We start from the raw sequence: 114,519 nt of genomic DNA on the forward strand, positions 1-114,519 counted from the left end.
AGCAGTGGAGAAGGTGGAACGTTTTAAGTTACTCGGCGTACACATCACGGACAAACTGAAATGGTCCACAGACACACACAGTGTGGTGATGAAGGCGCAACAGCACCTCTTCAACCTCAGGAAGCTGAAGAAATTTGGCTTGTCACCTAAAACCCTCACAAACATTTACAGATGCGCAATTGAGAGCATCCTGTTGGGCTGTATCACCGCCTGGAACGGCAACTGCACCGCCCACAACCGGAAGGGCTCTCCAGAGGGTGGTGCGGTCTGCACAACGCATCACCGGGGGCAAACTACCTGCCCTCCTGGACACCCACAGCACCCGATGTCACAGGAAGGCCAAAAATATAATCAAGGACAACAACCACCCGAGCCACTGCCTGTTCATCCCGCTACCATCCAGAAGGCGAGGTCAGTACAGGTGCATCAAAGCTGGGACCGAGAGACTGAAAAACAGATTTATCTCAAGGACATCAGACTGTTAAACAGCCATCACTAACACAGGCTAATGCCTACATACAGACTTGAAATCATTGGCCACTTTAATAAACGGATCACTTGTCACTTTAATAATGTTTACAAATCTTGCATTACTCATCTCATATGTATATACTGTATTTTATATCATCTATTGTATGTTTCCTATCCCGCTCTGTCATGGCTCATCCATATATTTATATATTCTTATTCCATTCCTTTAATAGATTTGTGTGTATTAGGTAGTTGTTGTGGAAATGTTAGATTACTTGTTAGATATTGCAGCACTGTCAGAACTAGAAGCACAAGCATTTCGCTACACTCGCAGTAACATCTGCTAACCATGTGAATGTGACCAATAAAATTTGATTTGATTTATATCCATTGTATCTGTCATGTCAATGGCTGCTACTCTACCACTCTGACACCGCCCACATGTTTGATGTTAAGTGCCTCTATTAATCACTTCTTTTCGGGGTTTTTTAGGTTTGATACTCAAGGATTTACAGATGGATTCTAGGGCACCAACCCAAATTCCACATTAACAAATGATAGAACAATGTAATTGAATATTGCGAGATGGGTTGATGAGCTCAATCTGCTGACCTGCGGGTGCAGGAGTGTGATAACTTACACATGTAATCGCATGTTGAACATGTCTTAACACCGCCCGCACACACCGCCTGAGTGTGTTCCCATGCGTTCCGTCTGGTGGTGGTGGGTGGTGGATGGCCTGTGTTGTCATCTGGGCTGACAGAGTGCAGACGCTCACAGCTCATCCGTCTGGTGGCTGAAGTGAAGGGCTGAATTCCTCCTGGCTCTTTATCTGGCTGGTGAGGAGCAGGGCCCAGGGCCTGCAGGAGACTGCTGTCTGTAAAACCTGGCCCAGCTGATAGTGACGTATGGCTTGTTTAGACACTCGCCCTCCTCCCCCGATTGAACTCCCCCGTACTTATGAGGACAGACCATCAGCAACAGCTTACACAGATGACATAAAGACACACTATCAGCATGTTTACCGAGTCACTCACTCCAGGCCCGGGCCCATGTGATTTATGCTCGTTTGAGCCGTGGTGGCTAACTCCGGGCCTGGAAACACTTTTCTGGGCTTTGATTGCTACCTTTGGCATTATGCATGGGGCCTAACCTGACAATGATAAGTATCTCTGGCATGACTTGTGTGACTGGTGTTGACTCTGCATAATGTGAACAGACTATTTGTCATGTTGCAGCTAATGGGAGAACCTGGGTGGAATTCATTGTAATTTGTCAGACATGTGAATATGGATCACCAAGCCCCATGCCATAATGAAATCTCCCTTAGACCATGTTTTACACTGGGAGAGTTTCCATTAAGTGGTGTTAATCAGATAAGTAGAAATTAATCAGGTCATTAAGATTACAGTTAGACCATGTGACCATGATCGTACAGTACAGTACAGTGCTATGACCAGTAAGGTCAGGTGAGGATGATGTGTTAGTGGGGTTTCCCACCCTCTTTCACTTCTGGCTGTGATGTTCCACACTTAAATTGATCCCATAATGTGCATGGTGTATGCTCTCTGACATACACAACTGTACAGTAAACTCAATAAAACTGGGGGGGGAATCCTGCGCTCTGACACGTTTGTTAAGTTAGTAAACGGTGGTTGTAATTGAACAAGGTCAAGAGAGAACTTTCATTTCTCAGACTTTTTCCCTACATTAGGTTTCCAATTAACAATTTTTTTAGAAGTTAGAAAAACCCCGGCTTGATCACTAATTGCTTTTGAAAGTGTGACCCTTGTCTGTTTAATATTTTCCCGAACAGGAAATTCCATGAAACGCAAACCATTACAGTCCAAAACCCCAGGGCCACTTTCACATGTAGCCTTTCAAAATAATAATTTTTGTGTGATCATTTGTTTAGCCTGAGTGAAGCTGCATTTCACAGGTCCTAGTTCCCATGGCAAAGTATGGTGATTGATGTATGAAATCTTAACTGTATTTGTTTTACAAATTTGTCAAAATCCCGTGAGAATCATTTGTTTAAATCACTCTAAAAGCTGGCAACTTTGTTTCTAGTGCTGTAACGTCAAACTGCGATAGTTGCTAAGCATGTGCAGAAAGGTGGTTAAATATGTTTTTTCTATTTGAGTTCAAGGTAGTGTTATAATTGTTATAACCTTCAAATGTATGTGGTGTGTGCACGGGAGAGCAAGTAAGATTATTACTGGAAAATGGAAACAGCTGGCAAAATATGGCCATTATATGACTAATCCAAACACACTGACAATACAGGTGATGTGAAGCTCTAAAGTGTCCCACCAGTGTGTGAAGATAAGATGTTTTGTTAAAGTTGACTGCAAGCACACTTAAAGGTCCAATGCAGATGTTTTTATCTCAATATTAAATCATTTCTGGGTAACAATTAAGAACCTTAAGGTAATAGTTTGAATTAAAATGTTTAAAAAGAAACAAAAATAGCTTCTTAGCAAAGATAAATATCTCAAGCAATACTTTTTCTAGGACTCTCTGGGAGTTGTCTGTGGGGGGAGGGGAAAACTAGCTGTTATTGGCAGAGCGGTTTGGAACTCTTATTGGTCTATTTACTAATTTACCACCTGGTGATGTCAAAACTCCATCCCACCACTTCAGGCAGTCTTTTTAAAAAGCTCTTATTATATACACTACCGTTCAAAAGTTTGGGGTCACTTAGAAATGTCCTTGTTTTTGAAAGAAAAGCTCATTTTTTATCCATTTAAATAACATCAATTTGATTAGAAGTACAGTGTAGACATTGTTAATGTTGTAAATGACTATTGTAGCTGGAAACGGCAGATTATTTTATGGAATATCTACATAGGCGTACAGAGGCCCATTATCAGCAACCATCACTCCTGTGTTCCAATGGCACGTTGTGTTAGCTAATCCATGTTTATCATTTTAAAAGGCTAATTGATCATTAGAAAACCATTTTGCAATTATGTTAGCACAGCTGAAACTGTTGTGTTGATTAAAGAAGCAATAAAACTGGCCTTTAGGCTAGTTGAGTATCAGGAGCATCAGCATTTGTAGGTTCGATTACAGGCTCAAAATGGCTAGAAACAAAGAACTTTCTTCTGAAACTTGTCAGTCTGTTCTTGTTCTGAGAAATTAAGGCTATTCCATGCAAGAAATTGCCAAGAATGTGAAGATCTCGTACATCGCTGAGTGTGTACTGCTCTCTTCACAGAACAGCACAAACTGTCTCTAACCAGAATAGAAAGAGGAGTGGGAGGCCCAGTTGCACAACTGAGTAAGAAGACAAGTACATTAGAGTGTCTAGTTTGAGAAACAGACCGCTCACAAGTCCTCAACTGGCAGCTTCATTAAATAGTACCCGCAAAACACCAGTCTCAACGTCAACAGTGAAGAGGCGACTCCGGGATGCTGGCCTTCTAGGCAGAGTTGCAAAGAAAAGGCAATATCTCAGACTGGCCAATAAAAAGAAAAGATTAAGATGGGCAAAAGAACACAGACAGTGGACAGAGGAACTCTGCCTAGAAGGCCAGTATCCCGGAGTCGCCTCTTCACTGTTGACGTTGAGACTGGTGTTTTGCGGGTACTATTTAATTAAGCTGCCAGTTGAGGACTTGTGAGGCGTCTTTCTCAAACTAGACACTCTAATGTACTTTTCCTCTTGCTAGGTTGTGCACCGGGGCCTCCCATTCCTCTTTCTATTCTGGTTAGAGCCATAATTGCAAAAGGGTTTTCTAATGATCAATTAGCCTTTTAAAATGATAAACTTGGATTAGCTAACACAACGTGCCATTGGAACACAGGAGTGATGGTTGCTGATAATGGGCCTCTGTTACGTCTATGTAGATATTCCATAAAAAAATCTGCTGTTTCCAGCTACAATAGTCACTTACAACATTAACAATGTCTACACTGTATTTCTGATCAATTTGATGTTATTTTAATGGACACATTTTTTTTGCTTTTCTTTCAAAAACAAGGACATTTCTAAGTGACCCCAAACTTTTGAACGGTAGTGTATATATATAAAACACAGGAAAATCCCGTTTTTGACTGCACTAACAAAGATAATGGCATTTTGATTCCACTTAGTTGAACACAAGATAATTCCCAATTTAGAACATTAATCCTCAACTCTAATGTGTTATTGGAATATGGGTCCAGACTGCTCAGGAACTCAAATCCCATCCTGTCCCAAATATAGCCACCAGACAGTGTTTACCAGCACTAAACCAAGTGAGGAGTTTATAATGCCTTAAAAGACCTGCATATAGATGTCAATTCCTAACTTTGTCTATCCTCACCAAATAAGATTGGGCAAGTTGAGCCAAAATAAGCATTGCAAATCATTTACATGTTCTGTTTGAGTGACATGGACAACATGGGAAATGAAAGCAGTTTTACCCTGACTCAGTCATATGAAAGGCTCTCTTTAACAGCAGCACAGGTCTCAGAGCAGCAACACCCACACATTGCTGAAGGGGGAAAGACTTGTGGATAGGTTTATTGAAAAAGCTGCTTTGAATTCTGTTTTTACTTGACGATTTCAGCCAGGGGTTGAGAAAAAAAAGGGCCATGCTTGAAAGGTGTATGGATGGCCTAATAAATCAGGGGCGGTGTGAGCAAGCGGAGTTCATGTTCTCCGGGTCAGATCCATAACCTCTCGACAGCTGCCCGCGCACTAGAACCAACGGCGCTGTGGGACGTGACCTTACAGACACACAACGCAGGGGCCACGGGCAGGGAGCACACCCCGCGGACACACTGATACATCACCGCCTGCTAAGATGAATCTGAGAACGCTTTACCGCTATGTCCAACACACACACAAACACACACAGACTCTCTTTGTAAAGAACAAACATCAAGTGACAGGAAAATCATGGTTGAAAAAACAGAACATTTCAGACTTTCTGGTTTGTGATGGCTAGAAGTGATGGATAGTGTTTTCAGAGATCTTTGCCATTTTTCAAAAACCATGTTAAAAAATCTAATTCAATGTTATTTGTTTTAGATAGAATAGTATAGCACATTGTCCTCCATAAAATATCACAGGCATTTTTTTAAAGTACTAAAATAATACTACTAATTCTTAGGGCAACTGTAGGGATATTGCATTGTTCGAGGTTCCATACCTTTACATCTATAAACTGATTATACCTGTGATAGGCGATAAGTGTAATGTTAACACATTACAAAATATAATGATTGTGATTTGACATACAAATGACAAACATTCACAAAAGTAAAACAGATTAAGAAGCAATTAATTAAACCATCAATAGAATTATTGATAATATTCAAAACTGGGTCACTGTTTTAATTTCTACAGAGGAATGGTTTGAGCCCTTTTTTATAAAACAAAAAAAAGGAAGGGATGAAATCATGCAAACAAGAGTCCAAATGTTGAAAAGTCAGAGTTTAACACACTTTGTAGAAGTCTTTCTCATATACCAGGGATCCCCAACTGGCTGGCTGTGGGCGATTTTATTTGACCCCCAAGTTCTGACATAAAAGACTAAAAACACCAACTCTGTGATTTTAATTTTAGGAATCTGTTCCAAAGTATTACCCACACATAATAGATAGATATGTGATCGTATACAAACGTAAGCAAGGTTTGAAATTATTGTTTTAGCTAAATATTATCTGTTTGGGCTTCTTGCGGTCAATTTGCAGTCTACAAATCATTTGTAATTATGTTCCTGCCCCCTGACCATCCGCTCAAGAAAAAAACAAATCAGCCCGTGGCTGAATCTAGTTGATGATCCCTGTCATATACAGATGATTATCATACACGTTTCTTCTTTTAATCTGATTGAAATTGCTTTGCTTATTTCAACTCAAATCATTAGGTCCATAATAATACAGCAATAAACCAGTTTGATTTGATAAGATTTGTATCAACATGTCTGATGACTTGGTCTCAAAGTGAATCCATTCCTAATGCTCTAATTTCAGGCTCAAACCTCTTTGGGCTTTGTCGTGCTTTTCCTCACCTGTAAGAAGTGTATCGTTATGAGACTATGTACATCCAAGATGAAATAGAACTTACATTGCGTAGTAATACCAACAAAACAATAACAATGTAAAAAAAAAATGCAGCACATTTCAAATCATAATGTAGTTTGCCCTTGAATCTTAAAATTAATGCCACCATTAAACAGGTATAGGAAAGCTTACAATTGTGCCTGTGACAAATAGATATAACTGATACATTGAGATTAAGGACAAACCAGATGTTATTTGACTGATTTCCAACCTGGATCTAAAACAAATGCTTGCCCTGAAATACAGTAGTTTCTTAATAGATGCCATGAAAACCCATCTTCCTTTTCTGGACAAAATGTCTATTTTAATCTGTGAACTATCAGTTTTACATTTAATAACAAGAATCTGAAGATGTATAGTATTTTTTTTTTACGCAAAATTAATATTCAAATAGTCTCCATTCTTATATTTAGGAGCATCAGATTGAACTGAAACAATTAAATAGTCATTATTAAAAGTGCCCGAAGCATGACATGAGAGCAATAGAAGATAAATATAATTTAGTTTTCACAATTCATACTGTGGATAGTTTCTTATTTTTGTGGTGGAAACACAGTCCCCTCCTAAATCATGCTTCGTGGTGCAATTTAAGAGAAATTGTGCATTCTCAGTAGAGGCATGTTCTACCCTCACAGTTCCCCCCAACATTCCTTTCCCTTTGGTATTAGGATACAAAGAATAAGACAACTGAGATATAAAGCTACATACAGTGGACATTTTTGGTATTTTTTGCTGTCCCAGTTTCAGGTCTTCTTTGAGAACCATAACTCCCCAGTCATAAATAAATAATTGTTTCTCCTCCCTTCAACATCCCCACTCCCCCAACATTCCCCTCCCCCATCTTCCCCCTCCTGGTCCCTTTTCTGTGCCAAGATCAATAACTCTTAACATCTTACTTATTTTATTACTGCTTTTGGTTTTCTGGGGCTGATTGAGAGTTTCTCAGAGGAAATCTTTGGTTTTGTTTAAGTGTCCGTGACATTTAATCATGATTTTCCTTGCAGTTTAATTCCGGCCAGTCAATCAGCTAATCCACCTCGATTGATTCGCTGCTCTCGCCGCTGATGGGCTTGCACTCGTTGGGCATCCGCTGGTGTCTGCTGAGCTGGGTGGCCTGCGTGAAGCTCCTGTCGCACCTCTCGCACCTGAACACACAACACAAAACGACTCAGAGAGGCCAGCCGTACATGCCACCTCATCACTCGACATCCTAATGGCAACTGACACTCCAAAGTGGCTGGGAATCTGACTGGGCCAGAGGGCTGTAATTGGAGCCTAGTCCTCTGGCCTTGATGCCGATGATGGGCGAAGGCCCCAATGCCTCCCAACATTGGGCCCTGTCAATAATCTCAGAGGAGGGGGCCCCCCTCGAGGGGCCTGTCTAGATAAGGCGCGCATCATTGTCACATCCAGTAGATAGAGAACAAAAAGAGATTTTCGGTAGGCCGGCTATCAAAGAGAGCCTCTCCTGAAGTATTGTGCTTAGCAGGCCAGAAAGAAGGGACCGTGTGCTGCTAATGCACTTGGCTAGGGGGCTTGGTGTCTAGAGTAGTAATTCTGTAAGGACAGCTTCTTATAGCATTCTGTTCTACTAACTGTGTCTAATCATTAGTTACATCATAGCAATTTGTGAGAATCACCCCTTTCAGTAAACTAGATCCTTCTATCAAGTTTTCCAGATTATGTGACAAGTATGCACCCGTTTCTGTCAATCTGCTAACAGTAAAAAGCGGTAGATATGTGGTAATGTCCTCTTAGTTTTACTGAATTTGCTGTTTGTGCCTAAGGTAAAAGTAGAGCCAGTGAAAGAGACAAAGTTGCAGACTGCACGGAATTCGTTTAGTGACGTTTTGCAGTAGAAAACACGTGAGCATTCCTGACTAACAGAAAATGCCAGCTTTAATCTATCAAGCATATCAGCTCAATGAAAATAACTCAGCCCCTATTGATTAGCTAAAGATTACTGTGGTGTATTCATTAATGTCTTTGTGTGCCTCTTCCTCTCTGGAGCATTTGAAGTGCTGATGACACATTTGTGTATCACTGATTGCTTATTAGAAGGCTGATTCGTTACTTGATTGGTCGGCCTCAAATCAGTCACCTTTTCACACCACCGTCCCTGGCTACATGGTGACAATCTGGTGGGATTTATTATCTACATTGATGAGAGGACAGTAGCCGCTGTAAATTCAATTTCATCCCAGTTTCGTCCCATTTTCAAGCTTGCGAAAAACTATGGATCCATGCACTGATATACAGATAACAGCCAGAAATAAAGTAAACACTTGAGTAAATGAGGGATAAAAAGTATATTGAAAGCAGGTGCTTCCACACAGGTGTGGTACCTGAGTTAATTAAGCAATTAACATCCCATCATGCTTCGGGTCATGCATAAAAATGCCAATTTTTTGGCTACCATTGCTAGAAGAGATCTCAGTGACATTGAACATAGGGGGTTTAAAGTGTGTGTGTGTGTGTGTGTGCGCGTGAGAGAGCGTGAGTGTGCGTGTCAGTCAGTCACCAGATCTCAACCCAATTGAACACTTATGGGAGATTCTGGAGCGCCGCCTGAGACGGTGTTTTCCACCAACATCAACAAAACACCAAATGATGGAATTTTTTGGTGGAAGAATGGTGTTGCATCCCTCCAATAGAGTTCCAGACACTTGTAGAATCTATGCAAAGGCGCATTGAAGCCGTTCTGGTGATTCGTGGTGGCCCAATGCCCTATTAAGACACTATGTTGGGGTTTCTGTTATTTTGTCAGTTACCTGTATCTATAAGATGAAAATTCAATATAGTTGGATATGCTCATACAATGTCAATATTGCTGTCCTGGCAATCATGTAAATGTTGATACTTATATCAAGCAGTCCTACTGTACTCACTGGTAGAAATGGTTCTTACTTTGTTATTGTGTAAGAGCAGAATACAGTATGAAATCATGACCTACTTATCTCACTTCATTTAATAGAGTTAATTGCACAGTAATAATGCATGTACAATGTCTTATTATAGGACCGGGTAATATAATGTGACTGTATTAAAGCTAATGTTGGCACAATCGGGTGTGCTTTACAGTGACCGTTCCAATAGCATTTGTTTATGATTTTGAGTCAACAAGGTCACATGCATATAACGTCCATTAGATTAACAGAAATCTATTAGCCTGTGTGAGCCTTTAACTTGCTCAATTATTTACATACATCTCCAACAGCATCAATCAGACAGGCAGAGATATGGGGAAGCATCTGGCATGCCAGAGCCCAGTTAACACAGAACATTTTTCATAAATGTCCCTGAAGGTTCTCCTTTGGTTATTTAAAAAAATAACCTTCTTACAACATCCAGGAAACGTCCCCCCCAAATAAAATTTTTTTTATAAAAAGTTCCCAGAACATTCTGGGAACCAAAATGGGTTAGCTGGGAAGGATTTCGCTATGTTGCCTATGGCAGAACAATACCTATGCTTTGTGATATACACTACCGGTCAAAAGTTTTAGAACACCTACTTATTCAAGGGTTTTTCTTTATTTTTATTATTTTCTACATTGTAGAATAATAGTGAAGATATCACAACTATGAAATTACACACATGGAATCATGTAGTAACCGCAAAAGTGTTAAACAAATCAAAATACGTTTTATATTCTTCAAAATAGCCACCCTTTCCCTTGATGACTGCTTTACACACTCTTGGCATTCTCTCAACCAGCTTGATGAATGCTTTTCTATCAGTCTTGAAGGAGTTCCCACATATGCTGAGCACTTGTTGGCTGCTTTCCTCCACTCTGCGGTCCGACTCATCCCAAACCATCTCAATTTGGTTGAGGTTGGGGGATTGTGGAGGCCAAGTCGACTGATGCAGCACTCCATCTCTCTCCTTCTTGGTTAAATAGCCCTTACACAGCCTGGAGATGTGTTGGGTCATTGTCCTGTTGAAAAACAAATGATAAACCCACTAAGCCCAAACCAGATGGGATGACGTATCGCTGCAGAATGCTATGGTAGCCATGCTGGCTAAGTGTGCCTTGAATTCTAAATAAATCACAGACTGTCACCAGCAAAGCACCCCGACACCATAACACCTCCTCCTCCATGTTTTACGGTGGGAAATACACATGTAGAGATCATCCGTTCACCCAAACCGCAACTCACAAAGACACAGAGGTTGGAACCAAAAACCTCCAATTTGGACTCCAGGCCAAAGGACAAATTTCCACCGGTCTAATGTCCATTGTTCATGTTTCTTGGGCCAAGCAAGTCTCTTCTTATTATTGGTGTCCTTTAGTAGTGGTTTCTTTGCAGCAATTCGACCATGGAGGCCTGATTCACACAGTCTCCTCTGAACAGTTGATGTTGAGATGGGTCTGTTACTTGAACTCTGTGAAGCATTTATTTGGGCTGCAATTTCTGAGGCTGTTAACTCTAATAAACGTATCCTCTGCAGCAGGGGTAACTCTGGGTCTTCCATTCCTGTGGCGGTCCTCATGTGAGCCAGTTTCATCACTGTGCTTTATGGTTTTTGCGACTGCACTTGAAGAAACTTTCAAAGTTCAAGGCTCCTACATTGTCACAACACAACTGATTGGCTCAAACACATTAAGAAGGAAAGAAATTCCACAAATTAACTTTTAAGAAGGTGTAACCGATGTGAAATGGCTAGTTAGTTAGCGGTGGTGCGCGCTATTAGCGGTTCAATCGGTGACGTCACTCGCTCTGAGACTTGAAGTAGTTGTTCCCCTTGCTCTGCAAGGGCCGCGGCTTTTGTGGCGCGATGGGTAACGATGCTTCGTGGGTGTCAGTTGTTGATGTGTGCAAGGGTCCCTGGTTCGAGCCCGGGTTGGGGCGAAGAGCGGGACGGAACCTACACTGTTACATTGGTGCCATGACCCGGATCATTGGTTGCTGCGGAAAAGGAGGAGGTCAAAGGGGGGGTGAGTGTAACCGATGTGAAATGGCTAGTTAGTTAGCGGTGGTGCGCGCTATTAGCGGTTCAATCGGTGACGTCACTCGCTCTGAGACCTGAAGTAGTTGTTCCCCTTGCGTTGCAAGGCTTTTGTGGCGCGATGGGTAACGATGCTTCGTGGGTGTCAGTTGTTGATGTGTGCAAGGGTCCCTGGTTCGAGCCCGGGTTGGGGCGAAGAGAGGGACGGAACCTACACTGTTACAAAGGCACACCTATTAATTGAAATGCATTCCAGGTGTGTTGGGTCATTGTCCTCATTGCACCTCATGAAGATGGTTGAGAGAATGCCAAGAGTGTGCAAAGCTGTCATCAAGGCAAAGGGTGGCTGTTTGAAGAATCTCAAATATAAAATATATTTTGATTTGTTTAACACTTTTTTGGTTACTGCAAGATTCCATATGTGTTATTTCATAGTTTTGATGTCTTCACTATTATTCTACAATGTAGTATATAGTCAAAATAAAGAAAAACCCTTGAATGAGTAGGTGTTCTAAAACCTTTGACCGGTAGTATATGTGCTGTAGCAGAGAAGAGGATTCCACTTTCAAATACAGCCTTGCCACTGAGATACACAAAAAAAAGGTGAGCAAATATTTCAATTTGCATTGTAGTTGAAGTGATTTTTTTGGACCATGTAGGCAATGTGAAACTTCTGGCCTCATCTAATACGTGTCTTCTGGCCCTGTGTGTGTGCTAACCTTAAGTGTTAGTGTATATCAGTATTCAACTATCACAGGCCTTTTCAGACACAGTGGGCAATGGTGGGGGCGACAATAGGAGTAGACAGTGTGCCATAAACATTCATTGTGCTTTCTGTAATGGTGTCATTGGAGGAAGCAATGGTACTCACTGTTACTTACTTGAATGGCTTCTCCCCAGTGTGTGTCCGGATGTGGTTGTTGAGAGTGGTGGCTCCTGCAAATGCCCGGCCACAGTAGCCACACTTGAAGGGCCGGTCGCTGGAGTGAGTGACGACATGGTTGCGCAGCTCCGACGGCTGGGAGAAGGACTGGGAGCAGTGTCCACACTGGTAAGGTCTGCAGACACACACACAGAGGAGGACACCAAGCTCCCGTTACCATGGCAGCATGACCCTAATCAACCATGTGGCCCCAGTCCATGACTCGGCCATCTATCAATATGTGCACAACATACTGGAAACATTAGGTATAGTTGGGTTTTTCTGTTTCCTTCTGTCTGTTGTTCCTATCTGCATGTAGAGCTCTAATGATCTTTGCTAATTCTCACAGTGATCCCAATGAATAAGTGGGGCATGATAACAAATCACACATTTATTGACAGAGGCCACAAAGAAATGCTCTTACAGGAGTAATTAGACTAATTGACTATTCAACTGTGCCATCAATCACATGATTCCTTCAGAGTGAAGACAAACCTTCCAGGGCAAAGTTATTACTCCCTTTACCAAATGACAATGATCGCATCAATTAGATGGTGTGATTTTAGACAGCTTAGAGTTTAACAGCACATGATAACAGCAGAAGATAGGAAGTTAGGAACAATGTTCTATATTTTGTCGTTAAATAAGCAATATAAACAATGCATATTCTGTGAATCTGAAGCCATAGCTAGCGGTATTATGTGGGGAAAAAGTGAAAGTAATTAGAGCAAAATAGTGTAATATAATGGAAAAATTCTCACTTGCAGTTTTCCACATAAAGCTGCAATTCCATGGGGGTTCTATTCATTTATCAGTCCCATTCTATAAAGTATGCCTCAGTGACTTAGACCACAATTTATTTTGAGGTTTTTCTATGAGAAGGTGCATTGATTGTGAATACTTTAATGTGATTAATGTGTGGATATAATTTATTAGGGCCGCGCCGTGTGATTAATGTCAGGTTATTGTTTATTACAGCAGTGAGCCTGGGAGAGCCCCACAGATAAACACCTCCATCACCAACACAACCCAGGGAGCCTCTGCAGGGCCACGCACGCATGCACATACGCACAATAACGAAAGAAAAAATACATGTACACAAATACTTATATGAAAGTAATTGTTCAGGTTTGTAATAGATTAACAGGTCACTGATTGCTTGATATTCAATTAATTGCTTATGTAAATAATGAAAAATCTGTTGATAATGTGTCTATAATCTAAAGTCTTTATAATGACAACGTGAGAGTATTTGGAATAATGTGGATCAAATTCTTTACTTCTTGGAATATGTTTTTGTGCTATCAATTTCTTGATAGAGACATATTTATTATTTCAAAATAATACAGGACTATGTAAAGCTCTTTGCCACTCAGCAACTAACAGTTCGTCTCCAGTGAGAAACCCCTTAGGTCTTGGTTTTGAACAATACATATATCAATGGTTTAGAAAATCACTCCGCAGAAAATATCTACACTACACTACACTACACTACACTACACCACACACACACACACACACACACACACACACACACACACACACACACACACACACACACACACACACACACACACACACACGGTCTTAGTTTCCATGTATTGATCAATCTATTACATTCTAGTGTTGAGATAATGGCCCTCGTCAACCAATCATGGTAATCAAATGAGCAGGGAACAAAACAAAGACCTCATAAAGGTTGTATTGTATTCTATTGTATGGTATTCCACCAGTTGAAAGCTTATTGGGTTTATGAGTGAAGGCTAGGATTTAGATGATAAACTAAATTGGTGGATGAGGACAGCACTTTTTCAGAGTCTAACCATTATGTTGTGACAACTGTTCCAAAACATGACCCATTGGAAAAAGTAGCATCATACTGTTTGCATTGAAAAGATTAGTGAGTTCAGCATAATTGCAATGATTCAAGTGACTCGTATATCCCTTGTTATCAACAAAACAGACAAACCGGAGCAAAGCAACATCTGTAGGGCTTTTCTGAGCTTAAAAGGTGTGGGGTGAAGTTGTCCCTAGATGCTGATCTTGGGTCAGTTTAGCATTTCCCCCACTAATGGTTAGGATAGGGAAGAGGAAGCTGATCCTAGATCGGTACCTAGGGGATACTTCACCCCGGAGCCCTTTGAAAGTAGTGGTGGTGGGGACTGTTTGACAAATAATATCTCTCAATGACAGCAAGGATCGCGGCCCACATCTCAGAGTAGATGTGCTGATCTAGGATCAGTTTTTCTGTTTAGATCATAGTTAATATCATTACACGGACAGGGCGGACCTGTTAACAGATCAGCACTTCTACTCTGAGACGCTTTGTGAATACGGCCCTGGTCATCATCTGGTGGGATGAAACTACGTTTCTGCACTATATAAATATATCAATTTTTGAGCTATCCCACACTCCAGGTCAGTAGGGGAGAACGGGTTGGTTGTCACACTTTTGGCTAGGGTGGCTACTTTGAAGAATCTCAAATATAAAATATATTTAGATTTGTTTAACACTTTTTGGTTACTACATGATTCCATGTGTGTTATTTCATAGTTTTGATGTCTTCACTACTATTCTACAATCTAGAAAATAGTAAAATAAACAAAAACCCTTGAATGAGTAGGTGTGTCCAAACTTTTGAATGTTACTGTATGAAAAACACAAATTCCCCTCACCTGAACGTCTTATCATACTAACATGAATAAACCAGGTGGATGAGTTTTTTCAAAGAATTCACACGCTATCCTTAAAATTATTACACAGCGCCATTTCGATTGGGAGTAGTAAGCACTGTGACAACCAACCCCGGTCTCCCTTTAGGGATGGAACGTCATTTACATAATGGATACCTGGAGGAAAATAGGGGAGGGTCATGCTTTTTCAATTTCAGTCAAGGGCCGGGTTTAGTATTTTTTTTAAAGTCTAGTCCAGGGATGGTCATGTAATTGATAAAATGTCTACATTTCTCTGCGTTTTAGAATTTGTTTCTTATTAGGCTATATATATCGATGTGTGCCCGATGCCACCCCTCATTTCTGATTCTCCTCTGGGCGGGCAATATCAAGCACACCCATAGGTTATTTACTGTGGTCTCAATCAAATGATCCATAGCATATAGGCTACGAAGTGCAGACAGGCCTATAGCCTATGTTCGGTTCAGTTTGAGAAGGAGAGCACGAAGATGAGGATTACTGGAGGTCAACTTTGATAGCTTGCTACTACTATAATACATTTTATTAAAAACAACATGTTTTTTGCCCATGATGTAGACCTATATCCATAGGTTTGTCGGTCAATTCCTCCACCCACCATGCACTCTTTAAATATCCTACATCCATGTCAGTGAAGGGCTGTTAAGTTAAAACCAAGACTCAAATTGAGGTGGTATGAGAGGGTATGCCATAGGCCTACTTTTTATTGAAGAAAATGGCAAAAGCTTACGATTGATGAAAATAAAATGGATCTGAGGAAAATAAAATACATCTGATTATATAAAGTTATCTATAACAGCACTTTGGTCCGCGATGCTTTATGCCCGTGAAAGACGTGACTCCGATGCATATGGGGATATCATTGTTTATAGCCTAGGAGACCATTTTTTTCTTCTAATTATGTCACTATCAGACAAGATGTTTAAACCCAGACAGCTTTTAGGGAAACTCTTGTGACCTTCTCTTGTTGGGTTAAGCCACAGAAGAGGAGTAGCCAGCAGTTAAAGCTTACATTTTTCTGCTTTGGTAGGCCTACTCTGTCTGGGGTGGAAAGGTAGGCCTAACCCTTGAAAGTACCATGCTCAGATTCCTAATGACATCTCAGATTAAATTATTTGTAAACAGGGACAGTTTCATTGCAAACAAGTCACACTGATTTTGCATCGGAGAAATATGATGAGATGACCACAGGCCTATCATATCTGTCCATTCTTAGCCTGTAATTTCGGTGATTTTTGTGGTATTATAAAAGGTTCTACTAATATGTCAAATAATTGCATGACCTGTTTATAAAATTATTTTTTTTCTCTGACCTGCAAATACAATGATCGATTCATGCAATGCTTAAAGGAGATATTTTCACCTCTACTCTTGTCCACGCTTGTCTGCGAACCCACAACCCTCTGGCCCATAGCCCTGTGCACTATCAAAATTCCTGCGTTGCCCTGTAATGCTTACAGGACAAAGAACAGCTTTAAAACTGCATATCTAAAGCTCTGGTCTGTCCAAGAAGTGAGGGTAAACAGTAAACATGTTCTCTGCTATCCACTTTGTTTTAATTATTATTTGGGGTATAGGGGAGGGTCACTTGTTTTTTTTCAAGCGTTCAGGGATAATTTAGGTAAAATATATTTTGCTGAATGGAGGGCCATCCATTTTCATTTCAGAGAGGCCCACTTTTCTTCATGTAACCCTTATTATAAATAACGTTACCTTACTGGTTAGGGTTGAATAAAGATGCTATTTAAAGTTATTTTGCTTTCAAGTAATTGTATGAGTATCCCTTGTGCATGTTTTACAATTCAGGAGATGTTACATTTATGCATAAATAAATATAATATTTTGTCTTACAATCTTGTTACTCCCAGCTAGTGGGGCTAAAGTTTGGTAGACGTCTCAGCATGATCTAAATCTACAACTAAGGGTGCTTCACAAATGGCACCCTATTCCCTATACTGTACAGTGCACTACTTTTGATCAGAGCCCAAAAGGGTCCCATTTGGGCCGTATCCACTATCTACATAGCCTACATACTGTATATCAATGCTTTTCCATAGCAATCCTTAGCCCTCAAACCAGTAGAGCATCTGTGGTTTTAGACTCAAGAGTTATCAACAAAAAAACGGAATTAATCTTCTGTATCAACAAAGTCAGGAGTGTACACATACGTAGTACTAATATAATATAAGCCATTTAGCGGACACTTTAATCCAAAGTGACTTACAATAGTGAATTAATTAATTTTTATATGGGTGGCCCGGCAGGAATCGAACCCACGATCCAGGCATTGCTAGCTCAATGCCCTACCAACTGAGCAACACAGAACCACACTAGAATATCAAGTGCTCATTGCTGATTAGAGTATTGAAACGTTATTTACTGAGGTAGAGGCCCTTCTGTGCTACACACCACCACTTCTTTCCCATTTGAAACTCTCAGTAGGGCGATCCCTGGCCTTTTCGCCCTAAGAACAGAAAAAACAAAGCCTGAGCAGTAACCACCCTATCGTTCATTGGAAATGCAGAAGAACAAACATAATATCCTTAAAAATGAATGCTCATAGTTACTGCACACCTTATTTGGGTAAGTGATAGACTATCCTCAAATGCTTAATTTCTTAAAGAAATACTGTACCGTATTGTATTGTTCTGTTAGATATTGAATATTAATAAATACTATTGATATATACTGAAGGCCGAATACTAAATTAAAGGATAAGTTGCAAAGTAAACAGAAATACAACAGGCTTTGTTCCTTGATCTACTATATTATCATAAAGATACTGTATTTCTTTAAAATTGAGGGATACATTCCAAGTGACTGAAAAAAATAGGAAAAACTTCTCGGGCACTCCTTTGTAGGATCTCAGCTAAACAGATAAGCAAAATGATTTTTCTAGTGCTGATATACTACAGCAATTCATCTTTCTCCCAAATGTACATATAAACTAAACATCAATAAATATGTATAAGCCAAAACCCATAAACCACAGCCGAGAACATTTTAAACAGATGCATTGGGTAATTTACTGGGTGCAAAGGCTGTGCATCCAAATATCAACAGATCCAGATTCCCTTGTTCAGCTAAATTTTATCTGCACCCCAGGGTCATAAAGTTGAGTATTGACAAACGCTCATATTGACTTCAACTCCTGGGTATCCAGGCAACATTTTTCTTCTGTATGAATATTAGTTTATTGAATAAGTGGCATCTGTTTTCCTCCGCATCACAGTTAGGGTAGGTATTTCTTTGTGACAGCTGCAACTGATTTATAGGTTTGTATGCTCTGAAGAAAAATTGTGCTAAGCAAAAATGTCCAATACATCCCCCCCACTGTATTTAATTAAGTTGGGAGATGTTACACACTGGATTTGAACCCTGAAACCACTGTGAGAGAGAAAGACCACATGTATAGGCATGCAAATTACTGATAGAAACATTGAATTGTATCTGATACAGTATAGGGGAGACTTAGAGGTTGGTTGTCACAGTGCTAATTACTCCCAATCTAAATGACGCTGTGTAATCATTTTAAGGTTCAAATGTGTGAATTATTTGAAATAACTCATGCACCTGGTCAATTCATGTCAGCATGACAAAACATTGAGGTGAGGGGAATTAGAGTTTTTCATAGGTGAAAGTAAAAAATATATATTGGTATTTCTTTGTAAATGTTTTAATTTTGGTAATATCTATGAACAATTGCCTGTTACCTAGGTCAAGCCATGTGGTAACTACCATTTGAATTAGCAATGGGGGGCCTCCCGAGTGGCGCAGCGGTCTAAGGCGTCACTACAGACCCAGGTTTGATCCCAGGCTGTGTCACAGCCGGCCGCGATCGGGAGACCCATGGGTGGCGCACAATTGGCCCAGCGCCGTCCGGGTTAGGGGAGGGTTTGGCAGGCCGGGATGTTCTTGTCCCATCGCACTCTAGCGACTCCTGTGGCGGGCCGGGTACATGCACACTGACATGGTCGCCAGTTGGACACGGCTGGCTTCCGGGTTAAGCAAGCAGTGTGTCAAGAAGCAGTGCAGCTTGGCAGGGCTGTGTTTTGGAGGACGCATAGCTCTCGACCTTCGTCTCTCCCGAATCCGTACGGGAGTTGTAGCGATGGGACAAGACTGAAACTACCAATTAGATATCACGAAATTGGGGAGAAAAAAAATTGAGAAAAAAAATTGAAAAAAAAAATTGCATTTTTAGGGGTCCGGACCGGACCGGATCTGTACTAATCATATATGTCTATGTTTCACAGGTTTGGTCATCACAGTAGAATTCAGGACAATACAGTGAATTATACTGTACTCTAGTGTTCTCTACTGTACTAAACTCTACTGCACTGATCTATACTGTTTTACAAGACCCCTTCTCCATCTGTTTGACCAGAAATCAAAGCCTGCTTATTCCACATTTTTGGGGGATGGAAAATTGTTGAAAAATATACAGTTGAAGTTTACATACACTTAGGTTGGAGTCATTAAAACTCGTTTTCAACCACTCCACAAATTTCTTGTTAACAAACTATAGTTTTGGGAAGTCGGTTAGGACATCTACTTTGTGCTTGACACAAGTCATTTTTCCAACAATTGTTTACAGACAGACTATTTCACTTATAATTCACTGCATCACAATTCCAGTGGGTCAGAAGTTTACATATACTAAGTTGACTGTGCCTTTAAACAGCTCGGAAAATTCCAGAAAATGTCATGGCTTTAGAAGCTTCTGATAGGCTAATTGACATAATTTGATGTATTTCAAGGCCTACCTTCAAACTCAGTGCCTCTTTGCTTGGGAAAATCAAAATAAATCTGCCAAGACCATAAACATTTTTGGGGAGACCTCCACAAGTCTGCTTCATCCTTGGGAGCAATTTCCAAATGCCTGAAGGTACCACGTCCATCTGTACAAACAATAGTATGCAAGTATAAACACCATGGGACCATGGATCGTACTTTTTGGAGAAATGTCCTCTGGTCTGATGAAACAACTGTTTGGCCATAATGACCATCGTTATGTTTGGAGGAAAAAGGGGAAGGCTTGCAAGCCGAAGAACACCATCCCAACCGTGAAGCACGGGGGTGGCAGCATCATGTTGTGGGGGTGCTTTGCTGCAGGAGGGACTGGTGCACTTCCAAAATAGATGGCATCATGAGGGAGGAAAATTATGTTGATATATTGAAGCAACATCTCAAGACATCAGTCAGGAAGTTAAAGCTTGGTCACAAATGGGTCTTCCAAATGGACAATGACCCCAGCATTCTTCCAACATTGCTGCGAAAATGGCTTAAGGATAACAAAGTCAAGGTACTGGAGTGGCCATCACAAAGCCCTGACCTCAATCCTATAGAAAAATTGTGGGCAGAACTGAAAAAGCGTGTGCGAGCAAGGAGGCCTACAAACCTGACTCAGTTCCTCCAGCTTTGTCAGGAGGAATGGGCCAAAATTCACCCAACTTATTGTGGGAAGCTTGTGGAAGGCTACCCGAAAGGTTTGACCCAAGTTAAACAATTTAAAGGCAATGCTACCAAATACTAATTGAGTGTATGTAAACTTCTGACCCACTGGGAATGTGATGAAAGAAATAAAAGCTGAAATAAATTATTCCCTCTACTATTATTCTGACATTTAACATTTTTAAAATAAATTGGTGATCCTAACTGACCTAAAAGGGAATTTCTACTAGGATTAAATGTCAGGAATTGTGATAAAGTGAGTGGCTAAGGTACATTTCTGACTTCAACTGTATATATATACCTTCATTTCTCAAAAATATAGTCCAGACTATTTATTAGCTTTCATTTGACATGAAATTTGATTTGCGCCTATGTTAGTGCTCATTGGGCCTTTTACATGGAAATGTCCTTGTCACAATCCAACCCAATGTCAAATCAAACCAAATGTTATTTGTCACATGCGCCGAATACAACCTTACAGTGAAATGCTTACTTACATGCCCTTAACCAACAATGCAGTTTAAAGAAAAAAAAGGAAAAAAAGTAAGAGATAAGAAAAACAAATAATTAAAGAACAGCAGTGAATAACAATAGTTGGGCTATATACAGGGGGTACCGGTTCAGAGTCAATGTGCGGGGGCACAGGTGTCGAGGTAGTTGAGGTAATTATGTACATGCAGGTAGGGTTATTAAAGTGGCTATGCATAGATGATAACAGAGAGTAGCAGCAGCGTGGGGGGTTGGGGGTGCAAATAGTCTGGGTAGCCATTTGATTAGCTGTTCAGGAGTCTCATGGCTTGGGGGTAGAAGCTGTTTAGAAGCCAATGTAACCATATTGTTCAGGGACATTGCCACGCCCAGTATACAGTAAAAATCCCAAGCTCTTTTGTGTTTGTGCTATAAAGAGCTGCCTTCGTTGCCTCCCTCTTCCACACATATTGTCTGTCACACACCCACACATACATGTGCAAACACATGCATGCACACAGAAATGTACTCACAATGACATGTTATTTACGAGGCATAAAATGCTGAATTGTGTTAGAAATAACATTTTATCAAAGAAAGGCTATTTCTAAGACTGTATGCTATATTGCTTCACTTCCTGTTACAACAGGAATAAGCTACTAGCAAACAATGTGAAAACCAACCCCATACTGTGTGACAACCAACCCCACGATGGGGCTGGTTGTCACAAGTGAACAGTGTGTTTGATGGCTTATAATGCCATGTTGGAATAAGATGTGAGGATACAAAGGGTCCCCATTTCAATCCAAGACCTTGATCTTTCTACTAATATTTGAAGAGAGTCTTGTAAGATATACTGGTGCTGAGAAATACACACGAGTAAAAAGTGTGACAACCAACCCCATTCATCACTACACTATATACAATAGCATGGCAAGTGTTTTTTTATTTCCCCAATGAACCCCATGGAAACACAACTTTCTAAAATTAAAAATAGACAAAGCAAGAAGAACACCTAAATGTCTGTAAGAGTCAGACTACTAGGATATATCAAGCATTATGATGATTCATATTATGAGATGGCTCAAAGGCTGTTACCTTACCTGTCTGGGTTCTGTGTGCACACATGCATCTGGAGCAGGATGCGTTGCGTGAACGTCTTAAAGCACTGGCCGCACTTCCAGAGGTGCCAGTCACTGAACTCGGTGCTCAGCTGGCTGGTGGAGGTGGGGCTGGCTAGGACTCGCTGGTTCTTAGAGCTCATCTGGTTGAAGCCGGAGTCTGTGTGGCCACCCTTGTCCATCAGGGAGAAGCTTCTGGAGCAGGGCGAGTGGGGGAAGACCATGGAGCGCAGCAGTGCCACCGAGAAACCTTTGCCCGTTTTACTAAGCGGCTGCAGGGTCTCTTGTCTGCTCATGGCCTCCATGACTGTGGTTGGTACATTCACTAAAGGAGAAAAACAGTAGAAAACATGGAACATACAGTCATGTAAACCACTATCAGCATGTGATGTGAGGATACAGCTAGTATGTTGTGCCTTAGCACCCTTATACAACTGGAATGGGGGTAACATTCATTCTAATTCACAAGGTCAGAGTTTTAATACTGAAAATAAAGACATTGGAAAAATATTATGCTTTGAAGCTTATGTATCCTATTTGTATAATCACAAAACTTTTAGATTCTGAATAGATTCTGTACATACATGTTTCCCTAGCTACAGTTAATAGAATACTCTCATCACACATCATTAACTAATTGAACCTTTCTTCAATTCACTTCGGCTAAACACAACAGGCTAAATTTATACTTATTTTATCTTGGTTCTGAGTTTGACTGTCATTGACTATCTTGTTGTTGTTTTTCTTACCATGTGGGTGAGTTCTAGTCATGACCAAAACATAACAACACAGATGAGACCTATTCTCTCTCAGCTACTGGATCACAGAAAAGAAAAGCTGCAGTCTTTGTGCATCCTAAGCATAAACAACTTGATGCAAAATGTTTCATTGTTGTTATAAGAAACATATGATGATTCTTCATCACTACACACTGATCTCTGACTGCATTCAAGAAGTCAGAGCCATAATAGCTCATCGGTGGACAAACCACATCCCACATTCTTTGTATTGCAACATGCTGTGTACATAAACACAGATTTACACTACTGTAACGTGATACATGTGGGAGTAGGGCTAGGCCTTTCTTATTTAATAAAACTTCAATTTTTCTGGGCATTGTTTTAATGTTAGATCTCGTAACGCTGTTCAGTATCAGGCTAAGGAAGTGTGATTGAAGCTAACTTATGAAAATTTTGATAAAAACAATTGTGAGGTGGTTCTGAAGTGCATGTTGTAGAGGAGGGCATTGACTAATTAAAGGGCAAACTCATAGTACTGAACCTCACCAATCCAGCAGCTTTCATTTGCTATCACACGCACACACTATTCCTTCATGTGGGTTGTATTAGGGGAAGAGGTCTATTTCTGTGTAACCAGGCTTCAGTGTCTGTAATGGGTAGATTCTCCTTTAAGAGAGCTATACTAAGATATATTGATTCATGCAGGGTATGCTGATTTGCAAGGAGTTCACAGCACTCTCCCTCCTCGACCTCTCCATTGTTTGCCACGTTTTAAGGCTACAATACTGCATCTATCAAATTATACTATACACTTTTAAAACAGTTTATATGAAAAGGCACTTGTCTAAACAGGACTCCAACTAGACTGAAGTAATAAAATGTCGAACATGTAAACAGTGAACTGTCAGGCCCTGTCGGTTGTCCAAGACCTCCAGTGGCCAGTGAGTTCCAAAGAAACCAGACAGAGCAGTATGGGGCAAAATGCTGGTTAAGACAGAAAATAGTCATTCATTTTCCCAAACGCTCCTACAAAGACTGTTAACAGACAATCCCTCAAAAATGTCTGGGGGAGATAAATACTATTGTTTCAATAAACCTAACCGATTGTCTCTTCAATGAGAGAACAGCTTAGAAAATTGTGATACGTAACTAACGGGTACTGTCCGTTGAAAATCAACATTGAGTCATTGGTTTAATTCGCCACAATATAACAAAATAATTTTTCATCCTGTTTGCACTGGCAAGGTTTGTTTGGTTCAGCCATATAAATCAGGCTTAAGTAAATTTAAGGGTCCACTATTTGCATCAGTTTTTGTGGCTTGGCGCAGCTATGCCCAGTCAAATGCTTTTTGTCTTTAATAAAATTACACACTGAAATCCAAAGTAAATTATAGCATTTTCATTAACCTACTACTTTTTGGACAGTAGTACTTTTGCAAATATGCTTTGTTGGGTTATGCTAGGCACCAGATTTGTTATGTCTGTCATTAAGTCCTATTCACGACAATGTTATGTACTATATCATTCTAGTATTCTTACATGGAAATACTAGATATCTTTATAGGAGTCATACTATATTTGAATATTTAAAAAATAAATTTAAATCAGTACATGCTGATGGCTGTATTTGGATCATATTCCTTTTGAATGTTCAGATGAAATAGGGACAACAACAACTGCACACCAACCCAATCGCCCAGAGCAGGGTAATGTACTGTATGTATGTTTTTGTCTTATTTCCTGTATATGTTAATTGGGACAGAAGAATGAAACAAATTAGTTGAATATAGAAAAACAGGAGAGAGAGATGACTAGAAGAGATGAAAAAGGAGAAAGAGATGCTTACAGTTTTCATCCTGTGCAATGCACTGTAGAGGGATGCCAAAGAAGGAGGTGTAGCTGTCATTGTACCAGACAAGGAGCTCTGTTCCTCTTGGAATGTCCATACATGCCCGGTAGAATATACATGATCTGTACAGTAGAGAAAACAGTGCTGTCAATTAATCTACCCACTGGGCACAAACTGGTTGTTTCAATGTAATTTGTCAATGTATTGTGACGTGGAATCGACATGGAAAATACATTGGATTTGAAAAAAGTTGTTTTGAGGGTGAAGTTTCAACCACAGAATTATGTCATCATGGTAACCAATTTTCAACATAGATAAAGCTTGTATAAAATATGTTGAATTTGTACCTTTGAAACAACATCAGATCTTCTACGTTATAGGCACTATCAGTAAAAAACAATAGGCTGGGCGGCACCTCCTACTGGAGAGCTGATCTATCTACAGCTATCCCATCCATGGTATTTTAACCAAGCCCAGGACTGCTTAGTTTTGATATTTGTCACTGACGACTACCAATGTGCTATCATGAGAATGAATAACAAAATAGATTCACTGTTGCTATCAAAGTAATTCCAAAGGAGGTTCAATAGAGCAAATTAAATGTAACCATACTTTAAAAGTCATTATCTAATAGGCCAATATAGCATTTGCGAAATCAACAGCTATTGTTTCAATTCACCGCAGGGTTCAACAACAAAAAATAGATTTCAAATGTAATCTTCAAATTAATAATATGTTGGATTTATGTCTCCATCTTAACCAGAAATGTAAGTTAAATTTTGGACATTCTTGAACTTGTTCCTGCATTCACAGGGACTTAATTCACGGTAAACACTGCATACGTCTGTTCAATCGAAAATTACCTTTACATTTCAAGTGAGCTATAGCGCTGAACTTCGGCTATACGGATATAATTGAGCCCTAAACAAAAAATCTGACATTGTTTCTCCATTAGAATTTGTACTTTTAGATGTTTGAAAGCATAGAGATAACACTTTGGGAATTCAACAAACGTCTGTATTTTTGAGTGGGTGAATAAAGGTTGAAATCTCATTGATCAACGTCTCAACCAAATATTACCCAAATTTCGACGTTGAAATGTGGTGTGCCTAGTGTGTATGTGTGAAATACTCACAACACAATTTCATGTACAAACGATGTACGACAGTAAATGCAAACAAAACCATTAGAGGCCCTCAGTATGCCTTTTGCTTTGTGTCTGACAGAATATATAATCACGTCCAAGCATCACAACCAATTTCCTCTTTGGCGAGTTGAAAAACTCCGCATGTGAGAGGCTGAGGTTTTACAAGAAGAAACATGGCAGCTGTGATGCAATGCTTATTTAATGAATCAGTTTCGAAATGAATAGGCATTATACTGTACATTTCCATGGCAGTGGGATATGCATTACTTTGTCACTATCTTAAATATGCCCCCATGCTGACATTCCAGGATTTTGCTTCACTAGCAAATAACATAGCCATATATTTCAAATAATTATGTAAAAAAAAAAAATATATATAAACATTTGACAGAAATGCTTCTTTGGCCTCGGCCGAGCTGCTGAAGCCTGTGAGTTTGTATTAATTCCTTCCACCACAACATAAATATGAAGCAAAGACAAGCCCATAAATCAAACACATCTTATAACCTGAGAAAAGCACAAGTATTCCATGTATTTTATACCCTTGTAATGTTCCGTCTCTCAGTTTGGCCTCACTTAACATAAACACTGGAGCACACAAATAAATGTACTGGGACTAAATGACTCAGTTGGCTGCTGACAGAGGGCTGTTTTCTAAGCGATAGGTGGTCTTGCACACTTTGAGGCGGGTGAAAGAGTGTAAATGTAAACCATTTCTTACAAGCCTGCTGTCACTTTCAAAACTTGTGCAAATCTCAGCTCAGTGGAGCACATCAAAGGCATTTTTTCAGTTTTGGATAATATTTCCCTTGCTGACATGTATTTAGTATTGTGGTTGGATGACTCATAAAGACAACGGCGGGACGTCCCAGTGCAGGCAAAGTGAAGCACATGCCAATGGACATTATTGTCAGAGCAAAAACAAAACAGCCATCCCAGGGTCAATCAATCACGAGCTGCTTTGAAGAGAATTCCATTTAGATATTGCAAATCATAACATAAGGAATTCAAACCAGCTGACTGCCTGTGGAGGACATCCCCACACGGCTCAGAGGAGGGAAACAGGAGTGTCTGCATTAGGAGTACATGTATATGATGATGTGGAACTAAGTCTCAAAGGTTTTCACTAATCATAGCTCTCTCATAGTTATGGACCAGGGCATGTATTCACAAAGCATCTCGGAGTAGGTTCCCTCTGTCCATGGAATCTTATTTATTATGATCTAATAGGCAAAACTGATCCTAGATCAGCAATCCTACTCTGAGAAGCTTTATGGATAGGGGCCTAGTTTGGTACAATCATGGGTCAAGACAGGAAAGGTATTGGATCTAGTCCACAGATCATCATTATTAAGTTATTCCTCTTCATAGTCTTGGACTACTTTGTATATATACACACTACCGTTCCAAAATTTGGGGTCACTTAGAAATGTTGTTTTTGAAAGAAAAACACATTTTTTTGTTTATTAAAATAACATAAAATTGATCAGAAATACAGTGTAGACATTGTTAATGTTGTAAATGACTATTGTAGCTGGAAACGGCAGATTTCTTTATGGAATATCTACATAGGCGTACAGAGGCCGATTTATCAGCAACCATCACTCCTGTGTTCCAATGGCACTTTGTGTTAGCAATCCAAGTGTATCATTTTAAAACGCTAATTGATCATTAGAAAACCCTTTGGCAATTATGTTAGCACAGCTGAAAACTGTTGTGCTGGGATCGGTGTCCCTCCCACGGGATGGTTGAGCTAACGTAAGCTAATGTGATTAGCATGAGGTTGTAAGTAACAAGAACATTTACCAGGACATAGACATATCTGATATTGGCAGAAAGATTAACAAGAATTTAAGCTAACTGCACTGTCCAATTACAGTAGCTTTTACAGTGAAAGAACACCATGCTATTGTTTGAGGAGAGTGCACAATTTTGAACATGAAAAGTTATTAATAAACAAATGAGGCACATTTGGGCAGTCTTGTTACAATTTTTTTAACAGATATGCAAATGGTTCATTGGATCAGTCTATAACTTTACACATTCACTGCTGCCATCTCGTGGCCAAAATCTAAATTGCACCTGGCCTGGAATAATACATTATGGCCTTTCTCTTGCATTTCAAAGATGATGGTACAAAAAATACAAAAGAATTGTTGGTTTTTATATTCTCCTACATTCTTTTCACATTTCCACAAACGTCAAAGTGTTTCCTTTCAAATGGTACCAAGAATATGCATATCCTTGCTTCAGGGCATGAGCTACAGGCTGTTAGATTTGGGTGTGTCATTTTAGGCGAAAACTGGGGGGAAAAGGTGCGGATCCTTAAGAGGCCAGAAACAAAGGACTTTCTTCTGAAACTCGTCAGTCTATTCTTGTTCTGAGAAATGAAGGCTATTCATTGCGAAAAATTACCAAGAAACTGAAGATCTGGTGCAACGCTGTGTACCGCTCCCTTCACAGAATAGCGCAAACTGTCTCTAACCAGAATAGAAAGAGGAGTGGGAGGTGCACAACTGAGCAAGAGGACAAGTACATTAGAGTGTCTAGTTTGAGAAACAGACGCCTCACAAGTCCTCAACTGGCAGCTTCATTAAATAGTACCCGCAAAACACCAGTCTCAACGTCAACAGTGAAGAGGCAACTCCGGGATGCTGGCCTTCTAGGCAGAGTTCCTCTGTCCAGTGTCTGTGTTCTTTTGCCCATCTTAATCTTTTATTTTTATTGGCCAGTCTGAGATATGGCTTTTTTCTTTGCAACTCTGCCTAGAAGGCCAGCATCCCAGAGTCGCCTCTTCACTGTTGACATTGAGACTGGCCAACACATTTTTTGTTAGGGCAAATCAAGTCTGACATTTTTAATTGGAAATTACAAACTTTAGGAGCCTTTTTAAACCTCAAATAGACTTCAAGCTTGAATTCCCTGCTGTGCAGGAAGATTCCTACAACAACAGGAGGATCAAATTAAGATATGCCATCTGTATGGTAAGCCTGCATAGACTACAGCTGACATTGTCAAATTTGCTGTGTGAATAATAATTTATGCCTGAATACATAGTGTTGATCACATGCTGTACTCACAGTTGGGCCGACATGGTATGGAGTGATATTAATGTTAATACAATTTCTAAATGATTAAATTACTGGTGGAAGTAACATGGTACTTCTCCACCCACATTCCATGCAGTCTTTACCTGTACTGGACCACCATCATGTTTTGCTCGCCACAGTGCCGTGCACAGCGAATGTATCTCATCCAGCTCGACTTGCTCGGCTCATTGCCGTCAATAAAGTGCTGTAACGTCCCTTCCTGGTCATAGATCTGGAAGGCAATGGGGGTTTATGTAGTTAGTCTTCCTGCAGATACACAACAAGCATGATTCATTAAAGCACCCTTTAATTGTTATCTACACCACTTTCAACAATGACGCACACAGGAATTAGGAATGTGATGGATTGCCAAGCTCCATATGTTGTTGTAAAATGTAAACAGTGTACATGTGAGAGCATTGTATAAGTATAAAAATTATTTGCCCTAGAGCAGGGCTCTCCAACCTTGTTCCTGGAGCGCTACTGTCTTGTAGATTCACTCCAACCCTAACCTAGCACACTGATTCAAATAGTTAGCTCGTTGATAATCTGAATCAGGTTAGTTACAACGGGGGTTGAAGCAAAACCTACAGGAGGGTAGCTCTCCAGGAACAGGGTTGGATAGCCCTGCCCTAGAGTATCGTTTAAGTATGAAAATGATTTGCTCTAGGTTAACAGCATCTAAAGTTGATGATGTGAGTTAAAGCTGGAATCCTTAATGGTGAAACTGCCATGGTTTGCGATATTACAACAACAAAGTTGCTGCAAACAACATTGCACATGCGATAGAACAACAGCATAAGTAATGAAGTTTGTTTTACCCCCACCTCTGCTTTGTAAAAAAATTACAATAACACTGGCCGTGAGGCAGACAGTGTCGCTTTTTCCACTTACTGCGGATTCCATCTTTAAAAGGATGGCATATAATTTTGGTTTCAAATATTTGAGTGGCTTCCTTTCCTTCCTCTCTCTAGCCCCATTTATACCAGGTTCTAACATGCGTCCTTTGTCCTGATTGTCTCCACATCCTGATTGTGCCCACATTTGTAGACAGGTGTAGACGATGATCTGATTGTGATCCGATCTTCCTGCCCACCTCCGGAGGTAGTCGGGCATGCATTGTTTCTGGATATTTCACAAGTGTAGACATAGGGCAGCAGGGAGTCAAACTCATTCCATAGAGGGCCTAGTGTCTGCTGGTTTTTGTTTTTTCCTTTCAATTAAAACCAAGACAACCAGATGAGGGGAGTTCCTTACTAATCAGTGAGCTTAATTCATCGATTAAGTCCAAGGGAGGAGCAAAACCCGCAGACACTCGGCCCTCTGTGGAATGAGTTTGACACGTGGTTTAGAGCATTCGAATACCTGAGCCGACAAAGTGAAAAATCTGTCGATGTGCCCTTGAGCAAGGCACTTAACCCTAATTTGCTCCACGGGTGCTGTACTACTATGGCTGACCCTGTAAAAATAAAAAAAATAAAACATTTCACTGCACTTACAGTATCCGGTGTGTGACAATAATAAAACATCTGGACAGTGAAACCATTTAAACCATCATCATGATCACTTCTAAAATCATTGACAGGTGGTACCATTGACTTATGACATCGATATGTGTAAATTCATAATATTTTTAAAGAATATCTGTCAAATAATTTGCATACAGTGAGGGACCAGGAAACCTGGTCACAATGTGGACACAGTGGATAGATAAGAGACACATTTTAATACCATGTGTAGATGCATATCTGAAAATATAGGCACAATCAGAATGTGGACAAGATCAGGACCAATGCATTTTAGCACCAGGTATAAACGAGGCTTCTAGTTCTCGCTCTCTCACTCTTACTTAAAGCCCTGTTAACATATGTGCCCCCAATATCAGTCACTATATATCAACCAACCAATCTGAAATAGCCACACAATGAGAAAACAATATATATTTATTTGGCCATTTCATCATGTTCATGGCAAAAAAAGCTGCTCATTTTGGAAAAGCTGGTTGACTAATAAGTACATTGAAGTGAAAACATAGAGACATAAATATAAGATGTAAGGACCGTATCTAAGCAATATAATAATTTCTGAATAAAACATTTTAATTGTTTATTCTAGAAGATATTTTTGTCGGGGATAATCATGGATAACAGTGATGTACAATGTCCTACTCTTCGAAATGTATAAAACAGCTTTATCCCTGTCGCAGTTCATTCAGTTTGCATCTAGGCAGTAAGGGGATTCGAGCCTTGTCACTGGCCACCAGCAAAATGGATGAGATTTCAAGACCCCACTGACCCCATTGAATCTCTGACATGTAGTTTGTCGGCTGTGATTCCCCTTCCTTATCCCATTCCATTCTTATCCTTGTGGCTTTTCTGGTGAACCATCTCTAGCTTTGACAGCATGATAGAATACTTGAAGGGATAGTTCACCCAAATTACAAAATTACATATTGGCTTCCTTACCCTGTAAGCAATCTAGTTTCCTTGGCACTGTTTCCACATGCTAACATTTTAGCATTTTATATTAGCTTTTTTTGCACAACATGTCAAAATCATCCAAAAGTATGTCAAATTGATTGTGAACCTCAACAAAGTCACTTATCGATCATTTGAACATGATGCGCAAAAAATGCTAATATCGGTCCAGTGACTTGAATGAGATTTGTGCCACAGATGCTAAAACGTTAGCATGTGGAAACAGTGCCCAGAAAAATAAACCAAAGCAAGGATTGCTCTCACACCTTGTCCATAGACTTTTACAGGGCAAGGAAACCAATTGTGATTTTCTAATTTGGGTGAACTTTCCCTTTAAGACATTACTTACACTGGAGATGTTTGTTACACAAGTACAAGACAGGTCCTCCAGCTGCTTTATCTAAATTATCATGTCCATTTTGAGACAAAGAGACAAGAGATGATTGTGCACTGTAGACAGACATTAAGAAATTAAGAAAATTAAGAAAATTATACTTTTATTTACTTATTTCCTTTTTTTCTATCCAACAGCTGACATTTTTAAACTAGTTTTCCTAAAATCTGGACTGAGTCACAATTTAAGTGGTGAGCACTTAATAATAGACAAGGGTGATGGGAAATACAAAGTGGAATCTTACATTTGGTAATTTTCCGTAATACAAAAAGAAATGGCAAAAAAAATAGCCAGATCAATGTCATATCACTGCCATACAGCAGTCATGGAATTGGGAATTTCTTTCATCGTATATTGCAATGGGAACAGAATGTAGTGACATTCAACATCAGGTTATTGTTATTTGGAAAGTAGCAGGGTGAAAAAGTGACATTTTAAAAATCGTATTTGGATGGAGAAGCCAGCCTGTCATCTTTACTATAGTGCTTATAGATCCCACAGGCCGATGAAGCAGTGAGGAGAGCAGCCTCTCATCAACAGAGCCTGTGCTGTGATCACAAGCAGCAGCCACTGAACCCTTCACTGCACCCCAACATATTTTTTTTTGGTCCACTTGAAAAAGTCCTGACAGTCCATTCATTTCCCTGGCCTGTGGAGCAGCACACTGTTTGACTCGTCTGATCCAGACACTTTGATGCTGGAGCTCTTCCAGGGTGTCCCGCTGAGTACAAGCTCCTCTTCCCAAATCCAGGGAAAAATAAGTCATTGTCCGTCTTTCTAAGTGAGAAATATTCTCACTGTTAAATGGGTATTTTTTCTCCTTTTCTTCTGTCCAGCTGGACAACAGCAAGTGATGTTTACAGATGTGATATTTATGTTGATATTTTTTTGTGTTTGCTTTGCAGTATCCAAAATATATTTTCGAGTGGAATCGTTTTTCACTCCTTTTGAGAAAGATTAATTTGTATTCCTTCCTTCTATCAGCGTTGCTGAGTCTCGGGTCATGTTGTTCCAACTTGTTATATTAGGCCGATAACAAACACATGGAGTACTGTCAGCACAAATAATTATCCATATTTTTCTGTGTGCCTGGACTAAAAAAATCATCTCATGTCGCATGAAGGTGTAATGATTGACAACATACGCATAGCGTTGTCCCAAAATGCTGCATGATATTTTTTTCTGGCCTTCGTGTGACATTGGATTTGACGTAACACAGTATTTATGTACGATACGTTGGAAATGCATAACAACATGCATTAAGCAGGCTTTATGGCGCTTTTTGAATGCTTTATGAACTTCTATCTAATGTACATTGGGACACATTTGCGAAGCCACTGATCCCTACAATACGTATTAGGCCCCAATCTCCTCCACATAGTGTAATATGGGTCGTTCCACGAAGTGAGTTCCTTTTGCATCCCTTTGATATTTTCTGTATAAATTGTGCACCAATATTGCATTTTAAAAGCCTGTTTTATTAAATTAGTGCCCTTTAATATAGACCAGATGGAAAATTCAATACATCTGATTTTGAATATGAAAAAATGTTTGCTAAAGGGCCAAAATGAATCATTAATCATGTCCCTCCGTCAACCATGTGTAACTTCAAGAAATATTTGAACCCACTTAATCCCCAAATTGCACCATCATTGTAAAGCCATAGTTATTTTGTTGCTTTGACAAAAGTAATTTCTGAAGATTATTTTTTATTTCATGTGATTAGTGATTAATTTACGTCTGTCCCTCATTTTAAGATCAACCCTGTTATGTACGTGAACTGCACTCTCATTTTAATATGATGAAACCCTTCCTTTTTTCCCCTAAAGAAACATTGAACATCATCTACATTGAACAAAAATATAAATTCAACATGTAAAGTGTTGGTCCCAGGTTTCATGAGCTGAAATAAAAGATCCCAGAAATGTTCCATATGCACAAAAAGCTTATATCGCTCAAATTTTGTGCACAAATTTGTTTACATCTCTGTTAGTGAGCATTTCTCCTTTGCTAAGATTATCCATTCACCTGACAGGTCTGGCATATCAAGAAGCTGATTAAACAGCATGATCATTACACAGGTGCACCTTGTGCTGGGAACAACAACACAATGCCAGAGATGTCTCAAGTTTTGAGGGAGCGTGCAATTGGCATGCTGACTGCAGGAATGTCCACCAGAGCTGTTGCCAGATAAATTGAATGTTAATTTCTCTACCATAAACTGCCTTCAACGTCGTTTGAGAGAATTTGGCAGTACGTCCATCCGGCCTCACAACCGCAGACCATGTGTATGGCATTGTGTGGGCAAGTGTTTTGCTGATGTTAACGTTGTGAACAGAGTGCCCCATGGTGGCATTTGGGTTATGATATGGGCAGGCATATCTACGAACAACGAACACAATTGCATTTTATCGATGGCAATTTGAATGCACAGAGATACCGTGATGAGATCCTGAGGCCTATTGTCATGCCATTCATCTGCCGTCATCAACTCATGTTTCAGCATGATAATGCACAGCCCCATGATGCAAGGAACTGTACGCAACTCCTGGAAGCTGAAAATGTCCCAGTTCTTCCATGGCTTGCTCACCAGACATGACACTCATTGCGCAGTTTGGGATGCTCTGGATCGATGTGTACGACAGCGTGTTCCAGTTCCCGCCAATATCCAGAAACTTTGCACAGCCATTGAAGAGGAGTGGGACAGCATTCCACAGGCCACAATCAATAGCATGATCAACTCTATGCGAAGGAGATGAGGCAAATGGTGGTCACACGAAGGCAATGAGGCAAATGGTGGTCACACCAGATACTGACTGGTTTTCTGATCCACGCCACTACTTTTTTTATTTAAGGTATCTTAAAATTGATTTAAATTGACTGATTTCCTGATATGAACTGTAATTCAGTAAAATTAGGTGAAATCAAGTGTTTGTTTTTGACCAAGTCACACTTCTCAAAAGGCACCGAATTGGTGGAATGACCCACATACGACAGGGCAGCCCAGAAAACACACACTGATTAATAGCCTTCATTGTACTCTAGTCTACACAGAGGGTTACAAATGCAAAGCAAAGGCAAAGTGTGTGTCTGCAAACTCAACATCAGTGAAAACAGCTTTTAGCTTCTCGAGCAGTGCTGTGTCTCTCCCGTGTTGTGTATTTTCTTCCCGACAGGATCTGACAGCACAACACAAACACATATGTACACCCTGTTGTATTTCTTCCCATCATGTCCAATAAACACCACAGCATATGACTTACCCTCTGTATGCTATCAATGTCAACAGTTCAGCCCCTCCATTATTATACATTTCCCTGCATACGTGACCTTCAGTTTTCTCTGCATGCTAAACAAGCCCTGGCGTAGTGACAACTCACTTTATTGAGGAGCGGCCTGTTTATTACGGAGGTGAACCCTGTCAATAGCATTGCTGAAATCTGTCTATAGCTCACTGGAGCAATCAATTTTGTAAATGATTGCGATAATCAAGGAAATTGCCAAATTTATAAATCTCTGTATACAGCATTTTAAAGGCCACTTTACAGTAACTGCTGATGTTCTGAAAGCAAAGGGAGTTGTTTGTATGTGTTGTTGTGGGATTGGGATTCTACTGATGTGTTGAGCAAATAAAGGAGAAATAAAGATAAATCACAAAATGGAGCAGAAGAGCTTTTTCTTCTTTTGATATTCACACCTAGGGTTGCAAAGGGTAGGAAACTTTCTAGAAATTTTCCATGGGAAGTTAAATCTGGGAATTTTGCTTAAATTCTTCAAAAAAGAGAGTTTATAACAGTGAACTTTATTGTTGGATACACATAAGGCAATTCTAGGTTTTGTGGCATATTTGGGTTAAACTATCCCCAATTCAATGGAATTTCAACCCTCTGCATGCACAGTGCATTCTTCCATCACATGTACAGCTGATTCTCAAGATCTAGCACACTAATGAGATGCTATTGAGCCCACACTACTACACTGTCTAAGCCAAGGACTACCTGCTTTCTGGTAAGTTTTGATTACAATACTGGGTGGGGTGAATATATTTTATATGACAGCATTTTTTGTTAAGAAGCTTTAGAGTGTTTTCTATCCAAATCTACTAATTATATGCATATTCTAGTTTCTGGGCAGGAGTAGTAACCAGATTAAATCGGGTACGTTTTTTATCCGGCCGTGAAAATACTGCCCCCTATCCCAAACAGGTTAAACTGTTTGAATTTACTAAATTACTCACGATAAACGTTGACAAAAAACATAACAATTATTTTAAGAATTATAGATACAGAACTCCTTTATGCAAACGCGGTGTCAGATTTTAAAATAGCTTTTCGGCAAAAGCACATTTTGCAATATTCTGAGTACATAGCCCGGCCATCATGGCTAGCTAATTTGACGCCCACCAAGTTTGGCCCTCACAAAACTCAGAATTACTATAAGAAAAATTGGATTACCTTTGCTGTTCTTCGTCAGAATGCACTCCCAGGACTTCTACTTCAACAACAAATGTTGTTTTGGTTCCAAATAATCCATAGTTATACTCAAATACCTTCGTTTTGTTCGTGCGTTCAGGTCACAATCCGAAGGGTGACGCGCAAGCACATTTCGTGACAAAAAATGTCAAAATATTCCATTACCGTACTTAGAAGCATGTCAAATGCTGTTTAAAATCAATTGTTATGCTATTTTTCTCGTAAAATAGTGATAATATTCCAACCGGGCGACGTTGTATTCATTCAAAGGCTGAAAGAAAAAAATGGAGTCGTCTCGTGGACGCGCATCTCCAGTGTCACTGTTCCCTCCCAGCCTGACCACTCACAAAAACTCCTGCTGTTCTTCGCCCAGAGACTGCAGACACCCCATTACACTTCCTGGCGCCTTCTGAGAGCCAATGGAAGCCTTAGAAAATGTCACGTTACAGCACAGATGCTGTATTTTCGATAGAGATGCTACAGAAGGACAAGAAATTGTCAGACAGGGCACTTCCTGTATGGAATCTTCTCAGGTTTTGGCCTGCCATATGAGTTCTGTTATACTCACAGACACCATTCAAACAGTTTTAGAAACTTTAGAGTGTTCTCTATCCAAATCCACTAATTATATGCATATTCTAGTTTCTGGGCAGGAGTAGTAACCAGATTAAATCGGGTGCGTTTTTTATCCGGCCGTGAAAATACTGCCCTCTATCCCAAACAGGTTAAATCATTTCTAACTTGTTAACAATTTCTGCTAGTTCGTTTTTGCTACCATGTGGGTTTTAGCTTGCTTGAGCCTGCTAACTGAGGAATGTTCATTCACCTGTTTCCATACATGTTTAATTTTAAAACATGTATCTTACAAAGGAGTTGTTCAATCTAACTTTTTAACTATTTCTCTTTACATGGAATATTATTATTATTTTTTTTACTCATTTCTTTCTAATCTTTACAGGAAAATGCCACGGGCACTATCGGATGTGTGGAGACATTTCATTGCAGCTAATGTAGAAGGAAAAGCTGTGTACATTTGCAAATACTGTGCCAAATCATATGTGAAGAATGCAACAAAGATGCAGAATCATCTGGCCAAGTGCATAAAGTTCCCTCAGCACTCACACCAAGCAACCTCTGACAGAAGTCCCTCTACTTCTATTTGAGGTGAAAATGATAAATCAGACACCTTATCGATAGCAACAGCTCATGGTCCTCATGGAATCAGATGTTTTTTGACTCAATGGAGGAATGTAGTCAGAAAAATGCTGAAGAATGTCTTGCTCAAGCTGTGTATGCAACTGGTTCACCTCTGATGCTCACAGGCAATGTGTATTGGAAGAGATTTCTGAATTTTCATTGCCCAGCATACACCGCTCCAACCAGACATACTTTATCTACTCATTTGCTCGATGCAGAGTTCAAGTGAAGGTCAAACAAACCATACAGAAAGCACTGTATTGCTATCATCTCTGATGGGTGGTCGAATGTTCGTGGGCAAGGAATAATTAACTACATCATCTACACCACTCAACCAGTATTCTACAAGAGCACAGACACAAGGGACAACAGACACACCGGTCTCTACATTGCAGATGAGCTGAAGGCATTCATCAATGACCTTGGACCACAGAAGGTATTTGCACTGGTGACAGACAATGCTGCGAACATGAAGGCTGCTTGGTCTAAAGTGGAGGAGTCCCACCCTCACATCACACCCATTGGCTGTGCTGCTCACGCATTGAATATGCTCCACAAGGACATCATAGCACTGAAAACAATGGATACACTACAAGAGAGCCAAGGAAATGGTTAGGTATGTGAAGGGTCGTCAAGGTATAGCAGCAATTTACCTCACTAAGCATAGGGAGGAGATTAAGAGCGCCACATTGAAGCTGCTCAGCAACACCCGTTGGGGTGGTGTTGTCATCATGTTTGACAGTCTCCTGGAGCGGAAGGAGTCTCTCCAAGAAATGGACATATCTCAGTCTGCCGATATGGACAGCCCCATCAAGAGGATCCTCCTGGATGATGTATTTTGGGAGAGAGTGGTAAGCAGCCTGAAACTCCTGAAACCTATAGCAGTAGCCATTGCACGGATTGAGGGAGAAAATGCCATTCTGTCTGATGTTCAGACTCTGCTTGCAGATGTAAGAGAAGAAATCCGTACTGCCCTGCCCACTTCACTGTTGCTCCAAGCAGAGGAAACTGCAGTTCTGAAATACATCAAAAAGCGTGATGACTTCTGCCTGAAGCCCATATACGCTGCAGCGTACATGTTGGACCCCAAGTATGCTGGCAAGAGCATCCTGTCTGGTGCAGAGATCAACAAGGCCTATGGTGTCATCACTACCATGTCTCACCATCTTGGCCTGGATGAGAGCAAGGTTCTTTGCAGTCTGGCAAAGTACACTTCCAAGCAAGGGCTTTGGGACAGAGATGCAATATGGCAGTCGTGCCAACATATCTCATGAGCCACCTGGTCGAAGGGACTTTGTGGATCTGAGGCTCTTTCCCCTGTTGCCTCCATCCTCCTCCAAATCCCAACAACATCAGCCACCTCAGAGCGCAACTGGTCCTTGTTTGGGAACACACACACCAAAGCACGCAAAAGGCTGACCAATACAAGGGTTGAAATATTGGTGGCCATCCGGGCAAATTTGAGGCTTTTTGAGCCTGACAATGAGCCATCCTCAACAAGGTTGGAAAGCGACAGTGAAGATGAGGCCTCAGAGTCTGATGTTCTCAGAGTCTGATGTTCTAGAGGTGGACATTGAGGAGGTCCAGGGAGAAGACATGGAAGCCTGAGAGGAAGACAACCAAAGCTTTAGTTTCTAGACTATCATTTTTCAGATGTTGAAAACGTTTTTGGGAGATGCGATGGATCATTGGGGATCATTCAATATTCCCTTTCTTTTGTTGTTCCGTGAAATCATCCCATGCGAGGAGTCAACTCATTTAATTAAAGTTCCATTTGTAACTAAATTGTTTAAAATATATATATATTGGAAGGATTTAATCATTTGCAATTATGTCTACTTATGATAAGGTAAAAGGTTTATGTTTCTGTCTCCATATGATATGGTAAATATATCCAATGCAAAAAACATCTACATTTAAATGTGATTAATACAATTTGCATATATTTCCATTAATTCCCATATATTCCCGTTAATTCCCATATATTCCTGTTAATTCCCATGGAAAGTTTCCACCTCTGAATATTCCCCAAAATGTGCAACCCTATTCACACCTATCTGTCAACTGTGTTTAGATAACAAACAAATCATTTCAAAGCCAAGTGGACGAAGTTTACCTACACCATGATGAAGAGACAGACAAAAACTGCCAGGCCTTGCCATGTCAATACCATAATATGTCCTGTGTTGGCATAACGATGTCAGAATTACAATAAAACTCAAATATAACTCAAAAATCTTCATGGTATCTAAAAAGGACTATAGAAAGTGCCTATTTAGTGCCAAATAAAGTAACAGGGTTGGTGATTTCTTCTTAAATCAGACATAAATCCCCTTGTGACAGGGGGATGGAAGGTTGTTTTGTGCAACAGGGAGTGGCAATTGAATACAAGCTTCACAAAAATATTTAATTGTTAAAACATTTCTAGCCTGTCTATCTATGGGTAACAGGATTGACGTGCTTTTATTATATGATTTGACTAGTAGAGAAAATGTTTCTTTTGAATTTTGGCACTTTAGCAAGCCTTTTTTCATATTCAAAATTTGATTTCTTAAATTCTCCATTTCTACTTAAAATATCAAAAGGCACTCATTTAGTGGAATGACCCCTGTCAGTAAATGTCGAATTCTCCTGGCGCCACACAGAACTGATTTTAACTGCAGAAAAGAAAACATAATAATGCTTTCTTTCTAACTAGAAGTACTATACTCTGGTAGTACTATATACGTCCCATACATGATAATGATGGAGCGTTGAGGAGGGGGAAAATGACATACAGTAAATGTTAAGAAGAGGAAGTCAGAAATCCAATAACGTGTCAGATATCAAAGAACTTATCCAAGAACATATAACACCCATTTATGGTCCTCATGTTTCCTTTTCCTGGGTCCGGTAAGAAGGTGCTGTGGCTTTCAGTTAGTTCTCAGTGGCCCCTCAGCCATTGATCTGTCTCCCAGTGTCCTGTCACTGCTTTAGTTACTGCTCAATCTCCCTGGGCCGACATTTACGGCGCGCTGATTGGGCCCTGTCACTGTCCGGGCTGTAAATCGTCCTGGAACAGCTGTGTGTTGATGCCTGGCTAGAGGAGCAACCCCAAAGGCTGCCTGATAGTCGTTTGACCTCCTGGCCTTATTACATCAAGTAAATCAGCCTCCGAAGCCATTAGACGGAGGCTGGGAGCTGGGGAGAGTCCCACCCGGCCCACTCAGGGATAGCACAGACCCCAAGCAGACAGGATTACCCACCACCACCATCTTATCTGCCGAAACACTTAACGGCCATGTCCCAAGCGATGCTGGCATGTAAATGGGTTACGTGGATCAGTTATGCTCCATATGATGGATTCTTCAAATGAGATACTCGAGCCGCACTGTATCGGTTCAATGGTGTGAACACACCTAAAGTGAACATGCTCATTTTCAGTTCATTGAATTGTGTGCAGTTCAAGGCCAAACCACTCATTCAATAATTAACATTTAGCAATAATTACCATTTAGCATTATTACCAAAGGATGATGATACATCTAAATAAACTTTTCTGGAGCCAGTGGTAGTAACAGAGACGATTAAAGAGATGTTCCAGAACTTTGGCGAATGTGTCAGTATTCTTTAAACCTCCCACTTTGGGCTGGATGTGTCAATGTGTTTGAAAGTGACTGTTTTCTGGAAGCTGTGTGGCACCATTGTCCCTATTCAGGGAATCTACACAGATTTTGGTGACATACTGCAACCTTGTCACACGTGGGCCAGCCCTCTAGCCAATGAGCTTCAGCCCCTCGTCATTTGAGTGACAGTTAGCAAGATGCACATTGACGAGAGGCAGACAGTAGTTAGCTAATAGAGATGTCGCATGGATTGTGTAAATATTTTCAACATGTCAGCTGAAGAGACAAGGTATACAAGCTAAAGACAGTGTTTTTATGAACACAGATTTACAAACTGATGTATTTTATGACAACATCGCAGGTTGTTAGTCGAGCTAGGCTAGTTTGTTAGTTATAGCTAGAGCCATATATTGAGCCATGTATTTTGAAACAGGAAATAAAAGGCTCTGGCTATAGTTAGCTATACTTCACAGTACTCCACATAGTGGATATGTAGCTAATGAAAATATTGTACTAATAAAGCTACAGGATTAGCAGTATCCATTCATAACTTCAGTAATTACTTTTTATTACTTACCATTAACATATGAAATCTAAAAATCACAAGTCTATTAGTAGCTTCCCATATTGACAATCAACGTATACAATGTGTTGCTCGTCATCAGACTAGCCGAGGGAGAGGACATGGTCCACAGATGAGAGGAGGACAAGGACAGGTTGTACAAGGTGCGTGTACCCCAGGGCCAGGCTCGAGCTGCCCAGGGTCCAAGTCGAGCAGCGAGGGTTGGAATAGATGCTCTAGGGCCAAGGACTGAGAGAATGAGGGAGCAAATTATGACACAGTACGAGGTGCATTTGCAATAGCGCTCAGCATGCAAAATGTCAATGGATATTTCATAGGACTAATTTATTATGAAAATGCATAACTTCTGAACATAACTCTCTTTCCCACTCTAATGCAGGGATATTTGATAGCATGTATAAACAATATTCAATATAATTCCAGTAACCTATTAAACATATTCTAGCACAATAGCCCATCATGTTACACCTGTATAACTGTGTATGGTACTTTCGAAAGGGTCTCTATGAATCAAAAGTATTCTTATATGAGTACTGCTGAAACATGTAACTAATATAAGTGGACTATATGTCTTATATGAAGTAGCCCACATTCATACACAAAATACAGAACTACACGTTGGCAGTATATATTGTCACATGTGAGAAACACAGGAATTGTATAAGAATAATATGTGTTGTCTGTTTTCTTATAGGAAGCAAGCCATAATCATATGATTGGCCTTTAAAAATGTGTATAAATCATTTACAAGGTTATTAGAGCTTACTGTAGCCATAGCTTTATAGGTAGGTCTAGGTGTCTTGTGAAAATCCATGTTGACATTTGTTTATGTGTGAATTTATTAGTTATTTGTAAAGTTCAGAAGTCCACTGGTTGTTTTTTGAAAATAAAGTTCCAGAAAAAGAACATTGTCTGTGTGAACAGTAATATGCTTCTTGCTTGATTATTGCAACTCCAGTGTGGTAAGGGGATTGCCAAGACCGCAGGAAGGTCAAGGTGTGGTGGATGTGGGACTGGAGGTTCATGACTGCTGATGTCCATCTCCTGCACATACAAAAAGTCTTTAGCATACAGAAATGGGTTACACGTCCAACAAAATAAATTCATTTGTGCAGAGCCTTTCAAAACTTTATGACAATAAGAGTGGGAATTTGCACACAGTGACGGCCATGAACATAAAGCTGTGCACCTGGTTTACCAACATGTAAACATATAGATATTCTGGTTTTGTTCACAAACCTGGTCCTTTGCTCATGTGAAACCTTAACTAGATTTGGCTATGAGTGTGTTAGTGGATTTGACGTTTATGTGATATGATCAGTCACTTTAAAACCATACAATTCTGAAAACATAGATGAGTCAAGTAAACGCTACACTGCTGTCACTTCTACAGAATCAATGATGAGTCATCACATAAACTCAATTAGAGACAGCTATTATTTAAAAGCGGCTTTGCATCAGCTGACAATAGGCTACACTGTATTGTAATATGTACAACTGCAAATTGTCGGTATGTAATAACATGCCGTCTAGGGAGATGGTTCCAGCCATTTACAAACATCATGTTTGGCCTAACAGGTACACTCCCTGATGGGTCAGACCTATTGTTTGTAAACTGCTGGAACCATCGTCCTAGCCACCATCCTACTTCTTATTCCACTGGGCAGAAACCAGAGAGACATATTCCTTACAGACCATAAGAGTGTTGATGCCAATTCATCACATGACCTACATGCATGCTTATGTGATGATTCTCACAGTATTCTAGTTTTACACAAACTGTAGCTACATTACAGGGAACAGAGCACAGTTATATTTACATGCTGTTGTGAATGTCATTGATCTCATCCTCATTCAAACTGCCATCATCTTCATTAGCAATACTCATATTGCCCATTCTTCAAATAGAAAACACAACAGGTTAAATGGCCAGAACATGATGAAGCTAGGCTTGTAAATCTTTCTTCAGAGTCCATATATGACACAAATAACATGGGAAACATTCCATCAACAAATGACAGCTAGTCAAAATCAAACCTTACCTGACGCCAAGAGCCTCTTGCATGTTTGATCATCTGGCATGTCTGAACCCAGCTCTGCTATTCCTTGTTCTTCTATCAGTAATTCTTGTCTGGAAAATGATCACATTACTTACAAAGGATACTAAAAAGTCAAAGTAACACACTGACACTGCATCAGGGGCTTGGCTTCAACTAGGCAGCAGATCAAAATATGAAATCGAGCTGCAGAAAGTGAAAAAGGTACTAGGTATTCCCCATAGAGAATGATAGAAGACTCATCTTTGTATCTGTACCATTATAGAGTCTCTGACAGGGCTGTGCCATTGAGGGAATCTCTATATTTTCTTCTTCACTATTGGCTGATCCCTTCTGATGACCTGGATGGACATGAGTCATCAGGAGGGATCAGCCAATGAAGTTGGAAGCCCCACCCAGTTGCTTATATTAAAATGGTGGAAGCCCTCAATGGCGCTGCCCATGCTAAAACAGCCTTTTGGCCACTAGAGACCTCTATCATTCTCTATCGTATAACCTAATAATAACAATATAGCTAGCACCGAAATCTACTGTTTCATATAGTTACAGACAACCAGTTGTAAACATAGCCTAGCCACTTAGCCTGCTAGCTAGACACTGGTAGCTACAAACAACAACAATTTCCACCCTTCTAGCCAGTCAACAAGAGATTCTATGCATCTACAAAAATACACAACATACATTAGTAGAGTGATTTCATGTTTTGAAATGTGTTCCCTAATATGCATTTACCATGTTAGCTAGCTAGCTTGCTACGTTACCTTTGAAAGCATACTATGACACAGACAGACTGTTGGCGAGCCTAGCTAACAGAGACACAGAACAATTCCTCTTTACATAAACACTCAAAATAGGCTTCTAACTGAATAAAATATCAACATTGTTTCTAATGCTAAAGTTTAGTATCTTACCTTTCGACCGAAGATTACTTTTATGGATGTCCAACACTGGATGAGGCAACACTTCCTTGAGGCCATCTCGGAAAAGCATCCAATATCTGTTATTTTGCCTTCTGCCTTTGTCTTTCATGAGCGGCCCTGCCATTCGACATCTAGATCTAGTTTTTGCTTCTTGGGCCTGACATCATAAGTATCAATAGCATCCAAGTTTTTTAGCACAATTATGGCTGGAGTAACCTTCCTCTATGGCTGGCTTGAGGGAGTGAGTGAGTGCATGAGAGAGCTACATGCATGACATTTGTTTTTTCTAGAGAAGGCACAATCATGTGATCAGGTCCAATGAGGTTGCACAGTGAAAGAAGAAGGCTGGCCCGGGCCTGCCCAGCATTATCCAATGAGGTTGCAGGGCAGGCCTAATGGCTCAGTGGAAACTCCATGCACATGTACACACAGCAGAGAGCGCAAGAGCGAGTAATCACGTGGTGCATATAGTACGCAATCTTCGGGGACCACTTTTGGCTCATGAGGGCTAATTTTAGAACTACTGGAAAAAAAGTATACAAAAGTTCCCGGAACATCTCTTTAAGCTTACTCAATGTAATTAATGGCAGAGGTATAAAGGCAGACACAACTGAAATCTGTCATCATACCCTCACCCAGAGAAAATGCCTGTTGAATTAGGGTTAAGGACTTTTCGGGGTGACTATCACACTAACATATGCCACAAATAGATTCCGCAGAGGTAGGTAGCTACAGTATAAGAGAGCATCAATACACATATTGTGGCAGCTTTAAAATGTCACAAAAAATATATATCAACGCCTTACCAAACCCCTGGTTGAGACTGTAAGTGCAGTGGAATATAAATGGCATTGGACATTACATGATAATTAGTTTTAATGTTTCATATAGGGCTATCAGTGATTAGGCTAGATATTTTTTCATGGTTCTTGCTCTCTCTTGGTGATGGCAAATACTATTTGAACCTAAGTTGTTACAGGGCTTTCACACTGGCTGCTAAGTAAAAGCAGTCTTCTCAGTGATACTGTATGATTATAATTTAAAATGTTAGGTTTACTGAAGGTGAGTGCAGTGGATCTGTTTACCTTTCCTCAAAACCTTCCATAATCTACCTAGCACAGGCCTTTTCCAAAAGAAGTGGAAAACTGGTGCTGAGATGCAATCAATGACTGTTGGTCCACTTTTACAGCAAATCAATGTAAGTTCAGTAATTTATCAGTTCTCTTAATCTCCACTACTTGTTATTCCAGCTCATTGCCCTGAATGTGATCAGAGGACACAGACACAGATTGCAACAATGCCATACATTGACTACCTATAGTATACCAAACTACTGATTGTATTCCTTCTAATTGATCAGTAATGTACGCCTTACCCAGCCACCAATAAGTGCCCTTCTTCACGAGACATTGGAAAGCCTTCCTGCTCTTTGTGGTTGAAATTCACTAGTCGACTGAGGGATCTTACAGATAATTGTTTGTGTGGGGTACAGAGATGAGGTAGTCATTCAAAAATCATGTTAAACATTATTATTTCACACAGACTCCATGGAACTTATTATGTGACTTGTTAAGCACATTTTTACTCCTGCATTTATTTAGGCTTGCAGAGGGACTGAATACTTACTGACAAGACATTTCACTTTTTCATTATTATTCATAAAAAATAAACACAGTACCAGACAAAAGTTTGGACACACCTACTCATTCCAGGGTTTTTCTATGTTTTTACTATTTCCTACATTGTAGAATAATAGTGAAGACATAAAACTGTGAAATAACACATATGGAATCATGTAGTAACCAAAAAAGTGTAAAAAGATTCTTCAAAGTAGCCACCCTTTGCATTGATGACAGCTTTGTACTCTCTTGGCATTCTCTCAATCAGTGTCATGAGGTAGTCACCTGGAATGCATTTCAATTAACAGGTGTGCCTTGTTAATTTGTGGAATTTATTTCTTTCTTAATGCGTTTGAGCCAAAAAGTTGTGTTGTGACAACGTAGAGGTGATATACAGAAAATAGCCCTATTTGGTAAAATAACAAGTCCATATTATGGCAAGAACAGCTCAAATAAGCAAAGACGCTCAAATAAGCAAAGACAAATGACAATCCATCATTACTATAAGACATGAAGGTCAGTCAATCCGGAAAGTTTCAAGAACTTTGAAAGTTTCTTCAAGTGCAGTCGCAAAAACCATCAAGCACTATGATGAAACTGGCTCTCATGAGGACTGCAACAAGAAAGGAAGACACAGAGTTACCTCTGCTGCAGAGGATAAGTTCATCAGAGTTACCAGCCTCAGAAATTGCAGCCCAAATAAATGCTTCACAGAGTTCAAGTAACAGACACATCTCAGCATCAACTGTTCAGAGGAGGCCTTCGTGGTCGAATTGCTGCAAAGAAACCACTACTAAAGGACACCAATAAGAAGAAGAGACTTGCTTGGCCCAAGAAACACGAGCAATGGACATTAGACCGGTGGAAATCGGTCCTTTGTTCTGACAGGTCCAAATTCCAGATTTCATGTTCCAACCGCAGTGTCTTTGTGAGACGCAGAGTAGGTGAACGGATGATCTCCACATGTGGTTCCCACCTTGAAGCATGGAGGAGGAGGTGTGATGGTGCGGGGGTGCTTTGCTGGTGACACTGTCAGTGATTTATTTATAATTCAAGGCACACTTAACCAGCATGGCTACCACAGCATTCTGCAGTGAAACGCCATCCCATCTGATTTGCTTTTAGTGGGACTATCATTGGTTTTTTGACCAAGAAGGAGAGGGATGGAGTGCTGCATCAGATGACCTGGCCTCCACAATCACCTGACCTCAATCCAATTGAAATGGTTTGGGATGAGTTGGACCGCACAGTGAAGGAAAAGCAGCCAACAAGTGCTCAGCATATGTGGGAACTCCTTCAAGGCTGTTGGAAAAGCATTCCAGGTGAAGCTGGTTGAGAAAATGCCAAGAGTGTGCAACGCTGTCATCAAGGCAAAGGGTGGCTACTTTGAAGAATCTAAAATCTAAAATCTATTTTGATTTGCTTAACACTTTTTTGGTTACTACGTGGTTGCATATGTGTTATTTCATAGTTTTGATGTCTTAACTATTATTCTACATTGTAGAAAATAATGAAAATAAATAAAAACCCTTGAATGAGTAAGTGTGTCCAAACTTTTGACTGGTACTTTACATAATTCCACTTTGATATTATGGGGCCAGTGACAAAAAAAATCTAAATTGAATGAATTTTATGTTTAGGCTATAAGACAACAAAATGTAGAAAAAGTCAAGGGGTGTGAATACTTTCTAAAGGAACTGTAGGTATTAGCAAATGAATGCATTTACTTTACTATCAAATAGACATGCTTGACGATGGTAAACCTGCTTTTTGTCATTAACTAAAAACACTAACAACCATAATATTTACAGTGCCTTTGGAAAGTACTCGGACCCATTGACTTTTTCCACATTTGATTACGTTACAGCCTTGATTCAATTGTTTTTTTATCTCATCAATCTACACACAATACCCCATAATGACAAAGCCAAAACTGTTTTTTAGAAATGTTTGCTAATTTATTACAAATAAAAAACAGAATTATTACATTTACATAAGTATTCAGACCACTTACTCAGCACTTTGTTGAAGCACCTTTGGCAGCGATTACAGCATTGAGTCTTCTTTTTTTTAATAAAATAAAAATTTAAATATTTATTGAATATTCGAAACATACAATATACTTGCAGTGAAGCCGCTCAACAACTACATCATACCAGTCATCCAACAGATTCCCATTCAGAGCGACACACAGAAGCATCCAGGGTCAATGCCCTGCTCAAGGGCAAGTTGACCGATCTACCACCAGGCCAAAAAACGTGAACCCGAACCCTCCAAGATCCCCCACAGTTCCCCAATAGCTGTCCCTCAACCATTCTAGACCCCTCCTACAGTCCCCCCCAAGATGAAAAATAAAAAATACAATTAATTCCATTCCCCACCCCCAAGAACCCCCAATACACCAACAACCAAGAGAATAAACTAAAGAGAAAAAAGGAAAAGACAGAAGAAAACAGCAAACAACAATGCAAAAAAAATATAAAACAAAATAATACATTTAAAACAAAGGACATCAAGGACAACTAAAATCATAACAGCAATGCCAACTGTATATGTTTGTGTGCATGTCTGGCACTATTACATGTATGTGTGTGTTCTTGTATGTGTTTATTTGAATGTGAGTGTGTGTAAATGCATGTGTACAAACACCTGCACGGCATCAGCCTCAGGCAAACCGGCATTAGTTGTAAAAACACTGCCCCTCAGTGTCATTCAAATGTACTTTTTTTACATTTATTTTTTACTTTTATCTTTGACCATCATTCTATCTCCCACACAGCAACTCCACTCCCACTTGTCTCCAATTCCACATCCCAACCCTCAGCTTCCCTCAGCCCATCCCATCTATCTCTGCTGGCCACCCACTTCGGGTTTCTACGCAACACATATCTTTCAACTATGCTGTGATGTTTAACGTACAATCTAATCGAATAGAATCCACAGATTGCGAGTTGAAGATAAATACTTTTACTAGGTCTATTAGTATATTAGTAATTGACTGACCCGGTCTCTCCAGATCTCCTAACAGTACTATTTCTAGGGTCAATTTTAGATGAATGCTATGCATTTTCAGCCATTCCTGAACCTGAGACCAAAAACAGGCTACCTGAGGGCAATACCAAAATAAATGGTCTATTGATTCTGTATCCTCACAACAAAATCTGCAGAGCTTTGATGACTTTATGCCCCAAATATTCAACATTTTGTAGGTGGCAAGAATTCTATATAATCATTTTAGCTGAAAAGCACAAAGTCTTGAATCTTGCGTTGTTTTATATATCAACTCATACACCCTGTACCATGGAATCGGTACATCAAAAATATCTTTCCCACTCATTTTGCAATCTGTATGGCACAGTTGTCAACATCCTGGTCCTCAAATGAAACTGGTATACTTTCCTACTTATGCTATTTTTATTCCTCCGCCAGTTTTGATCCTTTATATTGGGCAGACAGACCAGTTCCCTACCTCCTCCCGCTGCCACCTGCCTCCTCCATTTTTGGGGTAATGCTGTAATCAATTGGTTGTACTCTTGGATTGAGCAGACCTTCCCGTACAATTCTGATAACTCCATGAAGGACATAACTCTACCATTCCAATTTACTGTATAATTTAAGAACAAAATACCCTTTTCAAACATCTTTCTCATAAATACAGGTATTTTATCAACCAGCACATTTGAGTTCAGCCATAATATTTGTTGTAATATTTGTTCTATCTTTTCAGGGGGAGGAAATTGAAATTGTAGCCAGCTCTGCAATGCTGAGAGATACTTTGAAAAAGGTATCATTTTCAATTAATCAAAATGAGACATGGCAATCTGCACAAAGGCAAAAAGGCCATTTTTAAACAATGGATGAGCTTTTCTTATTAATCTATTTGAGAACCATTTAGGGTTCAAATAAAACTTTTGAATGAGTGAAGCTTTTAGAGAGAGATTTAGTGCTTTTATATTTAATAATCTCAACTCACCCAATTCATATTCATTATGTAGATAGGTACGTTTTATTTTGCCCGGCTTAGCGTCCCAGATAAAGCAAAATATTTTTTGCTCATATGATTTGAAAAACTAATCATCAGGAGTAGGCAGCGTCAAAAGTAAGTGAGTAAACTGAGATAGGATTAAGGAGTTAATCAGGGCAATTTTTCCATGAATAGACAGGTATTTACCTCTCCATGGTTGCAGGATCTTGTCTATTTTTACAAGTTTTCTATTGAAATTCATTGCGGAGAGCTTATTTATATATTTTGCGATATGAATACCGAATATGTCTACTTCACCATCAGACCATTTTATAGGTAATCTGCAGGGTAATGTAAAAGTTGTATTTTTTAAAGATCCAATACATAATATTGTACACTTATCATAATTAGGTTTTAGTCCAGAGAGTACAGAAAAGTTATCTAGATCTTCAATGAGACATTGCAGGGATCTAGCTTGCAGACTTAATATTAAACTTGAGTCATCGGCATACATGGACACCTTTGTTTTTAAGCCTTGGATTTCTAATCCTCTAATGTTGTTATTGGATCTGATTTTAACAGCTAGCATTTCGATGACCATAACGAATAGATGTGGTGACAGCGGACACCCTTGTTTAGCATTGAGTCTTCTTGGGTATGACGCTACAAGCTTGGCACAACTGTATTTGGGGAGTTTCTCCCATTTTTCTCTGCAGATCCTCTCAAGCTCTGTCAGGTTGGATGGGGAGCGTTGCTGCACAGCTACTTTCAGGTCTCTCCAGAGATGTTCGATCGGGTTCAAGTCCGGGCACTGGCTGTGCCAGTCAAGAACATTCAGAGACTTGTCCCGAAGCCACTCCTGCGTTGTCAAATCAATCAAATCAAATGCTATTCGTCACATGCGCAGAATACAACAGGTGTAGACCTTACAGTGAAATGCTTACTTACAAGCCCTTAACCAACAATGCTTTAAGAAGTTAAGAAAAAATAAGTGTTAAGTAAAAAGTCTTGGCTGTGTGCTTAGGGTTGTTGTCCTGTTGGAAGGTGAATCTTCGCCCCAGTCTGAGGTTCTGAGCACTCAGGAGCAGGCTTGCTCCATTCATCTTTGCCTTGATCCTGACTAGTCTCCCAGTCCCTGCCGCTGAAAAACATCCCCACAGCATGATTGTGCCACCTCCATGCTTCACAGTAGGGATTGTGCCAGCTTTCCTCCAGACTTGATGCTTGATATTCAGGCCAAAGACTTCAATCATGGTTTCATCACACCAGATCAACTTGTTTTTCATGGTCTGAGAGTCTTTAGGTGTCTTTTGGCAAACTCCAAGAGAGCTGTCATGTGCCTTTTACTGAGGAGTGGCTTCTGTCTGGCCACTCTACTATAAAGGCCTGACTGGTGGAGTGCAGAAAAGATGGTTGTCCTTCTGGATGGTTCTCTTATCTCCACAGAGGAACTCTCGAGCTCTGACAGAGTGACCATGGTCACCTCCCTGACCAAGACCCTTCTCCCCAGATTGCTCAGTTTGGCCGGATGGCCAGGTCAAAGGAAGAGTCTTGGTGGTTCCAAACTTCTTCCATTTAAGAATGATGGAGGCCACTGTGTTCTTGGGGACCTTCAATGCTGCAGAAATGTTTTGGTAGCCTTCCCCAGATCTGTGCCTCAACACAATCCTGTCTCGGAGCTCTACGGACAATTTCTTCCACCTCATGACTTGGTTTTTTCTCCTACATGCAAGTGCAGTCGCAAAAACCATCAAGCACTAAGATGAAACTGGCTCACATGAGGACCGCAACAGGAAAGGAAGACCTTATATAGACAGGTGTGTGTCTTTCCAAATCCAATCAATTGAATTTACCACAGGTGGACTCCAATCAAGTTGTAGAAACATCTCAAGGATGATCAATGGAAACAGGATGCACCTGAGCTCAATTTCGTGTCTCATAGCAAATTGTCTGAATACTTATGTAAATAAGGTATTTCTGTTTTTTATTTTTTAAGAAATGTGCAAAAAAAAATGGAAAACCTTTTTTTACTTTGTCATTATGGGGTATTGTGTGTCGATTTGTGCCCTTGAGCAGGGCATTGACCCTGAATGCTTCTCTGTGTCGCTTTGAATGGGAATCTGTTGGATGACTGGTATGATGTAGTTGTTGAGCGGCTTCACTGCAAGTATATTGTATGTTTTGAATATTCAATAAATAAAAAAATGAATACAATTTTAAAAAAGAAGACTCAATGCTGTAATCGCTGCCAATGGTGCTTCAACAAAGTACTGAGTAAAGGGTCTGAATACTTATGTAAATGTAATAATTTCGTTTTTTATTTGTAATAAATTAGCATACATTTCTAAAAAACAGTTTTTGCTTTGTTATTATGGGGTATTGTGTGTAGATTGATGAGGTAAAAAAAAAACAATTGAATCAAGGCTGTAACGTAACAAAATGTGGAAAAAGTCAAGGGGTCTGAATACTTTCCGAAGGCACTGTATAGCTCATATACATACCAGAGGAGGCTGGTGGGAGGAGCTATAGGAGGATGGGCTCATTGTAAAGGCTGGAATGGAATCGATGGAACAGTATCAAATACAGGTAGAACTCTGTTCCATTAATTCCATTCCAGCCATTACAATGATCCCGTCCTCCTACATCTCCCACCAGTCTCCACTGATACATACACTGTAAAAGTGAAGCAAAACAGAGACATCAAGTCAGCTACCTGCTATAGTATGGTATGATGTGACAAATAAGTATGCAAATGTTTGAATTTGACCAACTTTATGGTGAAACAGTTTTTAAATGTTGTATTAGGAAACCATACATTTCAGTTGGCTCTTGTGTGCAATTGACCAATAAAGTGATTTTAATCTTAATCTTAATAAATCATTAAAGTCCCAGTGCAGTCAAAAACATGACATTTCCTGTGTTTTATATATATTTCCACACTATGAGGTTGGAATAATACTATGAAATTGTGAAAATTATGACAATGTCCATTTAGTGTCAGAACTGTTTGAAAAGACTGCATGAAATTTCAGACTGTTTTGGTGGGATTGAGTTTTGGCCTGCCTGGTGACATCACCAAAATTAAATTAGTTAATAGACCAATAAGAAAGAGAGTTCCAAACCTCTCACCCAATAACAGCTAGTTTTCAGTTTTCCCCTCCCTACTCAGACCCCTCCTATACAGTACTAGCTAAATTCTTGCTTGAGAAACTGCTCTTTGCTTAGAAGCTATTCTTGTTTCTTTTTGACAATTTTAATTGACAACAATCACAGTAAGGTACTTAATTGTTACCTCGAAATGATATGATATTGAGAGAAAAACAGCTACACTGGACCTTTAAAAACCCAACCAAGAAAAATTGTCTGCTGTTTGACATACAGACTAAAAACATAAAAATGCTCACTTGAAACTGTTTCAGCACTCACATTTTACAACTATAAAATAAATCAGGGCATAATAATTATCCATTCAATCAGCCAATGTTTAGATAATAGACAGAGGGTTCTACATGAAACCCAAAAGGGTTCCACCTGTGGGTAATGCCAAAGAACCCTTTTGGAACACATTTTTTCTAAGAGTGTAGATATGCTTTCTCACACAACGGAGGCCAGGAATCAGAGGGGAAATGGACCATAAAATAACTTAAATTACAAATTATGTAGCTTTCTGAGTCAGTGAACCAACGTTAAACATGTCACCTCCACACTGGCTCATGCAAAATACAAATAATTATCCTGGCCTGTGGCCTAAGCAGCATATTATTCCCCAAGAACACCCACTGGTGCAGTTTCAAGGAATGATGTCATATAAGTCTACTAAATCTGAGTCTCATGGAGATAGGCAACTAACAGCTTCCTTGCTCACAAGTCCTTACTGGTACTTGATCTTGTGTCCTCTAGCCTAGCCAACACACAAGAACACCCTGCTTGACAATGTAGTAACTAGTTGCACCACTGAAAAGGCACCCATCTGGCAGCTCCATTGGCAACCTTTCAAGCAGTAGAGTGAGTTTAAGGCACAAACTTAACTCTGTTACACTCACCCCTCTAAACTCACACCACAGTGACCCCAGCCATTGAGGTGAGCGCAACTGTGGTCATGGCACCACTGTAACAAACACCACTGTGTTACTTAGCAGTATAGCTTCCTCACTCACAAGTCCTTACTGGTACTTGATCTCGTGTCCTCTACATTGCCAACACATGTGACCGTTTTGTTATAATATGTTTGCCACATTAAATCACGTCTACAGTGATTCATTTTAATCTCAATACACAACATTCTTCACATTCTTTTCTCCATTCGAGGAGATAGCTTGTGTATGGCTATACTGTAGTTGTTGTTGCATAAGTTATATCACTTCATTCTTATCCCGTTATAAGATGCCATTTCTTTATGTTCTATGGCAAGCACATGGGACCTTCTTGAACCCTGGACATTCCAGCGTCAGAGTGGGCAGTCTTAACACAAGACCATGCTACACGTCCAGTGGGAACACCGTGGGAAAGTCAAATGCCGGCAGTCTGTGTGGAACTTACAGTTCCGTAAAATTAGGTCACTCAATTCCTGAGTGTCTAATAGGAATGGTGCACAACCACAATCACTATGTGTCAACCACAAAATCTATGGCCAAGGTAGGCCTACATTTTCCACAGAACCAAACAAATGAACAGTGGCAACAACGTTGTTTTTATTATGCATACCTCTCAATCATATATAGCTATTTTTTTACATGACATCCATTAAAATATAAACAAAAACCGACTGCAAAGTTAAGCCTATGTTAAAACAGTATGGCCCTATTAATTGAACAGGCCAAATGCTGCATTTCAATCTGGGCTGAACATATTGAGAACCTATAGATGATACAACATAATAATTAGTTCATAAGTGACTTTAATCATGCCATATTCCAACTCATGATGACATCACCCTCCAGAATTTATAGGGCTGCTTTTCTATTCCCAGACCTAAAAACATGTTTATTGGAGATTCTCCATCGACAATGCTTTTGAGTTTATGAATAGGCTAAGTCTGGGTCTAGAAAAAAAGATGAATCCCATCTTCCCCAAAGTAATTGCGGCAGACTTCCAGAGAATAGTTCTAAAATCCATGCTATCCCATTTATTGCAGAGAAGAATATGCTTATTGGACATTGGCATCAAGTGGCTTAACTGGACACTTGAAAAGTGTAGAGTAGACAACACAGAGCAGGTATTGAGGAGAGTATATTGGTGCCTGTTTTTCTTTTTATCAATAATGATTGGAGAGTTTAACACTTACTGCGTTTTGTGAAGACAGAGGCCCTACAGCCGAGGGTGGATTGGAATATTGGATTCTCTTTCTGAGTTTTCCCTCCCTCCACCCACCTCAGATCTGTTTAATCTATTGGAATTTTTACAGTCCTCTCTGGCAGAGCCAGTGTTTAAAGCTCTGTCACACAATACATATATAAGCAGTAATAGTGTTCTATCCTGCCTCAGGGGCCTTTACAACAGCCAGTTTGTGGGTGAAGAGCCATGACGGCCAAATACCACAATGTTCTTTAATTATACACCCCCACATCATATGTGAACTCCGAAGACTGTTTCTTGAGATCATATTTCTGCACAGATATACACTATATACACGACCATTCAAAAGTTTGGGGTCACTTAGAAATGTCCTTGTTTTTGAAAGAAAAGCACATTTTGGTCCATTAAAATAACATCAAATTGATCAGAAATACAGTGAAGAATTTGTTAATGTTGTAAATGACTATCGTAGCTGGAAACGGCAGATTTTTAATGGAATATTTACATAGGCGTACAGATGCCCATTATCAGCAACCATCACTCCTGTGTTCCAATGGCATGTTGTGTTAAATAATCCAAGTTTATAACTTTAAAAGGCTAATTGATCATTATAAAACCATTTTGCAATTATGTTAGCACAGCTGAAAACTGTTGTTCTGATTAAAGAAGCAATAAAACTGGTCTTTTTTTTATTTAACTAGGCAAGTCATTTAAGAACAAATTCTTATTTTCAATGACGGCCTAGGAACAGTGGGTTAACTGCCTTGTTCAGGGGCAGAACGACAGATTTGTACCTTGTCAGCTCAGGGATTTGAACTTGCAACCTTTCGGTTACTAGCCCAATGCTCTTACCACCAGGCTACCCTGCCACCCCGTCTTCATTAGACTAGTTGAGTATCTGGAGCATCAGCATTTGTGGGTTCGATTACAGGCTCAAAATGGCCAGAAACAAAAACCTTTCTTCTGAAACTTGTCAATCTATTCTTGTTCTGAGAAATGAAGGCTATTCCATGCGAGAAATTGCCAAGAAACTGAAGAGCTCGTACAACGCTGTGTACTACTCCCTTCACAGAACAGCGCAAACTGGCTCTAACCAGAATAGAAAGAGGAGTGGGAGGCCACGGTGTAAAACTGAGCAAGTGGACAAGTACATTAGAGTGTCCAGTTTGAGAAACAGACGCCTCACAAGTCCTCAACTGGCAGCTTCATTAAATAGTACCCGCAAAACACCAGTCTCAATGTCAACAGTGAAGAGGCGACTCCGGGATGCTGGCCTTCTAGGCAGAGTTCCTCTGTCCAGTGTCTGTGTTATTTTGCCGACCTTAATCTTTTATTTTTATTGGCAAGTCTGAGATATTGCTTTTTCTTTGCAACTCTGCCTAGAAGGCCAGCATCCCGGAGTAGCCTCTTCACTGTTTACGTTGAGACTGGTGTTTTGCGGGTATTATTTAATGAAGCTGCCAGTTGAGGACTTGTGAGGGGTCTGTTTCTCAAACTGGACACTCTAATGTACTTGTCCTCTTGCTCAGTTGTGCACTGTGGCCTCCCACTCCTCTTTCTATTCTGGTTAGAGCCAGTTTGCGCTGTTCTGTGAAGGGAACAGTACACACTCAGCGTTGTACGAGATCTTCAGTTTCTTGGCAATTTCTCACATGGAATAGCTTTAATTTCTCAGAACAAGAATAGACTGACGGGTTTGAGAAGAAAGTTCTTTGTTTCTGGCCATTTTGAGCCTGTAATCGAACCCACAAATGCTGATGCTCCAGATACTCAACTAGTCCAAAGAAGGCCAGTTTTATTGCTTCTTTAATCAGAACAACAGTTTTCAGCTGTGCTAACATATTTGCAAAAGGGTTTTCTAATGATCAATGAGCCTTTTAAAATGTTTAACTTGGATTAGCTAACACAACGTGCCATTGGAACACAGGAGTGATGGATGCTGATAATGGGCCTCTGTATGCTTATGTAGATATTCCATCAGAAATCTGCCGTTTCCAGCTACAATAGTGATTTACAACATTAACAATGGCTACACTATATTTCTAATCAATTTGATGTTATTTTAATGGACAAGAAATGTGCTTTTCTTTAAAAAACAAGGACATTTCTAAGTGACTCCAAACTTTTGAACGGTAGTGTATATATATAGGCTCTGATCAGGCCCTACACCCAAACAAGGGCACTCCGTTCATCCACCTCTGGCCTGCTCGCCTCCCTACCTCTGAGGAAGCACAGTTCCCGCTCAGCCCAGTCAAAACTGTTCGCTGCTCTGGCACCCCAATGGTGGAACAAGCTCCCTCACGACGCCAGGACAGCGGAGTCAATCACCACCTTCCGGAGACACCTGAAACCCCACCTCTTCAAGGAATACCTGGGATAGGATAAAGTAATCCTTCTAACCCCCCCCTTAAAAGATTTAGATGCACTATTGTAAAGTGGTTGTTCCACTGGATATTATAAGGTGAATGCACCAATTTGTAAGTCGCTCTGGATAAGAGCGTCTGCTAAATGACTAAAATGTAAATGTAAAAAATGTAAATGTAAATATATATACCCTTTAATGCGGTAAAAATTGGCAGTGATAAATCAACTATTGATTTAAGCGACAAACTGATAGAACACCATTCGAACCAAATGCCATTCAAAAACATCACACTTCATTTCTTTGTAATTTTTGTATGTTGGATGTTAAGGGGAAAAAAACGAATTTGCGTCAGTTAGTTTAAAAGGCACCTCTTTTGGCAGGTACACTGTATCGTGGCCTGCTCCCGTACTCTGAATTCTCAGCTTCAAATATCCGTTGATGTGGTTAACGGGTGAGAATGATCATTGGTCAGCTGAGGAAACAGTGACCTTTATCACCACTACCTCATGGGAGTTATCTATCAATTTCACTTGCCACACAAAACCGATTCAAATCATTAGCATACCGCCAAATGCTAATGCAGGTATTCATACTTACAGTATACAGGACATTGAATTTTCCCTTGAACTGTATACACATTGAATCACTTTCAATCAGTGTATGCAGCACTTACATCATGACATTATTCCTATACTGAAACACTTCAGGGTCATTTCTAGTACCCATATCATGGGGCCACACTTTAAAGACAAAACCAAGTGGATGTGTCCAAAACTTCACAACCCAATCCTGCTCATCTGTACTGTTACAGTAACTGGAGTGATGTTACACAATTTTAATTTCATCATCATGAACCATGAACTTACCTCCCATAAGTGCCTTGTGTTCCGCACCCCTCCTGACTGCAACTTATCCAGGAGGAGGGGGACTCCCGCAAAGGGGCCGATCCAGGTGCCCTGTGGGATACGCTGGGCGGCACAGATGCCGTAGCCAAGGCCGGGCACAGTGCTGGTGCAGAGGCACACCTCACGGGGCAGGTCCCGCAGCCAGTCAGGGACATCTGGGGGCGGCACGGCCGGCGCTGCACTGCTTGTCCCCACCAAGCGCCGCAGCGAGTGCAGGGGCCCATGCATGGGGCACTCTCCGTTACGGTTATCTGCACACATGTCACACCCTGCAGGGCACAGCAGGTAGAGGGGGTTTACCAGCAACTCATCTCACATGGTACACATGGGTTACTATCACATGTACTAACACTTTGACCAGGGAAAAAATATATGTGTAATAAGTATAACTTATTTGCATTTTGATATATATATATATATATATATATATATATATATATATATATATATATATATATATATATATATATATATATATATATATATATATTCTATATCTATATCTATATATATAGGTAGAACAGTCATTGGTCAGGAGGAAGGGAGGAAGTACACACATTTTTAAGCAATCATTCAACATAAGAATTTTGTGGCATGTTTTGAAAACATTTTCATGCAAATCTTCTGCTTTGTTTGAAAATTATAATTTGATTATATTGCTCATTTAAGAGGCCACAATAATGTTTAAGCATAACCAAACATAATTATGTTCAATATATGCCTAATTGGGTTTACAGAGGGATTGAAAAACATTGCACCAACTGTCACTAAATGAATAAAAAAGCTATATCTAAATCAATTTAAGAATAGTGTGCGACTATGTTGTGGCCTTGCTCCTTGCTGTCATAGCGGCATGAGTCATGATACTGGGGGGATTCATTTTGGAACTGAAAGAGGTGTGCAACTCAAGTCAAGACCATACATATCCCACCGATGTTGTCATGTTGTTGATACGTTAATTTTGGCGATAAATTGGGGCTGTTTTACAAACATGAATGGAGTCAACTGGAATCGTAGGCTACTTCCAGATTGTTCCCCATGCAATGCGTAATGAATTTCATTTAAATAATAAAGTAAAAAAATGTAGGCTACTTGCCTATATGTTACAGTCATTCAAATACCTGAACACCACCAGCAACATGCTTCATTGGTCATGCAGTAAAAAAGTTTAATTTCAACACTGCCGAAATATTTGGAGAAATGGCCTAAGGACAAACCAACACCTTTTTGACTGATTAATATAATCGTCTTCAAGTGTCAAGTACCCCCAAAAGTCCTATGTTAGGGCTTCTGAGCTAGAAAAACAGTTTAGCCTATTAACAGGTTACACATAGCCTAAACTCAAGTAGGGCCTACACATTAAAACCTATCTGGCTGTCGGTGTAATTACACAAATTATGAAGTAAATAGAATTGTATGTTTCCTTGTGTAATACACACTTCAGCTATTTTATAAATGACCGACATTGCATTGGTTTGAAATATGGGGGAGAGAATACCGAATGTAGATAAAGCAGTCTCGCTGTCCCCGGGAGACTTCCATATACCATGTTCGGATGATGAATAGCGGCCGATGGAAAAGATCGATCTCTGATCCACACTCAGTCCACTCTCTTCTACAAAACTATACAGCAATTAATTGTGGCTTGTCCCCCCATCCCTCATCTCCTTGTGGCACATATCGATGGAGATTACTGCTGATGGGCCGTTTTATCACCTTAAATAAACACCACCATTTCAAACTTCGCTTTAATATAGAGAGGGTTGTCCTCGACGTCTATTTCCAGCCGATAATGTAAAAGCAAAAATTCTTCAAGCAAAAAATAAAGTAAAAGACTGATGAAGAACGCAGACTGAATTTCTGATGTCAAAATCAATTGAATAATAAATATAAATAATGTGATGTTGTTAATTTGAACAAAATGAAAAGAGAAAATGATTGTTTTATTGGGCACTAATAAGAAAACAAATTGATAAAAGCTTACATTGATTAAAAAGAAATTAGCCCAAAGGCCTAATATCAGCCTATCAATGACGAGCTCAGTGTTATTTCTTATTTATCATATTTATCAGAATATGATTATTTGTGTAATCCCTTTAACTATAGCTATTACATTTGTCGCCCTTGCAAGTTATGCTGCAGTTGAACACATGAAAAATACTATATTTGTTCATCAGTGGTATAGTCTATACATAAATTGGTGTGAATATAGAAGATCAGAGTTAGTGAACCATGCATACGCCTAATTGACCCATACTACCCATACACGCGCGGGGCACCTGCTGATGGTCAGTGCTGAGAAGCATGACTTTAATGGGGCAAAACAGAAGTTTGGTGTGCTCGAGGACCCTTGATTAAAAGGCAATAGAAAGCCTCGTCTAGGCCTAGCTTAGTTTATATTAGCCCATAAAGTCTGATTATGAGTAATGGGGAGGAGCGAGATTAAAATTATTGAAGTGTATTTGTTCAATTGTGAGCATAAAGTCAAATCACATTTTCTAATAGGCCTAAAATGCGGTAACCTTTTAACAGCTGTATAGCCTCGTTAAATAATGCCCCCTTTAAATAAAGGGAAAACAATATTTCCACTGGAATAGTATGCGTGTGGTATTCATACATACGATTGTTGTGGTCACCGGTGTGATTGTTCAATGGGATAATCTCCATTCTCTGCTGTCCGTAGAGGTAGTAGTCTAACTCATCGGAGGTCAGTTTAAATCTGGACCCTTTGTCATTCTTAAAGCTGGAGGATATACAAAGTTCTTTCGCTTGGAGGTTGGTGTTGTCTGACGAGACAATGTCAGAAGAGAGAGTTTGTCCAAAAAGTGCAATTTGTGGCACAGATAGTTGAGATAAACCTGCCAATGATGAAACGGATGGAGTCGATGAAGATGTGGAGGAAGGTGTTAAAGCCGACGATGATGATGTGGAGGAGATCAGGTTCGGCCGCTGACGGAGACTTTCCACCGGAACAGCTACCCTGTCCGGCGGCTGCAGCTGCGTAATGCCTCCATTCTTCAACTGGCTTTGAGGGAAGAGCTGCTGCCAGTGTTGCATGTACGTCGGGTCCACTTTCAAGAAAGCAGATCCGCTAGGGTCACCGGGTTTTAACATCTCAAACAGGAGCTAGAGGAGACAGTAAGCAGTAGGCCTAACTTAGTCTACTTGGAAGAGACAAGTTGAGCATTCAAATTATGTTGCTTTGAAATAAGTGAATTATTACACAATACAACATATGTAAAATAAACAAAGTATCTAACAATCGCACATTACGCACAGTTTACACATTGCATGAACATGTGTAATCAATTTTGAAAGTAAAATAAATGAACACAGCGAGTTGACCTGACCAAAAGCAATTTACCAGTACAAACACTGAAATGTAAATGGAAGTCAACCTCATTAGCTTTTCAGGTCTGTGAACCTCCCATCACATAGGCTACTCATCCTTGCGCTAAGGCAATGGTAGACAGTCTGCTACTTTTCAGAGTTTACGAGCAATGTTCATTTCAACGAAATGGCAAGTGGGAGCATCGACCTAACAAGACTTACTCTGTTGCGTGAAAAAGGGGATTGGTCCTCGAATGTGATTCCAATAGTATTTCCCAGACTCCTACACCATAATAGTATGACTTCGGATACGCGGCGTATGTTTCAAGCTCTAAGTCTGAAGTACAATATTATCTCCTCCCGCTCTTGCCCCCTCTCCTCTGAGCACTCGCAGGATCAGAGCAACTGCACGTGGGTTTTACGACAGCATAAAACACAGGGGACGAAAAAGTTCACACTGGCCCGAAATTGTATTGCCGCATCTCTTTGCCAAAACTATTCTTGGATTTTAGGCTTGAAAGAGTTGAAAGTGGGACCGTTTTTAGTTAAATTAGAAATTCAAATAGATAACGCCCATGACCAACAGTATTAGCATATATAGCCTATTAGGGTGCGTATTTAACTTATGATCTGAGGCATGCAGTCATGCAACTTTGATTTATTTTCAACCACATGAATAAGGAACAAACATATTATGCGAATGATGAATACGAACGTTTGTTAATCATGTTTTGAAAGTTTTAATTTCATTGGGGTTCAAGGTGTGCAAGGGCTACTTAGGCATATGTATTCATATACACCTTTCCCTTTTTCATGACATTTGCCGATTGATTCAATAAATAGGTGCACCTCAAGATAATGTAGACTGCCTCATGGTATTGTTCCTTTAACTTGTTATCCAGCCCGTGTTTCCCACCGTTTCACATGAGCTTGAGAAAGTTATTACTGTTTGCACAGTGTCTGTATAGCCTATCTAAATGTAGGGCATTTTACACAATTCCTTCCAGAGGGGTGGTAAAATGTTTTGACTGGCGTGATTTTGACAAGGCCATTTGTCATCTCGAGACCTCTGTAGATTGATAACGAAGAAAAACACCAACATAATCGTCTGAAAATGAACTCTTGTCTACAAAAGCGCAATTTCACTGTAAAAGAATGTGAAAAATAACACAGCCCTCCAAACGGACTGATTGAGGGATTTCTTGAGGGACGAATAGCCTAGCTCATGAAGGCTATACACACAAAAACTGATTCGAACCTCAACCCCTTATTTTTGCACACCAGTAGGCCTATTTACCTCAACTCCAATCATCAAACTCAACTTTACAACATGGGAATAAGTCAGTTATTTATGCATCAATCAGGTTTGGAGCTAATAAGCCCTCCCAAACTCACTGAAGCACTCAAACCTATCAATACATTTAACAGCCATTCAAAATATTATTAATGGGGTGTTGCATGATTAAATGGATATTATTAATATTATTAATAAAAATAATCATAATTACTATAATAATTATAAATAATAATAATGAACTCATGTTATACGCCTATTCAATGGTTATTATGTAGGCCTGTTGTTGTTGTTTGCTATAAGCATGACCAAATCATTGATATTGTCCTATGCTTGGATTTTTAATTAAGCTACAACGTCGTTTCTAGAGCAAAGCGTAGCCTACACAAGGAGAGCATTGGTGTTTTCATTCATTGATTAATGCTTCCTAAAGTAAAGCACATTGGAGTAGGGGCCCGGATCAATAAATTAACTGCCAAAATTAATCATGTTCTATGACAAAAGCTAATTATTTAGACATAGGACTATAGAAAATATTATTTATATATTTATGTAACCTTGATTTGAAAGCAGGCCTACTTAAATTGTTGTGCTCTCATTTGCATAGTGTATTCTGTTTGACATTCAATTAAAACGTTTACATTTCTTGTTAATTAATTCGCCTGATGAATGCAAGACAAATGGACGGCTGTCTTTGACAGAAGTCCGATAAAGAATTCAACAACCTCTCCCCATGCCCCAAGTGTCTCCTGATCTTGGCTCTAAGGTCACGGGTTGCTGAGTATATAATTAATTAATATGGACGTATATTCAGATGGGAGTTAGTCTCTTTATTTCAACTTATTCTGCACCCAAGCAGGCCTATAAGTGTTTTGAGAAATGTGTAAGTGCTTAATATTTAGGACGACTAAATTATATAGCCAACATATAGTGATGAAAATTATGCTATTTTGAATTATTGGACATTAATGCTCAAGGCAGTATAAGAAAAATACCGCCAGTTGAAAAAACGACTTTCACTAAAAAAACCAAAAAAACATTGTCAATTAAACGTGCAAATAGTGAGATACTTGTCTGTGACTTTTCAAGCAGGGAGATAACCTAAATGGGCATGTACTGTGTCATCATCTCGTTTCTGATTGGAGAAATGCAAGGTGTTATAATTGCCCTCTGTTACAATTGCCCACAGCCACCCCATATTTATAGTATTTCTTACAAACTGTATACTAATTTGTGCTAATTTGTTTCAATGAACAAGCTCTGCAGTCATGACACAATACACGATTTGAGTGCTTGCTCTTATTGGTGGTGTTGCCTAGGCTATCATTTTCCCTAGGCATTACTTTCAACATGGGAAATGTAGGAGGAAGTATTTTCTTCCTTCATGCTTTTGGATTTCCACGTTTTGATATAGGTAGGCTATTTTGATTAGGCCTATTGAATCCATCTCAGATGGAACTGGAGATTAGTTCAAATAAGTTTGGTCATATTTGTCTTCATGGGCATAAAAACATAAACACATGTATTGTGTCAATATCAAATAGCCTAAATAGCCTACCCATGTCCTGAATTCTGTAGCCTATTCGCTGTCTCTTCACAGACATGAATCGCAACTCTCCATCTGTTTGTATACAGGAAAATAAACAATAGCCAAAGGCAAGGGCAAGGAGAGTATAATTATAGTTTCAATTCAAGGGCTGCAGATATTGGATGTGTAACCTCAAACCGCAGAACAATTGTGATCTCCCAAAAGTTTCAAGAGGGAGCAATAGTTGCCTGGTCCAGACTAGGGTTGAATGGCACGAACCAGGTTACCGAGATTTACCGGAATTTACCGCCCAAAACCACTCCCTTTTTCTGGGATAAATAACTGCGAGAAACCGGTAAATTATAATAAATTATTTATATGACCTGTTAAATGATATGCTATGTCTAAATCTAGCTTCTCTACGGCCTCTGCATGAGAAATCATCAATGTTCAGGGTGGGGACAGACAGCCCATCTCAGTATGGAGCGTGGTTCACAATGCATGTAGATCTAGCATCTCATCATGGTAACTTTTGCTCTTGCGGCAGGTAGCATGCATTTGCTGCAGCATAGTCTATGCTATGGTAATACAATATAATTTACCCATCTCCATCTGGCTTCCAGGGGTTACCTTATTTTTTTTATTGTAAAGATTTCTTTAATGTTTTATTGCAGCTGCAGAGTTTTAAAACAGCCTATCACTCCAATATCCTTGCTTTAAATCAGTACACGCATGAGCACTCTCTCACAGTCTTTCTCTATTTCCATCAACTCAAAAAATATATATTGAACAAAAATATAAACACAACATGTAAAGTGTTGGTACCATGTTTCATGAGCTGAAACAAAAAATCCCAGAAATGTTACAAACAAACAAAAAGCTTATTTCCCTCAAATGGTAAACCCAAATTTGTTTACATCCCTGTTAGTGAGGATATCTTGTTTCCCAAAATAATCCAGCCACCTGACAGGTGTGGCATAAGAAGCTGATTCAGCAGCATGATCAGTCCACAGGTGCACCTTGTGCTGGGGACAATAAAATGCCACTCTGAAATGTGCAGTTTTGTCACACAACACAATGCCACAGACGTCTCAAGTTTTGAGGGAGCGTGCAATTGACATGCTGACTGTAGGAATGTCCCCCAGAGCTGTTGCCAGAGAACTAAATGTTAATAACTCTACCATAAGCCGCCTCCAACATTGTTTCAGAGAATTTGGCAGTACATCTAACTGGCCTTACAACCGCAGACCAAATGTAACCACGCTATGCCTGGACCTCCACATCCAGCTTCTTCATCTGCGGGATCGTCTGAGACCAGTCACCGGGACAGCTGATGAAACAGAGGAGTATTTAGGTCTGTAATAAAGCCTTTTTATGGGGAAAAACCTATTTTGATAAGCTGGGCCTGGCTCCCGAGTGGGTGGGCCTATGCCCTCCCAGGCCTACCCATGCGCCCCTGCCCAGCCATGTGAAACCCATAGATTATGGCCTAATGAATTTATTTCTAATTGACTGATTTCTTTATATGAACTGCAACACAGTAAAACAATTACAATTATTGCATGTTGCTTTGATATTTTTGTTCAGTATAGATAATCCGGTTCTAGATTGATATAGCCCTAGATATCCTAGTCTACCTCTTTCAGGTAATACATTAAATGCAGTATTAGCTTTATATTTAGCTAATTCATGATGGGTTGGTTATGCATAGTAAGCTTCTAACTTGTAGCCTCTGTCTCTTGAACAATAAGCATTGCACCAGTGCTCCTCTGGCCTATCTCCTTAAAAAATGCTCCTTCGCTCTTGGAGTCCCATGCAGGAAAAGATAGAGTAGAATAGCTTCTGGATATTATTTTTATACCATATCTTATACCAATAGCCTATGTGAAGAGGGACACAAGCTCTAGCTTGCTAATGTTAAATAATGCAGCCAATAGAACTTACAGGTAGTTTGAAAGAAGAGCGAACATGCGATGCCGGTAGGCTATCGCAGTTAGGCCTATTTCATCAGACACATAACCATTCAATCTTCATAAAAGAGATGGTAAAGCCTTCTGCATCTATTTCCAGTCCAATATTATTCAAGAATGTCATTAAAATGATGAAGATATGAACAACAAAACGTATTTAATTTAACTGTTGAAAGCAAGGAACGAATGAAGCAACAATAGAAAGAGAAAGAGGAGGTAGGCTAATAACATTAGGGGAAATATTATGAAAGATATATGCATCAGCCTACTAATTATACAAATAGGCCTGATTATATTTTAAAATGTGTGTGAAATGTGAAATTTGGTAGCATTGCCTTTAAATTGGTTAACTTGGGTCAAACGTTTCGGGTAGCCTTACACAAGCTTCCCACAATAAGTTGGGTGAATTTTGGCACAATCCTCCTGACAGAGCTGGTGTAACTGAGTCAGGTTTGTAGGCCTCCTTGCTCGCACACACTTTTTCAGTTCGGACCACACATTTTCTATAGGATTGAGGTCAGGGCTTTGTGATGGCCACTCCAATACCTTGACTTTGTTGTCCTTAAGCCATTTTGCCACAACTTTGGAAGCATGATTGGGGTCATTGTCCATTTGGAAGACCCATTTGCGACCAAGCTTTAACTTCCTGACTGATGTCTTGAGATGTTGCTTCAATATATTCACATCATTTTTCTACCTCATGATGCCATCTATTTTGTGAAGTGCAGCAGTCCCTCCTGCAGCAAAGCACCCCAACAACATGATGTTGCCACCCCTGTGCTTCACGGTTGGGATGGTGTTCTTTGGCTTGCAAGCCTCACCCTTTTTCCTCCAAATATAATGATGGTCATTATGGCCAAACAGTTCTATTTTTGTTTCATTAGACCAGAGGACATTTCTCTAAAAAGTAAGACCTTTGTCCCCATGTGCAGTTGCAAACTGTAGTCTGGCTTTTTTATAGCGGTTTTGGAGCAGTTCTTCTTCCTTCCTGAGCAGCCTTTCAGGTTATGTCGATATAGGACTGGCCACCCCTCATAGCCTGGTTCCTCTCCAGGTTTCTTCCTAGGTTTTGGCCTTTCTAGGGAGTTTTTCCTAGCCACCGTGCTTCTACACCTGCATTGCTTGCTGTTTGGGGTTTTAGGCTGGGTTTCTGTACAGCACTTTGAGATATCAGCTGATGTAAGAAGGGCTATATAAATAAATTTGATTGATATATGACTCGTTTTACTGTGGATATAGATACTTTTGTACCTGTTTCCTCCAGCATCTTCACAAGGTCCTTTGCTGTTGTTCTGGGATTGATTTGCACTTTTCGCACCAAAGTACGTTAATCTCTAGGAGACAGAACACGTCTCCTTCCTGAGCGGTATGACGGCTACGTGGTCCCATGGTGTTTATACTTGTGTACTATTGTTTGTTCAGATGAACGTGGTACTTTCAGCCGTTTGAAAATTGCTCCCAAGGATGAACCAGATTTGTGGAGGTCTACCATTTATTTTCTGAGGTCTTGGCTGATTTATTTAGATTTTCCCATGATGTCAAGCAAAGAGGCACTGAGTTTGAAGGTAGGCCTTGAAATACATCCACAGGTACACCTCCAATTGACAGAAATTATGTCAATTAGCCTATCAGAAACTTCTAAAGCCATGACATCATTATCTGGAATTTTCCAAGCTGTTTAAAAGTCAACTTAGTATATGTAAACTTCCGACCCACTGGAATAGTGATACAGTGAATTATAAGTGAAATAATCTGTCTGTAAACAATTGTTGGAAAAATTACTCGTGTCATGCACAAAGTAGATGTCCTAACCGACTTGCCAAAATTATAGTTTGTTAACAAGACATTTGTGTAGTGGTTGAGAAACGAGTTTTAACGACTCCAACCTAAGTGTATGTAAACTTCCGACTTCAAGTGTAGCTAGCTACATCTATTGGCTTTTATGTTTTCCTGTTTTGGGTCATGTGCAGTAGCCTGTATCATATATGTATTAGATAACAGCACAATAATTTGGTCTTGTTTGGGCTTGGGCTCATTAAATGTCTTTAATGTAGAGCTCATATAATGTATTTAATGTATGGCTCATCAGGCTTAGGAAGAATCAGGCTTGAATTTTTGATCAAAGCTCTAATCAAATCCAGACATAGGCCCATTTATATGCTTTATAATGCTTTTGAAGGACACCTGGTTTTGGCGGGAAATACCGGGTTACCCGGGAGAAAGTGATTTATTCTCCTGGGGGTCAGAAGTGTCAGAAGAGTGGATGTAATCGGACATTATCTTCAATCAAAAATGTAGGGAGAAAAAAATTCCAGTAGCTAGCTGCATATGAGTGAGAATGTGGACTTCGCCAGCAGTCTACTAACGCTAATGGACGTGAGTGAAACAAAAATACTTTGATATGAGCTTGGGATGAGCAGCAATGCAGTCATTTACATCACCGAAAATTGGCGGAAATTGGAACAAGACTGAACCTGTATTACATAGCCAGTGGGCTAAACGTCAAGCCGGTGGAAAATAGCAGTTTTTCTACACTGCATCGGCGAGGATGCAATGGAGATCCACAACACGATGGAGATTCCATATGCTGATCCACAGGACAAGAAAATGGCAGAGGTGAGCAAGCATTTGAAAAATATTGTGCACCACGGAGGAATACTGTTGGAGAGATCAGTTTTAGGAACAAGTTCAATGAAAGGCTGGTATTGACAAGTTTATAACCGAACTGAGGCTGAGAGCACGCAACTGTGAGTTCAAAGACACTGAGGATCTAATGCTAAAGGAGAAAATTGTGTTTAGCATCACAGACAGTGTTAGCAGAAAAATGTACCAAGTAATTCAAATTAAAAGAGACTGAGACTGTACTCATATCCCATGGAGGCACCTGCATAAAACCAAAGGGCATAATGACATTGTAAGTGCACACTCTGCACAAACAAGCTAAAGTTCTATGTTACAGATGCATCTGACTACTAGGCAGAGAGGTCTGTGTGCAGCTTGACCTCATCAGAAATGTTGAAACAGTTGCACACCACGGTCCGCAAGTGCTACGCATCTGTGTTCAAAGGACTATGTGAGTTTCCAGGCCAGCACCACATCTACATTGATTCAAAAGTCTCTCCTGTTGTTCATGGATGTAGGAAAATCCCATATGCTGTGCTTGACAGGCTGAAAGAGACATTGGACAACCAAGAGCAGAAGGGTGTGGTCAGCAAAGTAACAAAACCAAAAGCGTGGGTGAGCAGTCTTGTCATAACTGAAAAGAAAAATGTCTCTCTTAGGGTATGCTTGGACCCTAAGGACGTGAACAAGTCCATACAGCATCAACACTTCTCCATACCCACGCCAGAGGATGTGCAATGCAAACCAACAAGCAATAAGGTCTTCACTATTCTAGATGAGAAGGATGGGTATTTGCAAATCAAGCTGGATGTGGAATCAGCTGCTCTCTGCACATTCAATAACCCATAAGGGAGGTAACAGTTTAATCGCTTATCCTATGGCAAAAAAAGTGCCAGCGAGGTATTTCAGCAGATTAACTCAGATCGTTTTTTAAAGAAGAGCATGACCGCATTCTACAGCAGGCAATGGACAGAGCCATCAGTCTGAATGTGAAGTTCAATGATGACAAGATACAGTACATGGTGAGTGAAGTGAAATACATGGGGCACATCACCAGCACAGATGGGGTTTAAGCAAGGTGACAGCAATCACAAAGATGCCCCCACTAGAAGACAGAAAATATCTACCGAGGCTACTGGGCATGACACGTTTCCTAACCCAGTATATCCCAGATGAAGCCACTCAGAATCTTCTTCAGGAAGGACATGGCATGGCAGTAGCACCCAGAACAAGAAGCAGCACTGGAGATTGAAAAAAGCCATCTTGTCACGTTCTGACCTGTAAAGGCGTTATTTGTTAGTGTTTAGTTTGGTCAGGACGTGGCAGGGGGTATTTGTTTTATGTGGTTCAGGGTGGTTGTGTGTATGTGTCCATGTAGAGAGGGGTATTTGATTTATTAGTCCAGGGTTTTGGTGATTGTTCTATGTTAATTTATTTCTAGGTTCTGTCTAGTCATTTGTATTTCTATGTTTAGTTAATTGGTGTTGGGGCCTTCAGTTGGAGGCAGCTGTCTATCGTTGCCTCTGATTGAAGGTCCTATAATTAGGGGTGTGTTTGTATTGTGGCTTGTGGGTAGTTGTATTCTGTTTTGTGCTTGTCACCTGACAGAACGGTTAGTGTTGTTTCTGTTAATTGTATAGGTGTTTATTTTGTTTCTCCTTCTTATATATTAAAAAGAGAAGATGAGTATACACTTCCCTGTTGCGTCTTGGTCCTCCACACACGACACTCGTTACACATCTCTACTGCATGTGCCACTGCTGAAATTCTTCAATCCACAGGAAGAGATTGAAATCAAGTGCATTGACAAACTGAAAACTCCAAGAACACGACAAACTGAAAACTATAAATAGCTCTCAAGTCGTTTCATTAAAACAAATCCCTAGGCCTAATAAGCAGGTAGGCCTATGAACAAGAGCCTAAATAACGAATGTGTAATAAATAGCCTAGAGATAATGACCATGGCTGAAGCCCACTATAGCCTTCCACTTTATAATCCGTAAAATGATGGTTTTGTAATGCTCGAAATTACACAGAATGCACTGTCGGATTGTAGAGCGCTCGCTCCTGCGCATCTATCTTTCCGCCATTTCTCACTGAGCTGAAGCATGTTGGTCTACATTCTAGGGCTGTTTATACCCTACAGAGTTGGACCCTACGGAGAGTAGCGTAGTGTCGCAATGTCTTCACAAAAGGGGCGGCTACCTGTAGTGTCTTCTGACATTCGATGTACTCCTGTGCAACATTAGTTTATAACGCGCCATATCATTCCTTGCGGAGCAGTGTTGTGTAGGCAATTAAGCTTGCTTGGTTCCTTGTTCTGATCTATACCCACCGGGCAAGGGGATTTCTTATCTGATTATTTCACATGGCTACATGGGAAGCTAATCAACTTCAAAATCACCTCAACTTCAAGACTGCTGCCTTGGTTTAGCTTGGCATTCAATAAGAAGCCTATAAAAAATGTCTGCGCTCAACTACTGTAAGTCTGCAAATTACTAAAATGTAAATGTAACATTTTCCATTGATAACCAAATATAACCTCTGTGACTGTTCAAACAATAAACCAAACAACATTGTAGCCTTATTAGAATGCCCCCAAAATGTATTTTGTTTAGAAGTAATAACTACCTGATTGACTACCTAAAAACAGCCCCATGCCATGTGCTTTTTCTCTGTGAGCAAAAATGATGGCATTCTATTTTTAGCTGATATGGGAGTGAATACATTCAAGCAGCATATTATACTGGGATAATGTTGTAGGTTACACAGGCAAGTAAAGAATATTTGCCGGGCCATATGATTCAATTAGAAATCGGATTATTTCACACGTGGGAAGCTAAAAGGCCAGCTTGCTTGCTGTTTTTAGCCAGATAGCTAGCAAACTGCTATCGGCATAGCCTACAGCCAACTGGCAGGCAACCGGCAGGCACACAAGATCATTTATAATAAACCTAAACTTCCATTACATGTAGCCATTATTCAAATATGCAGTTGGTTTTCATTTAAATAAGCTAACAGTGGTGATGATGTTTTAAAATGTGATTCTTCTTTGCTTTTACCACAAATGGGAAGACAACAACAAGAAAATCTCTGCTATCGCCACCTTGTGTATGTTGCTATTCGGAGGATTAGGAACACATGGACCTGCGAGGGTATCATGTTACAAAAGGTGCACGTTGCTCCAAAAAAATCGGACTCTACCCAAGAGCACGCATGCACGTAGATCTACGCACACAAACACAGGCTTGCCTCAAGGGGGAATTTGATGGAAGCCTTCATGAACGAACAGCTACTGTGTTGAATACATACTGGTACGAGAGTCAACGAGTCTACATGTTCATTTATATTATTTTTTAAAAAGTAACCTTTATTTAACCTGTCTGGGCTAGAGGGCAGTATTTTCACAGCCGGATAAAAAACGTACCCGATTTAAACTGGTTACTACTCTTGCCCAGAAATGAGAATATGCATATTATTAGTAGATTTGGATAGCAAACACTCTGAAGTTTCTAAAACTGTTTGAATGGTGTCTGTGAGTATAACAGAACTCATATGGCAGGCAAAACCTGAGAAAATTCCAAGCAGGAAGTGGCCTGTCTGAGAATTTGTAGTTCTTCTTTTGGTTCTCTATCGAAACTACAGTATCTCTGGCGTTACGTAGCATTTTCTAAGGCTTCCATTGGCTCTCTAAAGCCTTCAGAAAGCGGATTGAGGCGTCTCCTGTCTCTGGGCAGATAATAGGAGCTCAGTTTGTCAGTGGTCTGCCTGGTGACTAAGAGATTGGATATGCGCGTTCACGAGACCTTGCTGTTTTTTTATTTTCCTCTTTGAATGAATACACTATTGTCCGGTTGGAATATTATTGCTATTTTACGAGAAAAATACCATAAAAGTTGATTTTAAACAGCGTTTGACATGCTTCTAAGTACGGTAATGGAACATTTTGAATTTTTTGTCTCGAAATGCGCTCGCGCGTTACCCTTTGGATAGTGACCTGAATGCATGAACAAAACGAAGGTATTTGGACATAACTATGGATTATTTGGAACAAAAACAACATTTCTTGTGGAAGTAGCAGTCCTGGGAGTGCATTCTGAAGAAGATCAGCAAAGGTAATACAATTTTTCTAATACTAATTCTGAGTTTAGTGTGCCTCGAAGTTGGCGGGTGTCAAAATAGCTAGCCGTGATGGCTGAGCTATGTACTCAGAATATTGCAAAATGTGCTTTCGCCGAAAAGCTATTTTAAAATCTGACATAGCGATTGCATAAAGGAGTTCTGTATCTATAATTCTTAAAATAATTGTTATGTATTTTGTCAACGTTTGTGATGAGTAATTTAGTAAATTCACCGGAAGTTTTCGGTGGGGATACATTTTCTGAACATCACATGTAAAATGCTGTTTTTTGATATAAATATGAACTTGATTGAACAAAACATGCATGTATTGTATAACATAATGTCCTAGGAGTGTCATCTGATGAAGATCATCAAAGATTAGTGCTTCATTTAGCTGTGTTTTGGGTTTCTGTGACATATATGTTTGCTTGGAAAATGGCTGTGTGATTATTTTGGGCTATGTACTCTCCTAACATAATCTAATGTTTTGCTTTCGCTGTAAAGCCTTTTTGAAATCAGACAATATGGTTAGATTAACGAGAGTCTTATCTTTAAAATGGTGTAAAATAGTCGTATGTTTGAAAAATTGAAATGATAGCATTTTTTACGTTTTTATATTTTGCGCCACGCTGTTCCACTGGCTGTTGAATAGGTGGGACGGTGACGTCCCACCTAGCCCATAGAGGTTAACTAGGCATAGTTCATAATGTGTATAGGGCAATAACAGCACATTGCATTTATCCCATTCTAACGTTGAACGTCTTGGTACATTTATCAACATATCTTGTGTCACTCCCTGATCTGTTTCACCTGTCCTTGTGCTTGTCTCCACCCTCCACCAGGTGTCGCCCATCTTCCCCATTATCCCCTGTGTATTTATACCTGTGTTTTCTGTCTGTCTGTGCCAGTTCGTCTTGTTTGCCAAGTCAACCAGCGGTTGTCTCTTAGCCCCTGGTTTTCCCCAGTCTCTCTTTTTCTCATCCTCCTGGTTCTGACCCTTGCCTGTCCTGACTCTGAGCCCACCTGCCTGACCACTCTGCCTGCCCCTGACCTGGAAACTGCCTGCCGCCCTGTACCGTTTTTGGACTCTGCCCTGGCTATGAACTCTTGCCTGTCCCTGACCTGCCTTTTGCCTACCCCTTGGATTATAATAAATATCAGAGCTCAAACCATCTGCCTCCTGTGTCTGCATCTGGGTTTCGCCTTGTGTCGTTATAGTACGAACTGGCCATGACTGACCCAGCAGACTGGACCAGCTCAGTCTCACTGTCTCCCTGCAGGGAGCTACCATTAAGAGACAGGAGGAGCTACTTCAGAACCTAATGGACAGTGACGGTAGTGGATCGGTAGTGGATCGGTTTTCCAAGGCCGACCATTTCATCCCTCTCCCCAAACTACCCTCTGCCAAAGAGACGGCCCAGCTCATGGTGCAACACGTTCCCTAGTCCGGTCTCTAGTTCTGGACTAGGGAACGTCACTGGAGGCTCCGGACTGGAGAGCGTCGCCGGAGGCCAGGTGCGCAGAGCAGGTCACAGGGTATACTGGGTCGTGGAGGCGCACTGGAGATCTGGAGCTTATGGCTGGCACAACCCGTCCTGGCTGGATAACCTCCGTAGCCCAACAAGCACGAGGCGTTGTGACAGGTCGCACAGGTTTGTGTTGGCAAACTGGGGGTACCGTACGTAGAGCAGGCACAGGATAACTTGGGCCGAGAAAACGCACCGGAGACCAGGAACGCTGAGTAGGCATACTCCTTCCTGGCTGAATGCCAACTCTAGCACGGCACCTGTAAGGAGCTTGCACCGAGCGCACCGGGCTGTAGCTGTGCACTGGCGACACAGTGCGTATCTCAGCATAACATGGTGCTTGCTCGGTCACTTGCCCCCCACAGTAAGCACGGGGAGTTGGCACAGGTCTCCAACCTGACTCTGCCAATCTCCCCGTGCGCCCCCCATTTTTTTTTGGGGGGGCTGCCTCTCGCACTTGCCTCGCCGTTGGTATCGTGACTCCTCTCGTCGCCGCTCTGCTCTCGCTGCCTCCACCTGTTCCCATGGAAGGCGATCCCATCCAGCCTGGATCTCCTCCCATGTCCAGGATCCCTTGCCGTCCAGAACTTCCTCCCAGGTCCATTCTTTTCCACGCTGCTTGGTCCTTTTAGGGTGGGTTATTCTGTCACGGCTGTCGAAAGGAGCGGACCAAAGTGCAGTGTGGTTGTAGTTCCACATTTTATTAAATCTGTGAAACTTTGCAATACATAAAGAACTGAATTAACAAAACAACAAACCGTGACACAGAGAGAAACAAACACTACTCAAAATATAATTAACCCACCAAGACCCAGGAAGAAAAATCCCTACTTAAATATGATCTCCAATTAGAGACAACGAGGACCAGCTGCCTCCAATTGGAGATCAACCCCCCAAAAAACAAAAACAAAATAGAAACCTGGAACTAAACATAGAAATAGAAAACATAGAAAAACACAAAACACCCCCTGTCACGCCCTGACCTACTCTACTATAGAAAATGACATCTTACTAGGGTCAGGACGTGACAAGTAGCCTATATCTTCTACATAATAAGCTACACTCATTCCCCTGGCATGCACCATATAGGAAAAGGCTTATGTTCAGGCTTATGTTTATGAGAGAGCTCAGCCATTCAAATGTTTGTAATGACTCATCATCCATTAGCTGTAGTGTATAAATAACATGTGGACCTATTGTATGTATGCCTACTTTATAGTTTTCTTCAGTTCACAGCTCAATATATCACCACAATAATTAAATACGATCACTTCTGTTTTACGTTTCAATAGAACTCTACTGTATATTAATCAATTACTGAAGTTAATGTGAAAAAGAAAGTAATTATATTCCATTCTACTCCATTCAATCTATTCTATTATTTAGTTATAATTAGTTCCTGTGTTTGTTTCCCTATTTCAGGTGTTGTTTGACGTCACTGTGGCAGGCCATGAGGTTGGCAGGATTGTGATTGGCCTGTTTGAAGACCTTCTTCCACTGATTGTGAATAACTTTGTGGGTCTTGCAAAAGGGGAGGTAGGCCACTGTACGCTGTCTGTGTAAAAGTTGTTATTGTGGTGTGAGTAAACAAGACAGGAAAGCATCAGAATACCAATTATCCATCCATAGATCATAGGTCTATGATCATGGCTGTGTCGTGTCTTTGGGCATCATTAACTTGAAGACATGTTTATCAAATAACTCTCTGTAATTATTATTACGCGATTAACTGATTAATTGTGTAACTGTAATTAACTAGGAGGTCGGGGCACCAAGGAAAATATTCAGATTACACAGTTATAATTTTCCTAATATAACTGTCAGATATTATAACATTATATATTATATTATAAGATCTGATCTATTATCTTCTTGTTTTAATGATGTGTTATTACCTCGCGTCCAGTCTCATTCCAAACGTCATAAATTGTTGTTATCTGCACGAACCCAGTCTTCACTAAGTCATCCATACATCACTTGTCTTAAAATCATTTAATTACTAAACTAAGTAATTCACAGAAAGCATACAAAACAGTAGGTATCATTACAAATCAAGGGCAGAGAAATGTGCCCTAGTGGGCTAAACCGGCATGGCGGCTTGTTAAACAAAGGGTGATAAAGGGCCGCTGAGGAGGCACAACAGAGTTGATAAATATTAACAATTGATATGCTAATCCTTTGCACATGAACGCTCACTCATTCGGAAACAATTGCAATCAATATATATATTTACGCTCAGTGTGTCGTCGTGATCTTTGTTGGAGAGTTTCTCTCTCTCTCTCGGTTAGAATGGATCTTTCAAAGCAACATTCATTAATATCGTTATAGAATAGTGGTTTCGTCGGTCTTCGCGTTCAATGATACCGAATTTCTAGCTGCAGACTAGTAATTAATATCAAAGACTTCTATATCGATAGTTTAACCACGTGGTATGGTTGAAGTTCAGTAGAATGCATGGTCAAACCTTGGCTCTCTCTTCTCGAGGTAAGCTGGTCTAAAGAAAGAAACCCTGGGTGGGGATTCATATACTGAACGTAGAAAAGGCTGTCACATGATGCCTTGTCCTGTCTGTGTCCCTGGGGGCGTGCCGGTGACTTGGTAAAACTTTAAACAGAAAATACAATTTTCTCACTTTAACATCTTACATAGCATCTCAACATATTCCAAATAGTTTTATCCTTGTTGATTCAGTTGATACAACCATTTAGATGTAAGTCTCATAGCTGAGGCTATTATATAAACATTATTATGGTAATATGGCAATATTGTCTCTCATGAGTTGTCATAAAATTGTACCAAGCGGACCAGTTCATAGCTAGATTCTTCACCGATCTTTTATACCTTCTCCAGAACATAAATGTAATTCGGTTCCCCCGTCCTGTGAGTTGGAAGAATTCCTTTGTCTCTCTATGAAACCACTCTGTCTCAAAACTGTGGCCTGTGAGGCAGGACATTCCCTTTGGAATTTACGACCACCTTCTGACCACAGCAGCCTGGGTGTAGGAGACAGAGGGAGATGGTGCAGAAGTAGGGGGATGGTAGAGGGGGAGGGGGTCAACTGTGCTCACTGTACTCAAAGAGGGCAACGTCATGACAGCTGTTTAGAGAAAACCGAACCATGGATTACAGTTTCTCCTGGCCCATAGAATACAGTTTAGCCTTCAGTGTGAGGAACCATCTAACACAAGTTGTAAAATCCTGAACTTCCCCTTTAACCTGTTAGGGCTAGGGGGCAGTATTGACACGGCTGGATAAAAAACGTACCCGATTTAATCTGGTTACTACTCCTGCCCAGTAACTAGAATATGCATATAATTATTGGCTTTGGATAGAAAACACTCCAAAGTTTCTAAAACTGTTTGAATGGTGTCTGTGAGTATAACAGAACTCAAATGGCAGGTCAAAACCTGAGAAGATTCTGTACAGGAAGTACCCTGTTTGACCATTTCTTGGCCTTCTTTGCCATCTCTATCCATTACAAAGGATCTCTGCTGTTACGTGACACTTCCTACGGCTGCCATAGGCTCTCAGAAGGCGGCAAAAAGCTGAATCGTGGCTTTGCAGGCTCTGGCTGAAAAAAAGTAGCGCGTTTGGGTAGTGGCTGGTTACAGTAGTGTGAGACTCAGGCTCGTGCCCGCGTCGACCGAAAGCTTTGTTTTCTTTCCTCTGTTTACCTAAATGGAGATTCCCGGTCGGAATATTATCGCTTTTTTACGAGAAAAATGGCATAAAAATGAATTTTAAACAGCGGTTGACATGCTTCGAAGTACGGTAAAGGAATATATAGAATTTTTTTGTCACGAATTGCGCCATGCTCGTAACCCTGATTTACCATTTCGGATAGTGTCTGGAACGCACGAACAAAACGCCGCAATTTGGATATAACGATGGATTATTTTGGACCAAACCAACATTTGTTATTGAAGTAGCAGTCCTGGGAGTGTATTCTGACGAAGACAACAAAGGTAATCAAACTTTTGTAATAGTAAATCTGACTTTGGTCAGGGCTAAACTTGGTCGGTGTCTAAATGGCTAGCTGTGATGGCTGGGCTATCTACTGAGAATATTGCAAAATGTGCTTTCACCGAAAAGCTATTTTAAAATCGGACACCTCGATTGCGCAAAGGAGTTCTGTATCTATAATTCTTAAAATAATTGTTATGTTTTTTGTGAACGTTTATCGTGAGTAATTTAGTAAATTGTTAGTAAATTCCCCGGAAGTTTGCGGGGGGTATGCTAGTTCTGAACGTCACATGCTAATGTAAAAAGCTGTTTTTTTATATAAATATGAACTTGATTGAACAAAACATGCATGTATTGTATAACATTATGTCCTAGGATTGTCATCTGATGAAGATCATCAAAGGTTAGTGCTGCATTTAGCTGTCTTCTGGGTTTATGTGACATTATATGCTAGCTTGAAAAATGGGTGTCTGATTATTTCTGGCTGGGTACTCTGCTGACATAATCTAATGTTTTGCTTTCATTGTAAAGCCTTTTTGAAATCGGACAGTGTGGTTAGATTAACGAGTGTCTTGTCTTTAAAATGCTGTAAAATAGTCATATGTTTGAGAAATTGAAGTAATAGCATTTCTAAGGTATTTGAAAATCGCGCCACGGGATTCAACTGGCTGTTGCGTAGGTGGGACGAATTCGTCCCGCCTAGCCAAGAGAGGTTAACCTCTTACATCTAGACGTTCCGCTAGCGGAACACCTGCTCCAATATCCAATGATAGGCGTGGCGCGAATTACAAATTCCTCAAAAATACAAAAACTTCCATTTTTCAAACATATGACTATTTCACAGCATTTTAAAGACAAGACTCTCCTTTATCTAACCACACTGTCCGATATCAAAAAGGCTTTACAGCGAAAGCAAAACATTAGATTATGTCAGCAGAGTACCAAGCCAGAAATAATCACACACCCATTTTTCAAGCTAGCATATAATGTCACAAAAACCCAGAAGAGAGCTAAATGCAGCACTAACCTTTGATGATCTTCATCAGTTGACACACCTAGGACATTATGTTATACAATACATGCATGTTTTGTTCAATCAAGTTCATATTTATATCAAAAAACAGCTTTTTACATTAGCATGTGACGTTCAGAACTAGCATACCCCCCGCAAACTTCCGGAGGAATTTGCTAATAATTTACTAAATTACTCACGATAAACGTTCACAAAAAGCATAACAATTATTTTACGAATTATAGATACAGAACTCCTCTATGCACTCGATATGTCCGATTTTAAAATAGCTTTTTGGTGAAAGCACATTTTGCAATATTCTAAATACATAGCCCAGGCATCACGGGCTAGCTATTTAGACACCCGGCAGGTTTAGCCTTCACCAAAATCAGATTTACTATTATAAAAGTTTGATTACCTTTTGTTGTCTTCGTCAGAATGCACTCCCAGGACTGCTACTTCAATAACAAATGTTGGTTTGGTCCAAAATAATCCATCGTTATATCCAAATTGCGGCGTTTTGTTCGTGCGTTCCAGACACTATCTGAAAGGGTAAATAAGGGTCGTGCGCATGGCGCAATTCGTGACAAAAAAAATCTAAATATTCCATTACCGTACTTCGAAGCATGTCAACCGCTGTTTAAAATCCATTTTTATGCCATTTTTCTCGTAAAAAAGCGATAATATTCTGACCAGGAATGTCCATTTAGCTAAACAGAGGAAAGTAAACAAAGCTTTCGGTCGACGCGGGCACGAGCCTGAGTCTCACACTACTGTAACCAGCCACTACCCAAACGCGCTACTTTTTTTCAGCCAGAGCCTGCAAAGCCACGATTCAGCTTTTTACCGCCTTCTGAGACCCTATGGCAGCCGTAGGAAGTGTCACGTAACAGCTAAGATCCTCACTCTTCAATAAACAGAGACAAGAAGAACGACACCTTGTCAGACAGGCCACTTCCTGCATGAAACCTTCTCAATTTTTTCCTGCCAAATGAGTTCTGTTATACTCACAGACACCATTCAAACAGTTTTAGAAACTTTAGGGTGTTTTCTATCCATATGTAATAAGTATATGCATATTCTAGTTACTGGGTAGGAGTGGTAACCAGATTAAATCGGGTACGTTTTTATCCAGCCGTGAAAATACTGCCCCCTAGCCATAACAGGTTAACTGTTGACATGATGTTGTTCTTAAAGTGTAGACTGAACATAGCATCTAAAGTAGCCTATATTCTGACACACCTGCATATTTCTTGCACATTTGCAAATGGATAGGCGATACAGTCATGTGAATTTCCAAAATCATCGTCTTTGCAGAAAGGATATGGTTATAAAGGAAGTAAGTTTCATCGGGCAATCAAGGACTTCATGATCCAAGGCGGTGACTTCACAGCTGGAGATGGGACTGGAGGTAAGAAAGATCACATAGAATTTGATCTGTCTTAGACATTTGATCTTATGTTGAATGTTGGGAATAGTATATCAACAAAGCAGAGAAGGTGGTTACGTACACTCCCCCAAAGTTCTCAGTAGGCCCATCCCAGGGGGCACCTATTCCCTATATAGTGCACTATGTTTGACCAGGACCCATAGTCTCCAGTCCCAGTCTCTTCATCTGTCCCCACACAGTCCTTAAATGCTGTTTCCCTCATTTGTTGCCACAGGTAGAAGCATTTACGCAACCAATTTGCTGATGAGAACTTCAAGCTGAAGCAACTGGGAGCAGTTGGGCCAGTATGGCCAACACGGGCCCAGACACCAACGGCTCCTAGTTTTTTTATCACTGCGGCCAGGGCTCCTAGGCTGGACGGGAAGCACGTGGTGTTTGGGAAGATGCTGGAGGTTATGGTAAGTGGAGGCAAACAATTTGTTTTTAGAGTTAGAATATTTTTTGTGGCCACTGACATTGGAAAATAATTTGTCACTCACACATATACACATGAACACACGTGTACACACACACACACACACACACACACACACACACACACACACACACACACACACACACACACACACACACACACACGTGTACACACACACAAGTGTACACACACACACACACACACACACACACACACACACACACACACACACACACACACACACACACACACACACACACACACACACACGGGTACAATGAATCGCTTGTATATATTCTAATCTTCTCTTTACAGTCTGTGGTTCACACCATCGAGCTCCAAGACACAAATGACCGAAACCTGCCCTATACAGTGTGTCATTGTCAACAGTGGGAAGACTGAAGTCAAAAAGCAATTTATTGAGGAGGTGGAGGGTTGGGAGGGTTATCACTACACTTTCACTAGAGAAATATTATGCAGTTGTTGTTTATGTTTATTTATTACTAGAGCATATCCGTGGCTCTCTAATGGGTATACTAACTATTAACAAAATAAATACTTAACTCATGAGAAGATGTAATTTATGAAGAATATGTTAAAACTGTTGGGCGTAATTTGTTGTTTGTTCTACACTAATTGTCAAATGATCAGAATGTCATTTGCACTATCCACTCAGCACTTTGTCATGCTAAGCTGAAACAACTTTTTTTCTCACACATTGTTGATACAGTGAGGGAAAAAAGTATTTGATCCCCTGCTGATTTTGTACGTTTGCCCACTGACAAAGAAATGATCAGTCTATAATTTTAATGGTAGGTTTATTTGAACAGTGAGAGACAGAATAACAACAACAAAAAATCCTTAAAAAAGCATGTCAAGAATGTTATAAAATGATTTGCATTTTAAAGAGGGAAATATGTATTTGACCCCTCTGCAAAACATAACTTAGTACTTGGTGGCAAAACCCTTGTTGGCAATCACAGAGGTCAGACGTTTCTTGTAGTTGGCCACCAGGTTTGCACACATCTCAGGAGGGATTTTGTCCAACTCCTCTTTGCAGAGCTTCTCCAAGTCATTAAGGTTTCGAGGCTGACGTTCGGCAACTCGAACCTTCAGCTCCCTCCACAGATTTTCTATGGGATTAAGGTCTGGAGACTAGCTAGGCCACTCCAGGACCTTAATGTACTTCTTCTTGACCCACTCCTTTGTCGCCTTGGCCGTGTGTTTTGGGTCATTGTCATGCTGGAATACCCATCCACGACCCATTTTCAATGCCCTGGCTGAGGGAAGGAGGTTCTCACCCAAGATTTGACGGTACATGGCCCTGTCCATCGTTCCTTTGATGCGGTGAAGTTGTCCTGTCCCCTTAGCAGAAAAACACCCCCAAAGCATAATGTTTCCACCTCCATGTTTGATGGTGGGGAAGGTGTTCTTGGGGTCATAGGCAGCATTCCTCCTCCTCCAAACACGGCGAGTTGAGTTGATGCCAAAGAGCTCCATTTTGGTCTCATCTGACCACAACACTTTCACCCAGTTGGTCCGAAGCCTCCAGTGATCCATGGCCCGAAGCCTCCAGTGATAATTCATGGCATGAAGCCTCCAGTGATGATCCATGGCCTGGAGCCTCTAGTGATGATCCATGGCACAAAGCCTCCAGTGACGATCCATGGCGCGGAGCCTGCAGCGACGATCCATGGCACGGAGCCTGCAGCGACGGGCCCCTGTACAGAGCCTCCAGCGACGGTCCCCAGTACGGAGCCTCCAGCGGCGGTCCCCAGTCCGGAGCCTCCAGCGGCGGTCCACAGTCCGGAGCCTCCAGCGGCGGTCCTCAGTCCGGAGACTCCAGCGGCGGTCCGCAGTCCAGAACCTCCAGCAGGGGTTCTCAGTTCAGAGCCTCCGGCGATGATCCACAGTCCGGGTCCTTCGGCAACGATCCACGGTCCGGTGACACAAAAGCGGAGGGATCAGCGGGCGGAGCGGGGGCTATGCCCCGAACTGGAGCCGCCTCCTATGCTGGCGGATAAGCAGGATGAGAGGGTTCTTCGTCCCGCACCAGAACCGCCTCCGATGCAGGAGGATCCACGGGATGAGAAGGTTCTTCGTCCTGCACCAGAGCCGCCACCGACATTAGACACCCACCCTAACCCTCCCTGTTTTTTGTTGTTTCAGGTTTTGCGTTCGGAGTCCGCACCTTTGTGTGTGGGGGGGGGGGTACTGTCACGTCCTGACCATAGAAAGCTTGTATTTTCTATGGTAGAATAGGTCAGGGCGTGACAGGGGGTTTTGTTTAGTTAAAATGTTCTATGTTGTGTGGTTCTAGTTTTTTCTATGTTATTGTTTTTTGGGATGATCTCCAATTAGAGGCAGCTGGTCATCGTTGTCTATAATTGGGGATCATATTTAAGTAGTTCTTTTTCCCACCTGGGTTTGTGGGAGATTATGTTTTGAGTTAGTGCATGTTGTACCTCTTTGTCACGGTTTGTTGTTTTTATAGTTTATTGTATGTATTGCATAGTTTCACATATAAATAAAGATGTGGAACGATACACACGCTGCGCTTTGGTCCGCTCCTTCATACGACGACCGTGACATTTACAGAGTTTTCCATATAGTGGTTTAATGTTGATGGAACATTTTATTCTGTTTCAATGTTACTCCTGAATCACTATGAAAAATACATTTGTTTTTCTTAAGTGTATCTTGATGGGCTTGGCAACAGTAACAAGGGGTATAGCTTTTGGGGGGGTAGAACGTTTCTTTGCAACCATCAGGTGACGTTCCTGGAACAAAGCATCCAGGGACTATGACAGAACGTTCTAAGAGCATCCTATAAACATCCTTGGGGTTGTCCTGAAACAAACCGGGTACTTGACAAAAACATCCAGTAGACAATCACAGAACATTCCAAGAGCGTCCTATAAATGTCCTTGAGGACCACCCTGGAACAAACCGCGTACACTCTTAGAAAAAAAGGAACCTAAAAGGCCTAGATAGTTGTCCACATAGAGGAACCCTTTGAAGAACCATTTTTGGTTTCAGGTAGAACCTTTTTGATTCCAGGTAGAACCCTTTTGGGTTCCATATAGAACCCTTTCCACAGAGGGTTCTACATGGAACCCAAAGGGGTTCTACCTGTAACCAAAAAGGGTTATTCTGCAGTTGAAAAACCCTTTTGGAATCCTTTTTTCTAAGCGTGTACTAGACAAAAACTTCCAGGGGACCATGACAGATCGTTCTAAGAACGTCCTATAAACATCCTTGGGGACGTCCCTGGAAACAAACCGCAACCTAGACAAAAACCTTCACAAGACCATGACATAACGTCCTGAGAATGTCCTAAAATCATCCTTCGGGATATCCCTTTAACAAACCGGGAACTAGATAAAACCTCGACAGGACCATGACACACCATTCTGAAAACATCTTAAAACTGTCCCTGGGGATATCACGGGAACAACCTGGAAACTAGACAAAATGTACACAGAACCATGGCACAACGTCCTGACGACTTTAGGCGACCATTTTGTGATGTTCCGGGGACATCCTAATGACTCATTTCTGTTTGCATGGAATTCATGTATGTTATCAGAAACAGTCCATCCAATCATATCATATCATGAATTATTTGCAATGCAGTAATAGTAAAGGAAAGTGTCAGCAAGGGCATTTTCTACAATGAAATGCTGTTGTTAGAATTTCTGTATTTGTACAGGTTGTTATTTTGTTCTCTATGGACCTCAGTCTCAAGTGGTTTTAGTATTTGTTCTAGTGTTTGTTTGCATTGGTATTTTTCCAAACTCAAGATAATTACTGGTCATCAATGAATACAATGGGAATGGGTTGTTCTGCCTTGAAGAAATACTGCAGTATATCAATGAGTCGCTAGGGGACAAATCCATTCATGGGCTAAATATGGTATGTATGAAATAATTACATTTACATTACATTTTAGTCATTTAGCAGACGCTCTTATCCAGAGCGACTTACAGTAGTGAATGCATACATTTCATACATTTTCTTCTCCGTACTGGTCCCCCGTGGGAATCGAACCCACAACCCTGGCGTTGCAAACACCATGCTCTACCAACTGAGCCACACGGGACCGTGTGTTGCATTTGATTGCCGCAAAATGTAATCAAGGTCATTTCCTTAGTAGGTGACGTCAGAGGTCAGCATCTGGGAGAAGTTGGAGCTCAGGGATGATAGACAAGTTTCCCACTAGTAATTACCAGTTGGAGGTAATTCCCAGTCGTATGTGGTAAATACCACCTTCTCAATTGGTTATGAACACAGCATATGAGCGGTCAGTCCAGCATCTTGTCAATATGTAGATAATCTTTGGTTTATCATTTATTATTTTTTCCTTTGTTGATTGACTCTCCTACACTTCTTATTGGATTATAATTTATCTTTTTGTGGAAAGAAGTTAACAGTTTTTGGGACGTCGGATTTAAGGACATTTCAAACTTATTGGTTCAACTTTTTTGGTTTTGTGACCATTCAATTCTGGATTATGGAATTGAATGTTGAACTTTTATTGCTGGCTATAACCACTGATCCTAGATCTGTGGTTAAGGCAGGTAGTAAGACTCACTAATAATAACTAACTCACAAATAATAACTTCTGGGGGGCCAGTAGAAAACCCAGACATTTGAAATGAATGGTCAAGTGCAAGTGTTGGGATTGACAGGTGATTTGCGTAAATTGACAACACTGTGAACTAATGAGAACACAGTGTGATATGTTTTCTTCACTCCCATGTCTCCACACTGCCAGGGCTAGAGGAAGAAAACAGCCATGGACACAAAGGTCAGAGCAAGAGGATACATCTCATGAGAACACCATGGAACGCACACACACACGCACGCACGCACGCATGAACGCACGCACACACACACACACACACACACACACACACACACACACACACACACACACACACACTGAAAACACACACAAAGTCTGTATTCTCTATCTCCCTCCATCTTTCCACTCCAGCTGAAATGAAAAGTTACCATTCCTGAACGCATGGTATCTTCATATGCAGTGACTTATACCTGTATACAATGGCCTCAACACAACAGTGCATCTACATTGAAAACTGTTCTAATGTATTTTTCTGTACTTCATTCCAGGTAGTCATATACATGATGTGTGTAGTGTATCTGTAGTCTGAACCATATCTCAGTGGTTGGGCATGTAATGAGAGGTCTGACCATGCAGCGTGTCCACAAGAGTGGAAAATGGTCCAGTTCGGTAACTGGGTAAGAGCAGTCTAGAGCTGGTTGGGAATATATGAGAGGATCAATGGGAGATGGGCTAAAAGTTGGCTCTCTGTCCATTGCAGGGCTTGAAGAGGCTGTGAAGGGATGACAGGCTTCATTAGCAACAATACTGGGCAGCATGCAGGGCTCCCACAGGACCCTCAGTGCAGGATGATGGGACAGTACGCTAGAAAGGTCAAGCGCAGACAAATCAGCATCGCAGAATGAATGCCTGATAGAACCATAAAACCATACAGACCAGTGCAACTTTCTATCCGCAAATAAATGGCCTATCAATACAGATCAACTTTGTATCTTTTAATCAAGATAGTTAGAAATACAGTACTGTATACTCTCATGTGAAATGTTCACCCCCCTACTCTAATAAACCAAATAGTGAAATCTGATTATATTATTAAGTTATGTGTGGATTTCACATACCACACAATCAGAAACACAACTGGTTTTGTAGGCTATACTGTAAAGCAGAGAAATGTACAGTATGAATGTGTCTATTATAAGATTATGCCGGGGCCAGATAATCACTATCATATTCCACAGTCTTCATCCTCGTAAACCTTATACAAGGCAATACAACTATACTCATATACTATACACATTCATTTTCACTAACATGTCCCTTCTGTATAACAGTGACATAGAGTTCCTGTGAAAGGCCCTTATGGCTAGGTTTCATTTCACTGCGTTGTCAAGCATTGAATAAACTCACTGAGAGTGGGCTATTGAAAAGCTTTTTTTATGTCCCTCTACTGATTTCTGACAGTGAAATCATTTACAGATCTCTTCTCAGTGTCAGCCATATTGACTTCTTAGTAATGACAGTGTCTCACCCTGTTATACACTGACAATTATCACCAACCGCTCCTAGTCCACCAGGCTACAATTATGCTCTGTATTATCATATTGACACTTCTGACAGCCTTTTGACAGCACTATCAGATAGTATGAAGAGTTACTGTGGCAGAGCTATAAGCATCAGTAAGTACACTTTGAGCAATTAAATTAAGCAAAATTGCAGGTCGCTGTCCCAAGCCTGGGAAAATATTTTGTCAAGATTCAAAACACCTTTCTGGTGATTCCAGAGCCATCATTTTGTCCACTTTTGTATCCGCTCTACCACTCCCATTGTTCTGCAATGCTAAGTTATCACACCTAAATAATGGCTCACTAACTCTCCTGGTCCATACATGGACTACTTTCTATGTATTTTTAAGATTATGCAAATGTATCGTTGAACTATCACTTTAACATATATTGATTTGAAAACATACTTTGTGGTTAAAAAATGTTTAAAACCCTGTGAGTATAAGCATTTTAGCCCCGTTTCCATTAGCTTTCAGTTCACACTGAGAATGTGGCGGAACATACACATAAAATCATTAAGTTTCCATCTTTAAATTGTGAGTAGGACACCAGGTGGACGGAATTGACAGCCTCTCAGGTTCTCTCAGCACCTTACCACCATGTTCACCAATTGTCTGGATTTTTCTCTTTCCACAGTTAAAATTTGGTCACAAATTTACAAAAGGGACTTGTTCTCTCTTGACCCCAGCGAGGTACCATCACTCGGTGGAAAACATTGTGAAAATATCAAAGGCAAGCGGACTCGACAGGGGAGAGGTATAAACAGCCTAATGATTTCCCCTGAGTTTCTGCCTAGGAGCAGTGTCACAGAAAGCAGCATAAATGGTGACATATCCTCACTTAGGCTCTCGGGGAAATCGAACACTGACACTCCCTTTTCAACTTGGGCTTCCTCATCAGCCAATTACCGCAGTAACGGAAGAGTGCGCTCACATCTTGGGACGAGAGAGCCACTAACCTTCTGAGATTATGACTGTGTACAATGCCAAACAGGCCACACTGCACAGACTTCAGGGCCACCATGCCCTGAGGAGCTATTTAGAAATGAATAGAGGATTCTTCACAGCAGCTCCAGATCACACCTCCATGTAATAGGGCTTTTTTGCCAGCTGCCAGACAGAACAAATACCCACAGCCTTTTTTCCCCACTCTCCAATGGATGGGAACACATGAACAAACAAAAATATGTATTTGAAAAATTCTTCCTGTTTACTAAAAACTTGAATATCTTTTGGAAAAAACGGAGTTTATAGAGGAAGATGGAGGAAAAAAGTTAGGCGGACGATCACCGCAATGTTTAATCATTAAGACGAAAGGTTGGCGCGGGAGCCATCGTGTTAAATTTATGCATCGCGCCACATTTATCATAAGCTGGATTCCAGGCTCAGAATGCAGAAAAGAAAAGCTGCTTAATAAATCAGGAGATACTGAGCTGTAAGTGCTTTCCACTTGAAAGCATTGAGAGAGTAGAGGTTCTCTTCTCCACACCACCACTCACCACTTCACTGATAACCTGTGGGTACAGTGCATGTGTAAACTATCTCAGTGCATAATAGATCACTGATAACCGTGCACAAATAAAACAACAGCAAAGCATTCATAACATCTAAAGTATCCACAACAATTCTATTACTATTTAGGGGGAATAAATTACGAACAGCTTCTGCATAATCTTATATGGAGTACATGGGGCATTTTTTCAGACCAAATTAACTCCTGCTATATTTTATTTTGGTCCTAACCAGAGATGTATAAGGTTCTAAAAAGGTTTTACTACAACAACATTTGTTGAACACACTGAAACAACCAGTTTATAACAGCCAACTACTAGGACTGAGAATATTCTCTGCATCCTCACCAGAATGGTGCGGCTGCAGTTTTCCGGCAGTATTTGTCTCACTAATGTTTCTTCTCTGCAGTCATACACTGTGTGGCCTGTGCTTGGAGTAAGGAGCCCTCCGCTCCCTCTGAAACTAATTAACTGGGAAGGCAAGGAGGGGAGTGCAGGGAGAAGCGAAGGGCTGGGAGAGAAGTGACGATGAGACACAGAGGGCTGCGGGTGAGCTCTCTCTCAACCCTGGAAGCCCACTCAGCCGAGAGACAATGGATACTCCACTGTGTCCAACTTATCTGAGCATCAAGGCCTCATTACAGCCATATCATTAGAGGATAATTTCCATTCACACTGCTTTTGCCCCCAGATTGCCAATGGAAGCTGGTCAATATTCAGATTTAATTGAAACAATACATACTGTATGTTCATAGTTCAGTATGTATTTGATATTACATTAGTGAAGGACATTATTAAAGGGTAAAATAGTCCTTTCTTTTCTCTGCTTAAAACCACTTTGGAATAGGTCCATATTTCATCAACTGGATTAAAATACTGTACAACTATCAGAAAAATCTGTCATAACTAATGGATTACATATGCAAATTATTCTTGCCGCATGGAGGAAATAGACAAAGATGTTAATTATCTCTGCTGTTATTAGCTTTTTTTTAAAACCTTAGCTAATATTACACAAGAGTGGTTAGTCTCAGCTCAAACTCCAGTGGATTATGCACTGTCCAGGCATTATTAGAATGGTGAAAGGTGAAGTTACCATCTGGTAGACTCGCAACGAGCTATGGCATTGGGGTTGGGGGTGAGGATGGGCTAAAACTGTGAAGGTTCAGGCTAAAGTTTGGGTTAGGGTTAAAAAAGATAAAAAATAAAGTGCCTAGCACCAGGATTGAACCCGCGATGTTCGGAGCCATAACTCGTGTACAGTAGCCCCTAACCTAGGGATGGGCTAAACCTGGGGAGGGGCTCGCGTTGCCCCTAACCATAAACTGCAAGTTATGGCTCTGAACATCACGGGTTCAATAACTCTGATTTAATGCCTAAACTTAACCCTAGTGCCTAAACTTAATCCAAACTTTAACAACTACTCTGAATTAATGCCTAAACTTAACCGTCGAGGTTAGTAAACCTGGGCTGAACCTGGGGAGGGGCTCGTGTAGCCCCTAACCATAAACTGCAAGTTATGGCTCTGAACATCACGGGTTCAATCACTCTGAATTAATGCCTAAACTTAACCGTCGAGGTTAGTAAACAGACCGCAACAAACTCCGTAATTAAAACGGCAACACACTCTGTAATCTCTGTTGCCTGGAGTTATGACAACTCTCTCAGTTTGCCTTAGAGGTTGCGTTGGTGATATTATCATGGCAACATTTTAATTTCCGCTGTGGGTTGTGTGTGATAGCCCTCTGGTGCCCAATGTCAATGGGGAAGGAGGAAGGCAGGCCAAAGTAATTGTGATTTCACACACCTGTCTCTTCCTGGCCACGTATATCGTTTTTCTAATGAAAACTTAGTGAGAAATAGTGAACTTCCCCCTGTTGTTTCCCTTTGTTTAGCTGGCTGTAGCCTATGGAAGGATATCAGTGGGGATGGAGGGGCCCAGTATTGGTGCCCGCCCAACCCAGCCTGCCCCCCACTCGCCGGCAGGCCTCAGATCAATAACAGCTGAATGCCATCTGCTTGGGGCAGCAGAATGCCACCAGAGGTCCACGCCATGCATCTTCCCCTATTGAAAGGTTATTTTTATGCGAGTAAACAATTCATCCTCTGGCCGCATGCTTGATGCTCGTTTACCGTGCCCGATCAATACATTATGCAAAACGTGGGGGGGGGGGGGCATTTAATCCTAAGAGCAAACCTGACGCCCAGGTGATGGCAAATCGATTCCCCCGACCACTAAACTCTGACATACGGTCAGGGTGTTTTATAGCCGGAGATGCAAATTATGCTCAACTCTCCTCCAAATGTTGAAAATGTTTTGTCATTCCGAACATGCCTTAAACCTGCAAACAATGTAGACCAACGTGGAGAAGATCAAGATGTATTGCATTTCATAGAGATACGCTACAGACAAAGAGGAGAGTGGTAATGTTTAGGTATTACAAAAACAAAAATTGTCCCCTTTGGAATGAACTTCTCTATCTCACCTTTGCTTTAGCAGTTCCATGGGCCAGTGGCACCATTCTGCTGTCTGTCTAGTGGTGCTTTAATCCCTGCAGGGTTACAGGGGAGGGGGTTTAGTAAAGAAACAAGCGAGTGAGCGGCATGACGAGATGATGCGTGTGTTTGGGGGCATCATCGCTGTGATCTTGCCTGTCTGACACACAACACAGGCGTCGAGGGAGACAGATATTTCCAGCACACGCTCTGCTGGCCACACTGAACCTGTTACAGCTCCACAGGGGATTGTTCGCCTCTTATTAGATTTTCTACAGCACAGCCATTAGTGATAAATGTACTGGTGTATTCACTGTCAAGTTAATCAATGCTGCCAAAGTTTTGTTGACCTAACAGCAATCTATAAAGCAAACCCGCTCTTTTTTCTCCCCCACTATGACAACTCTGTCCACCATGGGGTCTAAACAAGGCTGATTCCCCTTCAAAGGGGGTAGTGCAGTTTGAAGTACTGTCTACAAATTGAAATACTGTCTTTAAAAGAACCCAATTGCTGTGACGCCTCGCCTGTCCAAGAAATTGTTTAAAAACCATGGTCACTCAAATAGATCCAGTTTGATGGTTAAAACACTGGCAAATCGATAACTTCACAGATGATAGAACGTTGTCAAGTAAGAGAAAAAAAAATCATGCAATTGTCTTGACAACCAACTCCTTATTTCCAGCGGCGATTGCTGTTAAAAAGGAAAGGCGTTGGGTCAGGGGGTAGGCAGAATGGAGTATAGAGTAGAAATAAGACATTGTTCTCCAGTCTCCATTGTAACCCACTGGGCACAAACTGGTTGAATCAATGTTGTTTCAATGTAATTTATCAACATATTGTGATGTGGAATCAACGTGAAAAATACAATTGATTTGTAAGCTGTTGTTTTGAGGGTGAAATTTCAACCACTGGATTATGTCATCATGTTAACCAAATTTCAACATCGACAAACATTGTATAAAATATGTTGAATTTGTACCTTTAAAACAATGTCAGATTTTCAACATTATATCCACTATCAGAAAAAAAACAATAGGCCGGGCAGCACCTCCTACTGGTGAATTGATCTAGCTAGAGCTACCCTCTGGTTTCCCATCCAAGGTTTTAATCAAGCTCAGCCATGGTATTTGTCTCTGACTATTACCAATGTGCTATCGTGAGAATGATTGTTGAGAGATCTCTACTTAAAAACTAAATAGATTCATTGTTTCTAAAGAAGTAATTCCAAAGGGTAGGGTTAACAGAGCAAATTAAACGTGACTATACTTTATTAATCATCAATGATGCTATTTGAGCAAAAACTGGTTAAATCAATGTTGTTTCCACGTCATTTCAACAAAACAAATCAATCTGATGACGTTGAATCAACATGGAAAACTGATTGGATTTGCAAAAAGCCATCAACGTAGGGGAATTTCATATTTTTTTTCACCAGACTATTAACCTAAATCCAATGATATAGTGACATTTTTTGTTGATTTCACATTGAATTCCCGTTAGTTGACAACTCAACAAAATGTAAATCAAAAATAGACATTGAACTGACATCTGTGCCCAGTCGGTAGCATTTGCAAAGTCATCAACAGCAATTGTTTGAATTCCTCCCAGAATTCAACTGAAAATAGACAATACAATAGGCTAGGGTTTCCAGCACTGCTTGATTTCAAATTTAATGATATTTAGTGATATTGAATTGTGTTTGGTTGTCAACGCAACCAAATGTCAACATTTGAAGGAGATGTATCTTCTGCTTGGATAGTTCATACGTGCCACTTACTTAGCATGGCTTTAATTCCAGTTTGGCTACAAATTAATAATTGATATGTTGGATTCGGGTCTCCATCTCAACCAAAAAATCTAAGTAAAATAATGGGAATAAATCAAATCAAATTTTATTTAAAGTGCATTTAAAGTTTGATTTGATTTAGTCCTATTCTTTAACTGAGATATATAATATATATATATAGTATATTATACTTTTATGTAATCATATAAAATGTGCATGTTCAAGATAGCATGCAAAGGTCATGCCAGGTCTGTGGAGATCTTTACAATTGCTGTAATAATCTTGCAGAATCTCAAACTGCATTTATCACTTGCAACATGTAGGCTATTTTTAATGTAATCTCAACTTCGATCCAGGTCATTTGGTTCTGCTATTAGATGAAGAACAGTGATAACACATTCATCTGTTGTATAAATAAACAAATTATCTGACATTGTATTCCCATTTGAACTGCTGTGCTTTTAAATAGTTGAAAGCGTAGTGATAGACACTTGTTTGACAACTGAACCAAAAATCAAACATTGTCCTTCCATTGGAATTTTGTTGTGCTTTATTATAATTTTTTTGTACTTGTAGCCCCTTTTCTCCCCAATTGGTAGTTACAATCTTGTCCCATCGCCGCAACTCCCATACGGACGCGGGAGAGGCGAAGGTCAAGAGCCATGCACCCTCCGAAACATGACCTTGCCAAGCCACGCTGCTTCTTGACACGCTGCTCACTTAACCCGGAAGCCAGCCACACCAATGTGTCAGAGGAAACACTGTCAGCTTGCAGGCGCCCCGCCCACCACAAGGAGTCGCTAGAGCGCATTGGGACAAAAAAATACTGGCCAGCCAAACCCTCCCCTAACCCAGACAACACTGGGCCAATTGTGTGCCGCCACATTGGTCTCCCGGTCACAACACAGTCTGGGATCAAACCCAGGGCTGTAGTGATGCCTCAAGCATTGCAATGCAGGGCCTTAGAACGCTGCACCACTCAGGAGGCTTTGTTGTGCTTTTAGATGGTTGAACGTATAGTGATAACACATTGGAAATTCAACTAAGTTTTGACTGTCTTTTTAAGTGGGTGAATATAGGTTGTAATCTCATTGATCAACGTCTCAACCGAATATTACCCAATTACTCACGTTGAAATGGCGTAGTGTGCCCAGTGGGAAGGCCAGCCAGGTCACCTGTGATATAAGTCAGTATTTGACGTCCATCCATGTCTGAGGGCGTCAGGAGATGATGTGGAAACCAGCCACTAGGGGCAACAGTGAGTGCTGTTATCTTCAAGTAGGTTTCGGTTTTGTTAGGGCACTGTGGACTGGGATGGGCATCTGCCTCTGATTCTAAAGGTTGCAACTTCAAATCCAGCGATAGAAAGTTATTTTTGTTTTAAGCCTATCCCAAACTTTAACCTTTGCCTTAAAAAATGGAAGTTAATGCCTAAGAATTAGAGTTAAGGCCTGAATTTAACCTTAACTTTGAAATAGGACGTTGGGAACAACTTCGAATTTTGAAGTTTTACAAACATGGATGAACATCTAATTTTGACGTGAGACTGTGAGAGCACCTTCCAAAGCAATTATAGATTTCTCTCATGGTCATTCTGTTACTTGTATAAACTTTCAAATAACCTCTCTGTATAAATTGTATGGGAGAGCTGACAATATTTGTGATTTTTGTTCTGTATTTTTGCCCTTAGTGAGAAATATAATCTCTGTGCAATCACAGATAATTAGTTATGGCTGGTCTGCAGTGAAGCCTTGCTCCGCTTTCCTTGCCGGTGAGGCCCGGGTTGATAGGGGGCGCAGAGAGGCACAATTACTCTGGAGAAAAGAGAGACCACTATAACCTGGCTGGAGAATACTGATTAACCTTTTTCACGCTGTTGACAAATGAATTGGATCAACGGTGTAAGACTGCATTTATCACGGACCTATCTGCACTTAGGCCCCCATTCAGCAGAGGAAAAATAAAAACGTTCTGCTAATAAACCCAACTAGCATGCCACAACACATTACACTGTCATAGACCTCCCAGTGTCGCATCGATCTTCTTTGATCGCCCACAGAAAACCAGCAGACTGCTGTATTGACCAAACACATTACAGAATGTTGAATTATTACTGCATTTGTTTCCAACATAGCTAGATATTAAACATTCAATACAGTACGTATACCATACTGTATATCATTTGAAATGTCCTGTGTCTATACTGTGCTATATAGTAGGCCTATAGTTGTGTGAAACATGTCTGTTTTTGGTGGTTTCTAAGATAGCACTTGATATACATTCTAGGAGGCTGTAACTGTATTGTAAATTGAGCATAAAAAATAAGTTAGATGTTTTCTATATTACAATGAGGTCAGCAGGACTAGCTATGATATATTTATTTATGTTTATTATGTACTCTTGGGAAATGTCTAAGTATTAGTTGCAACTATCATTCCGAAGCTACTGAATGAGCCTGAGAATCTCTCCTTCTTTCCCGCACAAAGGTGGCCTTCTGTGGCAGGTTACAGTGCCATTTGCATTTAAGTGTACACTCTATTGACCTTCAGTTGCAGTGTCCTGACTGCATGCCATTAATGTGTTTCAGGCTGTGATGTGTTCACTCAGCAGATGTAGCACAGAGGGTCAATTAACCATGCTTGCTAATTGCACATCCATTCAGCACCCTTTCCCTTTGCCATTCTGCTTGCTTTACAAATTAAGAACAATTGGGAGGGTGGTGTTACTTTCGTCTCTCTAATGAGTCATCTAGAGGAAATAGGCTCTGCAAATGATGATACAACTCTCACCGAACAATGTCCTGCAACCCTCATCCATTTCCCCCTTTATTAACTAGATTTGTTTTCAGGGTATCTGGCCGGTTTGAAAGTAACAGCCCACCCGGTAACGAGAACAAAGCTTTCCCTCCTCCTTGTCTGCACTCTGGAATAATTTCAGAATAGCAGGCGAATCAAGAAGAAGAAGGAATTATTTTTCTTTATTAAGTGACCTGGGTCCCTTGGGGGACAAAACAAAGCAAACAATTAATCTTTTCCTATTGGTTCTATGTTGGGGCAGCTGTGGCGCTTGGATCAAGGCGGCCTGTACCTCTGGCAGGCCAGGCAGAGTAATTAGACTTGGCCTGGGAATAAATGGACTCGACTGAGCGGCCATGCTCTGCAGAGATTTTACGTCCAACAGCGAGCATACCCTTCTAATAACATCACCCTAGCAACCATCAGTGAAAATGACCAATCAACAAGTGCATAATCAAGCAGGGCTGGCCATATTAGATGCGGCAAGCTTTGGACACTTTTTTCTGGAGAACATTACATTAATTGCTACAAGTAACAAAGTGTTTAATAAGATAAAAGCAAGCCCCCCCTGTTCACAGTTGGCTTGGCAGCAAAAACCTCCTCTGGTTCAGAACAAAGACTCCTGTGGTTCAGTGACCCAAAATATCAATACAAGTGTTGGGCAATACTAGTCAAATGGACTGCTGTTTTGCATATACCGTATGTCCCAAAATGTTGTTTTCTTTTTGATGAACTGAAGAAAATTAATGATCTAGTTTTTCATTCTTTCTTTCTCTTCACTTGTTTTCCAATATCTGTTTTGGATCCCAACAAATAGTGGGATACCTGTAGGATTGTACACAGAGAGGATTCAAATTATGAAACTGGACAGGTACAGTGGAATTTATACTGAACAAAAATATAAAGCGGTTTGCTGATGTCAATGCTGTGAACAGCGTGCCCCATGGTTGCGGTGGAGTTATGGTATGGGCAGGCATAAGCTACGAACAATGAACACAATTGATTTTCTTGATGGCAATTTGAATGCACAGAGATACCGTGACGAGATCCTGAGGCCCATTGTCGTGCCATTCATCCACCGTCACCACATGTTTCAGCATAATGCACGGCCCCATGTCACAAAGATCTGTACACAATTCCTGGAAGCTGAAAATGTCCCAGTTTTTCCATGGCCTGCATACTCACCAGACATGTCACCCATTGAACATTTTTGGGATGCTCTGGATTAACGTGTACAACAGCGTGTTATAGTTCCCGCCAATATTCGGAAACTTCGCACAGCCATTGAAGAGGAGTGGGACAACATTACACAGGCCACAATCAACAGTCTGATCATCTATATGCGAAGGTGATGTGTTGCGCTGAATGAGGCAAATGGTGGTCACACCAGATACTGACTGGTTTTCTGATCCACGCCTTTTTTAAAGGTATCTGATGCATATCTGTATTCCCAGTCATGTGAAATCAGTAGATTAGGGCCTAATTTATTTATTTCAATGGATTTCCTTATATGAACTGTAACTCAGTAAAATCTTTGAAATTGTTGCATGTTGCATGTTACATTTATATTTTTGTAAAGTATAATTTCACTTTTCTCCTTGTCCATTGCAAGTACAGTATATAGGGCCATGGCAACTATAGTTTCACAGCCCATTGACAAATAATAGTCCAGTCTGTGTTGTCCTACATTCCTGGGCCTGCCCGCTCTCCAAAACCTGTGGACCCGGGAGAGGGAGAGGGAGAGAGCCTGGGCCTGATAGAAACAGTGATGGATTTCAGTTATTAGCAGATCAAAAAGATGGATGGTGCTCTGCTTCTTCCAATCAACATCATCATCTAGATCTATTTAAAGATAGTGGGTGTGCTAATCAACTTATTTAAGCCTGTGATAATATCAGGCAGAATAATCTTCTGTACTGTGCTGCATTCCCCAGTGATCGATAAAATCACTTGAGCCGGTACAAACGGAGGTAAGTAATGACTATCCTGGTCATTAATATTATTTAACACTCTTCTCACAGAGCCTAATGAAGAAGAAAAACTGTGTGTTCCTCTCAGCTCACTGTGCTTCTGTTCCAAATGGCACCCTATTCCCTGTGTAGTGCACTACTTTTGACTAGGGCCCGTAGGGGTAGTGCACTACGTAGGGAATAGGGTGCCACTTGGGACGTATCCGTGTGTAATCTTACCGCTGCCTCCTCCAGACCCATCCACACATCCTCTCAAGTTCAAATACAGAACTGTTGTATAATATCTCATGGAAGTTTTATTGGGAGGAAACTAACATTATAGTTAAAAAAATATAACGCTTCATCATTGGGACAAACATTGCTTCTATAAGAAAGGTAAAAGGTTGTAGCACAGACAGAATATGTTGACTACATTTAATAAAATGAAAAAAGTTTCATAGAAAAAGGAAATTCATAAAACACAACAAATGAACAGATCAAAACTAGTGACATGCGCAATAGATAGTGCTGGTACAGTATATTGAATCATTTGAAAGCAAAAAACTACCAACTAACTAACATTTTTGTGTGTGAAATCCTTAGACATGAGATAATAACATGTCTAGTCGGATATCTAAAAGGTTGCATCTTGCTACAGATCTATAAAGATGGGTACCCTAAGACTGGACTGGGGTACTATATGACAAAGACTTGATGTTCTCTTGTCAGTGATAGGGATCAGCACTCTCCCATCATTCTGTGAAAATGTTCGTCACATTTCTGTCAGTTTCCCCCGCTTCACCAAACGATGGGGTCAGCTCCTCAGCTCCTCAGAAGACCTCCGATTAATGCACCTTTAAACCATGACAGCTGAAAAACCCAAGTTTGATTCTTAGAATGTCTATATCTACATAAGGTCAGACACAGCAGGAGCTGTGCCTTGGAGAATAATGTCTGCTCATTCTCTCAATTGATCACTATATGGAGTACCCTGGTTTAAATAGCAGGTTGCAAAAATCCCAATAAAGGACAGGCACATAGAGCCAGTTTCCCGGACACAGATTAAGCCTAGTCCTGGACTAAAAAGCATGCTCACTGGAGATTTTCCATTGAAATAGGTTTTCAGCGCAGGACTTGGCTTAATCTGTGTCTGAGAAACCGTCCCATAATGTTGCATGGTTTTGGCTTTCTCACCTTAGGTTGTATAGGTTGTATATTTTACATTGTCAGCCTTGTTAATTTTCCGTATTTTCCACCCACTTTGGCTACCCTGAGGTATCTGGACAGGTAGTGTGGCCGGTGACAGTCATTAACAATGGCTGGTGCTGAATGAAGACAAACGGTAGACAAGGCCAGTTTCCAGTAGGGCTAAGCTGCTTACAAGATAAATACTCACAGGGTGACCCTTCAGTCCATGATGAACAACCTCTTGTGCTCTGCACAGCCTCTGCCCACCACCTCCTATAGCCAGACCAGACGCTGGGGGAAGGGGCCACTATGAACTCACCTTCTTTAGCCCTAGATGGAATGTACCATAGTAGCTCATTAGTATACCTTCAGGTGAAAGAAATGGTGGCAAAAAAGAAAAACAATATCATAGACTGGCAAGATTCTGTCCCCAAGAACGACTCAAGGTATTGAGCTACTTCAATTCCATCAACTCGCCAATTCGGTCATAAAGCAAGGACGAAAATGGATGTAAAGCAGCAGATACAATCTCCCTTTTCACTTGTGATTGAATTATTTGGGCACTCTGGATACCTACAGTACACACTACAAACCCCAATATCTTCAATATTTACATTTAGAATATTGTATTACAAGGATGTTATATCGAAATGTTATATCAAGTTGGACAAATGCTAGGTTTAAAGCTGTTTTTGAAAAGAGAAACACAATGCACCCCCTGCTCCTCCATGTAGTTACATCCAGAGGAACAAGGGCACTATTTTGGATGATTTTCTACACCCCTTGCCAATTAAATCTCAAAGAGGGATTCTCTGCTACAGTAGCTGTAGTGTTTGTGGTTCCTGTCTGTTCGGGGACCAAGGTCAAGATAGGAACCCCTAGGCCACCCTAATTATGACCCAAAGCCATGCCACTCAAGAGCCACTGGGGTTGCAGGGTCAGAGGTCAAAATCAGAGTGGGGGTGCCTAGAAAGGGATGCAGTCCACACCTATTGTCCATTGATGTCTAGTGCATGCCTCTCTGATATACAAGACTTTGGTAGAGGTGTTTATCATTAACTTGTAAGATACTGATACATTGATGTTGATATCTGGTGCAGATATTCATGAATCAATGTCACCCACCCAGTAAGTGTACTCAATGACTTCATGACTTGATTAGTTTAGATATCGGATTATCTTCTGTTCCATTGAATAGTACTTATAAGGCCTATATTCTTAGTACTTTGTGTACTTGATCTGATATCAAATTGTATTCAAATCGATGTCACAATAGATCCTTAGATTAAGGATCAACATTGGTTTCAAAAATTCAATTGGTTTAATTTGAAATTGCTACTGTATCGTCCGATCCCTGGGTGCTAGCTATGTTGCCATTAAGAGCTTTATTACAAGATTTTGCATTCCCCATACAGCAACTGTCTTAACACCTATATACTCCTGCATATGTTGTATATCACTTGTCATGATTGAGAAAAAGAAAACCCTCATATAATTTCTGTAGATGATCAGCTTCACTTCTTCCGCAGTATGAAAACTATTTTCCTACTCTCTCCTACTGTAGCATCTAAAAATAAGTCAATAGTAAAGGTTCCCTGCTTCCCGCCAGCTTCCAGACCCCCAGCCCTTAACCTTTCCCAAAGTTGCAGATGAAATGTCAGCGGCAGACCCTCAGGTATAAGTTAGAGGCCTAACCGGACAGCACCATGGTATGAATCACTGTCATTCTAAATGTGGAATCAGCAATTCCAGACCCATCCTATCTGGACATTTAAAAGGGAAAAGGGCTGCTCCAGGAGCTTTGGTATTGATTTTTTCCCCGAACAAAGAGACTTTCTCTAATACATGATACATCATAATCACTTAATTTGTAACCTTGCCACAACAGATGTACAGGAGTTTCAAAACAGACATTTACCTGTAAGGGTACGGACCGACTCTTGTGTCTAACAATGACACACTGAGAACAAAAATTCTGAAGGCCCAAATGTATAGGTTTCTACAGTATATCCTCTATTGAAATTGTTTACACAATGAAAATATTGGTCTTTATTTGGTCTGTTCATGTGCATTTTCCTCTTCTCAATGAATTTGACATGACTGTAAGTCACAATATACTGTCTCTCTGCGTTTTGTCTTCAGTATGTTACCGGTAGAAAAAAATACACATCTGAAAATGATGGATGGCTCCCAAACAAAAACACTGTTTGAAGAAAAAGGAACAGTGACATATACATAACTCAAAATCGTAGTGTCTGTTTTTGTTACAGCATATTATTATATTGTATTTATTATTTTCTGTCCTTTGTCCGACTATAATTTATCCCTGTCGATTGTATATGTTTTAAATGTTTGATACATTTTTTTCAGATATTTATTGTCAAGATGTGGGAATTTAAGCTTAAGCCAGGGTTCCCAAACTGGCAGCCTGCAGGCCAAATATGATTTTATTTGGCCCCCCAAGTTTTCTGAGCAAACAAAGATAATATATATTATCTTTGTTTGCTCAGAAAACTTATATAAATATATAAATATAAATATCTACTTTTTTTTAATTGTTGGCCATAAAAGAACATAGAAACACCAGCGAATCAGCTTCAAATAATTTCAATTTGGGAAATCTGTTCCAAAGTATTCCCAAGCATAATAGGGAGATGATCGTATATAAATTTGAGCAAGGTTTGAAATTATTATGTTTTAGTCAAATATTATATCTAATTGGGATTATTGAGGTCAATTTGCAGTCAATAAATCATTTTTAATTATGTTCCATTCCCCCAGACCATCCGTTCAAGAAAAAATCGGCCCGCGGCTGATGATCCCTGACGTAAGCTATCATTTGCCAAGAACTTAGTTAATTATTAATAGCCAGAGAAATGCACTTTCTTAACAACCACATTTACATTTTCATTTAGATTTCTAATAGGAGAATCATCAAACAAAAGGTTCAATCAGCCCCCCCCAGCCACCACCCCTCCCACCCACCCAGCGACACACCCCACCCACCCTGAACACTTTGCAATCTGGGCCGAGATGAGGATGGCGGCCCTTGAAGTGGCTCGGTGAACGATGTGAGACACACACTGATGCCTCCTCTGTCTGATCTGCACTGAATCTCCTCTCCTCCTCTCCCGGGCGGCGAGCCTCACAGCAGATGCCACACTGCATCAGAACCAGTTTGCCTTCCTCTCTCGGACAGTCTAAAACACTTTTCCTGATCTCTTTCATCTTGATGGATTGTCAATATATGGATTGTCTTGCTCTCTAATTCAGTGAAAAAATCTAGTTTTCCATTAGTCTCTGCCTCTCTAATTTTCACTACAGCTTTTCTAAGTGTAATTATTAAAGGCAGATTCAAGAAAGCAATTACTGAACTAGTGTTCGTATCTTTGAAATCTTAATAAGCAGACAGAATGGGGTGTGGAGAACACAATACGATGGTACAATTCCCTGCTAGCCTTGTTATCACCTGGCACTATCAATTTATGTTACTCAAATTTAGCGTTTAAGGGTATTTACCAAAAAAAAAAGAAATTCAATACTAAGCCAACCGATGATGTGAAAGTAATAGCTATATTACATTGCATGACTTAGACATTCATTGGTCAAACATTTACAACTAAATGTTACTGTATGAAAGGATAAACTCAGACTGGCATCTACCGATTACTGCAGTATTGAACTGCAAGAGATGCAAATTCATTTATTAGAACAACATGTAAAAGTATTGCAAACAATCAGGGATGGATAGACACCAGAAATCGGCTCTTTTTTTACGAAGCATTGTCATCCAAGTATACAACTGTATGTACAATGCGATTTATGCGCTAAGATAACAGAACATACAACACTTCCAAACAAAATGGGTACAACAAAAGCAGCATGAAAAGAAAAGGAAAGAAAAAAATCCTGAGACAAGTCAAACAAAAATGTAAAAAATGTGTTACCCCTGAACCCTCTCAAGTTCAAATCAAATCTAATTTATTGATCACATACACATGGTTAGCAGATGTTAATGCGAGTGTAGCGAAAAGTTCCTCTGCTGGTCAGGTCCAATCTCCTGATGAGTTGAGGTGGTCTGAGCATGGTTCTTCCTCCGACCCAGTGGGCAAAACTGGTTGGAATGACGCCATTTCAGTGGGTCTTCAAGTCTTTGACTTGAGACAGTGTTGTTTTAGTCAATACAGTGGGGATGATACCATGAAGCTATCTACACTACAGTAAACTCAAGCTATTGTACCACATTCAAAATAGATGCTTGGTACTGCCCTGGTCCTCCCTGCAGAAATGTATACATCTTCTCTCTAGACCACAAATCTCATCTATGAGGAATGGTAGGCACTTTATGTTGACTACAGCTCAGCTTTTCATTTATGATATTATGTCTCTCATTATACATCATTCACAACATTTCATCATTCATGTTCTGATACTGAGGTAGACATTTTCATACGCTTTATGTGCAAGGTGTTGATTTGTCATGTCATGCACTTCTAAGAACTTTGCTTCCATCGACAGAGACTACCCACTGGATACACCATGTCATTTCAACATGGGTAATTGGGTAATATTTGGTTGAGACGTTGATCAACAACCTATATTCACCCACTTAAAAAGACAGACAAAAAGTTTGTTGAATTTCCAATGTGTTATCAGTTCTAAAAGCACAACCAAATTCCGATGGAAAACAATGTCCGATTTTTGGTTTAGTTGTCACCCAAATGTCTTTCACTCCGCTTTCAACCATTTAAAAACACAACAAAATTCAAATGGGAATACAATGTCAGATATTTTGTTTATGTATACAACAGATTAATCTAATAGCAGAACCAAATGACCTGGATTGCAGTAAAAGTACATGGTACGAGTGATCAATGCCATTCGAGATTCTGCACAGATTATTACAGCAATTGTGAAGATCTCCACAGACCTGCGATGACCTATGCATGCTATCTTGAACATGGTTTATATGATTACATAAGAAGAAATGTATAGTTGCAGTAACTTCAAAATTTAGCCATGGTTGTGTTACTCATTTTAAGGTTCAATGGTACATTTGTTTGTAAAATAGCTTTCACTTTAGGCTATTTATTGTATTTCAAAAGTGATATTGTGTTTGGTTGTCAACCAAAACTAAACATTTGAAGGAGATTTATCTTTTGCTTAGAAAGTTGAATCTGTGCCACTGACTTAGTCTGGCTTTAATTTTAGTTTGTCTACAAATTAATAATTGATGTGTTGGATTCACGATCTCCATCTCAACCAAAAATCTAAGTCAAAGTATAGGACTAATTAAAATCAAACTCTGAGATGTAGAGATATAAATTATTAATTTCCAGTTTGTCTACAACTCATTCAAATGTTGATATTTGGTTGAGTTGACAACCAAACACAATTCAATATCACTAAATCTCTTACAATTTGAAATCAACCAAAGCTTGAAACCCTATACTTATTGTATTGTCAATTTTTTGTTGAATTCTGGGTGGAATTGAAACAATAGCTGTTGATGACTTTGCAAATGTTATATACAGTGCCTTCAGAAAGTATTCAAACCCCTTGACTTATTCCACATGTTGTTGTGTTACAGTCTGAATTCTAAATTGATTAAATTCCTTTTTTTTCTCAACCATGTACACACAATACCCCATAATGACAAAGTGAAAACATGCTTTTAGAAAATTTAGCAAATTAATTGAATATAAAATACAGAAACATCTAATTTACATACAGTAAGTTTTCACACCCCTGTGTCAATACTTTGTAGAAACACCTTTAGCAGCGATTACAGCTGTGAGTTTCTCTGGGTAAGTCTCTAACAGCTTTCCACACCTGGATTGTGCAACAGTTGCCATTATTCTTTTCAAAATTATTCAAGCTCTGTCAAATTGGTTGTTGATCATTGCTTGACATCCATTTTCAGGTCTTGCCATAGATTTTCAAGTAGATTTAAGGCAAAACTATAACTCGACCGCACAGAAACATTCACTGTCTTGTTGGTAACTCATAACTGCCATCGATAAAAGACAGTACTGTGCAGCTGTCTTCATCGACCTGGTCAAGGCTTTCAACTCTGTCAATCACTGTATTCTTATCGGCAGACTCAACAGCCTTGATTTCTCAAATGACTGCCTCGCCTGGTTCACCAACTACTTCTCAGACAGAGTTCAGTGTGTCAAATCGGAGGGCATGTTGTCCGGACCTCTGGCAGTCTCTATGGGGGTGCCACAGGGTTCAATTCTCGGGCCGACTCTCTTCTCTGTATATATCAACGATGTCGCTCTTGCTGCGGGTGATTCCCTGAACCACCTCTACGCAGACAACACCATTCTGTATACATCTGGCCCTTCTTTGGACACTGTGTTAACTAACCTCCAAACGAGCTTCAATGCCATACAACACTCCTTCCGTGGCCTCCAACTGCTTTTAAATGCTAGTAAAACCAAATGCATGCTCTTCAACCGTTCGCTGCCCGCATACCCAACTAGCGTCACTACTCTGGACGGTTCTGACTTAGAATATGTGGGAAACTACAAATACCTAGGTGTCTGGCTAGACTGTAAACTCTCCTTCCAGACTCATATTAAACATCTCCAATCCAAAATTAAATCTAGAATCAGCTTCCTGATCAGCAACAAAGCCTCCTTCACTCACGCCGCCAAACATACCCTCGTAAAACTGAATATCCTACTGATCCTCGACTTCGGCGATGACATTTACAAAATAGCTTTCAATACTCTACTCAGCAATCTGGATGCAGTCTATCACAGTGCCATCCATTTTGTCACCAAAGCCCCTTATACCACCCACCACTGCGACCTGTATGCTCTAGTCGGCTGGCCATCGCTACATATTCGTCACTAGACCCACTGACTCCAGGTCATCTATAAGTCTATGTTAGGTAAAGCTCCATCTTATCTCAGCTCACTGGTCACGATAACAAGCACGTGCTCCAGCAGGTATATCTCACTGGTCATCCCCAAAGACAACACCTCCCTTGGCCATCTTTCCTTCCAGTTCTCTGCTACCAATGACTGGAACGAATTGCAAAAATCGCTGATGCTGGAGACTTATATTTCCCTCACTAACTTTAAACATCAGCTGTCCGAGCAGCTAACCGATCGCTGCAGCTGTACATAGCCCATCTGTAAATAGCCCACCCAATCTACCTACCCCATCCCCATATTGTTTTTATTTACTTTTCTGCTCTTTTGCACACCAGTATTTGTACTTGCACATCATCATCTGCTTATCTATTTTGCTGAATTGTAATTACTTCGCTACTATGGCCTATTTATTGCCTTACCTCCTCATGCCATTTGCACACACTGTATATAGACTTTATTTTTCCCCCATTGTGTTATTGACTGTATGCTTGTTTATTCCATGTGTAACTCTGTGTTGTTGTTTGTGTGGCACTGCTTTGCTTTATCTTGGCCAGGTCACAGTTGGAAATGAGAACTTGTTCTCAAATAGCCTACCTGGTTAAATAAAGGTGAAAAAAAACTGGCTTTGGGTTTTAGGTTATTGTCCTGCTGAAAGGTGAATTAATCTCCCAGTGTCTGGTGGAAAGCAGACTGAATCAGGTTTTCCTCTAGGATTTTGCCTGTGCTTAGCTCCATTCAGTTTATATTTATCCTGAAAAACTCCCCAGTCCTTAACGATTACAAACATACCCATAACATGATGCAGCCACCACTATGCTTAAAAATCTGGAGAGTGATACACAGTAACGTGTTGTATTGGATTTGCCCCAAACATAACACTTTGTTTTTTTGACAAAAGTTAATTGCTTTGCCATTGTTTTTTGCAGTATTACTTCATTGCCTTGTTGCAAACAGGATGCATGTTTTGGAATATTTGTATTCTGTACAGGCTTTCTTCTTTTCACTGTGTCAATTAGGTTAGTATTGTGGAGTAACTACAATGTTGTTGATCCATCCTCCGTTTTCTCCTATCACAGCCATTAAACTCTGTAACTGTTGTAAAGTCACTATTGGCCTCATGATGAAATCCCTCAGCGGTTTCCATCCTCTCCAGCAACTGAGTTAGGAAGGATGCCTGTATCTTTTTAGTGACTCGGTGTCAAAGGGATAATCAATGTTTGCTTTAAAAATATAAATTATTACCCATCTACCTTTGCGAGGCATTGGAAAACCTCCCTTGTCTTTGTGGTTGAATCTGTGTTTGAAATTCAGTGCTTGACTGTGGGACCTTCAAGATAATTGTATGTGTTGGGTACAGAGATTCAAAAATCATGTTAAACACTATTATTGCACACAGAGTGAGTCCATACAACTTATTATGTGACTTGTTAAGCAAAATTTAACTCCTGAACTTATTTAGGCTTTCCACAACAAAGGGTTCAATTTTAAATAATTTGTAAACATTTTGAAAAACATAATTTCACTTTGACATTATGGGGTATTGTGTTTAGGCTAGTGACAAATAATCACAATTTAATCAATTTTAGATTCAGGCTTTAAGACAAGAAAATGTAGAACAAGTCAAGGGGTGTGAATACTTTCTGAAGGAACTGTAGGCCTAAATAGCATCATTGATTATATATGAGTGATAAAGTATGGTCACATTTAATTTATCTATTAAACCTATACCCTTTGGAAAGACTTTGATAGCAACAGTGACTCTATTTAGTTTTTAAGTGGTCTAATTAGTTCTCAGTCATTCTCATGATAGCTCATTGGTAATAGCCTGTGACAAATATCATAGCTGGGCTGGGCCTGGTTAAAACCCTGGATGGAAGACCAAAGGGTGGCTGTAGATAGATCAATTATCCAGTAGGAGGTGCTGCCCAGCCTGTTGTTGTTTATTTTCTCATAGTGGATATCACAGGAGGTTGGTGGCACCTTAATTGGCTCGTGGTAATGGCTGGAGTGGAATAAGTGAAATGGTATCAAATACATCATACACATGGTTTACATGTGTTTGATGCCATTCCATTCACTCCTTGCCAGCCATTATTATGAGCCGTCCTCCTGTCAGCAGCCTCCACTGGTGGTTATAACTATGAAGATCTGACGTTGTTTTAAATGTACAAATTCAACATATTTTATACAAGGTTTGTCTGTGTTGAAATCTGGTTACCATGATGACATTATCCTGTGATTGAAATTTCACCCTCAAAACAACAGATGACTTTCTTCAAATCCAATGTATTTTCCATGTAGATTCCACTACCACAATACGTTGACAAATAAACGTTGATTCAACTAGTTTGTGCCCAGTGGGAAGGAACTTTGTGTTTGAAAATGACCTCCGCAGTAGCCGTCACCGTTTGAGTAATTTCCAAAGTAGCAAAAGGAAAACTGTCAAACTAGTTTCTGACATAAATTTCCATCCCTCAATGTCAAGTGACACCAGTGAAAGGCCAGGGGAAACTGTTTATTGATCAGTGTAAAACTATTCAAGGGAGCAGATGAGGTTATATCTGAGATAGGCACTTACCAACCAAGACATTATGCTGCCCACCAGAGTGCTTTAAAGAACACAACTTCATTACATCACGCCACTTGTATTTATATCATTTTAAAGACCCTGCTGATTGGTTTGTATAGGTGTTGATGGGAGCGGCTTCCTAGCACATCAGAGCTATTAACTGATAATCGTGCCCATTCATAATCTCCTGCATACTAAATGCTTGGATGTCACAGTGCATTTACAGGGTCAGGAATTGGAACTTGGCCAGTTAATGAAATGGGAAGAACTCCAGCCCAAGCCATTTGACACTGCCAGCTGCACCCTCTCACAATTAAATTAATTCCATTTGCAATTCTGACCTTTCCCCGAAGCGAACAAAGAAAATAGGCAGCAGGAGCCTCGATTTTGGACCGCTCACAATGAGGCAAATGATCTTTTCTCAACGCATTCATAATGGATTTGATTGTTGGTGACATTAATAAAAGCACTTGATCAATATTTTAAATCAGATACACAAAGAAATTCCATTAAAATAAAATAACAAACTGAATTTTATAATATCTGCACTCTATTGTTTTGCCATTCATTTCAATGGAAAGAGCAGAAAAGCAGTTAACTGCTCGTATTGCCATGAGTAGACAGTGAGGGAAAACTGTCAGAGTCCATAAAATGCCCATCACAAATGATAATGTGCTGTGCAGGAGTCAGCACCACAGCTCTCAAGATGGGAAAATATTGGCAAGTGTCAGATAGCCAATAGATTTATGTATGCAAATGTGCAGGATCAATATGTCTGCCATTGCTGAAATTCACAATGGCTTTTGTGGTTCTCAGGAATATTTTCTGTCAAATAAAATCAAGTCGCAGAAAAAACTGAATATGAAAGGAAAACAGTCCTAACCCGGAGGAAGAGCAGAGATATTGTGAAAAGGCCACGGTCAATGTTCCACAAGGACTTTCAGCATGATTAAATCAACAATGAATGTCACCAAAAGGACAAGGGAGAAGTATAGCTACATCACTAAAGCATTTACATTGTGGTATTGAAATTCACTTTGTGTCCTTCAAAAACATTTATTACATTAAATAAATATCTCTCCTCCTCCACGCGTCCTACAAAATGGTACACCCAACTACTTTACAAATAAAGAACTGAATAGATAATATGAACGAGAAATAAAAAACAAACTAAGCACAAGGGGACAGACATGCTTGTAACAAGACAGTGGCATTGGTACCCATGGGAACTCAAGTCAAACGTAAAGGTTGTGGTATCTGCATAATCATTACCACTTGGACAGTAAGTCATTCTGTGAAGACAATCAATGTTTTTTTAAGGAATCTTAAAAACAAGGGAGAGTGCTTTAACGAAGATCTAGTGGTCATGTAAATGGCCAAGTTGACAATATTGCTATAAGCAATTGAGAAGTAATCTGAATTCACATACATATTCTAGTTTGTTAACAAACAAAATACTATTATATTATTCGGAGTGGCTGCACGACCTTTGTTCGACCCACCCCTAAGGCCCCTTTTTCCCCAATTTGAAACCTCCTTTTAATGTATATTATTCACCCCATAGGATAATAAGCACCTTGTGTATGGCAGTCTCTAACTTTGACTAAAGTGATAGCACTCTAGGTTCAAATGCTCTTAAACAAAATACTTCAACTCCTTTAAATGCTGTTTCCACGCTTGCAGACAGTGACCCTCATTTGGAAGTGCAGATTGAGCCCAGTTTAATAGTCACCCATGGATAATATCACATCTTCTGCATTGAACCAGAACAGAACGACTTGCTCATCTGAGCACTTTTCTAGTTATCAGGCCTCATCTCCTCTGACTCCAATGACCCGGAGTCCCTGATGCCAGAGGGCCACATGCTCAGTGTTGAGCTGTGGAATTAAGGTTAGGTGGTAAGACACAGAAACTAACGGGAGCGCAATTGGGAGTCATTTCTCTTCCAGCCACAAAATGAGCAGGCAAAGGATCATCCGAGACCACAGGAGCCCCACTATCAACAGATAAGAGAAAGAAATGAATACGATTGGGCACTGAACTTCAGCCCTCCCTTATCCTTTAGTATATGAACTCCAGACAGATTTAATAGAAATTTGCGAAATCAGGAAACCCTAATATCATGCAATCTATCAGTGAGTTAGCTGTGGTACATACTCTTTGCTTCACACTAAAAGTCAGAAAAAAATACTTTAAAATCTAAATCAAATTGTATTTGAAACAACAGGTGTAGACTAACACTGAAACACTTACTTAAAGGCCCTTCTCAATAATGCAGAGAGAGAGAGAGAGAGAAAATAAAAATAATAGAAAGATAATAACACGTAATAATAAAAGTAATAATAAATACACAATGAGTAACATTGTTTATAAAACTTATGTCGTTCACATAATTTAAGCGTGAATGTCATGTAAGCAACTGAGCAAACACTTTGGAATGAATGATCACCCTGTACAACTTTGACTAAAATATGTAAAGAAAAACCAAAGGCATAACCAGGCAGATTACACAAAGACCACCAAAAATAACCACTATGGGAAACAGTTTATTTTACATCATGTCCACAATCCTGCATAATTACAAAATAGTACAATCGGATGCTTTCAAATATTTTTTTCTTAATTATCTCTTTGTCAGCACAACCGTATAGAAAAATACAAAGCCCAGAGAGTAATCATTGCTCACTGATAGTGACAGTGGAAAGACAAATGTCTAACCACTGGGACGACTGCTAGAGATCTGGGAGAAAGGGGGCTCACATTTGCAAGCAAATTATATTTTGGGAGAGCTGGCAGCAGTGCAGCAGTGTGCATGACAAACTGGTGCAATTTCAGCCATGTCGCAGGAGCAGGGCGATATTTGTCTCATGTTGGCAAGGGTTAGTTTCCTGCTGTACGTAGTGCTCTCAGATTTGAATCGCTAGGGGTCCAGGGGCCTTCTCTTGACAGGGCACAAATAATTACAGTACACTCTTTTCAGTGTACTCTATTATATTGCTCTTCTTATCTGTGGGCTGAGGGTGTACTTGATCAAGTAAGGTCACTGTATTTTGACCACAACACACCATTACATTGCTATTTGGAGATATGATAAATAAAGCCAATGCTAGACAACATTTTTATCTGTTCTGTAGCTTTTTGTTCATTCGGCTCTTTTTTACCTCATAGTGTACATATACTGAGGAATGTTAAAACTACAAAGGGAAAATAGAGAGACATTCAGAGTGTTTTTGTGTAATTGATGAGGTAAAATAAATGTACCTACATTATTCTAAACCTGCACTGAATGCCTCCGATGTCAGGATAAGGTTTGGTCTATAGGATGCAAAATAGGTTTATCTAGAATAATCCATGCGATCACTTTGTGTCTCCTTTACAGTGCAACTCAAACAGCACTCTTACAAACAGCCGATTTATTAACAATACATTATTTACATAAATATGTAATTGCATTTAACTAAAAGCAAATTACAAATTTAAATACAAATGTACAGGATATCATATCCAGAGTACTGAATACAGTGGGCTAGAAAGAGGTTTATCCCCAAAAACAATCACATATAAAAATATGTTTTGAGTAGCTCAACCCTGTCACAATTGATTTTTCCTTCTTTTTGATAATAAGAAGGGGCTATTGATGCATGTTCCATGCCGTTCCTACTTGGAACACAGCCTGTGTCAGTAAGATAGAGATAATCCTACAAAACAGTACAACAAAATCCTATAGTGAGATAAGGTTCATACAAAATCAAATCAAATTTTATTTGTCACATTCTTCGTAAACAACAGGTGTAGACTAACAGTGAAATACAGGTCCTTTCCCAACAATGCAGAGTTAAAGATGAAGATAAACATTTGAATAAAACATTCAAATAGTGACACGAGGAATAAATACATAGTGAATAACAATAACAAGTAAAAATGGCTATAAACAGGGAGTACCAGTGCCGAGTAAATATGCAGGGGTAAAAGGTAATTGAGGTAGCTATGTACATTCAGGTAGGGGTAAAGTGACTAGGCAACAGGATAGATAATAGAATGTAGCAGTAGCATATGTGGTGAGTGTGAAGTTTGTGTGTGCGGAATCAGTGTGCATGTGTGTACATGGTATATGTGTGTGTGTGTGCACACAGTAGGTATCGTTCCTCTTTACAGAGTCAGAAGGGAATCTGAAATTACAATTCCATTTTCAATGCTTCTCTATGAGTACAAATTTGGAATTTTGGTTTACTTCCTGAATTGAAATGGAATTTACTCCCAACCCTGGCCCTGACTTTTATCTCACCAACAAACAATATCCTAACTAACCGGTTTAACTAACAATTGGTTGAATCAACCAAACGTTTGATGAGGTGGCATTACATGTCCCACTGAAACTAACTATGGGTGGATATATTTCATTCAAGATGTAGTATAGTACTACAGTACGTGACAACTTGTAATCATTAGTCCAAATGAATGAGTTTCTATTGGAGAAATTCAGGTGGGTCCTTCCCCGTTTTGTCCATTTAAGAACATTTTGCAACAGAATCGGCATAATGAATACACCCCTGATATGATTTTGGAGTGTTTCCTGTTTCAACATCTTAGTCTCCTGCATTGTATCAAATCCTGATAAAGGGTAGGAATGTGTATGCTATTGAAAACACCTGTGAGTTTCTAGTGAAACTGGGCTTTGTGGATCCCTGCAAGAGCACTAAATTGAGTGGTGTCAATAGTGACATGGTCCCATACACAAAGGCCCTTAAGGAGTGGACTCACTTCGTGTCTCTCATAATGGGCTGCCTCACATATGAATTTCCTCTTTTACAGATACCTAAAGCAATGCATTAATAAGACAGCTTGTCAATATGACAGTGACAATGCAAAGTCATGTGCACTGGACTTTCTGACAGGTCTTTGAAGACGTATTATGCAGTTCTAAACACTGGACAGGACATGTCGCGATGATTGTGTTCTGTATAAAGTTGTTGGGCTACGAGAGACGTAATACTGGCAAGTAAAAAAAATCAAGTTGTAAATTGGCCACTGCTTATAACAAACTGGTAGTTCTATCAATAAGTGTACAAAACAATAGAAACAACTTCCTAATATTGAGTTGCACCCCCACAAGGTGTCAAAAGCA

General features: G+C 40.2%; 2 protein-coding genes and 1 long non-coding RNA gene across 5 annotated transcripts; 1 reads left to right on the forward strand and 2 right to left on the reverse strand.

The window, feature by feature from the left end:
* Positions 1 to 4,953: 4,953 nt before the first annotated feature.
* Positions 4,954 to 62,657, reverse strand: prdm6 (PR domain containing 6). Of its 3 annotated transcripts, none has more exons than XM_014174906.2 (8): positions 62,384 to 62,657; positions 61,453 to 61,957; positions 58,793 to 59,100; positions 29,083 to 29,210; positions 24,740 to 24,864; positions 22,136 to 22,478; positions 12,358 to 12,534; positions 4,954 to 7,673 (listed from the first exon to the last, which is right to left on the reverse strand). In XM_014174906.2, the coding sequence occupies exons 2-8, from the start codon at positions 61,943 to 61,945 to the stop codon at positions 7,556 to 7,558; spliced, it is 1,692 nt and encodes a 563-aa protein (XP_014030381.1). In that variant the 5' UTR covers positions 61,946 to 61,957; positions 62,384 to 62,657; the 3' UTR covers positions 4,954 to 7,555. The 3 variants fall into 3 exon arrangements, with proteins under 3 accessions (XP_014030381.1, XP_014030382.1, XP_045564680.1); XM_014174907.2 differs by lacking the exon at positions 62,384 to 62,657 and adding an exon at positions 62,230 to 62,349; XM_045708724.1 differs by lacking the exon at positions 62,384 to 62,657 and adding an exon at positions 62,230 to 62,349 and having other exon boundaries at positions 12,348 to 12,534.
* LOC106587042 (uncharacterized) lies at positions 42,012 to 44,997 on the reverse strand. The gene is made up of 4 exons (XR_001324347.2): positions 44,675 to 44,997; positions 43,749 to 43,837; positions 43,527 to 43,604; positions 42,012 to 42,750 (listed from the first exon to the last, which is right to left on the reverse strand). It is a non-coding gene; the product is annotated as an uncharacterized lncRNA (long non-coding RNA).
* A 7,883-nt stretch (positions 62,658 to 70,540) lies between the features above and the next one.
* Positions 70,541 to 82,465, forward strand: LOC106586977 (peptidyl-prolyl cis-trans isomerase C). The gene is given in 7 exon segments (XM_014174765.2): positions 70,541 to 70,597; positions 76,646 to 76,759; positions 81,516 to 81,618; positions 81,877 to 81,918; positions 81,921 to 81,967; positions 81,969 to 82,046; positions 82,379 to 82,465. Coding segments are annotated over 7 exon segments (528 nt in total).
* Positions 82,466 to 114,519: the final 32,054 nt, after the last annotated feature.

Source organism: Salmo salar, chromosome ssa26, assembly GCF_905237065.1.
Source record: "Salmo salar chromosome ssa26, Ssal_v3.1, whole genome shotgun sequence".
In the NCBI taxonomy this organism is placed as follows: Eukaryota; Metazoa; Chordata; class Actinopteri; order Salmoniformes; family Salmonidae; genus Salmo; species Salmo salar.

What these genes read in the sequence shown, in the direction of transcription:
- prdm6 (XM_014174906.2), bottom strand. Translation starts at nt 61,945, where the DNA reads ATGTTAAAACCCGGTGACCCTAGCGGATCTGCTTTCTTGAAAGTGGAC. An exon ending in ATGATGGTGGTCCAGTACAG is followed by an intron (nt 24,865 to 29,082) that starts GTAAAGACTGCA and finishes TCTACTGTACAG; the next exon opens with ATCATGTATATTCTACCGGG. An exon ending in ACTGGGGAGAAGCCATTCAA is followed by an intron (nt 7,674 to 12,357) that starts GTAAGTAACAGT and finishes TTGTGTGTTCAG; the next exon opens with GTGCGAGAGGTGCGACAGGA.